This window comes from Homalodisca vitripennis, chromosome 2 (assembly GCF_021130785.1).
Source record: "Homalodisca vitripennis isolate AUS2020 chromosome 2, UT_GWSS_2.1, whole genome shotgun sequence".
Lineage (NCBI taxonomy): Eukaryota > Metazoa > Arthropoda > Insecta > Hemiptera > Cicadellidae > Homalodisca > Homalodisca vitripennis.
In genome coordinates this window covers 51,526,579-51,670,757 of record NC_060208.1, presented here as the reverse complement: position 1 = coordinate 51,670,757, position 144,179 = coordinate 51,526,579, and the positions used below count along the sequence as shown (strand labels likewise).

The 144,179-nt window shown below is 33.3% G+C and overlaps 2 protein-coding genes across 2 annotated transcripts in view; one reads left to right on the top strand and one right to left on the bottom strand.

Moving 5' to 3' along the window:
* The window catches only part of LOC124353933, a 10,430-nt gene extending 1,150 nt beyond the window's left edge, over positions 1-9,280 (bottom strand). The window contains exons 1-2 of the mRNA XM_046803994.1: positions 7,861-9,280; positions 1-623 (exon numbers count right to left, since the gene is read on the bottom strand). The exon at positions 1-623 is cut by the window's left edge and continues 1,150 nt beyond it. Coding sequence (XP_046659950.1) covers positions 544-623; positions 7,861-9,016 — 1,236 coding nt within the window. The 5' untranslated portion in view covers positions 9,017-9,280 and the 3' untranslated portion in view covers positions 1-543. The remainder of the gene's footprint in view (positions 624-7,860) is intronic.
* A 38,629-nt stretch (positions 9,281-47,909) lies between these two features.
* LOC124353932 (cytokine receptor-like factor 3) lies at positions 47,910-121,498 on the top strand. The gene is made up of 7 exons (XM_046803993.1): positions 47,910-48,347; positions 56,283-56,578; positions 65,588-65,768; positions 104,464-104,713; positions 106,417-106,547; positions 112,540-112,651; positions 118,517-121,498. The coding sequence occupies exons 1-7, from the start codon at positions 48,240-48,242 to the stop codon at positions 118,735-118,737; spliced, it is 1,299 nt and encodes a 432-aa protein (XP_046659949.1). The 5' UTR covers positions 47,910-48,239; the 3' UTR covers positions 118,738-121,498.
* The last annotated feature ends 22,681 nt before the right edge of the window (positions 121,499-144,179 follow it).

The window sequence follows — 144,179 nt, the reverse complement described above, 5'->3', positions numbered from 1 at the left end:
AAACAACTAATTCAAAAACTTTGAAACTACATACTTAAAAGAAGAACGTTTGTACCTATTCTGTATTTTTTTATTGGCTTAATAGGAGTTATGGATTTTCAAAGTTGCAGAATTTTTTAAGGAGTAGGTACTTTATTGTGATATTAACATGTTAAATAAATAAGTTTAAAATTTTATAAAATTTAAAAATCAGGTTTTGTAGCACATGTATTTTCAGGTACCACTTAAAACTTATAAAGAGAATCACATACTAAAGAACAGTCTTCAATATCAGTCGCCAAGAATACTATGCATGGTAGCAGTTAATTAGTTATATTTTTTTATTAATACAATAATGAGTAAATATTGTTAGAATGTATCCACAGTGTACAAGTACTGTACAGTATTTGTTCCACATACGAGAACAATGTTACCGGTACCGTTCAGTGAACGCACCCCAGGCAGTTGCTGGAAGCCACGCTTTGATTTATGTCCTGGCAGAAACACAATACCAGCTGCCACAGAGCTTCGTGGAATGGCAACTTCCGCTGCGATCTGCTTTTGTCAAAGCTCATCACTACAGCCGCACAGCTCGGCGTTAAACTCTTCACTGCAAAACTGTGCTGAACCCGTCATTGGAAACACTCTTAAAGTAAGCAAGTGTAATGGATAATACATTAACATTTTAAATTATAATCCTTGTTATATTAATGTCTATTATCTTTACTTAAGTATCATTTTACATATGCACATTAACATTAATTATTGATCCAGAAATGTCCCTAGTTATTATATTAGTTTGTATATTTTTTGATCAAACTAACTGTCTTACTACACTTATAGACTTGATATTAAATGCAACATTTATAGTATTCATGAAGTATAATGGGTTACAATACATTATTAACTAAAAACAAAATTTAGATCTTGTATTACTTGAATCCATTTTAGTACACATTGTCAAAATAAGGTTTCCCACTCAACAGGCATGATTTTTGTAAGACAAATTATAAATATAAAATACTTTGAATATATGATACAGTTCATTTTAGATTTATAAATAAGAGATTTAAAGACAACACTTCTCGCTCCATGGGATTTTTAATGATTGAACGGAGTAAACACCAAAATATTTTGACTCATAGAACTATAAAAAGGTGGGCATAACTTAAAAGCATAAAATATATTTCGTATTCCAATTAATTAGCTTTAATTTTTATAATTATAACCATGAAAGATTATAAATTATTCATTTTATGTACAATTCAGTAAAAAAGCGAATGTTAAAGTATATACAGTATTTTCAATTATTACATAATGTCACATTTGAATAAAGTAGTGTGTGTGTTTGTTTGTGTACGTTATATAATGAGGTGAAATACAAAAACGATTTGTTGATTTATTGTACAAGAACGTTATTGTAGCATTATTTTCATCATTTTCTTCTAAATGTTATTTACTAATTATGGAAATAAATAACACAAATAAAACAGGGCTCTTAGTTTATAACTTCAGTTCCTAAAGTCGTACATAATCAGAGTTACTCTATAATTTCCAGTTGGTGAGGCAACAGCCTCATCTAGGACAGCTTTCTCGTGGTCCATGATCTGGGCATTCTCAATACAGCGTCTTGAAGTGCGGTCTTCGTTTACAGTCCACTGGCACAATATGTAGTAGTAGTCGTTAACAAGAATTTTAGCATAATTCAGCTTTAGTTCATGTATGTTTATTTTCACTTCATACAAACAATTCTCCTTCTGAATGTCAATAACTTTAAAGCAACTTTTGAATGAGAGAATCAAGACTAAACTGGTGGATATTGTATGCATTTCTGGTTTGGGCCATTCCACATCAAACGTTAATAATTTAGGTTCTTCACTTTGGCATCTGATTGTCCATATATGTACGTCCATATAAATACGAAATCCCTGTGAGTAGGTACAATCAATTACATACTCACTCACATCTGTCCAATCAAAACACATGTGTCTGTTAAAACATGTTAACAATTTCCCATCTAACCTTCTGACATATAAAGATGTGATACCAATCTCTGTTTCATCCATAATGCTGTAGAGCACAAAATGGGAATTGATGGCAGGTTCATAATACGGTACAGAAGTAGTAATATCTTCGCATCGAACTATATTATTTATCGGACTTTTCTTTCGCAAGTCGTAACTTTGTAGCCTGTAAGTGGATTCTACTATATAAGCCATTTTCAACACTGCATCCGAAATTGACATTAAAAGTAATGTCTTGATACCCTGGTAAGATAATACTGAATTCTTCAAGTGTCACAAAGTCCACAATCCTGACTGATGGAGGGGTTTTATCTACAACGACGAAGAATTCTTCAGTAAGAACTGAAACACCGACGTACTCGTATTTTGTACGAAGAATCTCACGGTACTGACCTTGTTCTCTTGTATAAATTTTAAACTCGGAGTCATCATACGTCACGACGCTTTGAAATGATTAACGTTACCGATTGTTTGGACTAAATTTGGGGGATCATTTATGTCTAGTACACTAAGTTTTTTGTGATCAACACACAAAAACATTGTAGCGCCTATGATTTCAGAACAGCAGTGTACTAGCATACTAACGTTTTTATACTCACGGTTCACGCATTTACTGGACTTCCACTTTTCACTCTGCTGGATGACACTTCGCCAGCTGTCGTCAACAACTTCCGATTTAGTGTATCCTTTCTTCCTACACTGTTTAGCCCAGTATTCGTTTTCTCCAACAGTACCCATCGCCTCCCAAGTATTTGACACGTCTTTCACACTAAGGTACTGAAATATCCCTTCCAAGAGTTCAAAAGGTAGTTCCAGCAACCACATAATACTGTTGTATTCAAAATACTCAATGAAATTACCACAAAAATACAACTTATTCAAAGATACAGGATAGTCACAGGATGTATTGCAAAAACTTGATTGAACCACGCATAATCCAAACTTATCGATCTCACAACTGATAGTTCACTCGAGTGGTTGACACATCTGATTCATCCGTTTGAGAAACCTCTAGACACGCTGACTCATATTCTGTACAACCTCAGATAACTTTATATTGACATTTAATAAATGAAGGTGCATATAACAATATAACAATGCTTAACAAAACAACAAGCCTATTCGATCAGTTTATCATACGCAAATCCTTGATAAGACAATATTATTTTCAATGGTAAACTTTTATTGGTGTACGAAATATGTGTTTTTATTCTACAGTATCTAAGTAATCTTACATTAGTAAAGTAAGTAAATCTACAGTACGGATTACTTTGGAAATAAAGTTAAATTATATATAATTAACTGGATTCTTTTGCACTACTTCATACGATCACTTCAGTACTGTAGTATGAACGAAATATTTAATACATGCCGTTAATACCGAACAATAACTATATAGCTTACAAGTATTTAATACCTTCACAGCTGGTCTATAAGTGCACAGACCGAGCTTTATTATTATCACCACACATCAAGCTGTAAAGCTTTTGTCACACTAACGCAGGTCTATCATATCGTATAAAAAATCAATCTAATGCATTAGAAAATATTAAGATCGAGATGAATCAAAAACTTGTAAACATGAGTTTCTTAACTATTATTTTATAATAATAAATCAATGCAATATTTAAAATATTAATCAAAAACATTGTAACAAGAAATAAAAGAGAAGAAATTCTATTATTGCAGGATACCATTTCTACTGGTATGAGTTATTTGCAACTCCTTAGATATCTCCATAAGGAATATGAGCCATTGCGGTTAGGATGTTGATTGCCCTAATCCATGGTAGGTAAAATATGCACCGAGCATAGGATCTAGAATTGTTTTGTATCAAGACTTTATGCCTGGATATTATTTATAGATTTTTGTTTGACCTTCAAAACTAGTAGAAATAATTGGCTATAATCTTCTACTTTGGATCGCACCAACAGCCACTGGCCTTAAATAGTCCAATGTTTCAATACCAATACTGGTATCCTTGGAACTACTCACCAAATTCCATAGAACTTTATTTATAAAGAATTATGTTTACTCGTAGATTATGTACGTAAAGAAACTGCTTTGTTCTGAGGTTCAGAACATAGATACACTGCTTTTTACACAGATTCAGGTATTGTTCTAAAGTTTGGAACATTGTCCAATTCCTCTTAGAGGAACAAACAGAATATTCTTTATGCGTACCGTCCCATTCTACCATATGAGTGAAACTTGTGCCTTTTTTGTAAAATGTGTTATTAAAACAATTGATTCTTACAGTAAACATTCGAATTACATTCTATAAGTTCGTCACTTTCACACCATGTACTCTTTATCAATTTACGCTATGTTCGATACGTACAATAAAGTTAAAGCTAGTACATTAGTATGCATGGTACTATAATATCTAAAATATAATGTTTGTTTTTTTAAATAACGACCATAGTAAACAAGAAATTATATTTTATTCTCGTAGAGTGCAAACATCAATATATTTAACAGATAAAGTAAAAAATAAAACGTTGATTTTTATATCACAAAGATTGAAGTAAAAAGTTTACAGATAGTTTATATGCATTTCCTTGTGTTTTTCATATCTAATATCTAATAATATAGGACCAATAGTAAGAATTTAAAATATTGTTAAAGGGCTAAAATAAATATAACCACTAGTACAGCCTTCACCTACAAACTCTAGAGTATCTTATCATTTATGAAAGAAAATGGAAGAAAAAGTATGAGTCTCTTTCATAAAAGAGTAGTCACTTCCGCATTATTCCTGAAATCATAAATAATCATAACTACCTTATGATGTAAAGGCTGATTCGTACCATATTTGACGGCACTCTTGAAATCTGAGCTGGAGGTGGCATCAAAGGTCGATAAACGGTTTGAATTCCTCTCGAAATCTTCATCTCTACTATCTATTATCACCTCCATCAATACATAATAGTACTGGTTTACAAAACTTCTTGAACCTAAATAACGACTAGTTCCAAAGGAGGACGTTTCCAAGTTAACATCATACAGGTACACCGCCTTCTGAAAGTCAACTACCTTGAAGCACTTGGAGAATGGAAGAACTAACAACGAATTAAATATTATTTTTGACTCTGCATATATCCAACCTTCGGCAACTGACAATTCCTTGGTATCATCATTGGGGTTTTTACTTGTCCAAATGTATATCTTATGTGATTTTCTATATATTATATACTCTCCTTGCAGTGCCAACCAACCACTATAATAAAATGTCTTTATACATTTTCCATTGGTTCTACTTACAAACATCTTAGGATCATCAATGTTTCTATGGACGACTAGATGGGTGCTGATAAACAGGTTGAGTTCTAAAAATGAACTAACGGTACCTTTAGACAAAAATAAATCATTGATGGTTGATTTGTCCTGTATATTGTACCTTCCTAGGTAGCAATTTGAATCAAAAACGTAACCAGTGGTCAATATCACACCACAAATTGTCATAGACCTGATTTTTATGTCCTTCTGTACAGACCACTCGAATTCCTCAAGTGTGGTCAAGTCCACAATCCTGACATTTCCTGATTTGTTATCTTCAAAAGCGAAGAAATCGTTAGATAGAGCGGAGTGTGATAATCTACTTAGTTTTGTTTGAAAAATCTCAGTATACTGACTTTCCTTAAAATTGTAAATTGTACACAAAGACGTATTAACTATTAACATCTTGGAACCGGACGTCTCAAAGTACTTAACGTCCTTCACATTTTTTATCGATTTCACCAGCATAGGAGTACTATTAATATTCACTATTTTCAGTTTGTTCGTATTGAAGTCCAATGACAAAATATTCTCATAATGTAGCTCCTGTTTTGATATAAGTGACCTGGGTGAGTTCGGGAGGGGTCTCAAATTAAAACCTAACATGTACTCTCGATAAATCAAATTCTTCGATCTCCAATTATATGCGCACTGGATGACACTTTTCCAACTTTCTTCATCACCTTTCGCTCCAATGTATCCTTTCCTTTTGCACAATCTAGCCCAGAAGCTCTCACTGACGTCCATACCCACACCTTTCCAAACGTTCACTATGTCTTCTACATCGAGAAAATGTAATATCTCTTCTAACACTTCCACTGGTAGAGCCGTCAACGACATTATGACTAGACCTTTGCCGTACGAAACACCGTGAATAATCGTCACAGGAGACACAAGAATGTGTTCTATTTCTATAGCGCTATGTTTCAGTTAATCCCTATACTGCGCCTCTCTGACATTGAGGCAATGGCAGTCGAGTGGTGAGATTATTCTTCGTTATCTGTAATTGGGCTTATCTCTTCAATTGATAAAGGCTTTTGTTGCTTTGATAAGTAAAGTATTTGTGTTTGCAGTATCTCCTGAGTTGTAGACTGAAATCAGTCATCTACTTCAGTCTGACTACAAATCATGTGTCAATTAAAAAACTACAACAACAATTACAACAAAATAACTTAAAACTTGCAACAATTTGTTAAAAAAATTATAGAAAATGAATGACAACGAATCGGAATTCTAACGAGATAGCTAATGTAAATCGGCGACGTTTTCTTAAAGCATAATGAAGTACAGAATTTAGATTTTTGAAATCTTAGGATCAAAGGTATCAAAACCTAAGTTAAATGGACTAAAACAGACAGGACTATTTATTTTAAAATGTTTAATTCCTATGGTTTGAATTAGAATAAACTATCGGTCATTACTAATGGACTGTTATTATCAAATCATTTAAATTATTGGTTTTAATCTGAAATTTAAAAATATATAAAGTTAAATTAATCAACACTATTTTTTTCTGAAAATACCAATTCTAATTATCAATCATTCAACTTTAATAATTTTAATTAGAGGCCACTTTCATTTATTAATGCTTTGTGTGTTAATACATATAGTTGGTAAAATAATGAAATTTATTTGTCATTTTATCAATTCAAATGGTAATAAATTATCAACATCACACTCGCATTTAAAATGTTACTTGTACATTTTAGGCTAATTAATATCATGGAATTAAGTATGAGATTAACAAATTTTCTTTGCCATCGGTGTAGTAAAATAACATCAAGATATTCAATAGTATTGAAAATTAAGACATATCTGACTTAATTACTAATATTGTTTAGAATTGTTTTATTTTTAAAACATATTAGCTTTATGACAGCAATAAAATAAAGTTATGTTATCATGATAAGTTTAACACATGTTATCAATTTATAACTGTGTAGTACAACTTAAGCCAATTCTTAAACTAATAACTATACTGTTAGTAACTAAGCAATTGTAATGTAACTGGTCGTGGGGTCGATGAATCTCTGTGAAGATGCGATTTTGTGTACCAATAATAGGCTTATGATGGGTTTCTCCTGAAGTTTATTCTTTAATAATCTATGAAAAAGTTTGGAATTTTATACATAAAACAACAACACGGATAACAACATCAAATTGTATATTGTTTTTTCTAATACTATTGTCTTCAAAATTATACATTAATAAGGGATCTAACAGACATATATAAGGGATTAAAAGTATTTAGGAACTATTGTTGTTATGAAGTTACGAAACTCTATCAGAATCAAGATGTACGCACTACAGCCGACTCTTAAGGCAATAATTTCTTAAGATCATACAGGACATGTTGGATTGGTGCTATCCCTGAAATCATAAATAATCATGACTACGGGATTTAATAGTTTACCCTTATCACATTTGGAGAAGCTCTTGGGAACAGATCTGGATGTAGCTTCAATAATAGGAGAACAGTTTGATATTTTGTCGAAGTCTTCATGCTCTTCCCGTTTGGTAACTTCCAGTGCTACGTAATAGTATTCGTTTACAAAAGTTTTTGAACCTAAATACTTACTTGTTCCCAAGGATGATGTTTCTAACTTGACATCATACAGATATGTAGCCTTCTGAATGTCAATCACCTTGAAGCATTTCGGGAATGGAAGGATTAAAAACGAATTAAATAATATTTTGGTCTCCATTTGTATCCAATCTTCGTCAACTAACAACTCTTTGGGACCATCATTGGGTTTCTTAGCTGTCCAAATGTATATCTTGTTGTGGACGCTGTAAATTACATATTCTTCTAGAACGGCCATCCAACAATCGTAATAGAACGATGATAAATATTCTCCATCGGTATTTCTTACAGACATTTTCAGATCATTAATGTTCCTGTGGACCACAAGATAGGAACTGATAAAAAGGTTAAGTTCGGAAAATAAAATATCTGTACCCTTAGATAAAAATAAGCTATTGGTGATTCTTCTATCACGGATACTGTACCTTTGTAAATAAAAGTTTGACTCCAAAGCATAACTAATGTTTAGTATTGATCCACAAATGGACATTGAGGTGATTGTTCTATCCTGCAGTACAGTACACTGAAATTCCTCGAGTTTGGTCAAGTCCACAATCCTGATACTTCCTGGCCTGTGATCTTCAAAAGCGAAGAAATCATTAGAGAGAGTGGGTTGTGATGGTAAATTTGGATTGAAGTTTGTTTGGTAAATCTCGACGTACTGACTGTGTCTCAACGTGTAAATCTTGTGTTTGGACATAAAACTTACTAGCAATTTGGATCCAGACGTCTCAAAATGTTTAACATCCTTCATTATTTGATAGGGATCGATCTGGCTATAATTATTATCAATATTGAATATTCCCAGTCTGTCACTAAGGAAATCTAGTGATATTATATTTCCACAATGTAGCTCATGTTTGAAAATAAGTGCCCTTGGGTATTGGGATAGGTGTCTCAAATTACCCTCTAAAGTGTATTCACGGTACAGGAATTTCCCAGATCTCCAGTTCAAACTGCACTGGATGACACTTCTCCAGCTGTCATCTACACCTTCCACTCTAACGTATCCTTTCCTTCTGCACATTCTAGCCCAGAAGCTTTCGCTGACATCCTTACCTACGACTTTCCAAACGTTTACTGTCTCTTCTTCACTGAGGAACTTTAATATATTTTCTAGCACTTCCACCGGTAGAGCCGTCAACGACATTATCACTTCAATAGAACTTTACAATATGAAAAACACTGAGTAAACGTCATAGTAAACTGTAGATCTTGGATTTATTTTATAAACTCTGTTAAAACATGATACACTTACTAATAACTATCACAATACTGTACCTCTCTATGGAATTCGATGAGGTAATGAGACGTAAGTGGTGAGATTATTCTTTTTTATCTGCTATACGAGCACTCATCAACTGATAAAAGCATGAATCAGGTATTTGTGCAAGTGAGCTAACATTCTCTTCTAATCTGGTCAATTCTCTTTAATAATTTAATAAAACTTTCCATGCTAAAATCTGTTGTATCATTAACATTATGGATAATGTAAAAATACCTCTTTCATAATAAATAGCTATTTCAGAGCTTTTACCTTTTTCGACACCAATAACTTAAATCATAGGTTAATTAAAATTGATAAGCGATATCACTGAATTTTACTAAATTTAGAATTAACTAACCAAATCGAAGAAGTATATAATCCTAAATAGTCGGAATGAATAGACCTATTTAACAACGAATTTTAAACTCGAAACACAGAATTTCAATATAATTGACTAAGCATTAGCACGGGGTTTGGAAATATTTAATTTATATAAGTCAGTCTTCGGAACGATATCTTGCGAAGGTACTGACCTATATAGACTAGAATATATTATATATACATAAACATATATACGAAAGTGCCTTTGTTTGTCAGTTGTGCTTTCACGCGTAAACTATTCAACCGATTGTACTGAAATAATAAATATAGGCCTATTCTTATTTCGAAAATCCCTCCGGGCTACGCCCTACTGGTCTTTAAAGTATCAAAAATTCCACCTTGGTCTCTAAAGTTGTGAAATATTAATTAAAAGAGTATGACTAATGTAATTAACTGTTCTGTGTAAACATTGTTTATAATTTTCAAATGGTTTACATTTATAGGGAGTACATTCTTTAAAAGAATAACAAATATTTTAACGCCCTTATATCTACAACGATTAAGTAAGTACTCATCTACCTACAAATACCTACCTAAAACATAAGATTATCAGAATTTGACTCCAAAGACTCCGTTTGAAGTAGTCTGCAAGAACTATGCTTGATGAAAGTTCACTGGACATTACTTTTGAACTAATGTACCAATTCTAAATGTTCTAAATCATTAAAATTATTTTTCAGTTCATAAAAAAAGGTTAGTGTTTTTGTTCATGTACTTTCAACTGCGCATGTTTATCCAATATTATATCTACAAGACAATGTTACCATCTAACTTTTAATATAAATTTAAAGACTGATATAAAACCATCTTAGTCCACTTTGACAGAAGTTGACTTCCCTGATCTGTGATATATATTTTCTTGGTCAGAAAGCAAGGCAAATTTTAGTATGGAAAAACATACTAAGAACATAGTAAATTACAATAGCCATAAATATACACTTTTTAAGTATTTTCTTAATTGTGACAACAAAGCAAACTTGACATTGATGTCGGAAATATAATTCACTCAAACCAAGCGTAGTCATACACGTGCAACGTCTACTAAATTGCGTGCAAAGTAGCGGGTAGCTGCTAGCAGTGCAGGTATAAGAGGCAATGTACATAAATAAGAGGACGTATCCCAAAGGAATTATGTAAGTTGTTAACGTTCGCAAGGGTTGATCTGGCAGCAGTTAATGCAGTAAGTACTTTTTCCACTTATATTCTGCATTATAAACTCATTTCTTTCTTAGCCTTTGCCATTAAAATTGAATCATAGATAATTATTTAAGATCACGACTTTCAAAAATGCCACCTGCAATGCACTGAACATGCCAATAAAAGTGGCATTTATTTCATTGACTTAGTAACTACGTGAATAATTTGTATTTTTTAATAAATATATTTTTTATACTTGCTTTAAACTGAACATACAGTTATAAATTTAAATTAACTCTTAGATAAAGAGATCACAGAAAGAAATGGAAATAATAAATAGTCACGTATGAACAGATAAAACAACAACACCAATAATAAAACTAAGGAGATAAAGAACCAAAGGAATTTGTATGAAAAAAGAACATGTCAATTCGCAATTTTGTAACGATAGACTAATAGTTTTATTTTTCACAATTTAGGTTTTTAAAATATTTATTGTAAAATACTTATATTTACCATTACATCAATATCTCAATAATTTTGGTTTTATTCAACAATACTTTAAAGTTAAAACTGTACTACTATTTTATTCCACAGGGAGTGCAACTTTTCAGGGACCAAATAAAGTATCCGCATGGTAATTTAGGGGCAAATAAAATATGTCTCACTTTAAAGCAATATATTTAAAAGCAACTTAAAATACATTTAAAATCAAATAACTACACATTATACAATCTCAGTATGGACACCAATCGAACATGCTTCTATTTCATAATCACATTTGGATATGAATAAGAGAATTATATTTATTAATAATCTATATACTATTAATTACTAAATGGTATTTAAACATGATGTAGCCATGAGATAAAATTGAAAGATTATGAGATTTCGAAGTAAGAGTTTTTTACCATAATATTCTTCATTATTTAATCTGGCTAGTTACTATCAATATATACGTTTGGTAATCTAAAATATTATCTATCAACTAGAGTATTAAAAAAATGTTTGAAGTAATAACTATATAATTAATACATATTTATGATATAAATGTGTACGATTACTAGTCGTTTAAGTGCTTATTAATTGTATATACAGGGTGTCAATTAAGTCTGGAACCTCTTTTTTAATTTTTAAACCACAATATAAAAAATACCAAAGTTCACACGTGCTTACTGGTGATAGTAACGCACATATCTGCCCAATTACCGACCAGATAATCCCTTTGGGGGACGGTCCACAAGGAGTCGGACAAAATTCTTAAATAGCAGCATTGTTCAATTGTTTTAAAATTCAAATAGCTATAACTACTGAATGAATCCACCTTTTGAAGTCCGGTTTGCGGCATTGTACTCTGCTAAGTAAGACCTTTAATTTGATACCATGCTGCTATTTAAGAATTTTGTCCGACTCCTTGTGGACCATCCCCCAAAGGGATTATCCGGTCGGTAATTGGGTAGATGTGTGCGTTACTATCATCAGTAAGCACGTGTGAACTTTGGTATTTCTTTCTATTATGGTTCAAAAATTAAAAAAGAGGTTCCAGACTTAATTGACACCCTGTATAACACATGGTACCAAATTTTGAAACCAAAAATAAAGGCGTAAACATTCATCTCTTTCATAATGCAAAATAAAATTACAACAATTTCACAAAATAATTAGATGAATGTTGATTGCTTTTATTACTGAAATCACAAATAATCATAAGTGTCTTAATATTTAATGGTAGATTCCTATATGAGATGGAGAGACTTTTGAGATCTGAACTTAAGGTGGCTTCAGTTTAAAATATTCTCGAAATCTTCTGCTTCGACCTTTACTACCACGGCTATGAAATTGTACTGCGTTTTTGAAGTGATATTTACATAGCGGTTGATTCTCGTGGAAGATGTTTTCAAACTGATATCATACGGAGACATCACTTTTTGAAAATCGATCACCTGAAACCGATTCATGTACGAAAGTAATAACAGTGAATTATGCTATTTTACCCTCAGGAAAAACAGTTTTTGCCAGTCGACAATTCTTTATGACATTTTTGCTTGTCTAAATGCATATCTTATTGAGTTGGTTATACATACATACTCTCTCTACAAGGCCAAGCAACAATTATAATTGAATTTGGTTATAACTCACCCCTGGTGTTCTTGACGTATATATTCTCCCCGCACGGCCAACCAACAGTTATAGTTGAATTTGGTTATAACTCAGCCCTGGTGTTCTTGACATATATATTCTCCCTGCACGGCCAACCAACAATTGTAATTGAATTTGGTTATAACTCACCCCTGGTGTTCTTGACATGCATACTCTCACTGCACGGCCAACCAACAACTGTAATTGAATTTGGTTATAACTCACCCCCGTTGTTCTTGACACACTCACGGAAATCTCTCATTTTACAAAGACTTATGTGCACGATGAAACTGGAACGGACAGAAAGGTTAGGTACCGTAAAAGATCCTATTGCACATTTGGATCAGAATAAAGTATTGATGTGAGCTCTCTCCCGAATATCGTACCTTTCTAAGTGGTACTGTTCATGAGCAATGCAACAAATAAATACTCAATACCAATCTTTTGGTATTGAGTATTTATTGGTACGTATTATCAACAGGCATTGAGATGATTGCTCGATTCTGCAGTAGAGTGTACCTGAGGTCCACAAGTTTCTTCAACTCCACAATCCTGATACTCCCCTGTCTGTGATCTTCTAAAGCCAAGAAGCCATTAGAGAGAGCGGTATGTCATGATACACTCGTATTGACGTTTGTTTTGAAAATCTCGAATAGACAATTGTCAATAGACATACTAAGGGGTCCTCCTAGTTACAATCGTTATACATTTTAATATTCCTAGAGTTTTACAAAGATAATATATTTTCTAAGGGTAGTTCTTGTTGTAATACAAGTCGCTTTGAAATGCGGGGAATGGGTCTCATATGAAGATCAAATGTGTATTCCCATATTAGAGAAATTCCCAGTCACCAATTAAAATCTCATTGTATGACACTTCTCCAGCTGTCATCAACACTTTCTATCTTAATTGAACATTTCTTTCTGCACATTCTAGTCCAGAAGCACTCGCTGACATCCTTACCTACTTCATAACAAGCGTTCAATATGTCTTTTATATTAAGAAACTATAATATCTCTTCTAACACTTCCATTGGTAGAGCCGTCAACACATTATCATTACAATAGACCTTGGCATCGTAGACAAGTACACGATTCTATGTTGTATACACGATATAATTAACTGTCCCAATACTGCACCTATCAGGGAAGTTTTATGAGGTAATGAGAGTAATGAGATTATTCTGGGTGTCTCTTCAACTGATAATAGCTTATGTTGCTTATAGCCTCTTCTAATCTGCTAATTGGAACCTGTACACAATATACAGCATTCGTTTTTATATTTAACTAATAATCCATTATCTTTAATCCTAATAAAATTAGGTATATTGGCAACGAGTAGGTTTAACAATTACAATTATCCGAAAATGGACCCTATACTTACAGTATATGACCAAAAAGACTGTAAAAATAAAAACTGATGAGTACGCATACAACAGAGGGTGCCCAAAAACAGTGTGATCAACCTTCAATTGTCAGATTAATTAAACTGTTTGAATGGCAGCCTCGTTCTGCCAGTCGTAATTTGTTGTATGTTAGTGATGCCTGGATCTACAATTTTGAAAGCAATGATGAATTGGTTTTGATCAAGAGTTCTCTGTTAATGTTTCAACCTTGCTTTCTTTTAAGCATTCATTCTCTTCTAACGCTTTACACTGTAGTGAGTTTTAAATCATTAGGCATTAGTAAGAGATTTCAATTAGTTGTCTGCAAACGATGGAACATTCAATCATCTGTAAAAACTGCACGATAAGGTTTCTTTACATTTTGAAATGATAATTAATTCAAATTTATTGATACTTTCAGTGTTTGTGTTTTAAACAAATTTAACATTATAGTTAATTTTGTATCGTAATTATCTTAATAGTATTTATATTTCCCGAATATTGTATACTTTTAAAACTGACAAAAGTAAAAGAATTACAATTGTAAGAAATTGTGATAGTATTACACAAAGGCCAAAATCATACTGTTTGGTCTACAGAATGATATCGATAGACACTTACCGATTGGAGAAGGGGACAAATTGGCCCCATCGGGCTAGATAACAAGGTGTAGCCTATAGGACTATAATCCTCCTGACACCCTCTAGGCTTCCTCATTCAAAAATAACCTCTGAAATAAAGTCTTTACATATTGCATCGAATTTTATCAAATTTGTAAGGTATATAAATCTATTATATAAAATATACACATCCTGAAAACGTTTACGTAGCTTTCTCTGCACTGCCACAAACTAACTATTGGTATTTCAATGCAGCATTTCATTCTTTTAAGTTACGCAGGCAATGGTCATTACTCACTAGCCATTGGCATTCAGTGAATATTTAAAATCCCTAATTTTCCAAAAGTACAATGCCATGTCTATGGAAGAATGTGCGAGTTGAAAATTTTATGACGGATGAATGACATAATGCACTAACTGTACTTGAGCACAAAGAGAAATATGTCTTGATATTGAAACAATTATAATAAACATATTAATCTTTATCTCAAAAGAATATCTTTTTAATAAGGTCGGAACTCGTACAGTTTTCAGTTGGCATCCCTCAAACCTAGACAATGCAGTCATTCTAGGAGACTGCAAAACCCTCCACATGAGAAATCATAGCCGAACGTTCCCTCCTGCTTTACATACTCGTTATCCCAATGGGAGTTGAATTTACATAAAATGAAAAACCAATGGCAGAGTCGTTAACAACCAGGCACAGACACTAATGCTACTTTTTACGCTTCCACAATATGTGATCCCCACCGTTCCACACTGCAATACATTTTTTCTCGTATTATTGTATATGCTTATTGCAAAATGTTTAGTGATAAAATGCTACGATAAAGTTAGACACGTGTTTTAACAAATTATAAAGGGCGGGATTTTTAAAATGCTATATAAGTTAATAAAGTGTTATACGTCTTGAACCATTGGAATAGACATATTGTAATACGTACACACATTTATTTTTGGCTCGGTTATTAACGTTTCTACTATTGGATTTTCCTTTATGAAAAATCTTATTATGAAAAAAAGACTTAAGTATCATTTAGCCTACCCGTAGCTCGCATACAGTTGATATACAAATGTATCATGTACATTTTAAATCAAACGCCGTAGTTTTGTATAAATATGCATCATGCTATTGCATTTCACTTTTGTTCAGAATTATATGTTTAACTATTTAAAATGATTATTTAAGAAATATAGAATTATTTTACGAAGGTTTTTCAATGTATCTTAAAATTATAAATTCCATATTTGTTTTAATGAAAGAATAAATTTGATTTTGAAGCTTGACTATTGTTTTTTATGTTGGTTTTCATACATTTTTTACATAAACACAAGAAATTAAATATATTTTATTGTAACACGTCGTTTAATGTTTTCCTCTATTAAATAAAAAATAATTCATAAATATTTCCAAGATAAACCACTCAATTAATCAAGAGAATGTCGAAACAATCCACATTTAGTTTTGGCTTGCGCACGAAGTAAGATTGTAACCTCTCGTCTAACTGTTCGTGTCGGGTGTACTGGTGTCTCGTAGGCTAAGACCTTTAAAGTTGTGATGATTCTAAATGAACAAAGTAATAAAGTTTTGTTGCGTTATGATATTTCAACTACAACATATGAAGCCATTCGGCAGACTGGTGATGGAGTTAACAATCAGAAACATGTAACTTGTGACAACATCTCACCGGTTGTTTTTGGACTTAATGGAGATAACAATACCCAATTCATTGTATGTGGAGCATTTTCATAAAATAGTTTGAGAATGTATTTAATAATGTTTAGCGATTTTTCCATATTTATTGCAATCACAATGGGTAGGCTAAATATGACAGATTATTAGCACAAGCACAAGTTGAAATTTTTGGATAAGGTTTATTCATAAGGGAAGTCCCCGCTATGTTATTCACATTCCGATGTTTTCTAACTTAGTATAAACCATCATTTTTTCTGGATTATCTTGGATTGTTAACTTCTTTATCTGATGAAAACTGGTTGCAGGGATGGAGTTCTAGGGATGTTTATGTTCAATGAATGAGTGTATTTCAGCTTAGGAGTTTTTTTGTATTATGTGAATACTTTCTAGTTAGTTTAAAAAATAAGTAAGTTATTAAATTTTTTATGTTCATGCTTCGTCCTAACTTGAATTCTCCTCGCGAAACATTAGAGAACAAGTTTCGACTGGTTAAAAATGTGCATTAAATGCTACAAGACCGATCTGGCACAAAAGCAGCGCTTTGTAAAAGTGCAATAGATTCCAATCAGCTGCTCGTGTTACACATCGCGCATTGCACAGGTGAACGAAACTAATAAACCGTGTTATCAATGTGCATTAAATGCTACAAGACCGATCTGGCACAAATGCAGCGCTTTGTAAAAGTGCAATAGATTCCAATCAGCTGCTCGTGTTACACATCGCGCATTGCACAGGTGAACGAAACTAATAAACCCTGTTATCAATGTGCATTTAATGCTACAAGACCGATCTGGCACAAAAGCAGCGCTTTGTAAAAGTGCAATAGATTCCAATCAGCTGCTCGTGTTACACATCGCGCATTGCACAGGTGAACGAAACTAATAAACCGTGTTATCAATGTGCATTAAATGCTACAAGACCGATCTGGCACAAAAGCAGCGCTTTGTAAAAGTGCAATAGATTCCAATCAGCTGCTCGTGTTACACATCGCGCATTGCACAGGTGAACGAAACTAATAAACCGTGTTATCAATGTGCATTAAATACTACAAGACCGATCTGGCACAAATGCAGCGCTTTTTAGGGACGATCACATTGACGGCATTTGTTCAAAGGTTTCCTCAGGCATTTATGCCTTACGGAACCTTGCAAAATTCTGCTCTTTGGATATACTAAGAACGGCCTACTTTGGCTTGGTGTATCCACATCTGACATATGGTTTGAGACTGTGGGGCAGCTGTTCTAAATACAAATTCGAACGTGTATTTAGAAGTCAAAAGAAAGCTGTCCGAATCATTTCAAAATTGAACTTCAGAGATTCATGCAAAAATACCTTCAGGGAGCTTGGATTGCTGACTTTGCCCTGTCTCTATATCCTGGAGGTTGTTCTGTACTGCCGTTCTAAGTGTAACTTGGTTCAAGGCAGGGACGTTCACCAGTACGGGACTAGAGGCAGGGACAACTTCCGCGTTCAACAACACAGAACTGCAGCATTCGAACGTTTGCCGGCTGAGGTTGGTGTCAAGCTAATCAATAAGCTCCCTGAAGAGATCAAACAATTGAATGACCAAAAAAAATTTAAAACTCGACTAAGACATCTTTTGCTGTCGGGGGTGTTTTACTCGGTTGACGAGTTTATGGAGAGCCGCTGGGACGAAATTCAAAACTAACACCATCAATCCTCTGGTTCTGGTGTGGCAGTGGCAGGATTGTCTGGTGAGAATGAAGATGAGAGTGAATGAGAGAACCATGTGACTGTGTGCGTGAGTGAATGAAGTTTAGGCCTACCTTTTTACTATTTAAATATTTATTTATGACGTTTGTATGCAATTTTATAATTGTTACTGCAATAAAAATATTATTATTATTATTATTTGTAAAAGTGCAATAGATTCCAATCAGCTGCTCGTGTTACACATCGCGCATTGCACAGGTGAACGAAACTAATAAACCGTGTTATCAATGTGCATTAAATGCTACAAGACCGATCTGGCACAAAAGCAGCGCTTTGTAAAAGTGCAATAGATTCCAATCAGCTGCTCGTGTTACACATCGCGCATTGCACAGGTGAACGATACTAATAAACCGTGTTATCAATGTGCATTAAATGCTACAAGACCGATCTGGCACAAATGCAGCGCTTTGTAAAAGTGCAATAGATTCCAATCAGCTGCTCGTGTTACACATCGCGCATTGAACAGGTGAACGAAACTAATAAACCGTGTTATCAATGTGCATTAAATGCTACAAGACCGATCTGGCACAAATGCAGCGCTTTGTAAAAGTGCAATAGATTCCAATCAGCTGCTCGTGTTACACATCGCGCATTGCACAGGTGAACGAAACTAATAAACCGTGTTATCAATGTGCATTAAATGCTACAAGACCGATCTGGCACAAATGCAGCGCTTTGTAAAAGTGCAATAGATTCCAATCAGCTGCTCGTGTTACACATCGCGCATTGCACAGGTGAACGAAACTAATAAACCGTGTTATCAATGTGCATTAAATGCTACAAGACCGATCTGGCACAAATGCAGCGCTTTGTAAAAGTGCAATAGATTCCAATCAGCTGCTCGTGTTACACATCGCGCATTGCACAGGTGAACGAAACTAATAAACCGTGTTATCAATGTGCATTAAATGCTACAAGACCGATCTGGCACAAATGCAGCGCTTTGTAAAAGTGCAATAGATTCCAATCAGCTGCTCGTGTTACACATCGCGCATTGCACAGGTGAACGAAACTAATAAACCGTGTTATCAATGTGCATTAAATGCTACAAGACCGATCTGGCACAAATGCAGCGCTTTGTAAAAGTGCAATAGATTCCAATCAGCTGCTCGTGTTACACATCACGCATTGCACAGGTGAACGAAACTAATAAACCCTGTTATCAATGTGCATTCGTAACCAATATTGTTTAGAAATTCACTTTAACTGCAAGAGCACTTTTCATCCATGCTGTGAGTTATTTGCACCTATCTATAAATGGTACATATACAATTAATTAAAACTGAAATCTAGGTCTATTTTAATCCCTGATTAGACAAAAATACTAAGAGAATTTATAATTGGAAAAGTTAGGGAATATTTGTGTCATGACGGCGAAATTGAAGTTTCTAATGCAAATACTGCCATTATTCAACAAGATGAGTCTATTTCCATAAGTTCTTAAAGCCATCATTTGCAACCTTACATTAATAATTTGATTTGCAAATTTCTTTCATTACAATAAATTTAACTTATCAATCTATAAAAACGTATTGTTCCTTATGTAACCTTTGGAAGCATCTTTTTATAATATGTGATGCCAAATAACTTTAAATGTGTAAACTCCAAATAGAATATGTTGCTTACATATTACCATTAATATTGTCAAAATTAAATCTAAAATATTTATAGCTATTATAAAACTCTGATGTAAAGTTTAAGCAGAATAAATGTAAAACAATTTTAAAAAATGTAAAAATGGTTTAATAGTTTAACATGTTTAACTTTTATTAAGAATACAACACAAGACTTAAAACTTGTTTAAACATAAACTGCTATGGTGAATTTAATAATAATAATATTATATTTTTAATCATTTACAGGAAAAATAAGTATGTCCAAAATTGTTTCATTATAAATAGCAACGAGATAGTAATGAAGACTAATTTATTCATGTCGTTTCAATGAAAATATCCAAAATATATATTTTACTTTATTTCTTATTTTCAATAATTTAATTTGAGAAATATTTAATTATTTACAGCTTACAATTGGGCCCTTAACGTCTAGACACGTCTTGTAAAATTTGTTCTTGGAGTGTGATGATTAAATTTTACACTTCACAACTGATATCCGGTGATTTCGTACCTCTCTATGTACTTGTGTTTTTGTGACGAATCTATAACTCTTAAATAAGTGTAAGTTAAAACATTATGTCCTTGCACAGCTATTACTAGTAACATTTAAAAATTAATTCTAAAACATTGTACCGTTAGTTAGTTCCATTTTATATAATGCAACATTTCACAACCTAGTTAGCCAGTACAACTTAATATTATTTTTTATCCAATGTTCCGGAACTAAATTATCGACGGACTAACTACCTAATTGGCACGCGTATGAATATTTTATTGTAACCCTTCGTAGCAGCCCAACTACGTGACCGATTTCACCTCGCGCGCTATGTCCGTAAGTAAAATTTACATTTTCGTATTATTAAATTAGCCCTTTGATGCCAAACATATAAAAATGAATGTAACGTAAAGTAAAGTTGTAAATAGTAAAGTAACTTAACCTTAAAGATCTTTTATTTGCTTGATTGAAATGGATACAAGTTGTGGCGTCGTCCTTCTGACGAGCACGTTGTCGTGATAAGTTTTTTGTCTCATTAAATGGCTAATACCGTCGCGAATTTGTTTTAGGCGAGCTCACGTATTATTTGAGTAGATCGCTACCACTTTCATAACTTCTACTCCTCTTCTAGTAATTACCGCCTAGAAATAACCCTTCTTAGACTACAGCTTCAATGTCTCATGCCAAGACGCCGACGCCCGGGTTGTGAGTCTACATATTGCGAAGGGAAGTAAAATCTTAAAGTTTTATAAAGTAAAATATCGTAGGCATAATTCCATAGAACATTGGATATTTTAGGCCCACCTATCAGATATACATTTTTAGTTCTCGTACTCTAATTGGCAGCAACGTGGCAAGGTATACATTTAATTTACCAACTAAAAGTGGTGCTTGTAAGTTTCGTTAATTAAATTGAACTTATAAGTAAACTTTGCAATTCGAGTATTTATTACTACGACCTCAGAAGTCACCACCCCCATGTGTTATCGTCATTCGGCACAACATTAAGGCTATTTTAAACGTAACATTTATCAGCTATCTAATTTTAAGATATTATTTATATTTTTAAGTCAAATCAGGAAATACGTTTGGAATTATTGTTTATTTATTTCATCACTAGAACGACATTTTTTTAACTAGAGTGTAATATAAATAATAATATAAATGTAATACAAATTTATTTGATTGTACGTAATAAACAAATGTGTAATATAAATGCATTTGATTAAAATTAATGTTTTTACTCAAATTCCACATAATCTTATATCACATTTTTGTATTTGGAGGTTTTTTGTTTCCATTTACATTCTTTGTATACGCCAAGTATAATTTTTAAATTAACACTATTTTTAAATCAATAACCATATTATTTATAGTACTAAGTTTCAAACGAGACAAATATTCACACAAAAGTACTGTCTGTAACGTAAACCATCGTTTATGATTTATGAATGTTTAACTATCAAACATTGTCTATACATAGAGATTGGCAAATTACTACGAGTTATAATGGATTAACTATCTACTAGTAGTTACCAGAGGCAAGTATTTATACTAAAATGGATGTTGTCAAGAACAAAGGGTGCCCGGGTTGTTGTAGAAAACCGTAAATAACTCTTACAAGTACCTATCTACATTTAACTAATAGTTTTAAAAATAGTATCTAAAATAATGTGAATAAAAAAATAGTTCAGTACAGCAAGGATAAGATATTGTGGGACTTAAACAATATCATTAGTGTATGTACCTGGTTGATAGCGTCTCTGTCGTTGGTTTCTCATTTAATGTAAATTCAGCTCCCATTGCGGTAACGAGTACTATATGAAAAACAGGAGAAACCCCTTTCAGCTATAAATTTTTATCTGGAAACCTCTTTGGACTATTCAATTGATTACGTTTAGTTGTTGGCTATGACAACATAAAATTTCAATAGTTCCAACAAAGATGTAGACGTTTTTTAAGAAATGCTAGGTTTTGAATTTTAAATAATGAGGATGATGCATAAAATTACTAATATAAAATCTTAAATAATTCATAACTAATAGTTTTACCCACAATCTCAATATTTTCTATGTACACATGTAAAAGAGAAAATATATGAATAAATCAATCAATCTTATAAATGAAAATTAATCGCAAAATATGTTTCTAAGCTCTAATCTCGAGAACGGCCGGACCAATTTGGCTAGTTTTTTTTTTTTTTTTTTATATTCGTTGAAATCCGAGGAAGGTGATATGAAGAGAAATATTAGAAACACTACCGAGAATATTTTGGATTTCAGGAAAGGTTGAAGTATTTATTGACACAAGCTGACAAGTTCAGCTAAAGTTCGACAAAGTGGATGAAATATATGTTTACATTTAAATTTTATAAGATATTAAGTATGCAGTGATTGATCAGTAGTTTAATGCAGACAGCAAATACAAAATGTGACTCCAGATTGTGCAGTGACAAATTTAAAATATCTAATGCATTGCAAATACTATTTCAACGCTGTTATAAAACAAACCTTACTCCATATGCATCCAATACTTATTATAATTAACAAAAGCTTAAAACAAACTGGTGGGCTTCCTTGACATTGTTATATGCCACTTTAACAGTGGCTAATGGAAAAACACTAACGTGCCTCAACGGTCCATTCTTTCCTAGACTACAGGCCGAAAAGCAACAACACTTGTGTAACGCAAAAAATTAGACGCTTTTCAACCAAAGAAGATTTCCGAGAGCTACAACGTATGTAGTTTCTTGGTGGGAGTTATAATACAAACTAAACTGTGGCATTTTAAGTGAATGCTTACGTTTCATAAATTAAGACATATTACATGTACGTTTACTAAGTTGTAGGCTATAAGAACTTCGATGTTGAAAATTGTGTGCGAAGCCGCTGGTAGCGTAGCCTATATAAATACATATTGTAACCAGTACGTAAAATAAAACAATAAACAAAGATATTTATACTTCTTATTAAACTAGGAGCCGGTGTCGAATGCCTTACGTGCACATCTACAGTGTTTTGTCAAGTTTGATTTATGGGAATGTTTAAATAGTATTCTTAGTGTATTCAATGATTTTATTACGTCATTGTTACCATCTGTTGTAAAAGTTACTATTCAGAGTGTAAATAAAGTCCTGATACGCCTGGAAATATTCCAAATGGATAAAGATATCAATGTGTAATCTTCACTATACCTATTAAAATACTTTTTTTGGACTTTTTGGAGCGTAAACATATTTCTCTCCCCTTCTCAAAGGGAGGTAGATGGTGATAACTTTAAAGTTTCAAATCGCAACTACTATCTTATGACATGTTATTTTGAAGGCATATTCAACAGAAACACAATGAGTCTGAGAAAACGACTCTACGCCGTTTCTAGCTAAATTTATAGGGAAAATAACGCAAAATAATAGCAATCTGTAGGGACAATGCGAACGTCTTGCGCATATCAATGCAATGCATGCGTGATATCTTTTAGTAAGATTTTAATGTGCCCAGCTTATCCCTTTACGTAATATATAAAGTTTTTTGTGTGAATAGTTTTGGTAAGAGGTCTTTTTCTAGGTGGCATTACAATGTAAGGGGTTATTTGCTCATAACTTTTGCTTGGATCATCGAGAAAATGTTTTGTTCATATCTTTTGTTTCTTTTGAATTTACCTTTCAAAGGCCACACAAGATAGAGGTTGCAATTTTAAAATTTAAAGTGACCCCCTTCTACCCCCTCCACTAGAAAAAGGGAGAAGAAATATTTTAATACTTCGAAAATTCAAAGAAAAGTATTTTAATTGACAATTTAAGTGATATGGTGAAGATTGCACATCGATATATCAATCCGTTTGAAAAATATCCAGGCGTATCAGAACTTGATTTACACCCTGTATACTGTTATCTTTACTATGTCTGTATATTACAACATTTCGTATGCTCTTTGCAATAAAATCGAGTTCGTTGCGCCTGCTATAATACTATTAGTACCGTTTGCAATATAACTCCGTCCTTTTCTATTTCACTCACTTCTATCCATGGCCAAATATCAGAGAATCCAATTCCGAGTACCTTACGTGCGTACATGCTCAGTTTTTTAATGGAAATGTTAAAATATTATCCTTAATGCAAAAAAACTATGGAATTTCATCATTTGCGTCATGACTTTCCGTCTCCACAGTCTCAAAATGCTGCTCTAAAAGAGGACATAGGCAATCTTTGGATATAAACTCCTAATTATTTCATTAGATAAAATGATTCCTTGGTTTATACTGATTAAATGTGTGTGTGTGTGTGTGTGTGTGTGTGTGTGTGTGTGTGTGTGTGTGTGTGTGTGTGTGTGTGTGTGTGTTTTACATTACTTTTTGAAGCCTGATCTCAAACGCCACTACACATTAATCACTGAGATTTTTACCTATCTGTCAGCTAACTTTACATATATTTAATTATATTTATTTGCTACTGTTGTTAGGTTATGAAAATTTTATGGTTTTCTTTACCATATAATTTGACAACCGTATGGTAATCTTAACATTCATTCTGCCCCATTTCGATAGCGTTAAATGTTAAAAATCCAGTGGCGTAGAGCCCTAATGTTAAACATTTTTTTTGAAAATAACAATAAGTACTCCTTTAAAATGAGGTCTTTCAAATGACACACCAAATATTTAACTTGGTTGACAAAACAGGGAGTATTTCCCTGCACACAAAAATCCCTTGGAGTATTAATGTATAATAGATTCAGGAATATTTATGTTACATAAAGACTGTTGGACCATTAGAGGTACAATATGTGTAAAGGATTGGAGATTAATAAAAATTACCAAGAAACATAATGAACTTCCAAAATGTCTGCTCAAGAATACCTGCGGCTATCAGTACCTGCTATGAACATATAACAATTCCAGAAGATCTGATCAAGAATACCATTCGGTTATCAGTATGTATCAGGAACATCTAACAACTCCAGAAGATCTAATAAGGAAACCGTTTGGCTATTAATATTTTATACGAACTTTTAACAATTCCAGAACGTCCGATTATGAATACCTCTGGTTATCAGTTTATATTAGGAATTAATAATATATAATAATTCCAAATCTATTCAGGAATACTCGCGGCTATCAATATCTGTCAGGAAAATGTAACAGTTCCAGTATTCCTGCTTATGAATACAAGCCTCTATCAGTAAAAGTAAGGAACATTTAACAATTCCAGATCTGTTCAGGAATACCTTGCGGCTATCAGTATGTATTAGGAACATGTAACAGTTCCAGTATGTCTGCTCAGGAATACATGCAGTTATCAGTAAAAGTAAGGAACACAAAAATTCCAGACCTCTTCAGGAATACATGCGGCTATCAGTTTCTCTAGATTCTAGAAGATACATGTAACAGTTCTAGTATGTCTACTCAGGAATACATGCGCTATCAGTATCTATCAGGAACATCTAAAACATCCAGTAGGCCTGTTCAGGAATATATGGGGCTATCAGTGTATATCTGGACATATAACAATTCCAAAAGATCTGATCAGTAATACCTGCGGCTATCAGTATGTATTAGGAACATGTAACAGTTCCAGTATGTCTGCTCAGGAATACATGCAGTTATCAGTAAAAGTAAGGAACACAAAAATTCTAGACCTCTTCAGGAATACATGCGGCTATCAGTTTCTCTAGAAGATACATGTAAAAGTTCCAGTATGTCTGCTCAGTATGCAGCTATCAGTAAATGTTAGAACATATAAAGATTCTAGATCTGTTCAGGAATACCTGCGCCTATCGCTGGCTGATAGGAACATAACACAGTTCCAGGAAGTCTTATAAGGAATATCTCCGACTATTAATATCTTTTAGAAACTTTAAACAGTTCCAGAACGTCCGATGAATAAATAAATGAATACCTCTGGCTATCAGTATGCATTAGAAACATATAACATTTTCAGATCTGTTCAGGAATACCTGTGGCTATCGGTGTCTATATCAAGGATATTTAAGAATTCCAGAAGGCCTGATCAGTAATACATCTAGCTATATAAAAGTGAAAGTAAAAGTAAAGATGTTTTATTTTATCAGGTGAAGTTAGGGCTAAGAAGCCCTCTCTAACACTTAACCTGAAAAAAAACATTCAGGTTCATTCTATATGTATATATATATATATATATAGGCAAATATAACAATTTCAGGAGGTCTGATCAAGAACACTTTTGAAAATCAGTATTTCTCGGGAACATATAAGAATTCCAGAGAGTATGATAACGAATGATTAAGGCACTATTTGTAGTAATTTAAAATGAAAGGGTTGTCCCATATTTCCAAAAACATTATTTTTATATTTAGACAACACATTGTCGCTTAGTGTCCGCGCGATAATTGTTTGTGGCACTTATTATTATCTTCTTAATTATTATTAGCATCACTTATATACATCATAGAAATATTGTAAAGATGGTTTTATGTCACTATCGGTAGAGCCTGGAAACCAAATAAATACCATGATGTCATATAGTTGGAGGGATAACTAAAAATGTTTATTATGATACCAATTTTATTTTGTATTTTACTACTGTTAATAAATATTCCTTGTCAGTTAATCAAGATACAATTTTAAAATCGCTTATATGCTTTTGAGGTATATCAGTTTCTTAATTCACGAAAGAATGTTTTTTTATTTTTCTGTACGGTGATCACGTAATAATTCCATTGTATGATTCACTTTCATATAATTATTAGTAACAATACTAGGAGTTTCTTTTTCCAATTCTATCTATTTCTTTAATCATTACCCATATTTTTAGTAAGTAAAACTTGAAAAGTATTGTTAAAGAATGCAATAACTAACTTGAGCAACACTTGTCATAATGGCGTCTGTGTGTGGAACTGAATGTGCTGAACATTTTGAAAATTTCCCTTGCATTTTTTGTGAAGTCTCCAAATCGCTTCAAAGCTCACTGTCCCGGCCCTTTGTCCTTTGAAAACATCTGCTGTTTGCTTCAAACGAACTAAATTAAGTCCACTTCCATGAACACTGAGGTAAGCGATATTTCAAAGCCTTTTGTCATACACCTACAATTGCACTGGCCCGAATATTTTATAAATCTTTACCCCGTTTTATTTTTAGTCATTGCCCTACTCTTGAAAGGACGCAATAAAATACTCTCATAACAAACACTCCATGACATCTCATAATTTATTATTAAAATAAAAACCTCCATGTCCTTAATGCGTACGCTTATTAGCGTGAAATGTCATAAATACAATGATTGTAGATAAATATATGATAGATAATTTAACAATAACATATTGTTAAATTTTGTATATGATTTTTATTTATCATTCAACTCTCTTACTTCAAATCTATTGGAAAAATAGGGTTCTTCCATAGATTACAATGTAATCTATGGGTTCTTCCTCTACTAAATGAACACTAGAGCGTCATTTGGAGGCTTAAAAAAATAAATTATAAATAAATGAATATACAGTATATTTCATTATTTTACAGTCCACAACACAACCAGTTACTTTGGTAAGTACTTTAACTTATTCGTAGTTTGATTTTATTATACGTACGTCACGTACCTTTGTACATCGAGTAAAAAAAAGGCTTTTAGTTTGTTTCAAGCCAAAATTTTATATTTTTATCCTGTAACAAGTAGGTTTTTTACTAATTTAAGTTTGTTCTGTAATATAAATGTGACGTCTGTGCATTATATTTTAATAACCAATTTAACCAATACAGATGGGTTTAAAAATTGATCCTGGTACAGTACACCTTCAAGATTATGGTGATTTTAAAAACACATTTTTGTAATTAACGCAGGTACTGTAGTAGGGTTGTTTAGTGTTTATGAAACAGAATCGGAAGTGGAGTGATTAAAACCTTGTAACTAGTGTTCATATTTTTATCTTCACACATTAACTTAAAAAATAGTACATTCTTTATTTGCTAAATAAAAGCACCGGGTTTATTTTCATTAGTATGCACCACTAACAAAACATTACTTCAGTAGGGTTTGGACGAAGGGTGGAGTACCCCAGGAATTTCGGGCATGCTCAAGGTAGGCATTATTATCTCACCTGTTTTTTTTTTTTCCTTTAGATTGCGTTATCCAAGAGCTCGGATAGCACTGACACTGGACACTACACAGCACTGACAACCGGGGCTACAAGACGACGCGTGACGCGGGCGGTACTGTCTCCTCCCAGCGACTGGTGGACGGGGCGGCGGCGGGGCGGTGGGGCGCGGGCGTCGCGACGTCGGACACGCGCACACCCCAGCAGTCTACCTGTGGCGTCCACCACTTGCTGCTGCATTCTGCACGTGGGGGAGGTTAGGGCTGTCAACAGGTCCTGGTCGCCCAGCCAGCGTCGATTGGAGCATATACTCTATCTGAGTAACGAAGGCATCTAACAGACTAGGAGATAAGTTGGAACTCACAGGTTCCATAAATTCCCAGCTGGGTTGGGTTTTCAGACCAAGTATAGACTAGGGCTTTCGCTAGACAGATAAATTTCATAACTTCGTTTCACTGTTATAAATATTCTAAGCGGTTTAGTTTTACAAACGCACATATAAAGTATTTAAATCTGTTAAGATAAAATTGTTAAATATATAAAAGCCAAATGTCCATACGTTTGCTCTCCTTTCTGGTAAGTAGGTCCTCCAATAGCCCAGTAATAACAACCAAAAATGGTTTAAAAATTAAAATTTTCTATTGGAGAAATACATCCAAATTCAAATATGTTACACCTTAAAATTCCAAATAATTAATACTTGTATAAAAAAGACGTAGTACTATTTTTTCTTAAAAATTTAATACAATCAGTCACATTTAAAGCAATTTATTTAGACAAAAAAATACGATAACCTAAAATAAACAGATACAAAGAAGTATCGAAAGACCAAAGATACATAGATTCATACATACTGAACATGCCTGCAATCCAACTACCATATATGGTAACCAATATTGCACCGAATATCTGAGATAGGCCTATATATCTTTAGAACGTTGCTGGATATATTGTACCGTCCTGTAGCCTACAGACCCCAAAATATATAGCTTCTTCCTAAAACCAAGCAAAACATACGAACGAGTTCCAAGGCAACTAAAAATAGTTATACAATTTTATATAAAAAAATTATTTTGTGAAGTAGATGTCTTCACCAGATATTGCAGTTGAGGAAGGAGCCTATTCGACATGTGACCTTGAAGCAGCCAACGAGAACTTGAAGAGCTAACTACTTTACGTTAGTGTGACTTTTGTTGTACGGTTGTACTGTGTCGGCTGCATCACGCCACCGACGTGTCAGGCAGCAATTGACGTGTGCCAACGAACTCTTTCGCGTCCTCTACTGTAGTGTGAAGAATTAAAAATATAAGGTTACTTATTGCTCGGCGGAATGCCGAGCGGCAGTTTTAACCGTAGCGGACGTGACCAGGTTCTCTGTCGCGTTACTGTCACCGCCAGCCAGGATTTTTGGCATACCTACATGACAAAATGTGCATCTACACAATTGGCCGCTCCTACTCTCCTAGTACGAGTACTGTAACATGTCATTTTTACAGGGGGCTTAAATAAGGCATTTTTTTCAGAGGAGAATATTTTTAGTTTTTAATGACATGTTATAATCTTTATTTCTTCCACCTACAAGTATACTCCAGTAGCTCAACACCAACGCGGGAGACGTCAGCTGGCGGGGTCCGGCTCGACCGGGTAAGACACGGAGTTTCAGGCTAAATCCTTCGGAGTTCGCTTCAAGGGCTGAAGCGCCTTACAGCGGACGACTCAGGTACTACAGTATGTAAGTACGCTGTGCCTGGCTGACTCGCTCTCTCTGGCGGAGTCTCAGTCGGAGTCGTCGAGTCGGAGTCACCGCCCCCACATACGACACGATAAGGTGCAAGTAAGTTCTAGCCGTAGTAGGTACTTATTTTACCTGCCAAAACACGTTTTTACCTGCACTCGCCCAGTCACTAACGATACGATAAGTACATGATATTACGTACTTAGGCTGCTAATAGAATATTATTTTAGATATAAAGTATAGCAAGAAAATAAATCAGTAGGAATAGGATTAGATTCTATTACTAGTAACGAGGAGTTTGAATTTAGTTTTTATTTAGTTTATCGTTTCGTTTCGAGGCCGCTGGGTCGCTTGACGTACGTTGGCACCAGCGTTCCTGAGCTTCGGGCTAGGCGTGATTTAATTTAGTTTGACTTAGTTTATCGTTTCGTTTCGAGGCCGCTGGGTTGCTTGACGTACGTTGGCACCAGCGTCCCTTAGTTTCGAGCTCTAGTCGAGCTAGGCACAATTTCGAGCGAACTAGTGTTCGCATTTAGGTTTTAGTTAGTTTATTTTCTTTTCGAGGTCGCTGGGTCGCTTGATTTACGTTGGCACCAGCGTTCCTTAGTTTCGAGCTCTAGTAGAGCTAGGCGCGATTTTGTCGTGCTAGTACGATTCCTGGTATTTATATATTTTTTTCAGTTATAATATTTAAGTACTAATTTATTAATTAATAGTTACGACTGTTTTTGTGGCAGTAAACAGGAGGAGATATTCCAGGATTGAAATGCAACCAGACATTCATTATTTGATATGAATATTTAATATTCATCATATTAATATATGTTAAAATATTGAACTTGGGGGAAAACCTGAATTGTATTAAGTAATATTTTAAAATGTATTATGAGAAAATGTAACTCAATATAATACCCGTTTAGTAGTTTATAAGCTATCGTCAACTTTAGATTTTTTTATATGAATACATTTGGAATTAGGGTATAATATTTTCGTACACCAAAAACTTTTTAAAGTGGTGCAATTGGAAAAATTGTGAATCTTTTTCATTTAGGGCCATAACATACTTAAAGTTTAACCTACACTTGTAAGTAGGTTTGGGGTCTTGAAGTTGGAGAGTGAAGCAGATTTTATGAGTACTAATGAAATACACAAATTTCTTTGAAACACTCTTTAATATTTAAATAAATAGCGTCAACAACTTCAGTGAAACTTGAAATATTTTGGCTTTTTGAGGAATATTAAGTCTATCATAATAATCTTTTAAATGGTTAGTGATGTAATGTGATGAAGGCCTCTAAGTATTTTGAATCGGTAGTAGACATATTTATGGTACTTATTACTGGCTCTTGTTTCAGGTTTAGCGTGTGAAGAAGCATCTGTGATCCAAATGAATTGTACTCATGCACAATAATATAGTTTGTTAAGTTTCCGCAATAAAAAATTTATACATTGTCTGTCTGAAAAGCCTACTTTAGTCATAAAATGTCTACTTCTGGCCCTTGTTCCGGTCTAAGTTTCCCCCGTGCCCCGGTCAAGAAAATATATACATACGTTGGTCTGAAAAGTCTACTTCAGTATTAATACGTCTACTTTTGATCATTGCAATCTAGTACCATTCTAAGGTATTTTCGTCGCCATTGTAGGTGTTTGCCTTGTTGTACCAATAAAAAATAGGTCTAAAAAGTCTACTTTGGTCAATAAATTACTATTTCCGGTCATTTCGATATACTTCCGGGTATGTTGTTTTCCGGATTAAGGAAATGTGTTACGTTGATCTGAAAAATCTACTTCGATCTCAAATTGGCTGCTTCCGCCAATTGAATCTGCGTATGGGCCGGAAGGATCGTTTTCAAAGCTCTGATTACGAAAATGTATAGTAAATTGTCTGAAAAGTATATACTTTCGTCAAAGAATTACTACTTCATTGTAAGTTACATACGGTCTAAGATAGTGGCGTAGTAACGTGTGCATTGTTGGCGTTATCAAGAAAACATATACACATACATAAGTCTGGAAAATCTTGTTTGGTCAGGGCCTCTACTTCCATTCATATTAATCTACTTCCGGTCTGTTATTTCAGGCCCCGTAGTAGATTTTCTCATTATCTCGATGAAGAAAGTGTATACACCTTGAAAAGTACTTTCGTAAAAAAGTGTCAACTGTTGGTCATTGTAATCTGCTTTCGGTCTAAGGATTTTGGGTACCAGTAGTCCCTTGAGAACACAAGGCACGTGTACTTCAAATTTTATCGTTGTAGGCCATCGAGAGGTCTTAAACAAAAATATAGTTCTTCTAAGTTGGAACCTGATTTCAGTCCATATGGGTGATTGATCTTTATGAAAAATATTTTGTTTATCTGTTCAGAGCATAAGACACGTGTGTATTAGATTTTACCTTCTTATAACAGTGAGAAGTTCAAAAACCATACAAACTATGGCAGTTCTTCTAGAGATTGCAACTACTGTTATTCCCTATGGATATTTGATATTTAAGGAAGTTATCTTGATTATGTACTTAAGTCATGAGGCGCGTGTGTGTCAAATTACATCCTCCTATGACATTGAGAAGTTGAATAACAAAATATATTTCTTCTACAGGTTCCAGCCATATTTCAACCTCCGATGTTTAATATTTATGAAAATGCTTTAGTTTTTCTATCTAAGTCATGAGACATAGGTGCGCCAAATTTCAACTTTCTGTGATATCGGAAAGTTGGAGAACTAGTGATGAATGGGTGAAAAGTGAGGCTCTTCAATGTATCTGCCAGAATATATTGTTTACACGATACTTTGCTTCATTTGGTTGTAGTTAATAATTATACTATTATTAAGCTTAACATATCATTCATTACTTATTTTATAAATAAATAGAACAAATTATTTTAAAACTTATTGTTGTATTACTCGCAACATAATGTTTACAATAACAGAGCAAGTGGTTGAAGTGTGACCATATCACATGCAAATAAAGCAAAATTTTAAAACTGTAACTGACAACTAAATAACTAAGTTTTTTTTTGTTTTAGTATAATTGTTAATATACACTGGGATATCTCCTGAGAAGTATTCTGCGAGTGCATATGGCACCTGCAGTAAATTCACCATGAAATGATCGACTGTGATTACTGTCGCTCAATGTATAACACAATAGTACGGTGATGGCGTATTTAACGCGCGGTAAAAACCGCCCAGTGAGTAAGGATCTATTGTTTCTTACTTGAGTTCAGCTACTATAAGTCAGCTGGCTTACTTTCTCACGAACTTTCAAATGTTTCGCTCAGTATTGAGCGAATAATTGCTGATCGGTGATTAAAACATGTAATATTTACTGTAATAAAATTCCATCAATGTAGTAATGTGTCAATTTGATATAGTTTTATGTAAATATGAATCCTTTAACGTCACCGTAAATAACCCAATGAATATGTATTGCCATAATAATCAAAGTTGTATCGCCCATGATAGACCAGTATGAGGATTTACGGCACCGTTAATAAAGATGGCGCTTACTGGGGTGCCATAATGCTTATATACAAACATCTTATTCACACAATATTCAGCGATTATAATACACAAACCATAATCCACACTATTTTATAGTTTTGGCATCACACTAGGTAAGTGTGAGATATCATATCACTGTCAGTACAAATGACGTCACGATGCCACCATAAAAATTTCGTGCAAATAAATAGTATATTAACCATAAAATCTGTACAAACACATTATAATGACCTAGGATGTTATACTCCTATATTAGGCTGCCAAGATTACGTGAGTGGCCAAGATATACTACTGCACAATCTTAGGTATCAAGAATCAACTCAGGTGGGAAATTTGAAAAGTGAGTTTCCCGTTATTCCTAGGAACACAGACTACCGTAGGTTTAAGGCACTGGAACTACTCGTATTTTGGGCAGTGGGAAGGAAAACTAAATCGAGGAGCGTAGCTTTCTTCGTCAGAGCACATAGCAAATTTTAAATACATATTATTTCAGTGTTCATGTAAAATTTAAAAGTAATAGTAGATGTTGCATGACAGAAACATAAATATCTAAACTATCATAACTGCAAAAATTACGGTTCAGTTAAATCCTTAAAAGAAACATCTGACTGTTTCGCGTTCCATTAGTCTCGCTGCCCTCGTTTTGTTCTGAGTATAACTGTAGAGTGCACAATCTTATTTTGTACTCAGTCTAGGAATTATATTACTTTTTACATACCTAATCAGATACGTATTCCTCATCATCGCAAAACAGACTCACTCCGATCTCAATACATATCTCGGCCGTCAAAAACATTACACTTTGCGTCTAGTAAATTGCTTTGCGATTCCATTTCAAATATTACCAAAGGCTCTGTGTTCGTTTCTTTCCTCAAAGTTGACTCTCGGAGTAAATAGCTCGTTGAGTCATGTTAGTCATTATTCCTGTAGCACTGTAAATATTCCATGCAAATATGGAGTATTTTACGTTCACATATTCACAGCAACGGTTGAATAATATCTGCAATAAAATAAATCATTTTAATTCTTCCACGGTGGTATTTATAGTAATAGTTAGATCATTCCATAATAATAATTGTTGTTAACAGTACACTAATACACACACACGCACGCACGCACACACACACACGCGCGCGCACTCACACACACACAATATATATATATATATATATATATATATATATATATTAGTACACTAATATATAGTGTTAGAGAGGGCTTCTTAGCCTTAAATTCGCCTGGTAAAATAAGATATTACTTTACCTTACTTTACTATTACCACTCGAAACGCTTGGAATTCCAAGTTTCTATGGGGACTACGAAATCTGTAACTTCTTTGAACTCTCTCAGTTTTTCTTTCCATGAAAATCCAAATTGGATTGTTACGAGCATTTTAAACAACCAATAGCCATATTTGTTTAGCTTTTCTCAATTGCTTAACAAATAACAGTTTTCATTTGTATTTTTATAAATTATGCAGCACCATCCGTTCCTCAAAAACGTAATACAGATGAAAGTCTACATTATACATTAAGTGAAGAAACAAATGGGTCCAGATCTCACTTCCTAAACCTGATGACACATTCCATCTTCATTTAGATAATCTTCGCTAAGTTTAACACAGTGAGAATAGCCGTAAATCAATCAAGCTTTTATGAAACAGACATGCCTAAAACAATAGCCGTTTTCAATTTATTCTGAAATTGATTCTCTTTAACAGATATAGGTAACAAGTATGTCTTAAATTATATAAGAATAGCTAAACACAAGTTCGATTTGTTTAAAACTTTATATCTGTAAATCTCATTGAATTATCATACAATACTGGCCTTAAAATGTGTTATGTCTATTACAAACAATTGCGATTTATTAAAAATTGACACTAGTTTCTTGAATTCACGTGCGCATGGAGGTATTAACAACCGGACTGAGAAAAGATCTAAGCATAGATTCAATGATGTTCAAAAGAAATAGTATCTCAAACAACCAAATATTACAAAAATTGTGTATGTTCCACGTACAGTTAAGTTATGAATTTAAAAAACTTTTGAGAAGCTCACTCACCTGTTATATACGGTTTAAAAATAGCAAAAGCAAATGTGTGAAAAAAATGTCTAATCACATTTATGATAAGCATCTAAGATTTTAACTTATTCATAATTTGTATTTAAATGTAGCATATAGTTGTTATCATAAACGCTTCATTGAAGTGACACCTTCTTTTGGCGGGCTATGGATAGCCTACCATATGTTTTGCACGGGGGAAAAACTTTTGTTTCGCGTCACGCATCCGTCACGCTTGTTCGCTCTGTAGTCGCTAGGGGCAGGACTATCACGCCATTTTTATGTCAGGGCGTTTCTAATCTCCGTTCAGTGGCAATCCAGACGTACTATTGTGAGAAGAGCAACAGTGCTCCTTGTTGAAGTGACTACTTATTTTTGCAGACTATGGATGTATGTTTTGCACGGGGAAAAACTTTCGTTTCGCGTTACGCATCTCGTCACGCTTGTTCGCTCTGTAGTCGCTAGGGGCAGGACTATCACGCCATTTTTATGTCAGGGCGTTTCTAATCTCCGTTGAGTGGCAATCCAGACGTACTATTGTGAGAAGAGCAACAGTGCTCCTTGTTGATTAAATTTTGCTGAAGGAACGTTAAATAGTCTACTTATTTTGGCAGACTATGGATGTACGTATGTTTGCACACGGCTTCAAAGTAGAATAGCAGCTTTACCGAAACGTAAACAAACCGTTATATAAACATCTAATCTGAACTAACAAAAGTTTACGTTCATGAAAAATCTGTTAGGAGAGATTAAAAGGGAAATATAAACCACAATAACATACAACATTATATGTGATAAGGAAAATAACGAAACGCTTCTCTTATCTAGTAGTGTTTTACAATTATTTGTTTTCTAACCGTTCATATTTCTAACCAAATTTACTCGTACTATTATTGACGTAAATGTTGTCCAAAATATCGCATCGTCTGTATCTATCCCTGCTTATCCATACTTTCCTTGGTTATGGAATTTTTCAGGTTAGGTTACATAATTTTAAAGATGTAAAAATTTACAAAATTAATTCTTAACTTGCTATTAGTAGCTAATGTGACTTTAACGCACTAAACAAACTTCCAATGCCAAACAATCGTTGGAAAGGTACTAAAATATATGGTAATATACTTGTCTGAATAAATCTACAAACTTCCAATTTATTTATTGATGAATCCAACATAAAATTGAATAACTTACTGCACCATTTGATAGCAGTATTTAAATCTCATCGGATTTTGAATTGAATTTCAGCACGGTTATTACTAATTTCTATTCCAGTTCATGAATCGTTATGTCTTGATGAGATATAAAAAAGCATTGAAAATAACTATTACATCTTTAATAGCTAACAAAACTGTAGTATTTCTGTTGATTATAATTATAACCTTTATTCAATTACATTGGGCCTTACCTTACATTCACTTAAAAAATTCACATAAAAACATATTGTAATACAATTTTGCTGAAGGAACGTTAAAACCGTTAACTGACTTGAAAAGATAAATTAAATTTAACAATGTCAAACGTTAAAAACGTAAGTACAACAAGATATGGAACAACAATAGATGCTGTGTTTACAAGATATTTAGCAAGATTTTATTCCAGAATTTTTATTTTTTATTTCATAATTTTATATTAAGAATATAATAGCACTGAAAATAAAGTAATTGTTTCGAAAATCCAAGATTGTACTGAAAATGATACTGACCAATTTATAGAAACAAATATAAACGATAATAATGAAATTGTATAAATATTTATTACTTTAATATTTAGAAGTCAGTGATCATTGTAGTACATGAAATGTAATAAATGCTACAAAAATATGTGTTAAACTAATAGAAAATTTGAAAACTCTTTTATGTTAAACCATTGAGTGCCTCATATATTTTAAAATATACAAAATAACCATTTAATAGTTAGCAAATTTACTTTTTCAAGATATATATTCACAACCCATTATAAGAAGTGGTCACTTCAGGTCAGTCCCGACTGCCTTTATAATTTTCTATGTAATTTAGAAACATTGTTTATTAGATATTATATTAACTTATCTCTTCTCAGATTTATTTATGTTGTAAATGTAATTTTCAGACTAAATTTAGTGTAAATTTGATAAGAGAGATATTCTACATGGAGATTAAACAAATTATATATTTAGTGTGCAGAATATAATTTTCCCAAGCATGAATATAAAATAAAATCACAATATAAATTTAGAGGCGTAAGCCTATTTTAGGGTACTGGTGCAAATGTCAGGGTACTGGTGCAAAGCGTGCCGAATGTACATACTCTGTCAGATTCAGAGAGAGAAGTAACCATAGCGCTGATTCTCACATTGTATAATGCTTATATAATTCGTTGTTCTGTTATGAAAATATTTATACGAATGTCGTAGAAAATAAAAGAAACAAAAATAATAGGCTGCCGCCATCCATCCTTATTAGTTGATAAAACTAATATCTAGCATAGGATTGTTTAACAGTAGGACATTTGACTAAGGCCTACTTAGAGAAAATAAATGTGCTTGTTAATTAATGTTATTTATCACAACTGAGTAGGTAAGTACAAATCTTCCCGTGAGTTGCTCAGTAAATAACAATAAGATCATAAAATTATTGTGATATTTTGGTTAATCACACTAATTTATTATTTTTCTAAGTTGCATCTGTATTTGCACACAAGTACGTAATATTAGTATATTTATACTATCTCGTCTACACATATATACGTAAATTATTGTGTATTCCAAACAATAATTAATAAGACATTAATTATTCTTGAAATACACAATAATTTACTTAGTAACAATTTTCCAGTTTGAACTTTTGAACGTAAAAACCTTTCATTCATACTCTCATTTAGCAACAATGTTAAGCTATAAATAATCGTCCCCTGTTTCAGTTGGAATATGTGTTAATAGAATAAGAGTAAGGAGAGTGATACGCTCTGGAGGCAGATAGCTGCATTTATTTGCCCTGGTAGTTCCCAGTTCGACCTGGAGGTCGCAGCACATTTATGTTGCCAACGTTACGAACAAAATGTTTAGTTCTTTCTTTTAATTTGTAAATATTCATAAATATTAAATACTTAACGTCGCTTATTATTCACTTATTTATCAGCTAGCGTATGTACCTTGCTAAACATCTTTACTTAGCTTAGCTGTTTAGCTACATTGTATCTGTAAACAAGTGGGGAATATAATGTTATATATTTTCTTCATAAAATATAATGCGAAGGAGGAATACAAATAGGCTACTCACTACTTACAAGTGAACGCTTTAGAGAGATTGTGTTTCGAAGTTTTATTGAATAAATGTCGTTACAAATTGATATTCTGGTTTATTCAAGTCTTTGGGTTAGAAAAGACTATAAATTGAATAATAATAATAATATATGTTAATGTTATTTCTATTACACTTTTATGTTATGTGTATGTTTTATTATAATCCAATAAAAATATATTATGTTTAATGAGATGTTATTTATGAACAACTTAGCTAAGCTTCTGGCGGAGAGCTGTTTTTAATTTTTACTCCTTAGGAATGTATTTAGTGAACTGATCAGCCGGGAAATTGGATAGGGCGTGTACACAAAGGGTAGGTCCATTTAGCGGGCAAGGGGCATTGACGCACGGTAATTATCTAATTAATTGTGATATTGTGCCTAACGTATCGGAATTATAAATAATTAACCATGCGCTGTAGCTTTATTTACACGCTGTAGTAATGATTTAGCGTAGGATAACATCAATAAGATATCTGTTTCATGAGGAGTAGTAGACCTGCGTTCGTAAACAAAACTCCAGCGTAGCTTACTTGCAAATAACTGAATACGGACAATCATAAAGTTATCTAACCAATAATTGTTTAACTGATAAATTAACCAAATATAAAATAGTCATATAAAATAAGATAGTTGGTAAATTATTTTATAACCTATTGATGAAAATTTCTTTCATAAAAATAATATATTACATCATTTCATAATATTCTAACAACATAAACAATTTTCCTTCAATGTGTTTGGTGATTCTACGGCTAAGCCTTGAAACTACCATTTACGAGATCTTGCATAACACGAAAACTGGTAGAGTTTAAAGATGAGTTTTATATTCTCAAAGAAAATTAATGCTTAGCCCTTAATGCTTTATTAATGAAACCACTTTGACCTAACTTTACTTGTCGCTCACCAACACCCAGTCCATTTCTTTCTTTGGTTTGTGATCGTGGCTCCCAGACGCATTATCAGCTCCGTTAGAAAACACAAAAAACAGACAACAATCTTACGCACATAATTTTAAGAAAATTGGTTTGATTTTTATATCAGAAAGGCATGAATGTAATGAAATTGTGAACCAAGAATTATACTCGTATGTTTTATGTAGTCTACGGAGTCTAAAAAATATTAATAAATACGATCATTTGCCTCCACAGACCTAATCTTGCATGTTAGGGTTTGAGATCGCTTGCCAATATAGATGAATAGCCTGTACTTCCTGGCGACGCGACGGAACGTTTTAAACTGGCCATCGATTAATACGAGTAGTTGGTTGAGTTGGTTTCACTCTCGCTGTGAGTACTTTGTACGGTATAGCTACAGAATCAATATATGTAACATTATTTACGTTAATGTCTGCTTCCCAAACAAGTGTGTGGTGTGGTTTCGTTTCAATTGCATTTTCATTTTACTAGTGTTATTTTAGTATTTAAAATTTATTTTGCATATTCCACAAAGTATAAAACCTTTATCCAGTTTCTCAAAAAAAAAAAAAAAAAAAAAAAATATATATATATATATATATATATATATATATATATATACACTGGGAAACATCTAACCACCTTAGAGACAGAACAACATACATTTATAACAAGAACAAGTTTAAATAATTGGGTTACAACGGAATCTGACCGAACCTTCAGTTAGTAAATTACAATACGAAAATATCATTTAAAATAAATCAATTATTTTAAATAAATAATAAAAATTATATAAAACAGATTTTACTTCAAGTATGCCATATGGTTGATATAGGTCCAATCGAAGCAAATAATCAAGAAAAACAAGCTTAGAAATGACAATGGCCTTATCTTGTCCGTTACTAACGGGAAATTTATGTAAGTTTTTTTTTCATTTATGTTGCTAGGATTCGTGATTTTCTTTGTCAATGTGTGTATTGGTCCCGCAATTCTGTTTAAAATTATCGAGTGTTTAGAGTTAAGAGTTGTTACAACCAGGGCCCGATTAACCAGTAGGCTAAGTAGGCTGCAGCCTAGGGCGCGAGACCGGTGACGATTTTAGGGGGGCGCTTCGGAGTTCAAGATGAAGTGCTTTTTTATATGTAGTAAATAAAATGGTATGGTCTAAAACTTCACTATACATTTTTGTACATATTTACACATCCACCTAGACCTTAGATTTACTCCATTTACTTAAAAATAACTATTAAGTAGAAAAAGAAATTAATTAATAGCGATTAGTGACAACGCATAGTAATTATCGTAACGGTAGGGAAACTAAAAGGGAAATTTTGCTTCGCGCGAGGGGCGCCGCCGGCCGCCGCCCTTCGCCGTTTGCAACACTGACGCTCTCTGACAGATAGAGACAGAGTGTAGCTGCAGCTGCAGTCAGTCGTCCTCCTCGTCTGCACTGTTTGTTTTAGGCCTATGGCCTATGAATTATTTGGACTTTCGTTGTGATTAATTGGTGTCATTGCTCGTTATTATGAACACTGACATTTATTCGTAAGTCGAGTAGAGTGTTTGATACTGAAATATTAGAAGAAGCAGTGGTTTGCTTGTTTTACATATGTAGGCTACATTATGAGTAAAAAACCAAGTGGTTCCGAATACCGTAAACGGGCCCGGGAGCGTAACGAACGGGAAAGTGCTCTTCTAAATAAAATTCATAGACTAGACGTTTTTTCAATAAACCCGAAACTCCCAGTTGTTCTGCTGAGACATTGCCGGTCGTCACGGGAACTGAACGAAAACGTTGTGAGTGAGGACAGCGGTGTTATAGTGAGAGTGGAAGTGATTCAGCAGCCTGCCAGTGCCACTGCTAACCGATGTCTCAGACACCACAACGGAAATTGCACCTGTACACGTCCCTTCACCACCATCAACCGAGAAAAATAGCAGATTTGGGACCTCAGTTGCAAGATTGTGTACCAGCAAATAAAGAGGTAACCGATCAAAAAATCTTGATGATCCCGCTTTTATGGCTGGTAAATGAGGCATTGCGTGAATACTTTGCAGTGCACAGCATCAATCAAAATGACAGTGGGGATTTTTCCCAATCAAAGCGGCAGTATTCTGACCAAAACCGTTATTTGAACAAAGCTTGTTTTTTCAAAAAACTTGTAAATGGAGAGATTGTAAAAAGAACTCATTTAGTTTATTCCAAATCAACTGACTATGTATACTGTGCTCCTTGTAAGCTCTATGGGGGGACGACTGCCTTAGCTACATGCGGCTTTAATGATTGGAGAAATTCACACAAATTCAAGAACATGATAATAGTCTAGAGCACAGAGAATGTGTGAACAAATATTTGACCCGGATGAATGCACCTCAGAGAATTGATGCAAAACTACTTGAGCAGCATCAAGTAGAAGTGAAGTATTGGAGAGATGTATTGCCAAGAGTTGTTGAAGTAGTTAAGTATTTAACTTCTCGAGGGCTTCCCGTTTTATGGTGAAAAATGAAATTTTGGGGTCAACCAGTAATGGTAATTTCCTGGCTGTATAGAGCTTTTGTGCAAGTTTGATCCTTTCATGGCTGACCATGTTGCTCGTTTCGGAAATAAAGGTAAAGGAGTGCCCCTCATACTTATCTTCCACGATCGTTAACGAGTTTTATTACTCTGTTAGCTGACAATGTTAAATCCAAAATCGCGTCAGATATCAAGAATTCTAAGTATTTTTCGATTATTGTCGACTCTACTCCAGATGTTTCCAATGTGGATCAATTGTGACTTTTGTCATTCGTTTTGTAGCACCTGACGGGTCACCTAATGAGCGGTTCATAACGTTCATCCCAAATTGTGGCCATAAAGGGGAAGATATGGAGAAGGCTGTGATAATACTCTTGAAAGTTTGAACTTAAATATCAGTGACTGTAGAGGTCAGAGTTACGACAATGCAAGTAACATGTCTGGGTGTTACAAGGGGCTTCAAAATCGAATCAAAGAGCAAAATCCTCTTGCTCACTACGTTCCTTGCGCAGCTCATTCGTTACAGCTAGTAGGTTCGACCGCTGCAGAAAGTAGTAGTAAGATTCTGTGAATATTTTTGCCCTGGCACAGCAAATGTACAACTTTTTCCATTCATCTACACACAAAATGGGAAATTCTCTATGTCGCAATATGGACAAAGAATGTTTGACAGTCAAGACCCTTTCGAAAACTCGCTGGAGTGCAAGAGCAGATGCCAGTAAAGCCATGCACAAGTCATATAAACAAATAATCGCAGCGTTACAAGACATCACTTCAAACGAAGAAAATAAAAAAGACGTACGACTTGAAGCCAAACAAACTGATAGAGAAGCTCCAGTCTTTGGAAATGACCATGATGATTTGTTTTTGGAATAAAGTACTCATGAAGTTTCATGACATCAGTGTACGACTTCAATCTGAAGATGGAGACTTAGATCAGACAGCACTTTCGTACGAGCTCCTAGAGTCTTTTTCTAAGTTCATTAAGAAATGAGGAACAATTTTCTAACTTTGAAAGTGAGGCAAAGCTTATGTGCAATTCTCAAGAGTACAAACAAAGACAATACAAGGAAAAAGAAACCAAAAATCCCTTTTGGAGAAAGCAAAGAGGGGCACACTGAGTTTGATGGGCGGAAATCATTCCTGATAAATTGTTTACTACAAAGCAATTGATACACTCCTAGGCAACTAACAAGGAGAAAATCAATTTATGTCACACTACGAGACTCCTTCAACTTTTCTATGGAATTTGAATAAAATTGAGAGTTCAATCTTGAAGGAAAAAGGCAACAAAGCTAATGAATGAATATTCAACAGACCTAGATGATTCATTTCCAGATGAGTGTTTGTATCTTCAAAAATTTTTTAAAGATGATAATACATTCTATGAAGAGGAAAATGTACTGTCAGACAGAATGGAGGAAAAGAAGAAAGTCAAACCGACCGGGACTAAAGCCTACAGGCTATTGAAACATGTAAAAAACCCTAAAACTTGAATCTCTTTTTCCGAAACGTGGAAGTGGCATTGCGGATCTTCTTGAGCAATGGCGGTGTCTAATTGCAGCGGAGAAAGATCCTTTTCTGCTCTTACTCGAGTCAAGAATTATTTGAGGTCGACTCTCTACGGCAAGAAAAACTCCCAGGCACTCGCTCTCTTATTTATAGAAAGTGACTATGTACAGCTCGTTCCGTTTGATGACTTGATCGATGCGTTTTGCCTCATCAAAAGCACGGGAAGAAAAGACTTTGTTTAATCAGGGAATATATCGTCATGAGAAAATAAAAAGTTCTTTTTGTTTAACAGTAGGCCTAATAATTTTATAGTTCTAAGCTCATTGTTTTGTTATTTGTGATTAAATGTTCAAGTCACCAAGTTGTATACCAAAGTCTAATGTCATTTCTAATGTAACATAATGTACTTGAATAAACCAGAGAAAGTTGATGACCAATTTTGACCATGTTCATTGATTTATTATAAATCCTTTTCAGTGATTTACAGTTTAAAACGCTAATTAAACAGGCTATACGTAGCTACTAAGCTTTCTTATTAAAATGGACAACAATAAAATCTCCATTATTATGGCAGCATTTATACTGAAGTAAGAGATAAAATTCACATAATTTTAACAGCCTTAAAATTACAGTATGCATTTAAAAAAAATAAGCCTACAGATTTTTTGAAAGTAACATTACAAAGTGCTGAACTTTGAATTTTTGTGACTATTTAATGATATTAATCTACAAAAAAATGTATAAGAATTAAAAACTCATGTAAGGTTTGGCTGTAGCTAGGACACAAATTTTGTATGTCCTACAAAACCAGTGGTTAAATAAGAACCCTTGATTCTCTTTAAAGAATGTTACCTACAAGTCTACAACAATAGACCATATTCCATTTTAAAGATACAAATAAAATGCTCAGCAGTAAGCATCCTTTCCCTTTGCAAGTTTGCACTTTCTATAATTTTGCTGTTTTTGTTCGTTTGTTTGTGTGTTTTTAGGAAATGACAGCAAACAGCATAGTTCTTTTAACCGTTGAATTTGAACATATTACATAGCAGTTTATACATACATGTATCATTAGACCTTTGAACAATAATTAAAGTTTTATAGTTAGTTGCTGAATGTTGTTCTTTTCCTAAAGTTTTAATACTCCTAAATGGGTCTCTCTCTGTAATGGTCTTTAAATTTAAGTAAGTTGAAAATTTTATTACAAAAATATAATATGGCCGCTATACAGCAGAACACTTTTTATTATTGAAATTTGACAGAGGGAAGCCGGCCGGAAACCCGTTGGGGGGGGGCGCGAAGTACAAGATAGCCTACGGGCGCCAAAAACCTTAATCGGGCCCTGGTTACAACCATCAATGAGTTTGTCACGAGTCAGGATGACTAACTGAGAAATATTAAATATTTCAAGCATAATTTGTATTGTACAATTAGATTGTTTGATCGCTTTTTCAAAAAGAATGTTTCAATTAAACGAACCATTCATAAACAGAGATTCAAGAATGTATACATGCTTTAACCAAAAATGATATCTTTAATAGAATTGATCTAATAAAACAGCATCAGATGGACACATAATATGTTTCTTTCTGACACATTATAGTACATTTCCATATCTTAATTCATTGTTTATGCGTTTAACACTTGGGTGGGTTTTCATGTAGCTGTATCGTGAACAACTTATCTAGAAAAGAAGAGTACTCTCTGACCCCCTGAGATCTAGAACAGACGTGTGAGAGATTTACGATTTCGCTTCAAAGAGTCTATGTTTAAAATATCAGGGTTTCCCTATCTATTTACCCTAGGCTTCTTAGTTTTCAAATCAAACTATTACAAATGAGGCTTAAATAACTAGTTCAAGTGAGCAGATAATGATGTTTTTAACTACCATTTATAATATTATGAATATTTTCTCGAAAATCGATTGAAGATAAATCTATACAATCATATGTTAATAATTTAAAATATTTAATATTACTTTAACTTTATTCATATCAGTGGAAATAGTCTCGTAAAATTCTGAAAGCACACTCTAAGTTGTATTATCCCTTACAAGATTTCAGAACTTGATACTGTATCATAAAGGGTTTTTCATCTTGGGTGGGTAGATGTTGGAGGCCTGTGTCGGTCATGTTGTTTTGGTGTCAGCTGTTTCATTAGTGTATTGTTGTTCAGTGAGTGCTGCCATTTCATCACAGGTTATTTCATCATGACAAGTTACACAATTGAGTAAGCACGCTCAGATGATTAAACTTTATTATCAAAATGAGTGTTCACTAGTTAAAACGTTACGTGCGTTGCGAACATTTTACGGCAGACGCGGAGGCCCTTCAATGTCAACTCTTCAACGTTTGGTAGCTAAATTAGAGAAGACCGGTTCGGTAAACAACCAGCCTAAACCCAGACGTCAAAGGAACAACAGGTCCATCGAGAACGTTGCCGCTGTCCATGAAAGTGTGCAGAGGAACCCGAGGTAGTCAATTCCTCGCCGTGCACAAGAACTCGGCCTTTTGCAAAACTCAACTTGGCAAATTTTTGCGTCTGGGTTTAGGCTTGCATCCGTACAAAATCTAACTGACCCAGGAGCTCAAAGTTTATAACCATAGACAACGCCGCGCCGTTTGTTCGCCGAGTGGGCTTTGGAGCGTTTGGAGAGAACGCTAATTTCGGCCGAAAAATTATCTTCAGCGACGAAGCACATTTCTGGATGAATCACAAGCATAATTAATTGCCGAATATGGGACAATGACAGCCCACAATTAATAGGTTCACCAGGTAGCGATGTATCCACAAAAAGTTACTGTTTGGTGCGGATTTTGGGCTGGCGGTGTGATTGGTCCATATGTTAAAAAAAACAACGTTGGTGAGGCCATCACTGTCAACGGCGAACGCTACAGAACGATGATAACGGATTTCTTTTGGCCCAAATTGAACGATATGCATGAAAACGACCTATGGTTTCAACAGGACGGCGCTACGTTCCACACAGCGAACGACACCATGAACATTTTGCATGAACGATTTGAGGGTATGGTTATCTCTCACAGAGGTGACATGAATTGGCCACCAATATCGTGTGATTTGAGACCCTAGGCTTTTTTGGGATTTTCTGAAGTCACAGGTCTATACCAATAGGCCTAAATCAACCGATGAACTTAAGATCAACATAACCAATGCCATCGCTCACATAGAATCGGGTTAATGCGGCAGAGTAATTGAAAATTGGACCACTCAAATCCGTACCATTGTGAAAAACCGCGGTGGACATTTTAACGATGTCATATTCCAAACATAATGGCATACATGGGCCTTTCATAAGAAAAATAAATTTCGTTAATGTATCGTACATAGCTTGTTTTATTTCATCTCAACATCTACCCGCCCAAAATGAAAAACCCTATATATTGTATCATGTTAATGCCTGTTTACAAATAATTTTAAATATAACATGTTTTTTTTTTATCTTGAGCCAGTTGCTAATTTACAAATTAAAACATAATACTGGTCTGGTTTAAGTGACTCTGGGTGAAATATACAAAAATAAGAGGAAAACTGTCATATTCATTGACATCAATGGAGGTCTACGATTGACAAATAATACAGGATAGAAGTCCAAGGATCTCTTTTTTGCGATTGTTCTTTACAAGTTTTCATTATTATTATTACTGCTGCTTTTACACGTTTTACTTGCATTTTAATTTTGTTCCGTGGCCATTTTTAAGGCCATAAATAAACTATGATTAATTACAACAGAAATAGGAAGTCGGTTATTACCTGGAGGATATATAAATACATTAAAATGCAGAAATGTTTAAAATAAATGCCCAAATTTTTAGCGTGTCAATAGTTAGATATTATTAATAGCTAATTTATAATAAATTATTGTAAAAAAGAATATATACATAGTTTAACAAAAATGTATACATATTTGTCTATTCTGATTTTGCATGATTCAAATGCTTGCCTAAACGCGAACATTTGTTTATTGTTTTAATTGAATGTAAACTGTAAACATAACTGTCCACCCAAGTTTGTATTTGATTGGTTATGTTATTGATTGTTATTGTTTACTTTTTACTAACGTGTGTTTGTCCGAATTTTTAAGGTTCATATTGTAGACTGGAGTAGCTATTTTCTGCATACCCTATTAACCTATTTGGTTGAAGCTAATCAATGTTCTAGTTCTATTACAAACAATCATAAGGCTAATAGACTATTTTAATAGATAAGGTTGACTCTTAGAGGTTTTTTTTATTAGGTTGGTCTTTAAGTTCTGTAAATGCCAACATATTAACTAGGAATTGAAGTACAGTCAGTAGTTATGGAGAATATTTCTAAAAAGACACTACTAGAAACTGTTGATACTGCAATTGAATACTCTGCAAAATTAGGAAAGAATTTAAATTCTGTTTTAGGAGCAGAACAGCAAGTGAGTAGACTATTGATTTATAAATTAATATTTTATAATTAGGATATGAGATATAGAAATCATTTGAAATTTTGGCAAATAGTGTGAAGTGGCTAAAGCAAATAACTACAATAATTTCTTATGTACTTTACTGTAGTATAATGAGTGACCACCACCACAATTGAATCATCAATGTGCATGGTTATATCTAAACTACTGGAACCAAAATGTTGAACCCAATTATGTTATAGATATATCAAATGACTGTATTGTTTAACTGAGGTAGACTTTAATAAGCGACCTCACCTACGCTCGTTATTCAGTTGGGGTACGGTCCAATAAGCGGACCCGGTTTTTTATATCGAAATTGGCAAACGATATTACTTAATCATAACCATCGATATAATCAATCGATACTGATGAATTATTTTTAACAACTTAAATAATCTATATGAACAGCTGTAAACACTTTCAAATAATACAAGGTAATATTTTAAATTTCACGTAACATTGTGTATTAAAATGGCCGTCAATCTTAGGAAGCTTCACGAAATTGCTTTAAAAGACGATAAAATATGTTTTTTATGGCTTCAGGATGTTGGGTTACTACCTAAGAATCCATTATGTGATATTTGTGGAAAGGTAACAAATGTAACTGTCAGAGGAGCTAACATGGTCGTCTTCAGATGCAAAAAAAGAAGGTAATGGTGGACACAACTTTAGTAAAAACGTTTTCGTTCTGTTTCATTTAGTTAAAGTTATGAGTTTCCCTGATTTTGGTTATGTTCATTTATTATTTGTTATCATTAAATTCACATTTTAATTTAAACATATGATTGTTATTACTTTTATATCGATTGATAGTCTATGATTCGATATGCGAATATTAGGTATCGATGATTATATTCTTCGATATAAAAAACCGGGTCCGCTTATTGGACCCTACCCTTCAGTTGTTGGGGAGGGTTCGATAAGTGGACCCGGTTTTTTAAATCGAAATTGGCAAACAATATTACTTAACCATAATATTTAATATTTTAATATAAAACATATGATTGTTAACTATAATTTTATATCGATTGATGGTTTAGGATTTGAGATATGAATATTAGGTATCGATGATTACATTCTTTGATATAAAAAACCGGGTCCGCTTATCGTACCCTAGGGTAAAATACCCAGTGTTTGATAGCACTCCAGTGTTTGAATAATTTGATTTAATTTCGTCTGCTGTTAAGCTCACAGGTTATAAAAATCACATGTTTTAGGTCACATATTATAGACCAACTTTTATTTTAATGATCAGCTGTTTTTCATAGTCCATTTTCAGTTCACTAGTTTTGGAGGGAATCTATTGTAAAAGTTACTGCCATCAACCAGTACATTTTTACGGAAAAAGCTAAGAGGTAAGTGTTTTTTTCATTTATTTTCCTTTTCATTGTTAAAAATACTAATTCATTCCAGCCCAAACAGAAAGAATAATTATTTAATTCTCTTTCTTTTGATATAATTCAGCATACAATAATCCTAAACCTTAAAAGAATGAGAGCCAAATCAATCACTGGTATTGGTAAGTGCCTATGAACCCAGTGTTTGATAACTGTTACCCAAAACACTAGCTCCTCAATTTTCCAATGTTTGATACATGTATTTAACTCATTCAAATATATGTTAATTGGGCTATTTAGGCTAAGTAACTTAAATATATTATAATTAAAATGATTAATTGTATAGGGATATATATAGATTTTAATCTGTTATTTTAAGTCCTATAGAGTTTTTCTTTTCAGATGCCGCCGAAGGAAAAAGCCCAAGTTTGCTTATACGCACGAACAGCTTCTGGCAGGCTTTGGATGCTGTGAAAAGTGGAAGACCAGTAAATGCAGTCAGGTAAACAATTTGGCATACCACAATCAACCCTCGCCTACAAGGTATCAGGGAAAACCCCAATAGAACGTAAAATGGGACCTCAGCCACTTCTGGGAAATAAAGCAGAGGAAATGCTAGAAAATTGGGTAAAGGGCCTTGCTGTACGGGGATTACCTGTGAATAAACATGCTTTATTGACATCTGTCAAACAGATAGCAAAAGATCTCCAGCTGGAGAATAAATTTGCCAAAGATGGGCCTGGTGAAAAATGGTTAGCCCTTTTTCTGAAAAGACACCCTATAATTAGCGAAAGAAACACCAGACAAACTCACCAAAGTAAGAGCAAACTGTCACAGAACAGTTTTTATCAGGAACTGGTTTACTGAAGTATATGATTACTTAGTAAAAAAATCATGATAAGCCTGAGGTAGATGCTTTATTAACTGACCCTGAACGTATGTTCAATCTAGACGAAACAGCATTTTTTCTCTGCGCTAGCACTGGAAAGGTTTTGGGGATCAGAGGGCAGAAAAACGTGTACGAGGTGCACACAGGAAAAGATAAGGAAAATTTAACCGTGTTATGTAATGTTAGTGCAAGTGGAAAAATTGCACCCAATCTCGTAATATTTCCTGGTCAAAGGCTGCCATACATCAGATCGATTGAAGGTGCCTGATGATTGGGCTATGGCCAAGTCAGACAATGGTTGGATTACGGGCGAAGTATTTTATGAATACTTTGTCAATGTGTTCTTCAAATGGCTTCAAGAACAAAACACAAAGTTTCCTGTGATTGTTTTTCTAGATGGCCACACTACACATTTAACATACCACTTGAGTATCTCTTTTGCTCTGAAAATAAGATTATTTTGATTTCGTTACCACCCAACTGCACACATGTACTCCAGCCTCTTGACGTGGCAGTATTTGGGCCTGTGAAGAGAGAATGGGCATCTGCTGTCCATACATGGCGTTTAACAGCAGGTGAAGAACGTTTAACCAAATTTAACTTTACCGTTTTATTAAACAAAGTTTTGGAAAACAAATTGACACCTAAAACCATTGCAAATGGCTTCAAACGGTGTGGATTAATGCCATTTCAATGCCGACGCAGTAGATTATTCCAAAGTGGATGTTCTGAATGCAACTACTTGTGCTGTCAGAAAAGGAAAGGGGCTGGTTTGACTGAGACCACAACAGTATGCGATACTGCAAGTGTATCACATACAAATCAAGACTGTTTGAAATTCTTGGAATCTTTTATCGACCCTTCAACATTAAAAGAGTTCCAGGAGACATTACAGTGCCTTCACTCCAATCTGGAAAGGAGATGAATGTGCACACGACTTGTATGTAGTGTGGAAGAAGGCCAAGGACACGACTGCACAGAATACAAAATTAATTGCCCAAACTACTCAGGAGACATGTAACATCAAACAATGATAAAACAGTAGGGCTATTAGCAACACCAGACGAAAACTGATGATAGACCTGTGGTGTACAATGATACTCCAACTTTGGCAAATGAAGATAAATCAGATAAAGCTCAAGTTTCACCACTGAAAGAAGCAAGTCCTGTAGCCTCCACTTCTTTTAAGTCTAGCCGCGAAGAAAGTTTGGCGAAGGTCCTGTCACCAGGTACCAATGGTGAAGGTGTACCTTCCCCATTCAAAAACAACTTACCCTGGCCTGGTACGCCCAAAAAGGACAAACAAGCAAGGAAGAAAGTAAAAGTAAAACTTCCAGCTGTTGTATCAAGTAAACAATGGCAGGTTTATGAAGAGAAAAGAAAAAGAAAAAAAGAAAGAAGAGGAAAAACAGAAGGAAGAAAGAAAAAGAAAACGCGAAGAAAAGAGGAAAGAGAAGTCAAAAGGAACTAAAAAGACAAAAAAAAATTAGTTTATGATAAAGAAGATGACTGGACATGCAAGGTCTGCAATAAAAGATACTCTGCAGAATTAATTCTAAAAATACGACGTCGCTGGATTGAATGTGACAAATGTACGAACACTTATCACTATAAGTGCATCCCAAAAAAGCATCTTGATGCATTTGGTATTGAGGAAAGTGACGACGATGATGACGAACTGGCCTTTTACTGTCACAACTGTGCTAATGATATTGTCACTGATACGGAACCGTTAGGCCTAGATCTTAGTGACACTGAAGATGAAGACATGTAAATAAGAGTGTTTTTAACAATAGACAGTGTAAATATAGTGTATAGTGTAAGGAAATATTTGTGGACTGGACACATATTATAGGTACTACGTAAACCTTCAAAAGTTTGGAGAAAATGTTTTTCACATTATCTAACCATAGCCTACATTTAATAAAGGTTAGTTAATTGATTCAATATTAATTAGTTTTATTACATTTAGTATTTTGTGAACTAAAGTTTAATTATCAAACACTAGTCAAATTCATTATCAAACACTAGATATCCATATCAAACACTAGGCTAAGTGATGTACTTTCCATTTTAAATTTTTTAAATATAAAAAACACATTTAGTAACACATTATTTTATAATTACAGAAACTAAATAAAATTCTAAACAAACTGCACCCACCCTAGTTAATTTATAATGAAAGGTTTTTGAGAAAAAATTTTTTTTACCAAAACCACTGCTCTTAACACTATCAAACACTGGGTATTTTACCCTACCCCAGTATTTGTTGTTTTTATCAAATGGTACGATATTTTTATCCGAAGGAATAATTCAATATTACAATTTATTTAACTTAGCATATGATTTCAACTTGTAATTTTAATGTAAACAATAAACAGCAAGAAGTAAGTAAGAGACTGAAAATGGCGATCAATAGGAGGAAAGTATGTTAGATATTTCTCACAAGTGACGAGATTTGTGTAAGTGGCTTCAACATGTGGGTTTGGCTACAGGTGAGGAGAATTCTTCCCTCCATTTCACAAAAGCGGTTACTTATTGATACCAAGCTAGACAAGTTATAAATGTTGTAAGGTTTCTTTGTTATCCAAGTCTAGGCCAAGTGATTATAGATCAGAAGGATCTAGGCCAAAGTTGGTTTTTTTGTTTTGTAAAATTAGTGTTAAATTTATGTATTTAAAATTATAATGTACGAGATTCTTCTTGATACAGTAATTGATTAAAACCCTTATTGTGCACAATTTTTACATGTCGAAGTTGGATAATATATCAAAATGTTCAATAAAAACAACCGAATAACGAGTGTAGGCTTCATATTAAAGTCTCCCCTTCAGCTGTATGATAAACAGCTATATAATTGTAAATAACGTTAATTATTAGAAGAGTTGGGTAGGGTACGATAAGCGGACCCGGTTTTTTATATCGAAGAATGTAGTCTTCGATACCTAATATTTGCATCTCAAATCCTAGACTATCAATCGATATAAAAGTATCTATAGCCCTCAATAACAATCATATGTTTTAAATTAAAATATGAATTTAATATTTAAAGTGATCAAACAAATTATTATAACAAAAATGAGGAAAACTGATGACGACCATATTTGCTCGTCTCACAGGTACAGTTAGTTGTTTGTTTCCACAAATTTCACATAATGGGGTTTTCGGTACGAGTCCAACATGTTGAAGCCACAAAAACAATATATTTTATTTATGTCATCATCTTTCAAAGCAATGTCATGTAGTTTTCTAAAATTGACTGTCATTTTTAATAATTAAAATTACTTATGTAAAATTGAAATATTACCCTACGTGTATTATTTTAAAGTGTTTACAGCTGTTGATATAGACTATTTAAGTTAATAATACAAAATAATTAATCAGTATCAATAGATTATATCGATGGTTATGATTAAGTAATATTGTTTGCCAATTTCGATATAAAAAAACCGGGTCCGCTTATCGTACCCTACCCGAAGATTTTGGTATTCAATACATTAGATATTTCTAATTGATAATTTGGTACCCTGATTCGATTGTGCTGATGGCCTCTTACTATAATTTACTTCAGCCTTATACTTTCATATCCATATCAAATTTTTAGACGCTCAAACATATTAACCTATACCTAAATTAATAGAGGCCTTTTTACAATTCAGGTTATATAACATATAGACAATAGACAATATACTTTATTCATTATCATTGAGACAAGAATGGTGTCATTAAGCAAAATACAATTTTTTTTTTAAGTTGAGATAAATCACAGTGGTTCGAGAGATGTGGTCAGGCAGTTAGTCCTCCAGTTCAGGAATTCCTCTATTGTATAAAAAGGCCGGTCAAGAAGCCAGTCAATCAGTTTCCGTCGGAGTTATTGCTGTTCCGTGGTGTTCTTGAACTCTTGTGGCAGGATGTTAAGAAATTTTGCACCAGCATAGGTGGGTTGTTTTTCGTAGAGAGTCAGACGATGGGTGGGAAGTATGTAGTCACGTGCGGATCTTGTGTTGAGCGTGTGAACATCATTTCCTCTTGTCAGATGTTGTTGACTTGCATATGCAACTACTTCTAAGATGTACAGGGCTACTGAGGTTAGTATTCTTAGCTGTTTAAAAGCACCTCTACACGATTCTAGAGGTCCTGTTCCCATTACTATATGGATTGCTTTTTTCTGAAGCACTAGTACCCTTTGGGTGTTAACTTTAAAGGAGTTGCCCCAGACAGTTATTGCGTACCTCAGGTGACTCTCGAAAAAGAGCATAGTATGCACATTTTACTATTTCTGGGCTAGCAACTTGTTTTAAGCGCCTTAGAACATATAAAACTGTGCTAAGTTTCCCACATAGTTGGTTGATATGGTCACTCCAAGAAAGAGATTCGTCAATTAATATTCCTAGGTACTTTACGTTGTCCATTCTTTCAGCGTCTGGCAATTCCAGCACTTCTTCTTTCTTCCTTCCCATTATTAGTTGCTGAGTCTTTGTTTGATTCAATACCAGGTCGTTTGCTTGACAGTATTCTATTGCCATATTTATGGCAATGTATGTGTCTATTTCCAAGGTCGAAGGTTGTTTATTTTGTAGCAGGAGTGTCGTGTCATCTGCATACATGAGCATGAAGCAATACCTTTTTAAGTAATCAGGAAAGTCACTCACAAAGATAATGTAAAGGATAGGGCCCAGGACTGATCCCTGCGGAACACCTCTGTCAACAGGCAAAGGTCTGGAGGTTGTTGTTTTTTTCTTTCCTTGGTCTGTACTTTTTATTTCTACTGACTGAGTTCTCCCTGATAAGTAGCTCCGAAACCAATCTGCAGTTTTTCCTGTGATCCCTCGGCTTTCTAGTTTTTTGAGGAGTTTGTCATGACTAAGGCAATCAAACGCTTTAGTGAAGTCTAGAAAGATAAAAGTTGTTGTGTCGCCCTTATCTAGTGCTCTTATTAGATACTACTTTGGTATAGAGGACTCTCAAGCATTCGTGATTAGACCCCCCAGAAATTTGATATTTTACTGATAAGTACTATCTTGAAACATGTTTTTTGTTCATTGTTAAAACAGTGAACAGTGTGTTTTTAGTTCAGTGCGGGGCAGCACTAACTGATGACCGGAGCACAGTATGGACTGTCAGCACATTCAACTATAGTACGCCTACTAATTTGGTAATCCCTATAAAAGGGGAATCATAGTAACCCTCTCAAAAGGGTTCAGTCTTTTAGGTATAGTAAATATGGACTTTTAATGACATTTTCCTTACTTCCGCATGGTACAGTTTCGATTTCGTCGAACTAGTACAAGTGCTAGTAGCCCCACATCCCTTGCTACGTCTTTTTATGGGGATTTTCAAGCCTCCCAATTTGGGGATTAAAAACTTTTCGATTGGTTTCTGAAACTAGACATTAAAACATATGTTGTAGATTCAATTTAGTCGAAATACAACAACTTTTTAAATGGGGTTATGGAAACTCCCTAAGGAAGGGTAGTTTAGGGGTAAAATGTACATATATTTACTGTTGGCTATAGAAACACACCTGTGAAATTTCAAAAGAATTGGCAATGGGTTAACCTGAACCTAAGGTTTGTCTGATATTACGATTATGGCCGTATTTGTGTATGTTGCACTTATGAAATGTCTACTGCTTGGAAACTACCATTTATTTCTGATTAAGTTATTATTTGATTGAAGGTGAATGAGACTGCAGAAGAAAGTTTAGCAGAGATTGATGCAGCCTTTGACGAACTCACAAAGTCCGTACTGGATGCACTCAACAAAAGGAGGGAGACTCTTAAGAAGACAATCTGCAGTATCAGAGAGGAGGGTCTGACACCTCTCAAGGGTTGCAGAGAAATTATCAAACAGACTCTGAAGAATACCCAGTGCTACATCTGCGAGGGACAAGATCTTCTGGATTTGTGTGATAAAGATAGAATAGATTCCGACCGATGCCTCAAATTTCTTGATCAGTCTTCTCTCCTTGGAAGGTAAAGACAGAATGTTAAAAATTTGATTTTGGTAAATTATTACTTAATCGTATCTAAATAAGGGACCAGATTTCCTGAAGGTGTCAACATATAGAGAGTGATTCATGAGAGGCTGTACCTATATTGTTCTACATTGCCAGTAGATTATATGAGAGTAATTGACTGATTTTTATATACGTTTAATTTTATCAATGATGGCCTTACAAATCAGCTAACGTACACTCATGACTATACGCATGCTGCATTGTTATTTAGGTAACAAATTCAGCGTTATATATGAATGAATAAATATATTATTAGACCTTATTCTCTCTCAGTCAATTGCTTTGGCAAATACAAGTTAAAACGTCATTGCTCTGTGCTGACGTCATACGGCAGTTTTTGAACTTCTTACAAAGTAATTTATTCACAGTAATATAACTGTCCACTGAATTGTTTATTTAGCAAAATCTCTTCTGTCAGTTGTTGATGTACAAACTCTAATTTCCGTCTGTCTGTATCCACAATAACTATCAAACAGTATGACAGGGTAACTGTCAGGGTTGACTTTGTTGTGAAACTTAACCTCTACTACTTCTATCAGTATTAAAAATTGTAATCATCGGATTATTTTGGATACAGATTTTTATCTGCCAAAAAAGACCATGGCTGTATTGTGTCTTTGGTAACCATATTGGGAAGGAGAAAAACACAGAATAAACAAACAGAGAATGTTGTGAAGTTAATCCTATGCACTCGAAGGCAGTATTTATAATTTGTCCTTGGAGCTCGTTTGACCAGCTCTACTGGCCGCTGCCATTTTGTCAGAAGTGCGGATTGATTTTTGCTGCAATGTTATCACAGCTTGTATATCCAGCTGTACTGGCCAAGATATAATACGTCCACAGCTCATAAGGCCAGCACTACTTGCCACTAAACATATGAGTTATTTTCTAATATCCTGTTTGTTTTATAATGAATAATGAGTGCTAAAACCTATTGAGCAGCTTTATTTTAAAGTAATTTTAGGTAAAGCAATACATTTTAAATAGCCTATAATTCTTTTCTAAATATTGACTGTGCAAATTAGACGAATGATTCGTAGTGGGCCTATACACTGAAGTGATAGAAACATAGAAAACTTTACTAGAAGACGTGTGCTAACTATTCTTGACAACACATAGGTATATATTTATAAAAGTTTTATTCCGTAAAATTTGTAATGACAGAAAGATTTATAATAGTTCATGTCTGAGTATAACATAACTGGAAATGCCTAATTTATAACATTTTTTTTAAATATCTTTCTTATCAATATACGTATATGAGTTTAATTTCTCAAATGTATGTTTATCTTTTTATTAGAAAGATTCATTAATAATAAATTTTAAATTATTTTTCATTTCCTCTTGAAACATTTTAAACTACTACATAAAATAATGCAGAGGATATTAAAAAATAATTTCGTTCTGGGGAGGCAAACAACAAGTATGGCCGCAGAGCTGTCAATGAAAGTAGCGCAGCCATCTGTAGCCTACTGGCCATACGAGTTGCGAGGACAAACTACTGCAAAACTAACGCGAACTGTCTGCAATAGACAATAGACAATATACTTTATTGACATGTTCTTTGAGAACAGTACATAGCGTCAGTTATATAAGGTAACAATTTTTAGCTGTTTGTAAATTCTTCTTCTGTGTAAAAAGGTCTCTCTTGGAGCCATAGAGTCAGTTGTTTCTTGAAGCGGTGAGGTGGTTGGTTCTTTAGGTGCTCTGGAAGGTGGTTGAAGTAGGCGGCTCCTTTATAGGATGGTTTCTTCTTGTATAGGCTCAGATGGTGTGGGGGCAAAGCGAAGTCCGAAGCATGTCTAGTGTTGTGCTGGTGCAGATCTGAGTGTCTTGGCTGTGATGTTTTTACTGTGTGGAAGATTACTTCTCTTATGTAGAGTGATACGACTGTCAATATTTTAAAATTTTTGAAGTGTTCTCGGCAGCTGTCACGGTAGTTAAGGCCTGCGAGGCATCTAATTGCCCTCTTCTGGTTGATCAGAACTCTCTCAAGGTTGGTTTTGGATGTTCCTCCCCAAGTGGCAATGCCATATCTCAGGTGTGATTCGAAGAGAGCAAAGTAAGCTACCTTGGCCGTGTCTGTGCCACTTATTTGTTTTATTCTACGCATAACATAGTTTCCTGCAGATAGTTTTTTGCACAGTTGATCTATTTGTGGCTTCCATGACAGTTTATCATCAATTATGATACCAAGGTGTCTGGTGGTGTTTTTTATTTCTAGGTCTGGGAGCGTCAAGTTAAGGTCTCTGCGTAGATTGCTAAAGGTCATCTGAACTGTTTTTTTTTTATTATTTAAGACAAGGTCATTTCTGGTACAGAATAGTTTTGTTTTATTGAAAGTGGTAGTTGTGTTTCTCTGGAGTGTTGCTATTGATTTATTTGCTATTGTTAGTGCTGTGTCGTCTGCATACATGACGGTGTGACAGATGTCTCCTAGCCAGTTGGGCATGTCATTTGTGAGTAGGAGGAACAAGACTGGCCCCAGAACCGATCCCTGTGGTACGCCCCTTTGTGTGTCAGTGGTTTTTGATTGACATTTCTGTAGTATGTTGTTTTCAGTGTAATTTACTTCCACAAACATCTTTCTATCAGTCTATTTTTAATTGGTTGGGGAAAATTCCTTGTGAAAGAGATTTGTTAGTTATAAGGGTGAGTGGTCTTGAAAATTCACTGCAACCTTGGTGTGGCCAGTTTTGCTGGTGTTTTGAGCATAAAGGGTTGTATGATTAAATTGGATTGGTTGGTTTCATACAGAGCTTGAACATTTAGACATAACATAAGTGGTAAAGGGCTTTTTATTGTGTTTTCTTGACTGGTATTACTGATATAATGGAGTGGCCAGAGCGTAGGTAGCATTTTTAGTAGGTGGGAAGTTTTTTTAACTCACTTTCTTGTCTGTCTGTATAAACATTTTCTTTGATTAGCAGGTATTATCTTTGATACCTCTGTCAGTCCATAGAGGCTCATTGAGGATGTCTATCCCAGAGTCAACAGGAAGCTTAACTTCTTTTACAGACTTCCTGCAAATGCATTCAGTATACTGACTCTCACAATGCTGTATTTCACCTTAATTTGGCATTATTCTTGAGTACTGTTGTAGTCTAAAGAATTTTTATTAACATTTAATGTTGTAGTCTGGTCTCCTCATTAACTTTATAATGATCATATTTTGCTTTTGGAGAGGATACAAAGGATATTTTTCCGTTTTTGTTGGAATTATTATAATTGGTTTCCCCTATCTTGAAGTGCAATTTGAAGATCTTGCTAATCATCTTAGACTCAGTCCTGATACAATAGAAGCCGACTTCTGGACCCCACATTTCTGTTCGAGCTCCTGAACCATGTTCTTGATTCTCCTCATCTCCTCAGTCGGATTGATTTCTGCATCCCTATTGAAACTTCTCTTGAGACATCTTTGGTTACAGTCAATATGATAGAAACTGTGAGTACTTTGCTCCTATGCCTTGGGAATAAACTTTCACCTGAATTGGACTTCTTTGAAGAAATGAGTGTAATTACCTTTAAGATGAGGGTTCTCCTGTTTTAGAATCGCATGTAAGCGAAGACTCCTGCCTCTTATAGACTGGATTCTTTTATTGTTAAAACTGTTGTAATGTTTGCCTCTTGAGCTTGTTGTAATTCACATTATTATTGTTGTTGTGTTTAATATGGTTATTTTTTGTTATAACGGGAGAGGCAGACCACTCATGCGGTATGTATAGCGGGAGAACGGTTTGGTGTATTGACATAACATTTTTATTCATAATTTAGATTCTAACTCAGTAACTTCAGTTTTGGATGTGAATGGCCAAAGTGTCACTAAAATACAGGGTGGTGCGCGGTAATTTGGTTTTTTGCACTGCAGGCTGTGGCGGCACTGTTGGTCGAAGAGAGGGGAGAGTGGGCGTGGCTTATAGTGGCTGACGGGAGATTTGTATTCCTCCGCGTTCCAGTTGCCATCATGCAGTGGACACGAGAGGAGAGGTCATTTTGTGTTGAAGCGTATTTTTCAAATGCCCACTCGATCATTGCAGTGCAGCGTGCTTTTCGTTTACGATTCGCTGTTCCCCCACGAGGACGTGTTTCTGGTCGGCAATCAGTTGTAAATTGGCTAACTGCATTCAGAACAGCAGGGAATGTGTCATGTGTATGAAGGGGACCTCATAGAAGGATTACAACACCGGAAAACGTGGATAGAGTTAGAGCAGCAGTACTGCAATCTCCAAAATGCTCTGCTCGGAAGCAATCACTTGCTCTTGGCATTTCAAGACGTTCTCTTCACCGGATTCTTCATGATGAACTGAGATTTCACCAGTATAAAATGTGCGTGGTCCATCAATTGTCAGCACGGGACTATTTGACACGCCGTACTTCTTGTGAAGACATGCTTGCAACTATACCGCGTGTCGCAAATGTGTTCTTTTCTGATGAGGCACATTTTCACCTCAGTGGATGTGTCGACAAGCATAACATGCCCTACTGGAGTGAAACAAACCCCAGAGAAGTCCACCAGAGACCTCTGCATTCGAACCGCGTCACTGTGTGGTGCGCCATATCACGAGTAGGCATCATTGGGCCTTACTTTTTTTCAGGATAACCATCGTGCCATAGTTATAACTGTATTGTTGAATACAGTTGTGAACTCCGAACGGTATTTGACTATTATACAGGATTTTTTTCAGCCGGCTCTTGAGGCAATGCAATTAGAGGATACATGGTTCCAACAGGATGGTGTCACTGCACACACAGTGAGGGTTACCATGAATTGTTTGAGGCAAATGTTTCCTGGACGGCTTATCTCTTTGAGGGGTGATGTGAACTGGCCGGCACGCTCACTAGACTTAGCCCCATGCGATTTTTTCCTTTGGGGTTACCTGAAGTCGAAGGTGTATATCAACTGTCCCAACACCTTGGAAGACCTAAGGAACAATATTGAGGCTGAAAATGGCAGAATACCAGTCGACATGCTTGTTAGAGTTAATGAAAACTTCAGAAAACGTATGCAGCAGTGTGTGGATCCCGAAGGTCGACATTTGCCAGATACATCATTTAAAACCATGTAATTTAAAAATTCCCTTACTGTTCAATATAATTAAAATAAAAAATAATTTTTTCTAAGGTTCATAATTTTTTGATTTCATTTTCAAATCAGCAAATTACCGCGCTCCACCCTGTACCTTGGAAAAATTACGTGAAAAACAGATTTCTACTTGTTTTTCAAAAACATTAGTCATAAGTCATATATTTGGCCATTAAATACATATTTGTACAATAGGCTACGTCATACAGATACATACAAATAAAAGCAATTAACATATACAGATAAAACTACCTACAGACTAACTTTGGAAGACTAGACTAGATATATCACTTTTAAAGAACTCGTCAATTTTGTAAAAAGGATTGTTCAACAGCCAATCGTATAAAATATTCCTAAAACTATTGAAGCTACTATAATGAGCAGAAATGTGCAGTCTATTAAATAGCCTTATGCTAACAATTTCATAAGAGAATTTAGTTTTACTTAACCTAGCAAAAGGTACATGAATTTGGTGAGAATTTCTAGTAGCATAAGAGTGAACATGCTCATTAAGGACATAATTATTAATATTATTTTTTGCAAAAAGTAGACAAGATAAAATGTATAGATTTACAACAGTTAGTATTTTACTGCAAATAAAGACGGGTCTACAGTGCTCAAGACAATGGGCGTTGTTGAGAATTCTGACTGCTTTCTTTTGAATAATCAATACTTCACTTATACTGCTACAGTTTACCCATAATAATAGTCCATATGTAATTACACCTTGAAAAAGGGCAAAGTAAACCATTCTAAGATAGTGTTTGTCTACACAGTGCCTCAAATGGTACAAGAGATATATGACCCTGCTCAATCTTTTACATACGTTATTTATATGAGAATGCCAGGTCAACTTTGAATCCAGAGTGATACCTAATAAATTAACCACATTATCATTACAATCAGCTTGAAGTCTTAAGGAGAAAACCATATTTTGAGTTTTTTTCTAAATTCAACAACAGAACATTTTGATTTATACCATTCATCTGCTTCATCAATCACACATCTTAGTATAAGCTCTCTTTCATTCTGATTATTTACTGTTGTAAAAAAAGTGACATCATCAGCAAACATTACTGATTTATAACTCACATTGTACTCAAGATCGTTAACCATAATTAGAAATAAAGTAGGGCCCAGAACTGATCCCTGTGGCACGCCAAACTTTACCTCAGAAGATTTGGAAAGATTGCCATTAGTAAAAATGTTTCGTTGCCGATAACTGAGGTAGGATTTAAACAAAGAATTTTGAATGCCTGTTACACCATAGAATTTAAGTTTTCTCAACAGGATGTCGTGATCGACACAGTCGAAGGCCTTGGAGAGGTCGCATAGAACTGCGCAGGTGTCAAAGCCTGCATCGAAACCAGCCAAGACGCCCGAAAACAAGTCCCCCAACTGCATCGGTTGTCGACATCCCGGCTCTAAAACCAAACTGACTACAACTAAAGAGATTATTTTTTTCAAAATATAAGTTAACCTGGGTTTTAATGATGGCTTCAAAGACTAGAAAAAACTGGTACCAGAGAGATAACCCTGTACGATTTAACACTTCTATGATCACCCTTCTTAAAGATTGGCACAACCTTTGACACTTTTAATTTACTAGGAAAGATTCCCTCTTTAAGCATTGCATTTAGACACATGGTGAGAGGGACATTCACTCCACTGCACACCAATTTCACTAAATTATTTGAAACATTATAAATATCACAACTTTTGGAACTTTTTAACTTTAAAATTACTTTCACAATATCATTATACTCTATAGGCTGCCAGGCGAGAGGCTGATGTGAGGGTAAGTGTTGCACCTCTAGGAGCTCATCTGGCCTTGTATTTGCTGCGGGGATTTTCTCTCGGATTTTATCCACTACCGAAATGAAGTATTCGTTGAAAGAATCAGCATCCGGAGTAGCATTTTGTTGTTGTTTCGGTTGAGTCTCATGTTTTATAATTTGCCATGCAGCTTTGCAAGTGTTGCTTGAGGACTGAATAAATTCTTGGTTAGCATGAGTGCTTGTTTTAGAGCACTCTTGTAATTGATCTTGGCCAATTTATAATTTTTAGCATCCCTGGGATCTTCAGTCGCTTGTGAAATATTAAAAAGTGACATAACCACTTCTTTCATTTTTGCCAACTGAGGAGTGAACCAGTTGCGCAGACCTTTAGGTTTATGGTAATTCTTGAAGTTATTTGTTCTTGAGTTCCTCATTGGCAAATAAATATTCATCCAGCCTATAAACACATTGTGAAACTTATACATTTCTTCAGCACTTAATCCTTTAAGAGTTACACCCCAGTCAATATTCTGTAGACAAAGTTCAAAATCTTCAACTGCAGGCCCAGGTAATGGTCTAAAAGGTCTTTCAAGTCGTTGAACCTGTGTAACTTCTTTTGAAGCTGTCCATTAGCTGGTCATAAATGTTAAAGGATAAAAAACTGTGGTCAGATATTAAAAGATCAAGGACATTAACGTTGTAGTCTGATGGTCTAATGTTTGTTATTGTGTAGTCAATGCAGGCTAAGCCTCTTGTTGGCCTAAAATTGGAACAATAAAGGCCGGCAGTTCTCAAGAGATTATGAAGCTTTATAGTTGTAGTATTGTTCCCATTTGCTTATATATTCAGGTCGCCACACAGCACTATGCCAATCTTAAATTTAATCATTCGAGATACGAAAAAAGTTTAAATGAAAACTTTGTTCTTATTGAGACCTTCAAATTATGTACAACATTATGCATGTTCCTATTTAAAATTTTTTACTTATATGAATTTTTAATTTTTCAAAATTTGAGTTGAACGAAACTCCACCTCTACTACTTTTATATTGGAATTAAAAATAGTAAACATCGATCCACAGGTATTCGCTGTCAAGACCAGGATGTTGTCCGCTGTGGGTCGAACATGAATCTGCCTACACTGACTCCAAATCTGTTGTGCATTTAACACTTTTTTAATTATGTTTCTACCTACTAAGGTAAAAAGGTACTAAGGCTAGGTGATGTATGAGAAATGTTTACTTTTTACTCCATTGTCGGTGTGATATTCCTTTCTTCAAAACTGACTTTTTTTGGAGTGTCAACAAGAAAAAGAAGAGATATTATAATAAGAATATATGTAGTCATAAGTTTTTTTTGTAATTCATATTATAAACAAGGTAGAAGTATGCCACACCATATTTTGCTTAACAGGCTTTAGTGAGGTTCCTTGCAAAATTTACAGACAACATCGTACAAAAGATTAGTTATGTTAAATAGGTTTTGACCCACAATAACCTCACCCAAAATAAACTTGACCTTATCATTCACTTTTAGTAGAACGTCCCTTCAAAGTTTTATAAAGATTTGTTCAGAATTACGGCCCTATAATTTCAATTTTCAGATTCTAATAAGAAGATTAGAAATACACCTACAGGAATATCTCATAATTTATTTCCCCATCACTTGTGTGCTTGCATTAAATAGTATGATTAATCACAAGGTTAAATTAAAGCACAGTTTTGGCATGCAAAATATATGTATGGCAGTATTGTCAGACCTTCCTGAAACAAGAAGCACTATTTTTTACAGTGTTATTACTCATACTATTTTAAATTGTATTGTGAACAAATTTTATATTGAAAGTCTATTTTTTGTACACAAAAAAGTTTCTTTGTTTAATACATAGTCTGTGTAACATTTTAGATAGTAGTGGTAATTTTAATTTACAGTCAATGCACTGAAGAAACACAACAGTCTTCCTGTGATACTGCCAAACTCTTACTCAGCTGCCCCATTTCTTTTTGTACAAAACACTCAGAATTAACTTCTCAAAAAGCCTTCATAATTTCAAGAATCAGTTCATCTTTTTTTAATTTTAGTGTCAAGATACTGATGTGTTGCAGCCTTCCTGCTGTACCCAACATGGAGGAGGTACCGGCCATCACATTTCAGCTGAACTTGGACAGCCTTCAGTCCAGCCTGGTCTCAAGCATACTGTCTGCTGGAGAAGTTTCCAGGATGGGACCCGTCCAGATAACATCCGTCCTTGAGAAGCCCGGAGCTCTGCTTGTACATTGGGAAGAGGTAGGAGAACTGCGCTTTCTTAGTTCTATGTCCATATCAGTGTTATCAGGAACATGAGATTTAAATGAGATTTGAAGAAATGATAGTTGAGTATGTCTTCAACCCTTTATAAATGGCTAACAATATGACCATATTATACACCTTAGATATAAAGATTTGTTTTATGGATACATACTTTTGTTTAACATTGTCCATCTGTACATCACTATCTTATGCAGTTCTATCACCTTAGATTAATGTTCCTAAACTTCAAAAACGTGTTCTGCCAAGCTTGGTGTGTTCATATCACCAGATATTGTATGAATTTCAAAGCCTTCACTGTGGTTCTGTATTGATTAAGCTTGAGTTTACCTCACCAGTCACCACGCACTATGTCATCTGCCGCAGTTAACGTGTTAATTAAAAACACACTCAAGGCCACACAAACCAATTCTTCAAAGGCAAAAGTTGTCTGGGCAATGTCTTTATAAATATACATATTGCATTCATTGATAAAAGTGGGATAAAAGTGTAGAAATATCTACCACATTTAGGTGTCTCATTTGTAACATTTTCTTGCTTGTACAGTGGGCTATATGTTGTTTCAGTACATTTAGACCACTTTTAACGTTTTTTGCCCCGTTAATTGGCTCACTTACTGTTTCCGGCTATTTTTGTTGGTGTGGCATCAGTGAAACGGCCACTTTGCTGCTGCTGCAGGCCACCCGTGCGCTATAGCTGGGTGTTCAAAAATCCAACTCTCACCGCTGAGCCACTGAGCCAGCCATAGGCAAACAGTTCGGATGCCAGTTGAGAGCATCAGTGATCTTCACAGGCCACACTCGCCAGAAGAGAAGCAGGTTTGGATGGGGACAGTGACAAAGAGGTGCCTCCAAACCAGTCCCACGGCCACTGAGCCAGCTGTATGGCCTTCCCCTTTAATTTTTTAATTGTTGATGAAGATGGTGACATTTATGATATTTTAGCAGTGATCTCTGGGGAAGTCAGCGTTCATACTTCATCCCTCCTGAGTATAGGTCATCCAGATATACCTTGAACCTCCAATTATTTAAATAAGAATAGAAAAGTTGAAGTCGTTGTTTTATGTAATCTTTTGGAAACCATGATGATTTAATTGGTAAGTAAATTGTTAAGGTTAACTCTGTCAAAAGCTATGTTCAATTCACAGAATGTTACCTATACATAGCACATGTTGTCTAAAGCCAATAATATATTCTTTACTAATCTCCTCATGGCATCCACAGTTGACTTGCTCTTCGTGAAACGCAAGTCGTATTGTTTTAAGGCTAAACGTGCCGGTATTAGTTCCTATCTGAGCCACAACAGAGCAGCACTAAAATTAAGCAAATTCATTTTTTCTGTTTATTCCCTCAATTTTTGACCAATTTTAATTGTGAAAACTGATTTATAAACTAGATGATCATAGACCTATAAATAGGAGCAAAAAAATTATTTTATTTATAATAATAAATTTACTGTACAGAACGTCTATATATATTTTTTAAATCAAAATTTGCAGGTAATCATTTTATGGGCTTTTCTATTAATTTAGAAATGTTTACTTTTAGAATGAGTTGAATAGTTTGATTGACCCTTTTTTTTGTTACTTTCAGTATTTATCTCTAACGTATGTATCACCGCGCCCCACTATGTCACCTAACATCAACAGCCTTGACACTTGCTCAAAAACTTTATTCAAATGCTGTTGACTGGTAATAACTGCCATTGCAAACCTATCCAAGAACTGGGAAACTATATCATTACTAAAACTATTCTATTTGAATAATAAATTTTCTGAAAACTGTTAGATGAAGTTATATGCCAGTATTACTCTAGCTGTAGTATGTAATGTTATTTTGGCTACCATCTTCTGATAATACAAGTGTCATCAAACTCCCCCTTCATCCCCTCAGTAGCAAATTTATAAACCAAAATATTGTAAAAAATTATCTAGTCAAAAACAGAAAATAAATAAAATTGAGTGTTTTTTATGTCTACTATTTGTTTATAGTAATAAAAGTGTCTATGTTCTTTAGGTGTCTATGCTCAAATAATAGGTTGATGGTTTTGTTCAATAGAAACATTATTTGATGTTTGATACCTAACGGCTTTGTGAATTCTAATTAGACGCAATATTTAATGTATAGCACAAAATTATTTCAATTGTGTTGCGGTTATGTGGACATTATACATAGTGGGCAGAGGAACTCGCTTATTTGAATCGGGGACCATGAAGCAGCTGTTGTTCCGAGGAGTATGCAGGGAGCCACATTCAAGAGAGTGGCTCATAAGGTTGTTGATCTATTCAGTTTAGTCTGTTTCATGAAAAGAACATAGGTGGGGCACGCATTCTCTGTTGTTCAGAGGAGTTTGGAGGGAGCCACTTTCAAGAGAGCGGCTCATAAGGTTGTTGATCTATTCAGTTTAGTCTGTTTCATGAAAAGAACATAGGTGGGGCACGCATTCTCTGTTGTTCAGAGGAGTTTGGAGGGAGCCACATTCAAGAGAGCGGCTCATAAGGTTGTTGATCTATTCAGTTTAGTCTGTTTCATGAAAAGAACATAGGTGGGGCACGCATTCGCTGTTGTTCCGAGGAGTATGGAGGGAGCCACATTCAAGAGAGCGGCTCATAAGGTTGTTGATCTATTCAGTTTAGTCTGTTTCATGAAAAGAACATAGGTGGGGCACGCATTCGCTGTTGTTCCGAGGAGTTTGGAGGGAGCCACATTCAAGAGAGCGGCTCATAAGGTTGTTGATCTATTCAGTTTAGTCTGTTTCATGAAAAGAACATAGGTGGGGCACGCATTCGCTGTTGTTCCGAGGAGTTTGGAGGGAGCCACATTCAAGAGAGCGGCTCATAAGGTTGTTGATCTATTCAGTTTAGTCTGTTTCATGAAAAGAACATAGGTGGGGCACGCATACGATGTTTTTCCGAGGAGTATGGAGGGAGCCACATTCAAGAGAGCGGCTCATAAGGTTGTTGATCTATTCAGTTTAGTCTGTTTCATGAAAAGAACATAGGTGGGGCACGCATTCGCTGTTGTTCCGAGGAGTATGGAGGGAGCCACATTCAAGAGAGCGGCTCATAAGGTTGTTGATCTATTCAGTTTAGTCTGTTTCATGAAAAGAACATAGGTGGGGCACGCATTCGCTGTTGTTCCGAGGAGTATGGAGGGAGCCACATTCAAGAGAGCGGCTCATAAGGTTGTTGATCTATTCAGTTTAGTCTATTTCATGAAATGAACATAGGTAGGGCACGCATTCGCTGTTCTTCCGAGGAGTATGGAGGGAGCCACATTCAAGAGAGCGGCTCATAAGGTTGTTGATCTATTCAGTTTAGTCTATTTCATGAAAAGAACATAGGTGGGGCACGCATTCGCTGTTGTTCCGAGGAGTATGGACGGAGCCACATTCAAGAGAGCGGCTCATAAGGTTGTTGATCTATTCAGTTTAGTCTATTTCATGAAATGAACATAGGTAGGGCACGCATTCGCTGTTCTTCCGAGGAGTATGGAGGGAGCCACATTCAAGAGAGCGGCTCATAAGGTTGTTGATCTATTCAGTTTAGTCTGTTTCATGAAAAGAACATAGGTGGGGCACGCATTCGCTGTTGTTCCGAGGAGTATGGAGGGAGCCACATTCAAGAGAGCGGCTCATAAGGTTGTTGATCTATTCAGTTTAGTCTGTTTCATGAAATGAACATAGGTGGGGCACGCATTCGCTGTTGAAGCGTATTTTTCAAATGGATGCGCAATCATCACCATGCAAGGTGCATTCCATATCCGTTTTAATACCGCACTCTGTAGTTGTGTTTCTGGCCAGCAGTTTATTGTCCCATGAGTGAGAAACTAGTGATGTGTGATGAAAATTTAATTAATCCATGGTCTTTTAAATATAATGTACAGGTGATTTCAGATGATTCTGACCTTTACATCCGTATGATAGTAAAGATTTTCTTGCCAACATTCAATAGGACAGATGAGGGAGATGTATGGTTCCAGTAGGACGGTGTAACAGCACACACAGCGTGAGTGTCAATGGCAGTTTTGCACCAACATCTCCCTGAACATCATATCTCCATAAGGGTTTACCTGCATTTGCCAGCACGGTTGCCTGATTTAGTCCCTTGGGATTATTTTTTATGGGAGCTATCTCAAATCACTGATTTATAATGATTGTACCAGGACACTAGCTCAACTGAAGAATATTGTTCTTCAAGATATCGTTAAAATGCTGGTCAATATGATGGAAAAAAGTGAATAAGGCTTTGAAGTCCGATTATTACAGTTTATTGACAACAATAGACACCATCTGCCTCATGTCATACTCAAAACTAAGACAAAATAAAATTTAAATGTTGTATTTTATGACATCAAATTAATTAAATATATATCATCATTACTTTCTTTTCAGTTTAACTTCTAAATAAGCAAGTTCCGTTTGCTCCACCCTGTACAATGTGGTAGTAAAATTTGTGATAATTTCATGAATGGCTTTCTATTGAACAGACTTCCCCAGGTGGTATCCAGACAAAACGCAGAAATCATAAGTAACAAAAATGTTAATGTCTTCGAATTTGTACTCATATTTATGCTGAGCAAAAATTTTACTCAGATATTTCCTAGTAGAGACAGAAAATGAGACTTAAAATAAATTAGTACTTATAAACTAATGTTATTCTTGTACTTTTTAAGATTCTTGTTATTATATCAAAGTTTGAAAAATATTGGTTTTATATATAAGTTATACAGCATCATAGAGCATCATCATTTGCATCATAGAGCAAAACAAAAGAGTTTTTAGAATCCTCAAGTAATTTAAAATCATGTTTTTTCGTATGTGTTTTTTTTTATATCTTGTGAAATATCCAGATAGCGGCCGTATAGAGTTGTAATATACTACAACGTTGCGGAAATAACTGTAAATGTCACTGCCGTAATTGTCAATAGATCCAAACTAAATTTTGTACAGAAAACATTTACATATAGTTTGTCTGAGTTCGTTAACCAGCCTCAAACAATAAAATATTTCAAGATGGTGGTGATTAAAATTTCTGAAAAAATTATAACAACTATTTTTCAATATAACATGGTTTAAAGGTAGTAGCCATTTAAACTTTGGAAATGGAATGGTTATAGCTCAGTTATTATGCATCGTATATCCAAACAAAAGTGGGTACTTTGGGATTATACCGACCACACCAGTATGAAGAACACAAAAATAGAAATTTATAGAAACAAACATGATAGAACGAAAAAACAACTCTTCAATTACAAAATTACAAACTTACAAGCATTTCCAGGTATTGTGATCGTTATTGTTGTCGCTGTTATCTTATCTTTCTCGAGAATCCTGATTACGGCAGACCGCGCGCGCGGCATCACGTGATTTGCACGGTACATAATTGCCTTTCCATTACAATTCAATTTATATTTCTGATTAGCCCCTCTAGAATTTGATATTTTACTGATAGGTACTATCTCGAGGGATGTTTTTCTTTCGTCGACATCAGCGCGGGGCAGCACCGAAGGTGCTGCCAAAGCCCGCGCTGATGGCCGGAGGCACTCGCATTTTGGGTGGCGGAATGTGATCAAGAATAAAAACAAGTTTTTAGTGTTTTTTTAATAAAGAGTTTAGTTTGGTAAATGTTTGTTTTTGTTGAATTTTTGTGTTTGGAGAAATGTAGAGGTAAAACACGGAAGTACAACAAAGCGATGCACCAGCTGAACGGGCGGCGAGACTCTGCAATCACGTTATCTACTAGACGCTCGACTTTGACCTCTGTCTGAGGATGGGGAGGGGTTTGCGATAAGACAATTCCTGTTTTATATTGACGAAATATTGTTCTACGCTAATCTAGTAATCAGTAGAAACGAAATGTGAAATAACGATTCATGTCTGGGTGTGGTCGGTATAATCCCAAAGTACCCAAAAGTGTTTTCAAATTTCCTGCTCATTTACAATAATGTTTATTTTTAGTTCTTACATGATTTATGATATCTCTTAAGGTTTTTCAGACCATAGCCGAATAAGTTTAAAATAGTAGGCTATACAGTAACTTTGCGGACACAATTCCATAATTTCGAACCGATTCAAACTAAACCTGGTTCTAAGTTACGTATGCATTTCTTAAATAAGTTCAAGTCAAGTCTCAACCAACAAAAGGTTTCAAGATTGTAGTCATTTGCATTTGTGCAAAATGTTTATCTAAGATATTTCACAACATAAATAAAAGTTAAAACTTTTTATAAAATTGTCAAATAATTCCAAGCAATTTTTATTCCTCAAGTTTTTGATACCATAAGGTTTCAAGGTGGCAGCCACTCAAAGGTTTTAGGAATATACAATAATATTGAATTTTTATAAATGAATAAGTTTACAGATACAATTTCAGATAGATTGTATTAATTCAAGTCCATAATTTTACATACAAATTTATATGCTTATCACAATTTTGTCTTATAAGGTTTCTAAACATTTTAAAGTGTTACATTATATTAGCAAGAAAACCTTATATGTCCACCAGTATTGTGCTAATTAAAAGTCTAAACTAATAACGCATCTATAGTTTGTCATATTAAAATGACGGCCACATGTAAACACTATCATACGTCTAAGGCGGATTTTATATTTTTATAATTAACCCCAGACTGTTGAGGAATACGGCTAGCCGAGTGCCTCCAGTGCTACTCTCGTGTTTACACGTTTCGACACGTTTTACCATCACTGATACTCTTGTGGTGTTAAAACATTTTTAGACATGGCTGTTTATTGGTTATTTCTTCCTGCCTGTGAAGCATTGACAAGTGTCTTGGCCAGGTTTACTTACAACTTTGCTACTGTGTAATACAAAATATTAGCTTGTGTCTTATTACAATTTATTAACCCCACGTATATTCTGTTGTGTGACTTTTTTTATTTGTTTTTTAATAACCACAGTTCTCACTTGAGTACCCAGTTCATAGTTAGACAACTAAAATAACTGGTTGTCACAAGACGAGGGGAAGTTACAGCAGTGTAATATAACCACTTAATTTTTAATTAAAATTTACGTAAAGAAACTGTTTTTATTCTAAGTATAATCAGTTCTTGAAGCAGTGTGCCAACATCTACGATCTAACATTGAAGCTAAGACATGGTTGTCATATTAAACATGGCTTAAATATTATTAACATGTCAAAATATTAGCTTGTGTCTTATTACAATTTATTAACCCCACGTATATTCTGTTGTGTGACTTTTTTTATTTGTTTTTTAATAACCACAGTTCTCACTTGAGTACCCAGTTCATAGTTAGACAACTAAAATAACTGGTTGTCACAAGACGAGGGGAAGTTACAGCAGTGTAATATAACCACTTAATTTTTAATTAAAATTTACGTAAAGAAACTGTTTTTATTCTAAGTATAATCAGTTCTTGAAGCAGTGTGCCAACATCTACGATCTAACATTGAAGCTAAGACATGGTTGTCATATTAAACATGGCTTAAATATTATTAACATGTCAAAATATTAGCTTGTGTCTTATTACAATATATTAACCCCACGTATATTCTGTTGTGTGACTTTTTTTATTTGTTTTTTAATAACCACAGTTCTCACTTGAGTACCCAGTTCATAGTTAGACAACTAAAATAACTGGTTGTCACAAGACGAGGGGAAGTTACAGCAGTGTAATATAACCACTTAATTTTTAATTAAAATTTACGTAAAGAAACTGTTTTTATTCTAAGTATAATCAGTTCTTGAAGCAGTGTGCCAACATCTACGATCTAACATTGAAGCTAAGCGCTGGCTGTGGCTAGAGTTACTCTCTCACTCAAACACGGTAATAGCTTGTCACTGTTTTACGTGTTAACACGTCTACACCTGTTTGGAGATTAAGATTGGTTTTACAGTTCGACAAATTGCATTTCGTGATAAAATAAGCTATTTCTTGTAAGGACATGGCTTCTGGTCAACCTTCGCCACACAATCGTAGGTGATTGTTTTCATGATGGCTTCATTATTTGTAATTTTTGTACTTATGTATTAGTTCACATTCGGCATGGATATTCATTATATAACCTGGGCCTCTACTCTCCCTTGAAAGAATAACACACTAGTTCATGTCTATTTAATGGACAAAAAATTAAAATTAGAACTTACAAACGCAACTTATTGTAGCTCTTTACTGTTAATCGCTTAATCTTCCTTTGTACTATTTTGTTATGTAAATGTAAGATCTCAGACTTATTTCTGGCTCTTATATTGTGATCTTATACAAAGTTTGTGGAGATGCTATTGATTATGGTAATCGACATAGATGCTTAATACTTACCAGTAAAGATTGCTATTCACACGCAGCTGTTATGCTACGCAAAAATTGAGGACTGTTGGGACTCGGGAGCCATGACGCACATGTGCAGCGGCGGCGCATAGCTGGCAAGAGATAAATACCGGAAATAATGAAAAAAAAGATTTGGATCAAACTGTTTTAACCCTTTGAGGTCGGCCGGGACAGCATCTGTCCCACTCGTGATGAGTGGCCGAGTAACGCGCGGGACACCTGCTGTCCCGTGCTGTAGTGTTTTATTCTTTATTTTGTATCTCCTAAACGAACTAACCTTTTCATGCCAAATTTTTTTTGTTTGTTTCTTAAAAGGTTGTATTTTTCACAAAAAAACTAATCTAAATTGTTGAGTTTGTTTTGAAACGTTTACCTGCAAAGAAACTATTCTTTCATTTTTTGGATACCACTCTATTGAACAGCTATATTCTCTACAAACCTGAAAATGGAACAAAGAAGCCTCTTAGTGACTTTCGATTAAAGCTTGTCCAAGGACTTTTTCTTCGTTTTGGTCCCACTGAGCGAATTGTTCAGAGTCCTACCATACGAGAAACCACTAGGCTTTCTGCTAGAAATAGTAATCACTGGCCAAAACAATCCAATACTCGACAACGCTGTGTAGTGTGCCGCAAAGCCAGAAGAGAGAAGAGATCCACTATCTACTGCAGTGGTTGTGACGTAGGATTGTGTTTGAATCCTTGCTTTCAAAGGTATCACACCATCCTACATTATTAAAAGGACTTGAAAATCATACTCAAATCTATTTCAATCTGTTTAAATCTGTGTAAATAACTTTAATTACCTGAACTCTACTCAATACAATTTGTAATTATAAAAACGTATTGGTGTACTCTTATCACAAAGAAAATGTTTCTTTTCTAATTAAAATCTAACATAAGCTGTATACTGATGTTAAAACTAATTTCAATGATAACTATTTGAAAACAGCTTCATTCTATGTTTTTTTTACCACAAAACACGGTTAAAATGTAATGAAACACAAGTTTTTCAAACTAAATTAATGTAAAACACATATATTAACTGACGTAAAGTTCGTAAGATTAACTCAAAATAAAAGGAATTTAGTTTTACAAAATAAAAACTTTACTTGGAACCAATTGAATAAAAAATAAGAAAGTTATCCCGCCGCCCAGCGAGGGCAGGCAGGTCTCGTGCGCACCGCCACTCAGGCACAGAGCATGTCAAATAGCGCCGGCGTCAAAGGGTTAAAAATACAAGTTTCTAAATTTATTTACCACAAAATGACTACTTGCAAATTTTAATTTTTAAATTTAAATTTGTTTTATGTAGTAATTTTGTTACTATAATTTAAAAAAATGTTTTGCTTCTACACATAAAATTCTATTATTATCTATGTGGAAAAATCTTCTTTTTTTAAATTAAAATCAGTTGAAAATTAAAGGAGAAAGCAGAAAAATAAATTTGCCCACTGGAGTGCTGCCATTCATCAGATAAATTGTGTAACATTTTCCTGTATGTTAGGCTTAATAACTTTTTTGTATTATAAAACATTCTATTTAGATCATAAAACAGTATTCACCCAACTCAGACTAATAATCATCCCGATTCCTCAATGAATAATTCATTAGAGAAATATTTTTCTTTACTTTATCTGCTGGCACCACCACTACCAATACAACTTTCACTTTTTTAAACAGAACTAATGATTCCATCCCACTAAGATTATTTGTAATAGTTTATAATAGTTCAGTTGTCAATAAAACAATATATGATTCATCAACTTCACGATACAACAATCAATAATTATAAACAATTGCATACTGCCTGTCTTGCAACAGTAATAACATATAAAGTCAAAACCAAACTTCACCATGAATATCCTCAATTATGGGATGTTCTTTTTTGAAAATGTACGTTGAACTCTATAAAAAGTTTCATATATGTGTTATTATGAAAGAATTATTATCAGCTTTTAAAGGAGTTATAATTTAACAACGCACAACTACAAAATAAAGGTTAATTTTCCATTTCTAACTAATGACTTAAGTCTATGTGCACAAAAAATATTTGAAAAGCTTTCTTTTTTTATCAAGGATGGTTCACCATGTCTGTAGCATTTCAAGGAACTGTGGAAAAGGTAAGTCTAAATCATTACAATTAATAGTAGATTATAACTAACCCTTGTGAGCTATGGGAGAAGTTGGTTTGTTCAGATTTATTGGCAGTACAAGGTATTCAGTACTTGAGGTGACGAAGTGGGAGGAGTGAGGTCATAAGGTTTTTGTCTATTGCTACAGCTGTCTAATCAGTCAGTTTTTAAATCCTTATCAGTATGTCAGTTCAGACAAATAAATAAAGATGACTAGATTTTGCTATGAGACATAATTTAAAATGGTATATTCCACTACTGTCCTACAGCATGAATGAATTTTACTGAACTAAACCTACAATACTTTATTTTTACTACACATAAACGACTTCTCACATGCCTTATTGAAAGCGTCATCCATTCTCTTTGCTGACGGCACTACACTAACAGTTGCAAATTCAAAATTAGACGCTCTCAAAAATGTATTGACTCTAACTTCAGATGTAGCAAACTTATAGTTTTCTTCAAATGGGCTCAAATTAAACCTGTTAAAAAGTCAAATTATTAATTTTTTTACACGTTCCATCTCTGAGGAAAATTTTAAATGAAAAGATAGAGGAAGTGGTGTCTTCAGCAAAGTTTTTTTGGTGTCATAATGGACACCCATATTGACTGTAAGACTCATGTTACTTTTTGAATGGTAAACTAAGCTCTGCTTGTTTTGCCTTAAAGGTCTTAAAGTGCAGTCGTTAATTTTAATATGCTAAAGGCTGTCTACTACGATACATGTACTCCCATCTGAGATATGGGTGATGTTCTGGAGCAACTCTGTAGACTTACACACAATTTTTTAAAACTCAAAAAAGAATTAGAGTTATGTTTCAGTTACTGAATCATGCAAACAAATCTTCAAAATTTTGAAATTTTAACACTGTCTTGCATTTACATTTAGGAACTACTATCATTTCATAGACCAAATATTAATAGTACTACTCTCAGTAACCAAATCACTCATCATTACCAGCTAAGACATGTCAACTTACATTGTCCACCACCATGTATGAGTGGGGAGCAATTTACTCTTCGCTCAGATTATATAATAAACTCCCAGTTCATTTAAAATTGGAAAAATCTATCACCAAGTCCAGAAGTGCCCTATAACAGCATCTGATTGCCCAGGCATATTACAGTGTTTCTGAGTTTTTTAATGGAACATAAATTATTTTTATATTTTTTCATTACGAAGGTGTATTTCTTAAATATTCTAGATTATATGTATTAATTTTAATTAATTGATTCTAATGTAGGTTAGCATTATTTATATAACAAACTGATGTGTCATATGTAAGCTTAAGCTTGTCATAATGTAAACTAAATTACCAATAAATAAATAAAATACAAGTAGACTTCATTAACACTTAACGAATTTGCTGCATTTTTATATACATTATAATTTAGTATATTAAAATATTAACACTTTTTAGCCTCATCAAACCAATTTTTATTAATTCATTTTTAAAAAAAAGATGCATTATTTTAAAGTAAAATCATAGTTAATGTGGGTTTGAAAATGTTAAAAGTTAAAAAACTAATATTATTAAAAAATTTAAAAACATATCCTGATGTCAACCAAATGCTAAGTTTATAGAGGATCCTTCTTTCCCCACAAACACAGACCATGTGTATCTACAGACATTTTCCAAACAAATGTTTAGGCCAACAGAATATTTTCCCACTTATATACAAGGTGTCCAGTAAAAGTGTACCGACACTTTGGGATTTTGTTCTACACATAAAAATGATCAAAAAATTTCATATGAAGGTATGTTTTAAAACCTCTAGTTTTCCGTCTATCTGTCTGTATGTGTTTTTTATAAAACAAATTATATCTTTTGAACCAGTAAAGATAAAGGTATGAAACATGAGAATTGTATTAATCTTTGGTAGTCCTTTTTGAAAATAAATATTAACAATAAATTTTTTTAACTGTTTCAAAATGGCGGAGGTTTAAATTATTCTAACCAAAATAACTCAAACCGACTAATTTTACCAAAAATATGGAGGAATACTTTTTTGAAGAAAATTTGTTATAAGTTCAACAATGTTTGTTTCATCAAAATCGGATGAAAAACAACTACCTGGACTACTAGACATAAAATCGTGTTTTAAACCATTACACACTAGCTAGTGTAGTTTTCAAGATTTTTTGTACTCGGAATAGCTGATTTCAAATCAATGAGCTGATTGATGTGAACAGCTGTTTAAGTTGTAAAAAAACTATATGAGCAAAAAAAATTTAAACAAATTTATTCTTTTTAAAACTTTAAATATTACATGTAGAAGTGAAACACCCATAAAATCGGGTAGTTTTCATTTTGAAACAACGATATCTACCTATAAGAATTGCTCAAAGTGGCAGGCCTCTGTTTAAAATGCAGGCATCTAAGCGCCTCCTCATTGACTAGCGGACTCTTTCAGAAATGCCAAGTAACTGCTGGATTATACCAATGCCATTTAATATCCTTCCTTGTAATTCTTCGATGTTACCTACGGGAGTGGCATAAACCAGTGACCTTAGGTGGCCCCATAGGAAAAAAGTCCAAGAGATTGTCTGGGGACCTAGCAGGCCAAGGAACTAGGCCCCCACGACCGATCCACTTGTCGTATGCCCCATCCAAAATAGTTTCTAACATTTAAACTAAAATGGGCTGGAGCCCCATCTTGCATAAACCACATATTATTGCAGGTGTTTATTGGCAAATCCTCAATAATAGTTGGAAGGTCATGAGTCAAAAACTATAAATATGTTTGGCCATTAAAAATATCTGGTAAAAATCTTACAAACAATCTTTCACCAATTATGCCAGCCCAAACATCTAAAGAAAACTGATATTGGTAACGATCCTGTGTAATTGCATGAGGGTTATCAATGGACCAAATGTATGAGTTGTGAAAATTAACAATTATTGTTCTTGAAGATTTGGCCTCATCTGTGAAAATAACATTACTCAAAAAATTTTGAATTTACAGATTTTTGGATAAACCACTGATAAAGATGGATTCGAGGATGATAATCACGAGGTAACAATGAGTGAACTCGATGTATGTAGTAAGGATGAAGTTGTTGTTCATATAGTAGAGTCCAGACTGTTGTATTGCTAACATTGAAATACAAACCAAGTTTTCTAGTACTTTTGTGGGGGTGGTCTGTTATGACATCTAATATGGATTATTCCAATTCAGGAATTCTTACTGAAACCAATTAATACGACCAATTGACCTGAGTTACCTTTATTGTGTGTAAAGCTTTCTGTCTGTACAAGTTATTGATGAATTTTTGAAAAAGTTTTATTGCAAGGCAACACAAAATATGGAATCTGATACAGTCTTCTTGCTTCAAAACTATTACAATTAGCAAGGCCATACATTAGATGCATATCTGCCATTTCTGAGGTGGTAAAATAGTTAATTTCATTATTTGCCATTCCTTGTTACTATTGAAAAGAAACTTAATCACAAACACTTACTAATTAAGACAAACAATACACTACAGTATTTAAAAATGAACACTTTTTAAGTACAGAAAAAATAAGTTCTTTTAGTTATGAATAAATGCCAACAATGCCAGAAACATAAACAACTTATAATAACTTAAATAAACAGCTCTTCACATCAATCAACTCATTGACTTGATATCAGCTGTTCAGAGTACAAAAGTCTTAACCCTCCGGCTGGCGCGCATTTGAGCCTTGACTGGCACCCTGTTTTGAAGCTTCGTGCAGAGTTTTTAATTTTTTATCCTGTACAATTAATTATTGGAGAAAACAAAAAATCTTTATACATCAAATTACTCTGCAGAATATGTTGTAAAATATAAAAATAATTATAATTTGACTTGCCTAAATAATGGTGGATGTTTGATGGTCAGAACTCAAAACTTTTTTTTTTTCAAAAAACACTTTTTTATATTAAGCCATTAAAAAAAAAACTCAAAATTAATTTTATTTAAAAATCTAAAATATGCATAATGTTCACTTACTTATGCACAAAAAGGAAATACATAGTTATAAACACTTTTATTTACAAATGAAATTACAATTGAAAAAAAACAAGACTATATACAAGCACTAACAGTTGCCGATTCGCGTCACGCGGAAGTAGTCGGGAGCTTTTAGCGGCCAGTAAAATAACAAATATTCATACATATATATATATATAAGTGAATACATTATTAGAAGGCTTGGGATCTTGTGATTAAAGTGATATAACTTTTATGCGATTCGAGCGGTAATTATCGGAACTATGACGTAATTAGTAGACGATGTTTAATGAGTCGTATATTACGACTCTGCCAGTTCACGGCGGGAAAAAATGAGTCGTAATTTACGACGTTGCCAGCCGGAGGGTTAAAAACTACACTTGCTATTGTGTAAAGTTTCATAACTTTATCTTAACTGGTTCAAAAAATATATCAATTTTTTTATTATATAGACGGAAAACTAAAGAATTTAGGACATACCTTCATATGAACTATTTTGCACTTTTTTATGTGTAGAACAAAAATTCCAAAGTGTTGGAACACTTTTACTGAACACCTGTATACATATGGAGAAAGCATAAAGGATGCAATTTAAAGACATTATTAATGAAATGACATGTTTATTCGTGAACTATGAAGGAATTTGAAGAGTTCATAATAAACAATTCTTCATTTCAAGGAACGTTTTTGTGGATTTCTCTTGTGGAACAGGTGGATGATGCGATTGAATGATGTCTTGATGATCATGAGGATATGGATGATGCGATGATTGATGGTTTGTAGAGCCGATGATGATGATGATGATGCTTGCTCACTTTTTCTTGGGCTGCGGTGCAGGCTGACCTTTGTGCTGATCAGGGTGGCCTTTATCAGGGTGGGCTCCTCCTTTGGGAGCTGAAGCATTTTACAGAGATTATTAAATTTGTATATGTCAACACTAAGTACAAGGTACATCCAGAAAATAATTTATGTTTGTTGTTATATTGTGCAGTTTATCAAAAGAACTGTGGAATATTCACCAATGTCATTTTGCGCTCCATGATAATTTTCTCCTCACACTTTGAATGTGACACAACTACTTTGACAAAACATTGGCACCTTTGTAAAGAACCAAAATTAAATTTATAAAAAGAGAAATAATTTAACACCCTCCATAAGTCCTGACCTGCTGCTAGTGTCAACTTTCTTTTTTTTCTACCTGAAACCTGACCTTGCTGGTAAAGTGCTTAATGACAATAAAGAGATCAAAGAACATGTAAAATATTGTTGAAATAATAGACTATATTTTTTTATGATGAAAATAGTTTAAAATACTGAGATTTTTTGTAAGCGACATAGTACAAACTTTCATGGTATACCTTTTGTAGAGCTCGAAGTTGAGAGGTCAGAGGTAGTAAACTTAGATCGTGAATTTGAGAGGTCGGAGGTAGTAGACTTAGATTTTGAATTTGAGAGGTCGGAGGTAGTAGACTTAGATTTTGAATTTGAGAGGTCGGAGGTAGTAGACTTAGATTTTGAATTTGAGAAGTCAGGAGGTAGCAAGACTTAGATTTTGAATTTGAGAGGTCGGAGGTAGTAAACATACCAGGGGTTGCTCCAGGCTTTCCATGGTCACCTTTCTTATCATGCTTGTCGGCCATCCTGCAAACAATGTAGAAATAAAGGTATAATGTTATAATAAACTAATATACAATATATACGAAACTAACTTATAATATTACAGATCAAGGCAAACTAGTTATTACTCAGAGATGCAGAATTATTGTGTATTTAAGAAATGTATCCTCAGATTAATTACCATAAAATGTAAATTACTTTATTTTAAAAATAAAACCTGAATTTTTAAGAAAAATATATATACCAAGTCTGTTTTAAAACTGTAATATTTTACAAGTACAGTGTTAAGAGAGGAAATGGTGATCATCAGCCCAGGGAATACCCTTTGCTCATCAATTGAAAATTTTCACAAAATTTCATCCAAACTGAAAACATCCAATTTTTAAGTGATGCCGAAAGAAGTAAACCTTTTTGTTTCTATCTCAAAAAATAATTTTCAGTGTATTCAAATTGTTGGAGGATTACTCTCTTAACATTTTCAGATAATAACATCCTCTTTGTGAGACACTGTTAAGAAAGACACAACAAAATTTAAATTCAGGTACAAATAAATGGGCAACCTTATTTCAATTCATTGTTGAGATATTCTGCATGTTAGTGGGCCCTTTTGATAACAGTGACTGTGATTGTTTTAAAGCATTCAAGATAAGATGAACAATGTGTTCAAAATGATCAAGTTTGCAAAAAATCTTAACATACAAACTTGTTACGATTGCAAATATCTTCCTGCTGTTTTTGAAAAATCTTACACGTTCTAAGGTGACTAAACAGCCTCATGTTATGAAATATCTGTTAAGTAATTATACTTCATTTTGAAGTTATTTCAAAGTTTGTTCAAATTGAGAATGATACCCATCAGTTTGCTAGTTTTTCATCAAAAATGTTATTATTGATATGGGATTTCTGAGTTAGTTTAATGGCTCATATTGGCTTTGACTGTATATTTCTCAAAAATTAAGATAAAGATAATGATCTTAAGTTAATGATTAGAATTTTTTCCAAAACGTTCGTTTATGTCTTTTTCCAACAATTTTCACAAGGGTTGGTTGTTACTTTTGTGTTAGAGAGCAAAGCCCCTCCCTTCCCTTTGGGACAATCTCCAATGTTTTAAATTTTCTAGAAAATAGATTCTGTTTTGGACTATTCAAAAAAATCATGCGAAGATTTAACAAACTTTAACTGCACATATGTGTGTGTATATATATCTATGCAATGGTCAGCTAGGACCAATGTATTTTGTACTACTTCCAACGTGGCAGAATATTTAGGATAAGTGGAAGAATGGGGCTTTCTTCTGCTGAAACCCATGAACAGAATTAATAAGGTATTTACAGCCTCAACCACACCACATTAGAAGAAGGACGTAGTTCTTGGAAGGGAAGAGGGGGTACTTTTTTAGACTAGGACTGTGCTAGCCTATAGCACTTGAAGCTCATAAATAGTGGAAGAATCTTCTGTGTTTAGGCTTACTAAACAATCTTTGATACCATTTTTGTGAGATTTTTGCCTATTACAACCATTACCCTCTACAGTGAACTAGCCATATCAACAAAGTCATCACAGTTTCTGGATATTTCCGATTAAGTTTAAGCTCTTTTGGGCAAGAGTTGGATGGCCACATACAAATGGTAATGTTGGTTTTTGCTGCTTCCAATGTAGGTGCTACTGGACAGGTGTAGACCAACCAGAAATCAACCTATGTTGGTATATCACTGCTTTATAGTGGTATCTGGAGGCAATGTCTACTAATACTACTTATTGGACCTAGTACACTACAGTGAATTTGGTTGACGGAACCTTGTCATTGACCTCTGTGCGAGGTTCTATAATATTTTGTGTACTCCATGACAATTAGTGTTAATGATGACGATCTGAATTTCCAGTCTTCGATAAGAAATTGGGTCAAATTTAATTTTGCTACCTGCAAAACACTGAGTTTGTTCTATATAAATAAATTTATGTAAATGTATTTTATAGCTTTCTTAGACATTTGTAATCAGATCAATAGAATTTAATTGTTTCATGATGATCTCTATCTCAAGGGATGTTTTTCATCTGTAGCCATCTACCGAAGCGCGTACTATTGGCCTGTGGCATTTAAGCCAAACTGTTTGGAAATAGAAATACTTTCTAATCTTGTTCAAACCGTCATAAAGACTGTTTGTTTTTGTATTACTACTTAAGTTACTAAGTTATTAGGTTTTGCAGGCAGCTAACAGAATTGGATTGGAAATTGTTATCAGTAATTAAAATTGTATTACACTGAATATGATAATTTGCCATAACAAACAATATCAGTTAGTGCCAAATACAGTACCATTAATATTTCTTTTGGTATATAGTGCTCACATAATATATAAGTCACTAGTATTCAATTACATTCTGCATTTTTACACTTCTTCCAGTTATTGTAGTAATGAACTTAAAGTCATAACTGTTTTAAAATAAATCATGTAATTGAGTAAAACTTATGTCTTCAGTAAAATAATTTCCATAAATAAAATAACCTCTTTACATTTGGACATCAACATTTTTTGCTACTGGCTTTTGTTATGTTCAAATGCTGTAATATTACGTGTTTTGGTTAAGAATTACATGAAAACATCTTTCAATAAATCAGAAACAGAATGTGTGTAAATAAAATTTTAAAAATAAAAATCAAACAAACAACAAAAGTGAAACAGTAATTTGTATAACTGTATGTAGAACAATCATTTTATTTACCTGGCATTCTAGGATATTATATTATGAAAATGACTGATAGAAAAGGGGTTTTAGAGTAAATAATTATTGCTAATGTGAGAATATTTCATGCAGTATTAATTATATACTTTTTGCAAAAATTACTATGTCTATTTTATTGTGAGGCAATTAAGTATTTACTTTTGACATGTTAACGTTTTTTAATTTTTCACATTAACTACAGCAATAAGGCTATTTATTAAAATGGAAATCCGAAAATTAACAGGCAAAATTGCTGATGAAGACATTTGATGGATTAGTAAATAATAGGTCAAACTTTTGGGTTATCGTAAGATTTAAACTTGTGTGGTGGTCCTGAAGTGGCAACTCTCACCATAAATTAATATTAAAAATATTTCTCTATGTAAGAGGCCTGTCTGTGACTTTAAAGTAATTAATTATTACAAAAATGAAGTTCTCAACTTTATCTATGTAAGATGTATGTATACAAATCCATGTGATGAACTTTAGTTTTGTAATTTTGTTTAACAAACACTTTCAGAGATCCTTGTAGGTTTTCAGCAATGTAGAATCCAGATTTTGTTATTAAAAATTCTTAAGAGAATATTAAAGGATTTGTTTAGAGAAATACATCTTTGTAGAAAATTAATATGATGTAATGGTAGCAAAATGTGTGACCATTTGTAAAATTTAGCTATGCCATTAAGTTTTTAATACAATAGTATTCATTTTGTATCTTACAGTTTCTGACCACATTATATTTTTGTTAAGAAAGTGGTTTGTGTGTAAGAGCATACACACAACTACCCCACCCAGATAGTGCTGATGTGTCTATCAACGTCTTATAAATGAGGTGTGTTCAAAAGGTACGGGAAATTTTAAGTTTCACGGGTTTAGAGAGTTCGATTGTCAAGGCTTTTTTATTATTATATTGGTAATCTTGTTCCTGAAGTATAATAACATTTCCAGCTGTATTCATTGTTTACTTTTTTAGTAGCAGCTGCTAAGGTTTAACTTGTTTTATGAACTCAGCATTTTTCGTGTGTAACATAAAAAAGCCTGAATGAGGGGGGATAGGTCTATCTCAGAAAAGTTTTAAAGTGGTTCATTTAAATTAACCTATTCAGATGTATATTGACAGCTGTAAATTTCTTGTTGGGATAAAAAATCGGGCTTGTTATCGGTTTTTTCCAATATTGTTCTCTAATTTATCTAGAACTAGCTGTTTCCCGCGGCTTTGCACGCTTTTAGTAAACTTAGCCTGTATAATGAGCACTTCTGGTTATAGTGAATTATATTTCCAATGCCGATGTAGAGTTTGTCTTGTCGATGTAGAATTGACGACCAAGGAAATCTGTCAAAAGTGTATGTTTATAACCATTGTACACGTACATGTACTTTATTATAAAGTGGTCCAAACCTCAAGTTCAACCAGAAGTTAATTTTAAAGACAAATATACATAATAAATGGATCAAAGAATTTGTATAAAATCTTGTGTGAAAAATTAAATGAATTGTAACAAAGAGTGGAAAATGTTAACAAAGGCCTATTGTGAGTCTACTATGAATAAAACAAGGGTTTACAAATGGTATAAATGTTTTTAAAAATGACCGTAAAGACATTGAAGATGATAAATGTTCCGGACACCCTAGCACATAAACAACTGATGAAAACGTGAAAAAAATTGAAGAAATGGTTATAAACGATGTCATATTACGATCAGAGAAGTCGCTGATAATGTAAGCATATCAATTAGCTCGTGCCATGAAATTTTTTCAAATGTTTTGGGCATGAAATGTGTGGTAGTAAAATTTGTTAAAAAATTGTTTTATTGAAATAAACAGTGGCAAATTGGCAGTTGCTCAGGATTCACTAAATAAAGTGCATTATGATGCAGAATTACTGAAACATGTTACATGACATTGGAAAAAGTGCTGGCACAAGTACATAATATCTGATGGGGACGTTTTTGAAAGTGAAAATATTAATGTAGACAAATAAATATTTTTTTCAAAAAATTCAAATTCCCATTCATTTACCTCGTATAACAATTCCTAACTATTCAATAAACATGTTTTGTCTACTTAGAAAAATTGTGACTCTGGAAAGGAATATTTTGATCAGTATAATATGTCCTGAAAGTTAGTGCCATGTGTATAGGATTATGTTATTCTGTATACACCCACGTGTATGCAGTAATAATTGAAAAATTAGGGAAGAAAATTAAAAAAAGTATTTAAACAAACTATCAATGAGTGTAGACAACACGAGTGTGAAATTCTGAAATCATAAATCTAGAACTCACGGAGATTTGGAGCCGACTGTTTCGTTAACAACCTTGGCTCCGGAAGAGAAGAACCGTCTCAGTTTAACCACTTTTGAGGCCATTCTGGAATGCCATTGTAGTTGTAGTGTTTTTTTTTTTGGGTTATTTAAATTAATTTTAAGTCATTTTAATAACTGCTTATAAACTTATTTTTAAATAATTGTTACTTACCATTACCATATATTTTTAAGTAATAGGGTAGTTATAATTTACAACATTTAAAAACTGTAGAAATCAATAAATTTTAAAAATTGGTTTGGCACTTATAAATCTGTTTGTTTTTTACCTAAAATTAATATTCTATTGTTATGAATTGAGACTAAGAATGTTTAGAGAGATGCAGATTGTGGTATTTATTTAAACATCTGATAAGGTTTTAAATTAAAATGATTAAATCATAATGTTCAGAATATTTTATTACTGACAAAAAGTATGGTTTAAAACCATAACATAAATGAAAATGTACAAACTTATAACAGATATTTTTGTGAAAATCAGAAAACAAATTGTTTTTACGTGAATGATTTCAAAATAATTATTTCCACTAAAATCTGTTATTTTTTGAATTAACAAATTACTATCTTGTATACTGTGAATGGGGGTTAAATCAAACAAGGTAAGTAGTGATGTTCAGGGCAGTTTACAAAATTACAAAAGAATTAATATTTTCAACGTGAAGAATAAACAATGGAACGAAATGAGACAACCATGCAACTATTGTAACATTGGTTTTCGGGAACAAAGTAGCTGTGTAATTACAAAATGAATTGCTTCATTGCATGAATGAATAAATCCAGTTTTATTTATAATGAATCAATAAATTGCAGCTTAGATCAGGTTAATTTGGATTACTTTGTTCTATAAAAAACCCAAACTGCATGAAAATACCAAAAAGATAAATACAGAATTGTATTACTTTGTACTAATGAGAACCATTACAAAACACTTACAAAGTGCAATTCAACAATCACAACAGTAGGAAGTGACTAGGCATGCTTAAAGATTTTTAAATGCACAGTACAACCATTGCTTCATATATTGTGCTTCTCATTTTATTTCAATATTAATTAGAATAATAATATAATATTAATAAACTTTTGACACTTTTAAACTTTTATTTTTCGTACAATGTACATTTCGGAATCATTGATTCCATCTTCAGGTTCAAAATGTTAATTAGAATACTTTAATGTTGGTATTTGATGTTTCGGTGTATTCTTATTTATGTTTTACAACAAAACTAACTAAAAAATAATAGCAAAGGTGTTTTTAGAAATAGAGCTGTCCAAAATCTTTGGATGAGAAGAATTGTGTCTAGAATGAACAGCAGTTATGTTTCCTATTTAAAATGTATTTCTCTTGAAAGCGCTAATATGCCTGAAGTTGTAAAATGTAAATTTTGAGCCAGTCTGGTGTCTGACGTCTGTGAAAGCTAGGGTGTGTGAAGTACCTGAATCTGTCATTATTTCGAAGTGATTGTATGATTCACTAGTTTTTATACTTGTGTCTGAGAGTAAAAAAATATATAATGAACTTTTTTTAACACTTCGGGTGTTTCACAATACACAAAATATTCCACAGATCAAGGTTTTTACTAGACTATTACAAATTAAAAATTCATGAAATGTTAATAAATATGAATTTTATTACAACAATTATACACTTAATGGCCAATATGTCACCCAAAGGTTGAATCTATAGACATAGAGGGTTATCTTCAGATATACATTTTGGGTAGTTTTGTAGGCAACGTGGTTTGTCCCAGTTGTGTACCATTGAAACACAAGATTCGGAAAGGACACAGGCAACAAGGTTAGTGTGTTACATCCAGCAGTGAAATATTCAGAATTGATTTAAGAGGATCACAATCTATCTTATCAAATATTATTTTTAGGATTCAATTGCTTTTTTATGTATTAAAGGTACAGGGTTTTGCAGAAATGCAGACCAAAACTGTAAAAATGGGTGATAATACCATTAAACCTATCCTGAACAATACCAAGTTTACTTTACTTACTCTTGTGAATAAACCTGTGTAAGTAACAATCCCTCTCCTGGGAAACTCTCCAAATCCAATTAATTAAATTTATGAACATAAATGATGAGTACTCTAATACAGAGTATCAATAGCTCAACAAATCAATCATCCACCACTGAATCTACTGCAACTTGTTTATTGCTAGTGTAGGAAAGAGCCTAATGGTTGTAACTTCACTTGATAAAATACAGAGCTAAATCTTTCATTCCGACGTTTGTCCTAGACTTAGATTAGGTAGAGTATCCAATCCAAATCCATTATTTTGAAATCAGCATTTTGTTTTTTTTTTTTTTGTTTTTTTTTACTTGACTATTAAAACTTAAAGTTTATGAAATGTTAATAAATATGAGTGTTATTATAAAAATTATACATTTAACAGAAAATGCCTTCCCCTAATGCATTGTTGGTCACAAATATTTGGTTATAGATAAGGAAATACTATAGGTCATTGTAATTCTAAGAGAGGTATTCGTTATATTGTTTGTAAGAACAAAAATAGTTCCAAATAATTACAAAAAGTTTCAGTATTTATCAATTAGAAATGTATTTAATTACTTTATACACAGCCATAAACTTCAGTTTTAAATGTTGTATGTTATGCTTATCACATGTTGCATACGCCATGTGTATTAATGGAGATCTCTATTCTAAACCGTAATACACTCCTAGTGTTACAGATAAAACATAATAAGAATGATCTTAAATTTGAAGACTGGTGACACTGTTAAATATCATTTTATTTCTCTTAACATATTGATTGTGTATTGTCTATATATTAGAATGTTGCACATATGTTAAAAACCAGTTTAGCGATGTAAAAAAAAGATAATGATATTCATAGCAAAATGTATAAAAGCATAAATGTATTGTCTCACCATAACATAGAGCTATTTGAAATAAATCATACATGAGATCAAAATTCATAAATTCTTTACCTAAATAAATTAAAAGGAAAGGAAAATTTTTTTTAAAGCTCTCTTGTTTCAATGAGTTTTATATTGATTCATGAGACTAGAATTAAAGCTAATTAGGTTAATTGAAATTTTGATACTATGTACTGTATACATCTGTATGTATAAAAAATCTTACTATTCACTAAATAATTTGTTGTTTTACTAATATTATTTTTCTTGTAATTATTATCTTTTATATTTTTGACACCTAGTTTATGCCATGGCATAGCTTCAGGATTATGCACATGAGATACTATTATCAACTGGGAAGTGTGATTGAAGGACTAGGCAAAATCACCTCGCATACACGTTAACCCACACACACTAGTTTAACAGAACTACATATACAATAGACAATATTAAAGGTTTCAGGTTTAATGCCTAATTTCTTTTACTGATTGTGAGCAGTTTAGTAAAGTAGCGGGCAAATGAATAAATAAATAGTGGCTCATAAAAAACTATAAATTATATACATATCTTTTGAAATATGTTAACTGTCAAGTTACTCTCATGTCTGATATGATCAGTAATTTGTTAATTTATCAATAATTTAATAAATTTTGTTTAGAAATACAAGTTTTACAGCAGGGTATTGTAATTATGGATTTTATAATTTCTCTGAAATATGTACAAAAATTTCTCTTTGTTTTACAAATTTCTAAACCATAAGTTTATAAAAGCTTAGTTTTTATCACTGGATCAGATTAAATAAAAAATAAAGTTGTTAATATTTAATGGTTTAAAATCGTTATAGTAAGTGTAATAAATATAAAAATGTTATGTAAGATGGGCTAAATGATTTTTCTAATTATTGTTAACATCTTGTACAGCAAATATTGTAGCTATTGATTAAAAAAATATTTAATACAGTATTTAATCTTGTTTTATTTATTTATTTATTTTTTTTTTTGTAAAATCTTAAGCTTAGTTACTATTGGGAACTATTCAGCAGCCCTTCTATCTTAGTACTGAGTATTTGAACTTTTTATAAGTAACTTTTAATAATATAAGAAACGTATTATAATATTTTTTTAAATTATTTCATTAAAAATTTTACAAATATGATGTTTTTAGATAGTATATTAAATTATAACTATTTACTATTTTGACCATAAACCTGAACCACAAAATAAGTAAAAAGAAATTACTAATGAATATGGTTGGCAAACACTCACGTAGGTAGTCTGGTGAGGTTGATGCTGTCTCACAGATAAACACTGGTGGTGTCTATGACTCTTGCCTTATATACTGGTTCCAGTGTTGCCATCACGAGAGGCAGAATTACATCAGGCTACACCACGCAACTACTCCTCACCATTCAGTGATAACAACACTAAAAATACTTCAAAGGTGCCTCCATACACAATAAATCACTATGGCTGGGCCTGTTAGGCTTTTTTCCACACAGGCAATTGTATGTTCTGATTTCTCAACTGCAGTATTATAGGTTCAATTGAGTGTTTACATGTATTGCTATAAACTGTACATTTTTAGTCATGGAGTTTCTGAATTTTTGTTTTTTTTTTTTTTTTTTGAAGAATTTAGCTTTAAAATAATGTTTCTTACATTGTTTCTACGGGATGATTAGAGAAAACTCTCAGATATAAACTTCTTGGCCATATTGTTAAAATGTGCAACAGAACAGCTTTTCGGAATAAAATTAAATGAATGCCTCAACAGCTGATTTTGTTTCAAATTGGTACCAGTGCCCACAAGTCCCATGATATAGATCATCTTAAAATTCTTCTTCTGTTGTTTATTCAAGCCATAAAGATGCAAGCTTTAAACGTTTGTCTTTCTGTACATTTTTTCTTATTTAAAGTAAAAGTTTACTTAAACAAAGAGATTACTAAAGAATACAGTTTCTTAAAGAAATATACCCAAAACTATGCAATATAATGTGAGCTTGTAAAAACGATAACTGCTATAATTTGTAATAGATCCAAACTGAATTTGATACACAGACAGTATGTGCACATGGCTTAGATATGTTCGTTAGCCAGTTTTACCCAATAAAAACCTCTTAAGATCGTGGCTATTCACATTTGTGCAAAATATATAAGTCTACTATTTCCTAATATAAACCAAAAAATCAGGGGTGCTACGTCCACTAGGTAATCTAGGCGTTTGCCTAGGTCAGCAGCTTCAAGGGGCAACAAAAAAGGGAAAAAATTATAAAAAATGTGTATCAATTACTGTACTTTTACGTTTTAAAGTTAGATAAATACGAGGCTTGTAAAAAAAGCAAAACGTACACATAGATTAAAAATAATGCTTTTTATTAATACAAAAAACAAATATTGTTAACCAAAATGGGAAAATAGGCTTACATTTCCAGAAACCTAGGTGTAGGCATAAGATATATTAAATACCTGAAGCCCAAACAATTGTCTAAAGTGTGTTTAAAAATTAATTATAGTTAAAAGATGAATAATAATAATATTATTAATTCAAAAAATCAATACGTTAATAATAAGTCATTGATATACTATTTATTAAATTTTTAAGATAGTGAAGTAAAAACGATGGATCAACTAAATTTAATTTAAAATGAGATGATTGTAATAATTGAAAAAATAAATTGGTAAAACATTAAAAATTTTAAAAAAAAAATTAAAAAGAAATCATTCTTGTTTAATAAATATTTGTGACGGTGGAGTGGAGAGGGTGAGGTGAAGTATGTTTAGTTTTGCAAATACATAGTAGATATATAATGGTCTCAGCATGATTAATACCAATATAATCCAATAAGTTATCAATTCTCCTTTTACAACTACTGAATTAAATTTTTCATTAAACATTTAATTCTGGAAAAAATTGTTTTAGATTTCTATATTGCATAGATTAGATATACTGTAGAAGTAATTTGTTGTAGAACAAGTTTTACTCAACTGGAGAGCTGTGATGCCAGTTTTCTAGTACCATGAGTGTCTAGAACTGTATTAGATTCTATCATTTCTTGGAAGATTGTATTAGGTAGGAAAACCTGTGGACAAATGAACATGTTAAAGTTGTAGAATCTAATTATATTCAAGCAAAAGCTGGAGAGTACTGTTCACAAGATGATTTCCATCTCCTACAATTATTAAAGCTGAGCCCCGAGTACCATTTTAAGAATATCTATAATCTGTCTGTTGCTAGTGGTGAGAGTTTCTTAAAACTAAAATTAATGAAAACTCAAATTTATTTGACAATTACCATGAAAACACTTCAAGGACTATCTGCTTTATCAATAGAACACGACTTGGCCCAAACCGTAGATTAGGTGAACACATGTAATTTTTGCACAAAAATGAAACTGCAAATAAATGGAACGATAGTTAAAACTATGTAGATTTATTGAAATAAAATTATCTTTACTGAATTTCAAATGAATTGTTTTAATATATCAAGTTTCTATATGAAAAAACACGTAAACAACAACGTAAAATATCCTGTTTTACAGGTAATTAAAGTCCCATGCGCTTACAAACTTTCTATGGAAGTGTTTTTGTTGTTGCATTATGTGGAGGGATAACAATCGAGTTGGTGATGGGGGACTGCAAAAGGTTATTTTGCCCCGGGCATCAGAATAGTGTGTGCCATCCTTGCCCATAATGATTTTTTTTTTAATACATTACGGCAGGCATTCAAATTTTGGAAAAAGAATTATTATATCTTAGTTATTATGCATCATAAATCCTAACAAACAGGTTTTTCACAATTCTCTGGTCATTTATAGACATGATTGCTCTGAAGTGTTTCTTGATATCTTTTAATATTTCCAGATAGCGGTCATACAGACTTTTGAGTAGTATACAACACTGCAGAAATAATTTTGAACACTATAACTACTGTAATTTTGATTAGATCCAGACTAAACTTGACACAGAAACAGTATTTATACACAATTTTCATTAATTCATTAGCTAATCTTAACCAATAAAAGGTTTATAAATTGTGGCCATTCTCATTTCTACAACAAATTTGTTTTCCAAATATAGGTTCAAAATGACGTGGTATTCTTTAAAACAACTGTATAATCATAAACAACTTTTATTCTTTTTTTTATATTTCTTAAGGTTTCAAGATGGGGATCTTTCAAAATGTGTTAAAGGAATGGTTATATCTCAGTTACTATTCATTTCATAACCAAATAAATAAGATAGTAGTAATGAATTTTTTAAGGTGGTATAATATATATTCATTGGGTTTTTTTAATCATATCCTATTTTTTATGTTTTTATTTATAAAAACCATTGTATTTTTCTTAAATAATATTTCATTTTCTTAAATCATGTACCATTACTAAACATGTCATTCCCGTTTCGTAATTTATATACATACTATAATATATAAAATTTGCATTATTTAGCCATTTTTACTTGTGCTTATATATAAAATTACCCATCATTCCTACTTTAAATGCATATATATTCCTTATAATTATATTGATTACAAAATGTTCATTTTATTTTCCTTGCCCTCAGGGAAGTTATGTTAAAAGGCTGACTCAAAAACACATAAAATGAACCCAACCAAATACCGATCCTGTCACCAGTATCTAACCAACCACTTAGATTGTGTAACATCTGTCATGAAACGCATATTTTACTTTTTTACTTTAGCAGCATAATCTTCCTTCGTGTCATTGCAAGAAAGGTTTCAACAAGAGATGTAGTCTGTGACTTTCGGGGGGTTCTGTAAAATACTGTTAGGTTATGTACATTTCAGAAAAAACCTAGCCCTTTCAACCCCTTCTTAAGGCATGAAGGTAGCTTAAAAATCTATAAACATGTAATGATGTTTTGGAGAATGTGCATGTAGAAGTACCACTCTTGAGACTTCTGCCATGGTAGTAATTAGTGAAGCAGTTTACAGTAGTATGAGGAGGCCCATTATAAAGTCAAATGTTCACAAATATAGACTGGCTCAATCCTCAGTTTCTACACAGAGGTGTTAACTGATGTAATTATGTATTCATCGGAACTGCCCGGTTGTGAGCAGTTATTCTACAATTCTATGATCCTAATATTTACGGTGTCTGGAGAAGAGTAATCAATGATGACAACGTTCTTTATATGTATTTTAGATGATTCTGTACAGTCCTTGTTATTGTAGTTATTTATAGATCAATCACTGCATAATAAAGAATATCCACTTCATACATTTCTCTTATATTTCAATTTAGATGATTTGAGAATAGCCAATCTGGGTTTGCTGGAACACTGCAGAGGGTGTTTTACATCCATTCTTCCCTCATTTTCACTCATATATTGACAAATTGTTAGTTACCTCTATCCTGACTAATAAATTTATAATATCTATGTGTCTGTTAATAAATTGAGCCAAAACAATATACAGTTAAGTTCAATTTTTTTAAGGATATGGAAAATATAATGGGTGGTCTTAAAAACATCAAATTTAGTAAATAAAAGTAATAAACTTGTTTTGGTTCATGAGTTACTTTATTTCCATTTTCAAAACAAGCGGAGCAAAATCTATGTCTTAAAATATGAACACACAATCTGTATTACCATATATTAAATGTCTTTGTTAAGAAGAAAAATCGTTACAGGTGTTAAATTAACCCTGTCTAAAACAGTGGCTTATTAAAGTTTACTTCCCAATTAAGTAATTTTAGTTTAATTATTACCACATTTACCTTAAATAGTAATAAGCATATCTCTTTTGTCATTGAAACATAAACTTTAAAAATTAAGTTGAGACTCATCTATTTCAAAAAGGTATGTTTGTAAATGTTCGCCAATGCTTGAAATTAAAACTAGAATTCAGAAGAAGCAAATATAGGACATATTATGAGTATTTATTTTTATATCTTAATGAATGAAATGAATATGAGAATTATCTTATATTATAATATATACGAGGTGTGATCAAAAAGTTCCAGGACTGAATTTTTATACATTTACTCATACAACATACAGGTTATTCGAATTTGTCTCTTTCAAAGTACTCCCCTTGGGAAGCTACACACTTTTCCCACCGGTGTTTCCACTGATCCAAGGCCCCAGAAAACTCTTCTTTTGTAAAGGTGTTTAGAAGCTCCGTCGTTTTTTCTTTAATATCGTCAACTGTTTGAAATCTTCGTCCTTTCAGGGGTCTCTTGAGCTTCGGGAAGAGAAAAAAGTCTGCTGGAGCCAGGTCAGGTGAGTAGGGGGGCTGAGGAATGACAGTCATTGCGTTTTTTACACAAAAGTCACGGATAACTAATGCAGAGTGAACAGGAGCATTATCATGGTGAAGGACCCAATCACCACTTTGCCACAGCTCAGGTCTCTTTCTTCTCACAGCATTACACAATTTTCTGAGGGTTTCAAGATAAACAAAACGATTAATTGTTTGACCTTGTGGAAGGAATTCATAGTAGACGACACCTTTACAGTCAAAGAAAACCGTAAGCATGACCTTCACATTTGATTTGACTTGACGTGCTTTCTTGGGTCTTGGAGAACCTTTTGATGTCCATTGTGATGATTGGGCTTTTGTTTCCACATCGTAATTAAAAACCCATGTCTCGTCTCCCGTAATGACATGATCCAAGAAGCTTTCATCGTCATTTGCCTTTTGAAGAAGTTCCTCAGAAACATGAATTCGGTGTTGTTTTTGGTCTTCAGTCAACAGTTTTGGCACAAACTTTGCTGCAACACGACGCATTTGAAGTTTTTCAGTTAAAATTTCCTGAAATGACTCAAATGAAATGTTACACTCTTCTGCCATTTCACGGATTGTTAGTCGACGGTCTGATCGTACGAGAGCGTTCACTTTAGCAACATTGTCATCATTGATTGACGTTGAAGGGCATCCGGAACGAGCATCGTCGTCTGTGGATGTTCGGCCATCTTTAAACCTCTTGAACCACTGATGGCAGCATGATCGGGTTAGACATTCTTCACAAAAAGCCTCTTGTAACATCAAAAAGGTTTCAGAAAACGTTTTGTTCAGTTTCACACAAACACGTTGCTCTTCTTTCACATTCATTTTCATTAAACAAAAAAATAGCCAAACTCTATAAAACTAATCTCAAACAAACTGTGCTAATGTTACTTCCAGTGATGTTATGATTGATCTGCAAACACAGCTGTGTTACTGTTGAGTCAGGGAATACAATGCTGCCAACCGCATCGCTGTGAGACATTGCATTCCCATAGTATATAAAAAGTCCTGGAACTTTTTGATCACACCTCGTATATATAAGTAATTCACTCAACAGTAAAATAAAACTAATTATATTTTACGTTTAACTTTAATAGGATATTTTTAGGATAGAGCCGCGTTAGAGACCATTCAGATGTCATTATTCTCCTCCTCTTGTTAGCCAACTCCAGAAATGATCATGTTAGGTTGTATTAACATTTACTGAAATAAATCTTTCTATCTGTGCTTATTCTAACATTAACATGAAAGGGAGGTCTAGAGTTTTTTTTATGGACATCATCTGGTCTGAAATTATATTTACTCCAGTATCAAAATTTGTGGCAGTATAAAAAATGAAGTAGCAGTTGTTTGTGCTACCACTACTATACCAAAACCTGTCCATTTAATGCTTGTTCAATGAAAAAGAACTCACTAATTTAACTAATTTTAGAAATGCTTGAGATGCTGAACAAAACGGGAAGTGTGTGATAGACTGCAAATAACAGCTATAGTATTTCACATTTACTTCCTATTTTGTAAAGAAAATGGGAAATAATCGTTAAGTTTATCAGGTTAATTAACTTTATAAAATGTTAGAGTTGTGAATATATTTTGTTGTCAAATAAATTCTAATAAAACTTCTTGTAAAAGATCAGATATTTATTTAAATGTTTCCAGTAGCATTGTAAATATGTTTATGCATTTAAGAACACATTTTTATCATTAATTACTAAATGGAATTGACAGCTGAAGTAGAAGTTGAGAGATGTTTCATCTGGATTGTATTGAGCAAACCTACTGTTTATCAGAAATAAAAACAGTCTTTGAAGTCTGGTCTCGTAAGATGGTTGGTTGGTTCAAGTGCTTTCTTTTGTGAGAAGCTGTAAACCATCACATGTTACACCATTCTGCTTATTCTTTCTGGTGATTTTGTGAGCAAAAATAGCAAATTCATTACATTTGCTCATTGTAATATAATAGTTTTAAATTGTTTTCTAAACCCAAAAAAAAAGAAATTTAAAATAAAAAATCTGTTTGGGTTGAAACCAATTTTAAATGTATGTTGAAGGAAAAGTTAAACAAGTCTTGTATGTAATCATACTCATGTCTTGATAATTCTAATCATAGAATAAACTGTGTTCAGAATGTCATGAAAAGAGCTAAGATATTGGCCATTACTCTCTGGTTAATTTTGGATAACAAAGTTAAAATTCAGTTAAGGTTGTTCCAACTTCTGTTAATAAAATGAAAATGTATGCACAGTTTTATAAAGTTTAAAAACAAAGAAAGCAACTTTCACTATTTGTCATAGACAAAGTATAAGAAGTCAGTCGCTGTTCAGTTACAAAAAGTATATGTAACAATTTAAGTTTTGTTACCAAATTATTAAATTTGTTCATTAGTTTTCACAACTTACAGAACTTAATTATGTATACATAAATAAACATAATGTAGAGTAATAGTATAACAATAAATAATTTGCCACTGATAAAATTAAAGTATTTATAAGTTTTTAATTGATCTCTTTATTATAAATTATGAGACAATATTAGTATATCAGTGCTGTGGTTTATACTTGAGGACCCTAAAATTACAAATGAGCTGTGTAGGACCTTGGTAAGGCCTGTAATTTTTTATTAACAGTTTAATTTGATTGAAAAATAAATAAGTGATGATAGTATTGGATACATTAATTACTGCCCAAGGATCAGTTACATCTTATATCAAATGTAAACATATATAATATCTTATATCTCTAGTTCAACATATTTTATGATATTTACACTTTGAAAATGTTAAGTACCAAAACTAATACCTTTCCACAGAAGTGCATTAAAATGTATATGATCTTTCCTGAAATTTCCTCGATAAAATGATGAAAAATTTACTGTAAGATGATATATTTTATGGAGTTAAAAGTACAGACGTCCTTTCATTTCAATTTCTCAAGACACATACCTGAGCACACAACAGTATAACAAGCCAGGAGTACACCACATGATGCAACAGCGTATAGGCTTCATTGAGGTTACATGCAAAATTTCCAAGTCTACCCCATTTCATTAGGCTACATATTCTACTACGTTTTATGATATGTATACTCAATTTCTAATTGGGACCGCAACGCAAATGCTACTATGTCCCAAAAATAACTTAGACTAGAAGTAAATTTCAATTTCCAGAAATAATACCTTTTTACAAGTGTACACTTTTCAGACAAGTATTGTATATTTACTTGATCAAAGCAACAATGCAAATGCTACTACTGCACCAGAAGTAGATACAATGACCAGAAGTAGACACTTTTTGGTTGAAGTGGACTTTCCAGACCAACATATGTATATATTTTCTTGATTGAGGCAACAATGCAAACGTTACTTAGGCATCAGGAAAAAATTACAAAGGCATTTTTGACACTTAGACACTTTTTGACTAAAGTAGGCTTTTCAGACAGAATATGTATATATTTATTTGATGGTAGTAACAAGACAAGCTCTTCTATGGCATGTGTGTAATATAAATAATTGATTCAAACCAATAATGCTTCTTCACAAACTAAACCTGAAATACCATAAACATGACTACTTCAGATGCTAAATTATTATAGGCCTCTATACACCATAAGTGCTTCCACTAGACATAGTATTCCTCAGCTCTGGCATAAAATATTTCAGGTGTTACAGAAATTGTTAGAGCTATTCATTTAAATATTACTGAATACTGCAGAGAAATTCGTGTATAACATTGGTACTCATAAAAACTATTTCACTCCGACTTCATGGCCACAAAACATTGCTATTTAAACTTAAATTTTAATAACCTGAAATTAATCAGAAGATTGGAATATCTTTCTGTGGCAATCAATCATTTTTTAAGGATGTTTATTATGCCACCATAAAGGATTTGCCTGTAACGTATCTTTTACTCAATAGGAGATCGCGTGCAGGGTAACTGCTAGCTGAATATAAATAAATATAAAAATTTTTTGTTATTGAAAATTAAAAACATTCATGCTAATTTTAAAATAGGTGAAAAGAAAGGTAATTTAAAAATAACCTATTATAATATAATGGAATTTGTATCATGTTTGTGATTTAGCTTTCAAACCCAGTTCTTGATAATGTCACAATCTCTTTCTGTTACACTGGTCTACAAAGTTTGCAGATATATGAAAATAAAAATTATGAAAAACCTTCATCGTTATTGATTTGACTGATCCTAAAGTTTTGCTATTACAATCATTTTCTTTAAAACTTGACATAAGAGATTGTTGAATATTGCTACTGGTGCATACTTACATAACAATAAATTCTAAATAATAAATTACATCATATAATTACTTTATCATTGTTAATTGCTTTGATGCTATTTAATGTATACAATCTTGTTTATTTTTTAAATAAAGAGATTTTCAATTCCTTTGTTACAAAGCAATATGTAGTAAAGATGATATCAGGCGTATCTTGTTGGCATAGCTTATCTTAGGTGGGAACCAAAATACTATTTTGATGAAATAAACCGCTGATGTTGGGAAATGTTAGTGAGTGACGATTTCTTTATCTCCTGTTATGGAGTAAATTTAGCTTACCTTGTGATAATAAGAAGGAGTTTTTCTGTTAATTCATCGATAATTATAACTTAAGGGTTTCTCAATAATTAAGCAACTGAAAAGTATGTGTATTGTTAAATTTTAAACTTGAAAATTGTAATGCTAAATTATTTATTTGTTTATGATATTGTTATCTACACTATTAATATTAAGAGCAATCTCCATTTTAAAAATACTTTCTTTCTCATGGGACAACAAGAAAGAAGAAGATGTGTGTTCACATGAATTATTTTAGGCTCACCAAAATAAAAACTGTCATATATCCTTAGATCTAAAGACTTTAAATCACTTGTCATAGATGTTCTATACTACTATTTAGACTCTTTAAAAGCTTGATTTTATTACTGGCTGATTTAGCACCCATTTTACTATAATCAACTAACATTATCAATTTATACATCATATTTTGACTTCAATTCTGTTCACATGCCTATAAAACACATGTATTTTGTTATTAGCTTGTTTTTGTACGTGTTTTGGTGTATATCCATGTATTATATTGTATGTTTTAATGTTATTCATAATTTTATTAGAAGCTATTTACCATAATGTATATTACGCATAACATTAAGTAAATGTATATAAAATCAGCCTATTGTAACTCTGTCTTCAACCTCATGGTAGTACTTCGAGAACGTTTTTATATAACTTCACCAAGACTCTCCAGAGCCCAGAACCACCCCCATTTCCAAATTTATACTATATTATATCTGTATAGAAATGTAATAATCATGTTCGTTCCATAGAATTTTGTGTTTCACTTGAAATTGTTCAAATCTTATCTGAAAAATAACAAATTCTTTTATATTTGTTTCAAAAGTAATAAATGATGTATATGGCAAACTGTGATATGTATGTTACTCTTGGCTTGTGCAGGCATTCCTCAAAAGTTATTTTGCTCGCTTATGGGTACCTTAAGTGCCTTGGAAGTATAAGTACTCTAAAGTATTGTTTAAGACTACTTGCAACTAGTTAAAGTGTAATCATATGTATGTATATATATATATATATATATATATATATATATATATATATATTTATATATATATATATACACACACACACACACACACACACATACACACACACACACACACACACATATGATTCTTTTATATATCTCTTTTGTTTGGTGAATACAAGCCTATTATGTTTATACTTAAATTGGAAAAGGGATTTTTTGTGATTTTATGTATAAATGTTGCCTTGCCACTTCCTATTACAAAGTTTATATCCTTATATCAAATTATGGTAATGTATATAAATATTGATGTTGATTGTTTAAATAAATCAATAGTAAACAGTAACAGTCAAAATAACCCAACTCATTAAAAATGTTATTGTACCTTTGTTACCATTAATTTAAAAGCTGTTACAAATGTACTAAAATATTATTAATGATTTCCAAAATTTATAATACATGTCCAACATGTTCTGAACAATTTTGGTTTATTCCTTATAGAAGTTCCCAAAATAGATTCTTTTTTAATAATTATTGTATAAAATATTAATTTATAAAGGTTTTAGCACCTGGTTTTAAATAGCTGCTCTTTTGAAACTAGTCAAACAATTTCTTTTTAATTTTTTATAAAAGTTGGTATAGGATCAGATGAATAAAACATAAATTAAGTGATTTATTAAAAATTGTAAGAAAGAATCTGCAGACAGGGAGATAGAACACAAACAAAGTATTAAGATATTGTATATTGGAATTTGTTTGCTTATTTTGATTCTTTAAATTATTCAAAAGTGTTTTATGAGATTTATAAGAAACACTGTTAACTTAAAAGATGAAACAATCATAAAACTAATGTACAACAGAGGTGTAATTTTTACTGTAGCTAATCAGTAAAATAATTATTGTCAATTATCTTACTTTTATTTTGTTAGCTTTGCATTTTTTATTCAGAAAACTGATAAACTCATACTTTCTTTTCAAAGCAAAGAAAAAGATTTATTTCACGATGTGATGTTACGAGAGTTTTTTTTTTAGTTTGTAATTAACTTTTATGTTTACATTGATGTCCAATCATCATTACAAAAGAAGATCCATCATCATGGAGTTTGGCTGAGATGTTTTGATTGTATCGTATGAAAAGTAAAAATAAAATGTGCTGCTGACTTGACTATATATAGTCAATATTGATAAGTTTAGCACCTTACTCAGTAACAGAATTTGAACTGGAGTTGTCTACTAGGTAATATACGAGGTCCAATCAAAAAGTATCCTACCTTTTGGTGCAACGTAAAACTGAAGTTACCTGAAAAAAGCTGGTGTTAATTTTCTTCAAAATAAGCACCCTGAGAAGCAACACAACGATTCCAGCGACGTTTCCACTTCTGGAAGCAGTCTTGAAAATCACTTTTCGGCATCGCCATGAGATCAGCCGTCGTTTTTTTCATAATTGCTTCTCGACTTTCAAATCTGGTGCCTTTCAATGGTTTTTTGAGGTGGGGGAAGAGCCAAAAATCGCATGGAGCCATATCTGGAGAGTACGGAGGCTGAGGAACTTGCGGAGTGCCGTGTTTCGCCAAAAAAGTTTGAATGAGCTGGGGAAGAATGAGCTGGCGCATTGTCGTGGTGTAGCCGCCAATTTTGAGACGCCCACAAGTCAGGTCTTTTGCGGTGAATCGCATCTCGGAGACGACGTTGGACACTTAAATAGTACTGTGCATTCACAGTTTGACTCTCAGGGGCATATTCATGGTGCACAACTCCACGGTGGTCGAAAAAAACAGTAAGCATCACTTTGACATTGCTTCGAACTTGCCTTGCTTTTTTTGGCCGAGTATCCTGGGGAGACTGCCATTGTGATGATTGAAATTTGGTCTCAGGGTCATATCCATAGACCCAACCAGTCCAGTTATTATCGATGTCAAAAAGTCCGCATCATCCTCACAACATTGCAGCATGTCCTCGGCAACATCCAATCGCCGTTGCTTCTGCTCGTCTGTCAGCAATTTTGGCACAAATTTTGCGGCTACCCGGCGCAATCCCAAGTCATCCGTTAAAATTGCTTCAGCTGATCCGAAACTGACATCTAACTCAGTACTTACTTCCTCCACAGTCATTCGACGATTTTCACAGATCAAAACTTTTGCTTTCTCAATGATTTCCGGAGTTCGACTTGTTTTTGGTCGGCCCGAACGCGCGTCACTTTCTGCCTAGGTTCGACGACTTTTGAAACGGTTATACCACTCTTTAATCTGCGTAACACTCATTGCCTCATTTTCGAATGCTAGCTGAATTTTCCGAATGGTCTCACTTTGTTTTTCTCCTAGTTTCATGCAAAATTAAATGCAATAACGTTGTTCCACTTTTTCCGTCATCTTCACAATTAGAGAAAACCGATACGCGCACTTGACTTATCAGTACATACTGACCCGTCTCCGGCGAACCAGTCGGGGGATCAAGATAAGACTTTGTACCTTTCCTTATCATAGTAGGAACTATTGTCGCAACAAATCTTATCTCATTATTGGCAGCAGAAGCCGCGATACACGACGAGGTCGGATACTTTTTGATTGGACCTCGTATGTGTGAACAATAGTTATGTATAAGTGTTTGTATGATTTATTTATTGTATTATTTTATATTAAATGTGTGTCTGTGTAACATTGTTTTAGTCTTAGTTGTATAATATAGTCATAGTATTTGTATTTATAACACTATTCATTGTACGCTGTACAAACTTATGAATAAAACAATTGCTGATTCTGACTATTTTATATTAAATGTGTGTCTGTGTAACATTGTTTTAGTCTTAGTTGTATAATATAGTCATAGTATTTGTATTTATAATACTATTCATTGTACGCTGTACAAACTTATGAATAAAGCAATTGCTGATTCTGACTATTTTCCACACAGGTGGAGGACAGAGGAGTGGATGACCACACATACCTGCTGCAGCTGGCGGCAGGCTTCCACCCCACCCCAGTGCCTAACAGGTCCGCTGCCGTGTACCGAGACGTGTACCGGGGTCCTGATACCAGTTGTGTGGTGCGAGACGTGAGGCCAGGGGCTCCTTACACGCTCAGAGTCTGTGGGTGTGGAGAGCAAGGCCAGTGGGGAGCCTGGAGCCTGCCACGCCTTGCCACCACCCACCAGCTCGCATTCCGTAAGTGGATGTACAGACCACTCTTGACTTTTCTCTACTGCATTACAAGGGCAGTTTTGGGGCTCTTGTCAGTTGCTTTAGAGATTATTTCTGAAGCCATCAAAAACATAAAATATCGTATAAAGTTTGGCCATGAAATATCGCCATGAGCCGCCACAATTTGGTTTCTGCGATTCTTTGCTCGTGTGAACCGCTTATACGGGCTGATTAATAGTAAGAGCTCTGGTAAGATACGCAAATTTTATTCCCTTTTATGCTAATTATTTAGTGAACCATACCGTTGTACGCATACCACCCCTTGTTTATGTCATAGCCGAGGTCTTAAATGATTTCTTATTTTTTAGACACATCCGTCCGAATGCACGAATCGTCGACATCATAAGTGAAATAAGGAAAATTTTAAAATAATTTCACAATGCCATCACATCTCAGTTATGTCAACATCTAAAATTAGTCCCTCCCTTCAATACCATATGTTTTATTCATAACGTTGTTTAAAAATTTTAAAAAGAAATTTTGGTTTTTTTAAATTGTTATGAAAATAATTAACCATAAAATTACCATATCGGAACAGTAGTCTTCAAATTTGATTGGCTTTTATAAAAGTCTCAGATTCTGAGGGCATAAACATAAGTAAGGGAGGTGCAAAGGTCCTTATAGGACTATGTTCGAAGACAACTGCTCTTTCTCTCAAGAATTAAAAAAAGAAAATGTAATTAATCAATTAATTAATTTTATAACCAAAAATAAAATATATTTAAAACCAATATATTGAGAGGTTAATTTACACTGATGATGGTTGAATACTGAAACAGGTGTATGGCAATAAAAACATTTTTAAAGGGGTTTTAGTTGACTTTTCATTATACTAATTTAAAACCAAATTAATCAAAATTGTAACTTAATTTAAAATATTGGGTCAAGCTCCAATTCACCTTCCTCTTAGTGCAGCGTCTGGGATCTGATGCTGTTACAGACTTGGCTCCTGAAATCTGGAGTCATATTCGTCTTAAGAGATACAAAAAAGTAAGCTCAACATGAACTAGTTACATTGTTTCGACCAGAGACACCTAGAACCCGAGATATAGCGTAATATAGGAGAAGAGTTATTCTCATTGCTCATCAGGTGCGTAAATGCTAGCCAACAAGCATCATGCGGTATTGACAAGTCGTTTTAGGTCGTCTTAGGTTTGAGGCATAATCAATACCAACTAGAATATGAGGCTGGAGCGTCCAAGTATAGTAAGTAGATCATAATTGGCCAAACAACATTCTTATATTTGGAAGTTCAACTTAAAAAAATATATCTTATAAACTATTAACTGTATGATGGATAAAAAATAATCAAATATTAATCGGATAATCTATAATAAATTATATAATGAATTGATAACAATAATTTAAAAAAATTATAAATAGACTGACTGATATTTTGACAGTATTTATCAGCTGTTCGATGTGGCAACCATATGCTACTCTGCAATTACTATAGAAACTATTAATGGTGGCACTTGATATTGTAATCCAACGGGACAAGTGTGTAAATGTTGGAAGGGATTGTGTTGAAAAGTAGGGAATGTCGTATTTTGTAATAATAAACGATTTTTTCTCCCATCCAATTTGTCTCTTTAATTATTAGTATTTGTAGAATATGTGAGAATGTCGTCTCCTAAGTAACAAGTGATCACCTTTGCTTGCTCCAGGATGGTCTGACACCAACCCACACTACAGCACTAGTGTGGAAGGAAAGATAGCCACTAAGCTGGACAACGTAGTTTTGCTCCTGTCTTCCATAGGGAAACAATTCGGCCCTCAGCACTCTATAGAGTTTACGGTGAGTTAGTGTACCTTTTTGATTCATACTTCGTGTGTGTCCTGTTATTTTGAAGAGATCAGATTGTTTCTCTTAGTGGCAATCAGTGTTTTTAACAACTAAAAATAGTTATATTCAGTCTTCTTAGAAAAATGTCATTACTTATGGCAAAAATTCCAATTAATATAAGGTTAGTGATTAATTTCCAAATTATATTGATACTTCTTTAGTGTGTTAAGGAAAGGAAAACTGATAATCTTTTGTTGTAAGTCAATGTGATTACTGGTGATCAGCTAGTCATAATGTGGACAATTGTCAGGACAACAAAGCCGTGGTTTTTTATAACTGTAGTTGTGAGTAAAATATTCTTGTAGACATTTTTGTACAGATTAATATTTGTTTACTTTTACATTGATCTTTGGTAAAATCCTGTTCATCTGTCAAGAAATGCTCTGGTAGCAATATGTTGAGTTAAGAGCCTCATGCATAATGGTGCACTCTACAAAGTACAAGTGGTGTACAAAACAGTCAGTTTTTCCTAAATAAAAAAAAACAAAAGAAAATAAGGAAGTAACAATGTTTAATAAAAGATATATTTTTTAAGTAATTTTAAACATAATAATCTTTTGATGTTCTTATTTTTTTTTTTTTTTAATAATGTCCTTTTTGATCAAAAACTTTTTTAGCAACAATATTTTTATTGAAGCATGAGACCAATCCATTGCCAAATGCTCCAGTCAGTTACCAACTGCATGTTTCACTTCATTGTCATTCACAAAAGGTCAATCCTAAAAATGACATGAGCAGGGCCGGATCTATCATTTCTTCTAGGGGGGGCAAGCTTGACTTTTGGCACCCCCCCCCCCGATACCAAACTATTTACCATAAGTTTTACTACTATATGCTTTGTATATGGGGTTGAAATAAAATAAAACTTAGGTTGAATAAGAAAGTGTCATTTTAATGAAATAGAAATGTCTATTTTACAATTTTACATGAATCCAAAACAATACAATTGTTTTAGAAAAAAAACAATACTAACAATTATAGAATCTTTATCTTCCCAGCCTTCTTTGCTGCAAATGTGTTAATTATCTGATCAAAATAAATCAAAGAAGCCCTTTCATGTTCAATTGATACAATGCTTAAATTAGTTACTCTTTGCTGTTTCATAGAATTTCTTAAATAGGTTTTTATAAGCTTCAATTTGCTGAAACTTCTCTCTCCAGATGCTACAGAGACTGGAAGCGTTAGAAAGATTTTAAGAGCTACATATATGTTTGGATAACCCTCTTTCAACTTGCTCTTATGCAATATTTTGAGCAAAGATGCTGCTGTTGCGTCTTCCAATCCATCTTCCATATTTAAGGCATGAAATTTAAAACTCTCTATTTCATTCACAAGCTCTTCTTCATTTAAGTCACTGGCATATGTTGTAGCTAATTCTTTTGCTTTACTTTTCAAATTTTTAACATCCATTTTTTTTATTTGATCCCCACACAAAAAAATTAAACTTATCAGCAACGATTTTTAACGCATCATATCTGTTAGTTAGCTCACTAATAATTCTATCACATATTTGAAAGAGTGATCTTTTGAAAAGCTCTTCTTCTTCTTCAGTAAAATTTGGCCCATCATCTTCATGTGTGTCTCCTGTCATTTTCTTTTTCTTTCTCTTTCTTGTTTCCTTGTACTCTGCTGTTATGCCCATATTATTAGCTAAAAATGTTGCCTCATCAATTGCCTCTGAAACAGTTAAATCCCTAGTTGAAGATAATACATTTAGAAGACCTTGTATGTTTCTTGCAGCATTGTCTACTGTTGTGTCCTCTCTTTGTAGAAACTTGCTAACTCTATCAATTTTCTTGAGGACTGAATACCAAAAGCATGTCATAATAACATATTCAAACCTTTTCATGTTTTTAAGTAGCGATTTAGCTTCAGCTCTTGTTTCAGGAGATGAGAACTCATGGGTAGTTAAGTCTTCAAGAGAAGAGAGCACTTTGTCCATATGTTTATAAATAACCTCCACAGAATCAATCCTTGCTGACCATCTTGTTTTACTTTCTGATTTTAACGAAAGGGGAACATGTTGTTTTAAAACTTCCCACCTTGATGTAAAGCCATGAAAGAAGTTGTAGAGGCTGTTTATAATACCAAAATACGATTGTGCTTCAACACAGGCCTCTGCTGAATGAACCCCAACTAAATTTAAGGAATGGGCTGAGCATGGGACAAAGTAGGCTAGTTTGTTCTCTTGCACAATCCTTGACTGGACACCCTTGTATTTCCCAGCCATGTTTGCTCCGTTGTCATACGACTGGCCCCTGCAAAACATCAAGTCTAGACCATCTTCTTTGAGCTTTTTAGCAATGCTTTCAAAAAGCCCCTCGCCTGTTTTTTCACTCACAGTAAAAAAAATCTAAAAAGCTTTCACATACCTCTGGCCCTTCGTCAGTATATTTAATGTAACGAATGACTTCAGTCATTTGTTCATTTTTACTTACATCAGGGGTACAGTCGAAAATCAATGAAAAATATTTAGCTTTTTTTATGTCCTGAATTATGTCTTCTCTAATTGCATTTGCAATGAGATCAAGAAACTCATCTTGTACTATGTGAGAAAAATAGCTGAGCTGCCCTTTCTTATGGCGACCAATATGCTCACGCAAGGTCTCATTATAGTGGGAAATTAAATCTATAGTGTTGAGAAATTTTCCACTATTTGGATCTGCAAAGTTACAAGTTTTGTTTGTCCCTCTGAATGCACTACCCTGTTTTGCCAAAAATAAGACAGCATCTAGTATACAGCGTAGTACTTCTCTCCAGTGGGATTCCTCCTTTTTTATCTGATCCTGCAACTCCTTGTCAATCCCTTCTTTACCAAGTGACGTTTCTAATGCTTTCCATGAAACAAAGGTTTTCTTATGGTACTGGGAGTTTTCATGTTCTGGCAATTCCACTGAGTTTTTTCCAATTTGTGAATCCCTCCTTTCTTGCTAAAAACGAAATTGTTGATTCATGTTCTGTGTTCAAATGACGAAAAAGCCTGCATGGAACACAGTACAAAGCATTCATTGTCTCGCTGTAAGCCAAATAAGATCTTTTGACCTTTGAACCATTTTTCAAAATTTTTTAAAACCAATGTTTTGTAAGGTTTTAAGGGAGTAAGGCCCTCCCAACCGCTTTTACTCAAATCAGGATTATGATCATCGTTTTCACATCTCCTTTGTATGATGTAACATCTTTGTTTGTCACTAAGCTGAGTTGGCCAAGTTCCAGGGTCATTAAAATTAAAATTGTACTCACATTCACTCTCCTGTTCTTCATGGTTAGGCCCTTTTGAGTCTGAAACTGAAACGGCTTCTTGAAATGACGTAGAAGAGGCCCAAAAATCAGTAGCATGCGAAGTATGTGGTTTTTCACAAATAAAGTCATTGTTGTCTTCTTCCTCTGCACAAACGTCCATGAGATCTTCTCCTCCAGCGTTTTCTTCTCCCACCGCATCCTCTTGAACAGACGGTTTATTTCTCGTTGCTTCAGGTTCGGCTTCGTCTGTAAGCAACAGACATAAATGCACACATGACCAAACATTTTAATTTTTTAAGTAGGTTACATGTACAACATAAACAAATTATTACATTGTGTAACGTTTTATAAATCATGTAGGCCTAACTACAAACGTTACAAAAATATAATGTTGTTAAATAGTGCCAATAATGCTAAAAAACATGCTACCTTAATTGGGATACTATTACAGTACTAGCCTACAGCCTATTCGATATATTAATTGTTTTAGTAGTAAGGGCCAAGGGGATATTATTACAATCAATGTATTGTTAACATTTTAGTATGTATGTTACCGTATTAAAACTATCGTTAATAATAGCATAGAAAGTAAGTGAAAGAAGCATTTTATGTATATGTTTTTTAATGTATTTAGTTCTGAATATTTAAATGTGTTTATGCTACGCAAGGTGTGGTGGGCGTCGGCCGACGAATGTGAACGGGAGAGGATTTTCATTCAGGCAACGAATCTATAAAATATCTATAAACTAAAACTATATTTACAATTAATGATCTATAACCACTATTTTTAACATTAAAACTGAAGTTTGTTGTTATTATGCCGCTATAGCCTATAACTGTTTTGTACTCAAAATGAATCTTAACAAATTAAAATACAACAAAAATTAGTTACCTTGGTCCTTGATATTTTGCAACCATGATGACATTAAAGTTGACGATTTCGCGGCCTCTTGTTGTCTTGCTTTAGCTTTCTTTCTGTGGAAACACCCTGATGGTTTTTTCGACATGTTGATCTATGTTAGTCACAGGTAGAATATTCATACAACTGCGACATGAAATCTAACCTAAACTCATCAAAAGTTCACGCTCACGTCAAGCGGGAACACTCACGAGTCACTAGTCAGGGGCGGGAGCGGGAGACTTGCGCTTGCGCTTTCTAGTCCTAGTCAAGCCGTAGACAATGTTGCCAACCCACAGCCTTAGTTATGAAAATACCCTGCCACTTTAAAGATATTTCTTACTAGGCCTATGTTCTTTTGGTTTGCGCAAATATAGTTTACTGAAGTAAGAAATTGTATGTACGTAGACTATATTGTGCTATTGACACTTGACAGTAGAAATGGTAAATGTTTTTTTTATGGTGGCCTCATCCCATCATTTGGCGCCCGGCGCGGCGCCCTCCCTAACTCGGCGCCCGGGTCACATGCCCACCCTGCCCCTCCCTGGTCCGGCCCTGGACATGAGTTACAGAACAAATTGGAACTAACTTAGATCCATGTTAGCTGAATAATGTGGATGATTACAACTTTTCTATCAAAATCCATCAATCATTCAGATTCGTAGGTGTTGCTCAAGCAACATGAGGCTGAGCTTTGTTATGAATAAACTGCATTTTTCTTCATAGAAATTCCTTTTGTTTGTTCTGTATACTCTGTAGGAGTTTGGTAAGAAGTCTTATTATAAATAGTCAACCAACAGCACATCCTGGCAATCCCAGGACTATACCTATCACTATTTCTGTTTGAAATTCCCCTTGTTTGTTCTGCATACTCTGAAGGAGTTTAGATTTGCAATAAAACTTGATGAAATAAAAGTAGCAAAAAGTAAAAAAATACATTTATAAACGGCTGGGAAGTAGCAGCCATTCTTGATCAAATGTTTTTCAGCAATCATTCAAATGATGGATGTTTAATTTAATTTGTTGTTACTATTACAGTATAAATTGTGTAAACAAAACATTTTAAAAAGCAATCAAACAAAATGTTTTAGAATAATTTGTCAAAATCTTGGGACCTATTGAAAAACATGTATTTAACACACTCTCTGTGAAAAATAAGGCAAATTTTTCCATGTCAGAAAACAAACAATTAATGAGTTCAGTATCCTCCTCTATTGGACTACAGTTACACATACACTGTCATGATACCAGTCCTATAATACAGTCTAGTGAGTATAGCGGTTATTGCAAAATAACCAAGTCAAGCAAGGTCGAGCATAGCTGCTGCTTGTCTGCCTGCCCGGCGCTAACTTCACCTGGTGAAATAAGACATTCTTTAATATGTGCGAAAAGAAACAAAGAAATAGGCACTACACATGGAAAACAGCACAACCATCTCCACCAGTTACTTGGCAAGGCAATGAGTCAGGTTGGAGAAGGGGGCTGGATTTCCAGCTTCCCACATTGAATGTGTTACAAAAGAAAAACATTCATTTTAATTCACTTGTATTTATAGAAAAATAACTATTAACGATTCGTAGAAACAAAACATGTTATGCCTTGTTTGACTAAAGTTTAAACAAAGTTAATTAATGATAATAAATGGTCCTTAAAATCTGAACTATGATTTATATGAAATCTTAATTCATTGTAAAGTGTATTCTTTTATTTGTAAGAGAAACTTTGTGAAGTTTAATTTTGAAGCATTTCATATTGATTAACCAGAAACCTGAATCCTACTTATATTCAACTCTGCTATATTTCCAGGTACTGGAATGTCCAGAACACAGACAACCCTGTGAGGGAGTTGGGGTGGCAGATCTACTGGAAGAGACAAACACACTGGTGCAAAGAGGATGTGTGGCCCTCAGTGCATTTGGTAATTATGGTGTTTTATCATTCACAACCGCTTCTCAGAAAATATTTATATTGTAATATAAGAAAACCCAAGGCAGTGCTCACAATTAAAATTCAATTTGTTGCTATAACTTAAGATCAAGAACTTTGATAATAAATACACTTGTAATCCCCTTTTAGATTGTAAAAACATGTAAAAAGGTTTGGATTCCAAATATAAAATTATTGTTTTGTGTAAAAACTTGTGTCATCTCCTTAATTTTACTATTATGATTTCTTACTGATTAGTTCTCTTTAGAATGAGAACTCATAATATCTACACACTACAGATAAGATCAAGCATTTAGTGTGTGGTAATGATGCAAGTAGGCTGTAAACATCTACTAGGCCACTACTATTATTATTATTATTATTTTTATTAATGCCACCGATGACAACCAGAGACATGAACATTCCGTCACGAGCGGACTGTCCATTGGGTTCGCTACTAATCGATGGGCCGTCTCATGTCTCGGCTCCGTACGAGTCTATCTGACCATTGCTTTATATGAGGCATGTCACACAAACACTGGACAGGCCTGTCAATCACTCCTTGGAACCGTACAGTACAGTATATTCTATTTAATGTAAGATATGTTCCTGAGTTCAAAAATTTGCTAAAGTTTTTAAAAACTAAACTTAAATTTCAATAAAACAAACTGTTACAATTTAATAATTTTTACAGTTAATGCAAAAGGTCATTTTTCTCTTATGTTTAAAACAATAATTTTGTCTCTTTACAAGAAATAATTATGAAACCTTAAAATAAACAGTACAGATTTAAAACAGTATTTATGCATAAAAGATGTTGGATTAATTTTGTATAAAAATTATGTTTAATTACCTTTAAAATACTATCATTTAGAATATTGCAGTTAACTTAAGGGTTTAAAAAAAGGTTTAAAACATCTCCTCATGTTCATGTCCCTCCTATGCAGGCGCTCTTAAGCTCAGAATATAAGTTCACCACAAGATCTGATTGACATTTTATGGTAGTTGAACAATTTTCCTTCATGAATAGTATGAAATCAATGTGTTATTTTTTTATGTTCCTTCTTCTTCCAAGTACTAAAGCACAAATCATTTTCTTTGTTATTTCCAATATTACACTGGTAAAACAATAAACCAAGTCCGAACAGTCCATGCATGTGGAACTCGTCGATTCCATCAAGATCTTGTTAATCAAAAGTCACTCATTTTTTGTACACATGTGCCCGTGGCTGCTATGTGACATAGGCCTTAATGATGAAACTTCTGTAGTGAATTTACCCCTTTTGGGTCAAATTATAGTCCTTTTAAGCAAAGAGGTCAGATAGGAATGAAATCTACACCGTTATCATTTCTTTACCGTTTATAGCTTTAATCAGCTACACATTTATTCAAGCCATGGTGGGGATTACCTGTGTTTGCTTCTAACTTTTTCCCTTTTTTCACAAAAACGCTCTTCTTGAAAGGGCCATGTTAAAATTGCAAACAAAACAAAATATTAGATTTTAATGGCAGAGCAAATGTTCACATTAACAATCACAAAATTGCTTTCTAATAATATTTGGTATAAATTAAAAACGTAGGTGAAAGTAAGCATAAGATAAATAAATAAATACAGACAAAGACAAAATTGTACCGGTTTGTAACAGATCAATATTGGTTAAAATTTGAATTCAAACGGGTTCGAGCAGAAAAGAGTAAGTGGAAATTGAAAATAAATGCAAAGCAGGATGTTTGTCATTCAAATTAAACATATCAGTTTTGGGTTGGAGGCTAAAGAGCTACCAGTTTCCCTCCATTTCCGGTTTGTGGACTCCGTTGTGTAAGCCACCACATTGTTAGAAAGATCTCGGCCTGATTCCTTGAAATGTTGAAATTCTTTCTGTTTACTCTACATTTGATACTTAAATGTAATTGATAAAAATCTTAAACAGTGATAATTGACTGTGTTTTGAATGTACCCGGTGTGATGGAATAACAAGTTAAATACCTACATTTTCATTTAATTTCAAATTAGACTGCCCGTATCTAAGTATGGTGTGCATTATGCTGAATATGTATATAGAGAATGTCACAAAATGTTTAAAGTAGTGAGTTCAATTAATAAATTGATGATTTGAATGCTGATTTAAAGGCATTGTAAATTATTTATTTTCCCAGCGAGTGAGATCAGTTTCTACGAAACTCAATTGACATAATGGAGTAAATCTACTATTATAAAACAGTGTTGCAGCAGTTGAACTGTTGCACTGTATATCAGGGTCTTACACACCTAATATACAGTGTATTACAGGATATAAATAGTGAACTTTATCATGTGACACAAACAATTTGGTGATAAATATTATTCAAATTTTACCAACACACCTAACCTTCATAAATGACAATTAACTTCTGATTTTTTAAATTAAGATACAACAATAAGGAACCATAAACATTAACACAGAATCCACACGGATCTGTGACATATGACACAACTGGGGGACTCTTAACAAAGGATTATAAAACGGATCTTCTTCAGGTTAAGATGTAAAAATTTAACTATTTTACATCAATTATATTGTAAATTATTATCATGGAATTGACATATACTTATTATCCTGAAACGAAAGGAAGGAAATGTAAGCATTCCAAAACTCTTTTTTTCATTTAATTAGTTGCATAAAAAACAAAGTAGTAAATGTTTTGTACCAAATTAGAACTTGTTTCAGCATTTCCTTCTTCAGTTATATTATAAAAATTGTTTATGAGAATTAAATTTAATGCCATATTTTGAAAAACACGTTCAAGATACAACAAAATTTTCACTTTCATAAAGTATAGGTATAAGTGTTATATCGTGTTATAACTATTCTCTTGAACATTTTATTTTTATCTAGGTTTCAAAAATATAAAGTTTCAACAGGTGTCATAATGGAGTGAAATAGTGCACCAAGATGGCTAACGAACTTAGAGATATTTATAAGATACATTTTTGTATTAAGTTGGAACTTCTTTCAGCATTCCTTTCATCAGTTCTTTTGTAGATCAAAAAATTCTAATGGAATTTACAGGTAATCAATATCTCAAAATTGTTGAAATACAAAAACATTTCTTTCATATGTTTTGACTATTGCGATAGTCGATTTTTATACAAAATCTACCTAATTTGAATAAAAATAACAAGAAAATGAATAGTTAAATAAATAACTGATAAAAAACAACATTAAAACCAAGTACCAAAAAAGAATATTATTATTATGTAATAAATGAAAGTAACCAAACTTAATAATTGAAGTCAATCTGCCAAACTCCAATGCAGTTCATATAACATTCCAGACAGTAAATTGAGTTTCTCCCAGTAACCTGAATAGTGGCAACTGCACAGGCAAGTGTAACTCAAGTGTAGAGAGAATCCAGAAATGTGTAAAAAGGCACAGGCACTGAAAGGAGGTAACTTTGAGTCGGAACAGAGAGGCAAGTAAATATTGTCCAGTTGGCAGCCTGCAAAACTGTATCCAGTACTGATAACAATCCTCTACTACCAATGTTGGACAGGCTTACCAACCACATCACAATACAAAATATTATATTATTTCCAAGTGTTTGAAAGTGTATTGAGTCATCTAAATACTTGCAAGGCTCCGAATGTGTTAACATACATATATAAGCCCATGACCATATGAACTCACCAATTTGGTCAAATTTGGCACACAGTGTCGTTATCGTTTATCCAGAGTTTTTAATTTTTATTGATTTTTTGGTCAGAAAACCAAAATTTTGCACAATGTTAAAACTGCATCTCAGTGAGAGTTCTTGTTCATGAGTTAAAATTACAAATTGTAATTTAATTGTAAGTAAATAAAAGTTAAACCGATAAAAACATATTGATTTTTTTCATTTTGATTAAATACAACATGAAACTCTTATTTTGCATGAATAACAATAGATTTTTAATTTTTTGTAAACCCAATAAACCTTTCTTTTTGCTAATTAGTTATGTGTTTTATCTAAAAGGTAAAGGTTTTTAATGGCTGTTACAATTTTCATTATTTATAGCCATTAAAAGATTAAACCCTCTGAGAGCCATGGCGTCAGCTATATCAACAGTAAAAATTTGTATGACATGATGTTTTATGTCAAAAATTTGTTTTTGAGTATAATATTTTAAGTAATGTGCCACGTTATTTCAGTCAATAAATCATGATTTATTTGTTAGGTTGTTATTAGTTACATTATGGGCTATAGTTGCCATTATTAATGTTAATAACATATTCTACTAGTTCTTCTGACATAACTATATATAGTGCCGTAAGTGGTGAAAAATACAGTTACAATTCTATTTATTATTGGAAATAGAAATTTCATTATGTTGTCATAGTTGTATTCTTTGTTTCGTGTTATCTGTGTTTTAAGCATTATTTTCACCTGATAGCTTACTGTATCGTGTGCCTTGCTGATAAACATGGCGTCCATTACTCAATTACTGCACGTTCAACTCTAATACTGTCAACTATTTTGAAAAATTATGAATCTGTTTGAGTTTGGATTATGTGCACAGTTTTTATTATCTATCTACATTGCAGGACAGTAGAAAGTTATGTTTAGTTAGATTTACAGGTATTGTGTGCTCCCAGCATGCAGCAAAGACCAGAGGCACTCATATCAGCTCGAATAATAACTTTGTATTATCAAAAGGTCATTGTAATCAACAATATTTTTGTTCTTTTGAGCAAAAGTCTCTCGGAATTCACTATCATTATTTTACGTATCCTAAGGTGATGATGACAGGTGTCACTAACAATCAAAATAACATTGGTTCACTGCTATAAGATTACGTCATGCACTACACAGATGTAGGATGTAGAACAGAAAAGTAGTTCCACTGTTAATATTCTTCTACTTTGTTGTTTGTCATTTTCAGACTCTTCAACCCTATATTGTATTTTTCAGGAAGAGAGCAATTTGCAATAGTAACATTTTCTCCGACATTTGTTGGGACATTTGCTCTGACAGTTGCATTTTCTTCTCTTTAGCTGTCTAACCATCATTGATTAACACCTTCACTGCTGCACTATACTGATTGAGACCAACTATTCTTAATATGGTCTGGGCTGTAAAGTATCTGCCACAGTCAACCTATTAAACTACTGTACAATAACTGTATACATGTAGTTAACACCTTCACTGCTGCACTTGAGACCAACTATTCTCAAACTGGCTCTGCGCCTTAGGCGTCTGCCGCAGTCAATGTGTTAATAACCAAGTATCATACATACGTTACATACAGTTATTTAGCAGACTTAGTGTAATTGAGCGGATTACGTTTTTATTTATCTAATTATAACTATTACCAATTGTCATTCCAAATTATTATAATGTTCCAATTTTAAAATTTGGTAATTAGTTCTGTTATGACTTTTTAGCTGAATGTTTAATCATTTTTTTTAAGACTTTAGAATATGAATAAAATACTATTTTAGTATTATTCTTTTTATTTTTACGTACTTCACAGCACTCTGCATTATAACAAAAACAGAATTAACGCTTTTTGTAATTATGAGCGCATATTTATAATTGGAATTTATTGTATGCCAAACTGAATCTGTTGCAATCGTTTGACGTTTGCCAGTAGTTAATGAACACATTGTATGGGCATAATTATTTGAGGACATTATTGTATTTTACTGTATAATTAATAGTTTAAGACAGTTTTGGAAATAAATGAAGAAATTGAAATTTTAGATTCAAGTAGACCTCCTCTGATTGTTGATGATAGATATTTGAAAGGATATTAGAACTGAATGTTAGGATAGTGATGACAAAATATTTATAACAGTCGTATTATTACCTCTAATTTTTAGAATATATGATATTGTAGGGTCCATATACGTGGATGGAGTTGAGAAGACTACGAAGCTGCCTGCGCTCACAAGAGGCTCCCGGGTGACATTCACATGTGAGCCATTGACGGCTAATCGCGTGAGACTGCAGGTGGACAGCGGCAACAAAGCTGTCACTTACGACTGGCGCGTTTCTAACACAACACTCAGTTTCATCGCACTCTGCACCCAGCCAGGCTGGAAACTCATGGTGGAGTAACATTGGGAGCTGTAAATCTAAATGTTTCTAATTTTATTTAAGAAAATATAATTTAGATAAATTGTCAAATAGTAAACTATTACTAGCTTCTTTCTACCAGTTTTATCTACGTCAATACTAGTGACATTTTTATCAGGTATTTGAAGTTAACAATTTAAAGCCTTTTGTCAGATAAATTACCATCTGTATGGAATGAGTGTGGGTGTCCTGCATAGTCTTGTTACTATCAATTCTTGCTGATTCTTAAACAGATTAATAATTTAAGAACCCAGTGACCAAAAGGATCTCCTAAGGATCTGTTGTTTATTTGAATGCAGTATAACAAGTGTAGGTAATTTTTTATTTTAGACATTATGCTTTTTTACAAATTCTCTGACATCAACTGTTTCAGATCCTTCTCTATTATGTAGACAGATATTTTGGCATTATAACTTCTGTATAATGCCAAAAAAATTTGAATGCAGATTATAATAAGTTTCATTTAATACATCCTAAACTGAAGTGTTCATGAACTGAATAAATGTAAAGATTTTTCACATTAGTATAAAACTGAAATCAAAATAAAATACTCCAATTAATTGTTTGTTGTATATTCAATAATTAGCACTTATTACTGATTAATGTCCAAAGTGGTATTTGGCTTTGCCAAACAACCTGCCATCACTTCATTCGATATCCCATATCTTCTCCACTGTCTCTCGTCTAATTCATGTCAATAAGCACTTGGTCTTTTCATTTTAGGTGCCCAGGAAGTCTTCTCCATCAAGGTATTCTTCCCAAATTTGCTAGATTAAAGTGCCATCTCTCTTTCTTATTGTCTGTTGGTCCTCCATAAACGTCAGCATTTGGTTTTGGCTGTACTGTTAGATGTTTTTAAGAGATTGTGTTGTTATATTTTATACTCCACAATTTGTTTTCTCATGTTGGACCAAAGACTTCTTAGTACTATATTTTCAAAATTAATCAGCATTTCTGCTTTCAAGAACTTATGACTCCGTTCCATGCGGAAGGATTGGTCTTATTGTTGTTTTGTAATTTTGTTTCATACAAAACAAAACCATAATTATTACTATACTAATTAATAACATAATCAGTGTTTTAATTTCATTAATTTATATTTACTAAAATAGCTTGGTTAGTTGTAAATAAATATTGTTTTCTTGTATTAAATAATTGTTTACAGTTTTAAATTCTTCTTGTGTATATAATGTTGAATTTAGTTGTTTTTGTTTCGTTGTTAGATCGATGAATCAGTATGTGTAGAGACATTATACAATATTTAACCATTTTTATTTCTTACTTTAGAATGGTAGCCTATTGTTGCCAACTAGTTGTCTAATTTATACAGCATTTGTATTGCCATTTTAATTTTCACTATAATACATAAACTTGTTCACAATATGTTTACTATTATTTACTATGTGAATAGTATAAAATAAATAATACTTTATTTTCCAGTTCTTCTCTAATGTGAGAGGTTTTAACTATAACAGTGGCAATGTACTGTTATATTCTGATTACAGACCATTTACCATTTTTTGGTTGATGGATGGCATTCAACAGATGGTTGTTGATTTTTTTGCTAATTTTTTATGCTTGAAATACCAATCAATATAATTCAATCAGTATTTGAAACATACATCTCTATTCTGGTTACACACACTATGGCCACTAATAATTTTTTAGGACTTTACAATGTCAAAGAAGCAAATAATTTGTATTAAAACATATTCTCATTCTAATTTTAAAGAAGTCCTTACTAATTTATTTGAACAATTTTGTATTAACATCTGACTTATAGTCTTCTTAAATTGTTAAAGATGAAAACTTATAATTTCCTATGGTAATTTGTTGTGTAGTTTAATGTTCTATATTCACAATTTTTCCAAGGTATTTTATATTTACAGTGTTGCATTCTCAGAATACTTAACTTCTTGTTGGTGCCAATGGACTGAATTATTTTGTGGATATAAATGTAGATTTTCTTTAGTGCATATCAAACTTTTTTTTAAACAACAATGAAGGAAATGTAATGACTTGTAATGTTTGAAAAAGTGGCTTGCAAAGCAAGGGCTTTAACATTGTACTCCCTAAATTATACATATGGCTTTCATTTGCATCTTGAAGATTTTACTTAAAATATATGACTGTCCCCATATTAATATTCCATATTAATAGTCCTTAGTAAAGGACTCAATTTTGTAATATACAATTTTACTTTTATAATGTATTGCATTTTAAGCTTGACACCATGTTATTTCTTGAAGAAATTAACAATAAAGAATTCTTTGATTTGATTTGATTTTAATATTCCAAGACTAAACATGAATAAATTTGTAAGAGAACATCTTCAAGATCACTGTATTTTGTTTTTTGAATGTCCTTTATTCAGTTTTTTAATGAAGAAGTTTGTATTTTCATTCTAAGGAAAGTAACAGTTAAGTATCCTAACTAAGAATTTGATGGGTCATTTTTTTAAAGTTGTCCATAGTTTATGTGAACAAATCAAATTAATTTTGTGGAATTTTTTCTAATTTATGATAACTTTATTAACATTACTCTAAATAATAAATTTATAAGTTGTAACAGAACAATTTTTCTTTAATTAAGTATAATTTTAATTCCTGTGTCATCTGCATATAGAAACCAAACAACAGTTAGTATAGTATTATTATGAATGCCATTTACACGAATTTTAAAGGGTAGGGAACCTATATGAGAAAATGTTATTATTATAATATTAAATATTGTTATTTAATGAATTAAGGTCTATTCACACACATCAGTTGAGTCACAGTTCCGTCACAGTTCAGTCTCAGTTCAGTCACAGTTCCGTTCGGAATTCGTCAGTCAACTGTCCGTCAGTTGGCTTCAGTCACTCGTCAGTCACTTTATACAGTGATCTTACAGTCAAGCTTATTTACAGCTTATTTTATCATGAGTGAATTAAATTGGAGAATTAATATATAATTACCTCAATGCCTGATTTTACTATAGTAGAGTTAGCTGCATTAGCGATAGCCTTAGATGACGAAGAGATTGAAAATAAGAGGAAAAAGCGAAGGATATGGGTTCATGATTTATGGAAGAAGAGGGAAAGTCAGGGAGAGTTCATCACGTTATTTAAGGGAATAATGGACGATGAAACTAAGTTCTTTAAATATTCTTAAAAATTTCATTCTTCACAGACGAGTCCATGTACTTAGGGTTAGACATATTATACAAAACTATATTTTTGCGAACAGATTCTATCAATTTTTCATCGTTCATCTTGATGATCGTAACAAACAGTCTTTAAAATATAAACTCAACACAGAAATACAACTTTTATATAAAAACGCAATCCTTTAAAATAGCAAACACATTCGTCATGCGACCGTCAGGCGTCCGAACAATCCAAAAATATCGGTGGGAAGAAATCTGAAAATGACTGACGGACGCCGGCAGAGCGACTGACGGACCTGCGCCGGAACTGAGCCGGATAAGTGTAGATAGCGCAACAGGAAATCCATTATAGAATAAATATTTTGACTGTGACGTGACTGATGTGACTGACCTGTGACGCGCCGGAACGGAACTGATGTGTGTGAATTGACCTTAAGAGATGAAATTTTTCTTTCAGAGCCACATTCAATAATCTTATAAATAAGAAAATATTATGTAGTAAAAATTATAAACTGAAATCTTACAAGTAAGCCCTCAAAATAAACTGTGTGACTGTGTGTTTTTTAATTCTTATACAAGAGTTTTTGTGAAATATGGAAAGCCCTTGGTCTGTGGAATGCGCCCAAAGAACGGCTTAAGCTGTTTAAGATAACTTTTTTATGATGATTAAGCAATCAACACAATCTGTCATTTGACTGTCCCCAGATAATATGTTCATTACAACTTAAGAACTGTATACAATCCAAACCAGAATTCCAGATCCAAGATCTATAGAATTCCAGGAAAATATTCGAGTCTGAATTATTTGAGATGAAAAGATGGCTAGTTAGTAAGTATACAGAGTATTTAAGAGTTGTAAATAAATTGGTCTTGTTTTTTTTTTTCAGAACTAAATTTTGCTTAAAAAACTTTATTGTTACTGTTGATGCTTTTATTTTCCAGAAGTAGATGTGAATGTAACTTACTGAATTATATTCGTACAAATTTAACTTATAAAACTGTGTTTCAATGTTAGCAACAATTTGTGGCATTTTTTACTCAAAGCTATTGCCCTATTTTTAATTGTATCCATTTTTAACAATTTGCACAGGAGTATAACAAAAATACCACAAATTTCAAAACTAAACTCACATGTTTTAATGGATTTTTATCTTGAACTTGGCTTATTAGCTTTTTAATATTAATATATGCTGCATACTTAAGTTTTCTAAAACTCTAACCAACCCCCTGGTCTGATGGATCAATATTTTAATGCTGGGTTGAAGTTCATTGAATCGAAATATATAAATATATTATATGTCTGGTCACAATGTTCAAATTTGTTATATGTAATCATTATATTTTAAATAATTTATTTTTAACCATCTCATTTCAAATACTTCAATAGACTATTATTCAGTTTCTATTATTCCAAAGTGTATTATGTACAAATTTAAATATAATGTCACAATAGTTTACTTTATATTTTTTTAGTTTGCAAAATGTTTTATAAAAAATGTCGCAAATATTACTCAAACATACAGGTACATTACTATGTTGTAATAATCTTTGGAAATAAAATTTTCATAACAAAGGCTAATTTTGTTATTTGTGCAATTTACTTTTAAATGGATTATTGATTATAGGTTTACTTATTCTTGAAAAATAGCAGATTTTCAAATATTTGCCATTGTTAATGTTAAAAAAAATAGAACTGTGCAATAGAATCTAACTCTTTTCAATTTCAAAATACCTTAAATCGTAAGGTTAAGAGCCGGCAGGGCAGCCATTTTGATTGAAGCTCTATTAGATAAAGATGTTAAACCTCAATTTTATGACCTTATTTTTAGTCGTAGAATTGTGAGAGATGTCTCATTTTAACCCTCCCAGTGGCCACTACTTTTTCTCCAAGTGGTGGGACTTTTTCTCACATTTTGTATTGTATCAATATATACTTATTTTTTAGCTCTAAAAATTATATAAATATTACATATTATATATCAAATTAAACTGCACAAAACACACAATGTAACAATGTTAAAATAATTTACGTTGTTAACTAAACCTTGGTTTAGTTGAAAAGTAGATGAGTTGAAAAACCAAAATATTTTTTTTGAAAATTTTAATTTTTATGTTTGGCTTCAATTATGAAATTGAAAAATAGCTAAAATAAACTATTCTTGATAGCAGTTTTGTTCTAAAATTAATTTTAATTTGAAAAACACACAGTTTGAATGAACTAAAAAAAAAATACACTATCACTAATTACATAAAAACAACTATGTACACCAGTTTTTATGACATTTTAGTCTGTATCTGAGCCATCTTCTTTCCTTCTCTTTCTTCCAGGCCTTAGAGGTCTCCAACAATGTTCCAAGTAGGGAAAGCACTGTCTGTGAACTCCACAATTGCAGGCTGGACACCAAAAGTGGCTTTTACCTCTTTTTTTGTGGGTCAACACACAGCACATAGTCTTTTTTTCCTCTTTTTTAAGCCTCAGCTTTAAGCTATGATGGCTTCATTGAACACTGGCTATTTCATGTTTATTCCTGATGGGCCCTCCCCGGGATTTGAACCCGTGATCTCTCAGTTAGAGAGCCGAGACTATATCCATTAGTCTACGGAGGAGGGCAACACATAGTCTTTCTTTGCGTCCAGCCGCGACTGTTCTATTAACGCGACTCGCCAAGGGCGTTTAAAATCAACATACAGTAAACAAAACGTATAGCCAGTACAATAAAATACTATATGAAATTAAAGTTTGGAATCTGTTCTTTCTATCCATACCACTTCAGTGTGGATACGTCGCGGAATGTTTTTTATAAACCGCTTAACAAAAAAGGCTTACATTAATAGACGCTGCAGCATCTTTGCCACTGGTAATAGAAAATAAATAGACGCTGCAGCGTCTTTCACCACTCGGAGGGTTAAATATAGAAATAATATGCATCCAAAAGGTTTTTAGTTTTGTAAATATTTTGATAGGTTATCCCAAAAAAATTCTCAAACTATTTTGAACCTCAAACTTATTGAAAAATTAGCACCCTATCAATAATATTTTATACAAGTTATTCTTGCTCTTAGAACTGTCTAAAAATGTTCAAGAGTCTTTTTGAATCTTTTATAACATAGCTTGTAGTGCGGTAAAAATAGACTTGCTAGTAGTATTATTAGAGAAATGTAATTGCCAGATTCTATGGTTAAGTTAGTATTAAATGTTAACATCGTCCATAAAAAGACTGTTTTATTTTAGGTAATAAGACAAATTAAAAGCACAGTGTATGGCCTACAAATTTAAACATTCATTGTAATGTTGTAGCACAAGTTGTTCTGATAGTATTTGCTAGTTATTTAGAAATAGATATGTTGGTGATATTAAAGTGTTTTTATGAATGTCTATTGTAATGTTTATTGCTGTAGTGTAAGGAGTTCTGTTTATTTATAAGATATTTATTGAAACACAATAGGTTAGTAATTGATAATCTTATAAAGTTTAGATGTTAAAACTGGAAATAAACCCCCTGTTAAGTCAGTGTAATGTTTACTATAACTTTTATAATACTTGTTAAAGTTATTGTTCAACTGTTCTTTAAAATGTAAAATTCAGTTATCAACAATTGTTACTATACTGGGTTGATCTTTTATGCATGTATTAAGATGAAGAATGAGTGGAAAGTAACATACACGTCATTTTATTTCTTTATTATATGAATTATTTTAACCTGGATTGTTGCAAATCTACCGAAGATTGAGACTTTAATGTGAAGCTATTTTCAAATATCAGCCGTCATTGGCATATGATGCCAGGCAGAAAAACCCTGTAACCATTGAAGATAGTAAACCATTAAAATAAAGTCAGTAAAATAGAATTAATTTTTTCTTAATACTCCACTGCTACACATTTTGGCAATCTTTGTTCAATACCTTTAGTGATTACAACTATATATTTTAAAATTTGTTATTGCAGCATAGAACAAACCAGATGTGTGTTTTAACATGTTAAATTTTAGAAGTTACAAAAATAATGTTTTAAGAAATCAAGGATAAATTCTACATTGTTAGTATAAGTATTTAGAAAATCATTATACATTTCCAACTTAGCATGTAACATTAACTTTCTTAGATGAATGGAAAATAATATTTTACTGGGTTTGATGTGTGTATTGTTCAATATAATTTTTTCTCTAGTTTACTGTAAAGTTGTGTTCAGGTAAAGCTATGCTCACTAGAGGTAAACACTCTTCTGTAATCAAATTTTAGTTCAACAACAAAATCTGTAGCTGTTTTTAATTTTTACACAATATAATTGTGATTCATGACTTCAATTCCATCTCGAGTATGACAAGTACTCCTTTTTAACACCAAAAACTCAAATAATAATCTCATATTTACTATTTTCAAAAGTTTTAACTTTTTGATTGGTTGTACTCCATTGTATAACCCGTTCAACTAATTTTAAAGTGATGTTTAACCCTAAGTGCTCAAAAGGACCTGTATGTGGATCGTCAGCTGTTTCTCCTCAGCTCGTATTTAATTGTAACTGCATTGATACACCAGCGCATATGGACATACGTTTCTCTTGACACTTTCTTCTTGACAGCTCTGCAACTTAGAAAGTAACCGGATTAGTATTGGCGGAGCCACAGAACGAATGCAATATGGTTGCATATTGTGCAGCCAGTCACATAACTCCCCCTCCCACTACTCCTCGTATTTCTTCTGGCTTCTGTACTTCTGTCCGTAGCTGATTATTTTCTGTAACCCTGTTTGTGTCTTCCATCACTTTTTCTTTTACTGCTTCAACAGTCTCAAATCTTGTTCCTTTCAAAGCTGACTTTAAGGAACAAAAAGTCACAGGGGCAAAGTTGAGTGAGTAGAGTGGATGATTTAAGACGAGGATGTTGTCTGGCCAAAAACATCTTCACTGACAGAGCTTTGTAAGCTGGAACATTGTCCTTGTAGAGGATCCAAGACTAGTTTTACCACAAATCATTCTTCTTTCTCTTTACACGCTTATGTGGGGTAGTCAAGACGCTAATGTAGTAATCCTAATTATCGGTTATGTAGTCGAACAAGGTGACCTATATTTTCAATGTTAAAATCAATTTAATGATGATGGTCTGCCAGTGCGTGTCATCACTCATGTCTTCGTGGCCATTTATAAATCGATGAAACCACTGAAATACTTGTGTTCACGATAAACTGTCGCCACTATACTCCTGTTGTAACATTACAAATGTTTCACTTGTAGATTCTTCAAGTTTGAAAGGATATCTGATGTTTACATGCTGTTCTTTATGGATACTCAAAATTTTTACGACTGTGACACAAAAGGTTTACTGGCGCTATGAGCAGAATAACAGGAGTCAGAATATAATCAGGAGGAGAGATGGGATGGGGAGTTACGTGACCGGCCATACAATATTCAGCCCTATTGCGTTTGTTCTGTGACTCCACTAATACTAGGATATATTTGGATATATTTTCTAGCCACAGTTGGATATATTTTCTAGCCACCTCGTGTTCTATTAATCAATTGTTATGATTAGACACTGTGTTTGGAAATACCGGTTAACCATTCAGAAGTAAAACATTATAATTATCAGCCAGAAAAGTATCACAAGTAACATATTTTGCTGATTTGGTTCATAATGTTTCCAATAGGGAGTGGCATTGAACAGGTGGTTAGAATCAAGTTTAAACAAATATTAAAAGAAGTGTACCTACGACACGGTAGGTACAAATGTGAGCACTTTTGAGCATCCGGTGTGTGGACTATACAAGCTGTAGAGAAAGGGCAGACTTCAGCAATATTCATGAACACTACACTTTATGGGGGTCTACTTTGGTTCATTCGATTTGTTAGATCCAATGTTAGGTCCAAAGTGGTGTTAAAACTGGTTTTGTTAATATGGTTTATTTTGTCATAATGTGATTACTAATTTCATGTAGAATAAAATTGTGTTTAACATGGTATACATTCCTGTACAACTATATTAGTTTTTTTTTTAGTATGTTTAAAAAGACCAAAAATTGATCCGCCACTACAGAGTGAACTTCCATGGAGGTTGACCCTTGAGTGAACAGAGCTTCCCCTCAGGCAATGAATTGTTTACAATCAAATTCTCTGTTACACATAAAGGGTGCCTTTCCATAGCTTTTAATGTTGTTATATTTATACTTGTTGCTTTTCAATGTCTTCTTTTTGCCCTTTGGTGTTTAAATACAACTTTTGGCAGATGTGTTTCTGAATTGATTGAATTCCTTTCCATGCATGTTATCAAGTACTACTAGAGTTTATTTAAAGTATCAGCATTGGAATAATGGGCAAAACCAATTTGTTTGAGTGAACCATATGTTACTTTATAACAACTAAACTTGGATATAAAAGAGTAACTATAATTTATTTACTATTATTAATCAAAGTTAAGGAGAGTATTGAGATACCACTAGAGTTAACTGATAGCATGAAATACCTAACACCAACATTTGTAAACCTACTATAACCAGTGGTTTATCTATATATATCTACTATAATCAGTGGCTTACCTGATACCAACAGATATTTTCGAGCTATAACCAGTAGCTTATCTAATACCAACAGGTATATACCTACTATAACCAGTGGCGTATCTAACAACAACAGTAGTTATATACCTACAGTACTATAACTAGTGGATAACACCAACAGTTATACAGGGCGAGAGCCAGACCCACATGTCCACAATGTATAACAGCTAAACCGAGAAATGTACCTTCTTCATTTTAACAAAAATACAGATATTTCAGCTCTGAAGAATTCGGGAAAATGAATGAACACCCAAAATAGCACTTTTTAGAGGATAGGGGTTTTTGACAGATTCAAATGTAATTGTATGTTGAGCCTTACCTCTTTTAAAGGTCTCTATTAAAAAAATTTTGTTCATTAAAAAGATTTTTATTTATTTTGCTTCTTGATTACAGGTTTATCTAAAATTTAAAAGTTGTGCAGTATCACATTTTTTTCTATTACTTATTTACAAATTTTTTCAAATTCAAATTTTAATACAAGGGTTTATCCAAAGAAGTACTCTTTCTAAAAATGTGTTGCAATAGTCACTTTTCAGCACATTTCCAATTGTTTGGAATATTTCAATTTTTGGATATTTGAAACTCATAAAACCTCAGAATTCAAAAAATAGAAAGTTATTTTAAAAACTCACTTAAAGCTTAAAGCTCTTAAAAACTACATTTTCTTATAGCAGATGACACAACTTTAACAGTGAAAGGAGATAATTTGGCTGAGCTTGAAAGTGCCTTGCAAACATCCCTATGTGACTTAGTGTAATGTAAGTAATTGGTGTAACGCTCAACAAGAAAAAAAGCCAAATAATTCAGTTCATGCCTTTTTTAAATCAGATTCCAGAAGTAAAATTGCCTGATATTGAGGTTGTTCACTCTTAAAAATTCCTTGGGGTAGTAGTAGACAGGCACCTTAAATGGAATGAACACGTAGAGCAACGAATAAAAAACTAAATACACCTTGTTTTGCTTTGAGAACAATTAGCTCTGTAACAAACCGTGATACTATTAAGTCTGTCCACTACGCATATGTTTTCTCGCACCTGAGATATGGGGTGGCATTTTGGGGAAATTCATTTAAGTCTAAAAATGTGTTCAAATCGCAAAAAAGAATTATAAGAATTATGTTTAAGCTCCAAACCCGACAGTTTTTCATAAATAAGAACATTTTGACCCTCCTATCTCTATACATTTTTGAAGTTTTAAGTTTTTACAAATCTAATAGTGAATAGTTCCATAAAAATCAAGTATTTCACCCTTACAATACAAGGAATCAGATACTACACTATCCTGTTTATAGGTTATAACCCTACGAGCAGGTGTGTATTATTCTGCATTAAACCTTTACAATAAATTGCCAGAATTTAAAAAAAATTAATATTCAAACATTTAAAAATTTCTTAAAATGCTACCTCATAAACCGGGCATATTACTCTGTTGAAGAGTACTTAAATACTTAATTTACCTATTTATATTTCTTATTTGTCTTAAGTAATTTTTTTGGGCAAAAGTGTAATTTGTACTTTTGATTTCTCATTGGTTTTATTTGTTGTTTTGATTGTGACAATATTCACATATTTATTTTAGCTCTGCTAAAGAATTTAAACATGATGTGAAACTTTTATAATAAATGTATGTATATATATATTGGCTTTATCTTGGACGATTGATGAAAGGTATAAAAAAATACTAATTTTTGTGATGTTTTGTTGCATTACAGCGTTTTGAACTCCCGGAACCAGCATAAACTTTTTCTCCATTATAAGCTGTAATTTGTCATTATTATTCCTACAATTGTGTAGGTTCTAGGCCCAACGATTATGTTATTCAACTAACCTTATTTAACGATGATCGAAATATAATCCATTGTTTTCCAAACAGAGTTCTACCCTGGAACTGAAGTTTTCTACTGCCCTTAAGACCTCTCCTCCGTTTATGGATTGAACAACCCTGATTCAATGCATCATGTCCTTTTGAGTCATGGGCCTCAATGCATAAACCAAGTCTTTTAACCTTCCTCACAAGTAGTAGTAGTCCGTGCACGTTAAATCCGAGGGTCTGGGTAGGTAGTTGACTGGTTCACCTCTCCCAATCCATTTCTGAGGATATTTCTCATCCAGTTTGTTGCACCGCTTCAAAGTAGTGAGCTGGTACCCCATCGTGCATAAACCACAATTCATGGATAGTTTGTTCATGAATAGTCAATAATAAATTAGGCAAGTAGTGATGAAGAAGTTGTACATATTTCCGTCCAAGTGTCCTTAAAAAAAGACTAACAATTTGGTTACCAATAATACTGTACCAAGTATTTGAGTCCAGTACTTTTAGTTGTCTACCTCTCATATCCAGTGGGGATTCTCAAACCTCATGTAACGGTTTATTCTCCATTGCTCCAGAGGCTGCTATGTCTCACCATAAAGTCTTGCGGAAAAAATATTCGTCTTCGTGCATTTTATCATGAGCCTACAAGCAAAGGTTCTTTCTTAGAAGGTAGTCATCTCCATGCAGTTCTTGATGAAGTGAAATCCGTTATGGGTGCATTTTACTGTCCTTAAGGATTCTGAGTATTGATTGTTGGCTAATTCCCTTTGTTGTGATTTGGTTGTACATTTCCAGTTTTACGGACACGACTAGCAAATCCTTCAAAAACAATTTGTGAATGTTAACAGCCCAGATAACATTGAACGTACAGAGTAGAAGCAGCTATGTAGTTCTATAAACATTCACCTAACACCATCAACATGGAGAAAGCTTCCTTCTTAGTGAATTGCATATTTGACAGACAATACACGTATGCACAGACACGGCACAAAACTGACAAACAAAAGGAAATAAAATCTGATAAGACCTCATCTCATCATTTTCCCCAAACTTGTTTAAAAAGGTTCATTAGTTGAATATAAGCTTGTCAGTATGGGTAGAAGGTAACTGAACAATACAAACATGTGTTTTGGTTAATTAAAACAGGTTAAAACATAGCTAGCATTGCTATTTGGTTTGTTATCAGACAAATACATCACAGGTCACTAATTGATAAATTGTTTATATTTGATGAGAATTTGGACTTTTAGTTTACGGTACATCTCATTACAAAGAAAGTGTTTTAAAAACAAATAGCAGATATATTTTTATATAACCTAAGGAAAAGGTAGGAGAACTCAACAGTATACTAAATGCAACAAAACATTATGAAAATTACTATTTTTTGTGCCATTTCTCAACCATTTAATACAAAAAAAAACTTTAATTTTTAATAGAGCCATTGATAGGTATAAGTCATACCTTGCTATTTGGATTTCTTAAGTTTTACAAGTTTAAAATATCTTATATTTGAACTATTCAAAAAAATTGGAAATATGCTGAAAAGTGACAACTGCAAGACATTTTTAAAAGAGTACTTCTTTGATGACCTTGTATGAAAATTTGGTTTTGCAAAAAATCTTTTATAAGGTAACAATAAAAAAAAAACTATGAAACTGTACAGCTATGACATTTTGGACCGCCCAGTATACAATGAGTGAAATAAATTAGAACTTTTTTCAAAATGATTGAATAAGCCTTTTAAATAAGGTATGCCTCCAACCTACCTTTACATTTGAAAATCTTTAAAAAAATAACCCCTACTCCCCCACAGGTACAATTTTGAGGTATTTTTTGGGCCTTACAAATTTTCCTGAATTCTTCAGGGTTGAAATATGGAGGGTTTTTGTTAAAACAAAGAAGATAGGTTTTTCAGTACAGCCACTGTACACACAGGTGGATAGTCTGCCTCACACTGTATTAAACAAAATCTCATTATTTAACTTAAACATTGAGCTAAGTTTTCTTAAGAGCATGTTCCATTCCTGCGATTTTATTTAGGCTAGAAACCACCATAGTGCAGTTGAGGTAAGTCTTCTCAGCACATGAATATAACACAACCATTGATCACATGCAACAGATATGTTCCCTGCTGTAGAATACTCTAAATACTTAACTGCTACATGACATTTGAGACTTGTCTCTTTCATGTTTTTAGAAAAATGACCAAAAAGAACAAAATTCATAATAATCCATTAATATCTAATTTTCCTCATTTGCTAATCACATTATAAAATAATTGTTGTGTACATATAAAATGTTAAGAAATACAAGAACAAATATCTTTCTCAAATATACGTCAGCCATATTCCTCAAAATAACAAACCAAGAATACAGTTTTGGCAATTCTAGGGTTTCCACAAGGAGAGCTATTAGACCCACAGGCTCTGTAGTGGTCTGTACCTCAACTAAATGAAACAAAATATCTTTAGCGTAGAATTTAGTTGAAGGGTCGCGGGCAAGAACAATCAGAGTCAACTGAACCTAGTTTGCCAGAAAACAGTTTTTAAAGTTTAACGTCGCGCTACCTACTATTAAAAAGGTCTAAAGCTAAAAATAACTATCCAAACATGTTACAAATAGTATTTAGTTTTATTCCAAATATAGTAAACATTTTTAAGTCACGACAATAAAAGGTTGTTTTAAAATATTTAAAAAAAAGAGTCATGACCTTGATTGGTTTTCCCCGTCACTGGGCCTCATCAATGAGTGGGTCGTCTGCAAACTCGCCGTCCGAGGCTTCCTCTAAACATTCACTGTCAGGTTACTAACGCTTCATAGAAAGCTTTTGACTCCTGGTTTGTCAAAAACTGTTTTAAGTGTAAAAAGGTCTTTCACTTTTGCCGCTTTAATAGGCACTGGTCCGTTGTATGTTTACTAAGCACTTTTGGAGAGTTGTTTTTTGTTAGGATTTCTTGAATTTTGCTTTTTTTTTTCACTGGAGGAAACTAAGACAGCCTTTAAATAACTACCAAAGTAGTTTGAACTTGTGCAGCATGAATCTTGGTTCATTTTTGTCAATCTTGAGTACTCTTATAGGTCTCGTTGGGATGGGACATTTTTTTTACGTACTTGTCAGAAAAGTACTTCGTCCAGGTTTGAAAAATTAACCTCAGTGCCACAGTTTATTACTGTGAAAGGTGAAGGTTTCACCCTCGAAATTTCTGAGCACATCCCTCCAGTCATCTGGTGTCTCTGTGTAGGATTTTGAGTTTACAACGCTCATGTCTTTGTCTCCCTCCATATACGAATGACCTCTTATGGGGAACACAACTTTCACACTATCGAAACGGTCCTTGTCCACAACTGTGTTATGTAAAAAGCGTATGACGGTATAATTCTTGTTCTGTCCTGCACACGAGTCGCAAAAACAGAACAAGATGTCGCACATTCAAGCTTAGTACATTGTCAAAAAAATGTTCAAGCATTGAACCAACATCATCTGCTCCCTTCTTGGCGACGGTTTTCGTCGTATGTGTAAAACAACGATGTAGAGTCCACTTAACACGTGGACATTGAATGATATAAAGTTGAGCTGGCGTCGATAATATACGTCAGATGTTGTAATGTTTGGTGTAGGCAAATTTTTTTTGAAAGTCCATCGTAACGGCCTCAAATTCTTCTTTTCTTCTTGCTTCCTTCCTGCACTTAGTTTTTAATTGAATAAAATTTTGTGCCTTTAGCCAGGTGAATTTCTTTTTTCTTTTTGTTTCTTTGTTAGATCTAGTGATAATGTATCTTTAGTTTTTTTTGTCATCCGCTCCATTGATTTTTTCTTCTAAAACAGAAATTTCTGCTTTAAGTACATCACAGGTACTGCACGTATCTTTCCTTGGGTACCCGAATGAAATATTGAATTTACTATCAAAAATGTCTCGAAATGTAGTGAACCCAACAGTATTATCTTTATTTGTTTCATTGTACATTCTATGCAATTTAGACTTATTGAGCTCTTCAGGTAAGTATAATTTTGATGTGTCCTTCAAAGAGTAATGTGATTTTCTACCCTTTAGGGATTGAAATGAAACTTATTACTTTTGCTTTTGTTTCTTCGGACAGAGCATTAGATCTGTTTGCATGTTTACCTCGCCCATCTGGCTTGACCTCTCCAAAACTAGTAAGGTGTTTCTTTATGGTTTGAACGCGATTGTTCCCAATGCCATGTAATGACATGAATGCTTTGTAACAAACTGTAACGTCCCTGTAAATTATCATCTACATATGCACGAACACGGTAACAATAAGAAGAAAGATTGAAATTAGCCTCTTCTTGGGAATTTCGGTTGCGGCGCTGCTTAACAGGTACAACAGATATAAGACCCACCCAAGTACTGATTTTTGTGCGTTGTAATCACCTAGTCCGTTAAAGTTATTGATGATACGTTGTCGGTTTTCCGGTGAAACAACGTGAAAACACTTGTAACGAGAACATTGACAATCATCACCAAACCTCATGAGTAGTTGCACGAAGTTTTTTCATCACGTCGCTCATCTTCCCCCGTTTTCTTCCTTTTCTTTGCATTTTGTAAACCAACATGAGTCCCTTCCTCCCCCTCACTTCCACTTATATCACTCAACATAGCGTTTACTAACAGTAAAATAATCTAACAATCTTGAAAACTTGTCCGCCACAACATTCACACATCCACTAAAGTAGGGTTATGTTTTGGAAACAAAACAACAAAGCACCTGACTGAATCTGAGTTAGAGTGAGGTGGAGGGGAGCGACATTGACTCTGATTGTTATTGTGCGCCGCCGCATGGACTATGATGTTTCTTGCCCGTTAGCTTATATCTTTCCCTTTGAAAAACTTAGTGACTCTACTTGTTTTTGCACGTTTGTAATAGCATTAAGAAATCTACTTCTATTAAGCTATCGAATGGCACTGAAAAACTCGATTTCGTGAAAAAAATTGACTCTGATTGTTCTTGCTCGCGACCCTTCAGTTGTGTAAAAGCTTTTATAAATTGGATTTAGGAAACAAACATAATAAGAATTGCATGTTTATAAAACCAATTGGTTTCTTCAGAATACAATTCAGTTTATTCATACTATAAGCAATGCCAAAGTTTACCAAGTCTGTGTGATATAACCACTAATACTAGAGTAACTATAAATGATAATAGTAAGTTTGAGTAAGAAATGAACAGAATAAGCACTGTTGGAGATACTTGAATGATATCTAAAATACACATTCTACTATTTACTAAAAATATATGCTATTATAAAGCAACCTCTGTCTTTAACAACCGATACACATACAAACATACTAAGTCAACTGTATGAAGTTAAGGCACCCATTTCAAAAAATCCTTGGGATATATTACATTCATTTCTTCACATTCATATTCGATAAATAAAAAGGTATGCAGTGCTATTTTGATAGTGGCACCCATCCACATTATCACGCAAAAAATTAATTATTGGAAAGGCTTTTGCTTAGCTATTTTCACCATTCTGTCATGTTCGTATGAGAAATATAAAAAAATACACCAAAAATTAAACAATTGGAATCATTTCTTAACATTTGTTGAGCATTTATATACAAAATATAAAAATTGGTAAGTTATATAATTATTGATTTGTTAAACTATCTTCATTAAAAAAACATGGAAGGTAATGGTGACCAAATTACCATATGGAGTCCTGTTATAATCTCTTTTCCAGAGAGAGAATTTGGCAAACCTATGATGAAAATATCAATTCACTTGAGGTTATGGATCTTGGAGGCCTGTCACCAAACACAGTATTTAAGTAGTTTCTTAAGATTAGTCCATTGTGTGGTGCTACTCAATACAGCTGAAACAAAACTTTTTTTCCAAAGTGCTATAGGTATTGAATCAATATGGCTTCACAGAACAGTTTGATAAATTTCAAGAGATTTTGAAGGATTGTTAACTAGAAACTTGACCATTTAGAAGATAAGAATCTCCAAATTTATAAATTAAATACATAAATTGTGCAAATTATAACTAAAAGTATTACTAATTATACTAAATTTGCAGGACCAAATAGGTCGGTCTACACTATTTCAGCATTTTTTACCATTATGCCACAGACTAACTAGTGTAAAATAGTTTTCTGAGTCAGAATTCTTCCACTGAATTTTAAGGATTTTTCTTATTTGGTACGGTCTTAAATTCTATGTATGAATTTTGCACCATGTCAAGGGATTTTTTTATTTAAATCTTTATTTAAAATTTAAGGTTATTGTGCTGTTTTAACCTATATATTAAGTGCCTAGTATTATAATAAGGTATTAAGTAAAATTATCTGAGCTTTACATTGATTCTTTTGTGTTTAATATTGCAGCATGAATCTAAAAAGGAAATACTGTTGGATTTTGAATTTGGTTAACAGCAGATTTTACACAGTTGCTCCACCAGCCCTTTAAATCTAATGAGGGTGGTGACTTGGCTGTTTTTCTGTACAAGCCTATTCCAGAGTTATATAATATGAGAATTAATAATTAATGCAAAAATATGGTATTTAGTGTTTTGAGCTCACTTACCTGCTACAGATTATTTGTCCTTCTCAGAACAAACAATCCGGATGAAACTTTCTTCTTCTTCTAAGGGGTAGCCTATGGCCATGCACTTAAGCGTAAGGGCCTTATGCACACCCTGGAAGTATACCATGACACCAACCAGTTTATGATTTCAATAGTCCCAAAAACAACCGATCATGTCCTTCTGAGGAAATCATGCTCCCTTGCTATTGCAGGTCAGTCAAGAGCAGGTGTTCAGCAATTTACTCCTGCTCATTATGCATTCTACAAAGCAGATCATTTTGATTCAAGTGATTTTGAAGTGTTTTAACATGGGTGACAAACATGATCTAACATATTTTCATAATCTTGATAATTTAAATATCAGTGAAATCGATAGATACACTCTTTATGACTCAAAAACTGACGAGTATAGTAGTGGTGATAGTTTAATCGCGAGTGGAAATGAATCGAGTGTGAAAATGAGTTTGATAACACCACACTTTAGGACAGTTCTGTCCTTGATATCGTTTTAGCCAAGCCCAGTAATCCATCGCCTGCTACCAGTGATAATGATATTGCTATACCTGGTCCTTGCCGTGTAAACACTATCCTCAGCTAATCCAACTTCTCATCGAAGGAAATCACCTCCTCCTGTCTTGCAATGGAGTGAATTAGCCCAATTAAAAACATTCTTATTTCATGAACTAACTAAAGGCTGAATTGAGAATGTCCATCATTAAAATTACAATAGACCACTTAGAATAGACACTTAGATGTGAATAGTCCACGGGTATAAGAATCCCTTCACCAGGTAATAAACCAATAGATTGGTTTAGACTTGTTATTGATGAGGAGTTTCTTCAAAGTATTGTCAAAGAAACTAATAGTTACCCAGAAAGGGTGTTCTTATCTGAACAAACCATAGAAAAGTCACGAATACGTCAATGGAAAACATCTGACTGGAGAAATTCAACACGTTCCTTGGTCTTTTATTCCATACTGGAATTATCCGTTTGCCACAACTACAACATTATTGGAGTACAGACAAGTTATTCAAAACATTTTTTGGTGAGTACATCTCAAAAGAGACCAATGTTCGTTAATTTTGAGATATTTATATTTTTGCTGGGATGAAAACAATGATCGTCTACTAAAATAAAACCTGCTATTGACTATTTAACATCAAAATGTTGTGTATATACACACACAGTAAAGAGTTGTCATTGGTTGAATCTATAGTTCTGTTTAGAGGTAGACTTAAGTTTAAACAGTAAATTAAGAATAAAGTTATACATTCTTGCAAAATCAAATGGACTGGTAATGAAGTTTGGCGTATATGCAAGTGCCATTAACATTTTCTCTGGAGGACTTGCAGAGGAAGTAATGTTACACTTGATGGAACCATGGATGGGAAAAGGGTATTCAATTTTTGCTGACAATTTCTACAACAGCATTTCTCTGAAAAAATCTCTTGCAGAGGACAAAACCTACATAACAGGCAGAAACCATATGATCAGACAGTGTAGGTGAATCAAAAGATGTGGTAACTAAAAATCTTAAGAAGGGCGAAACAGTGTCAAAACACCATGACGGTAGAATGGTAGGAAAGTACAAAGATGAAAGAAAGGTTGTTTATATTAGTAACAAATATGAAAGTGACAGGAATCTGCCCATAAGGAGAAGACTAAAGTCCTCACCTATAATAGAATATAATTATATGAGTGGAATTGATAGGAAGGATCAGCTCATGAGTTATTATTATCCATGTGAGCTGAAGACCATGCAATGGCAAAAAAAGCTGTTGATCCAATTTTAAAAAATGCGTATCCTCAATGCTTTTTAGTTTGTTATTGGATAGAAAATGACAACGCTGGACTTTAGATTGAACATCATGAAAAACCTTCTAGGACGAAGATAGGACACAACATATCAATGCAAAGTTTGTCCAGAAACACCAGGTTTGTGTCTTCAAGACTGTTTTGTGAGTTACTACACCTATAAAAAATGTTCTGCATACAGGGTATCCCACGAGTAACCCGTCAGACTTCTCAAGTGGTTTTGCAGATATGGTTTCTCAAGAATACGCAGATATTGTTTTTGTCTGTGGTTTTACCAATGGAAATAGTCGGGTAGCTAAACGTGAATATGAAAGACAATTTCCGAATAGAAAAACATTTGCATCGGTTTTCAATAACTTACGAACAATGTATCTTTTGTTGTTCGTTTATTGTTCGAGAGAACATCCTGTAGTACAGCCTGTACGCAAACAAGATAATATCATTGACATGATACAGGGCAGTCCTCAACTTAGCATTCACAGACTTTCAAATAGATTAAACATATCTCATAGTACAGTCTGAAGGACATTGAAAGAAAACAACTTTTATCCATTTTACAAAGAATTCAAAATCTTCATCCATGTGACAGAATTAACCCTAAAGCTGGAATGTAGAGAATTTTTGTCGCCAAAGGTCCGAATTGGCAAAGACGAATATTTATCATCAAAGTAGACATGTATAGTTATTTAAAATTTAGTCATTGTACGTTGAGTATTATTGTTCTTATTTCAATTATTGTACAACATCAGACATTGTTCTCAACTAACAGCCGACATGAATGTAATACTCATCAGCCACGTTATTGTGAAACTGAAAACAAGTGCAGAGTTTTGTGTTTGGAGTTATGAATACATTAGTATGTGTCCACAAATGTATTTTATAGTATTGTTATTACTGTGGTTTAGCTTTCTTAGGTTAAGTTTTAGTTGTTTATTATATGTGAAACCTTTAGAGACTGATCATGTGATCTTAGAGATCAGAGCTTTGAATCATCCTATTTCTAGTGATGACCAAGTTTATTCTAACATTGAGGTAAACCTGACCGACTGTGTAGCAGACGTGATATCCTAGTAAGTGTTCTGTCACAGTTGTGTGAATCAGACAAAGAAGTTGTTCTTCCACCTGGTGATGTCCTTGGCCCTGCCCATGAACTCGCAAAACTCCCCAATTCGAACTATCGCTTGTGTTCCGTATGTGAGTAAATCAATTTATTTCGCCCTGGATGTAATTGTAGAGTTCACCCTCAGTCCTAACATCTGCTCAAACACTATGCCAGACCATTTTCATATGGAGGCCACAAACGCAGGGTGGAATTCAATGGCTCTTGGTGAAAGATGAAACTTTGTATATATTGTAAATGTGTAAATAATGTAGGATTCAAATTTAGTATTTCATTTTATTTTTGTTTTAACTATCATGCTTATATAAATATAAATGCAGTCATAAGATTATGTTCACTCATGAAAGATATTATTTCTTTAGAGATCAATCAATCTATTTTCAAAAAACCAGTATCTGTACTGGTCAACTGGAAATCCAAAAGCAGTTGTTGAGTCGAACTTTCAAATTCAATTTTCGATAAATCTATAGTGTCGTACAATTGTGGACCACCTAATGGCCCATTTGTTTTTGAAAACCCCTTACAGGTCTTGTGTACAAAGACTTTTAGAGAATCAACTGCCAGTTCTAATTGAAGATGTACCACTTGAAAGAAGAAATCAAATAAGTTTTCCAGGCAGATGGATTAGTCGAAGTGGACCAATTGAGAGGCCATCAGAAAAGCTACATGTAATTAACGTACTGGATTGAGCATAAATCATGAAGGAAATTGTTTTGAACACCATTTATAAGGTATGGAAATTGGACTAAAACATTTCAGCAATTTAAATGTTATGTTTTTATTAGAACATTCATTTAATAAACAGATATTGCATTTTCTTTCTTATTTTTGTATGTGTTAATTTAATTAAACATTAATTTTTAAATACAGTGTTTTTTATAATTGGCTTATTTTACATCATTCTCTTCAGAATTAACTTTTTTACAAGTTCTAAAAATTTGGTGTTTTATTACCCATTTGAAGTACTTCAAATCTAAACAAAGCATGTTTTCCGAGACTGAACTTAGCATATTTTGTCAGATATTTCAAATATGGGTGGTCTTACAGTTCTGGGACGTATTTAATTTAATTTTTCAGTTCATTTTACGTAAAATCCAATGCATTTAACACCTAACTTTACCCCATAAAAGCATCAGTTTCACTTCATTCCCGTCCTTTCCCAGAAAATTGGATGAAATCTTTCAATGGCCATAGTTTGCTCAAAAGGTTTTTCCAGACATATATTTATATGAACTTTTTTCATTATTTTGATAACAGGAAACCACCTGAAAAATTTGTCAGGTTACTCATGAGACACCCTGTAGAGTGTTAATATGTGTAATGAATATATTATTGTTTCCCTTCAGAGATGTAAATATATCGTAAGTGAATTAAATTCCATTTGTATTACTATTCTAAAATCAGTTGTTATTTGTCACCTAATGCTCCTGGACGCGTTATCACTTTTTCAGCATATATCATCAATATATGAAGGTATGTATTGATGACGCTTTTACAAGTCTATTATGTTTTAATTTTTTAAGGTAATATTTGTAAAAAGTTTATTTGTATCTAAGACAAATATTTTTTTAATTTCTATACTTCGAAAAGTAAAATTTTTCTTTTCAGCACAGACTAACTCATAGGTAACATTTGATCAGCAGTGAACGTTTTTAACATATTTATCTGTGAAAATGCTAATCAACGTACTCCTATTACCACAGATGAAGATTCTCACAAACATATTCCATAATGACTGTGACTCAAATGACTATGTCCAGGGGGCATGGTTGAGACTGTAGTCTATGGCCATGCCTAGTACACTTAGAAAGAAGTTAGCCAGAATAGTTACCGCCATCCTGGCCTCCAGACGACAGCCCTAAACATTATACCCGAGAGCAGCAAAGAAGTTTGTTGGGGTCCCGCCAATAGTAGCACAATGCGTTGTTGCTGTCGTCATAATGCCTCACACCCTGCAAATTCGTCCTCACTAGGGTGGCTTAAATTTTGTTAGAAAACATACTTATGGTTTATCACATCCTCGAGTGGATATTCAATGTATGAGTAAGTGTTACTGAAATCTATTGTAATTTATGTGATGTATGGCATAGTAACATGTTTTTACTTTCATTCATTTAAAACACTTTTCATATAACTGATCGCTATCATCAGAAATTAAATGTAACATTTTACTTTGTATATCTTTAACACTAATTAGTAAGGAATTAGTATAATAACATTTAAAAAGTTATTATTGACAATTATTAATAAATTTATAGAAATATAGCCAGTTTTTACATTCGTATTCAACATAAACCTTTTCTCTGCAAAAGTTTTGAAAAACATATATTTAGATATTTTTTCAAAGAATCCAGAAACGTATGTTTTAAGGTTTACCAGTTTTGTATTGTCTTTAAAAGTATTTTACAATTAATATATAACACGTAAATGTTATAAATAAAAATGAATCACAGTAATAAGTTTCTCAGTCTCACATACATTTTCTTCAGTGGGACAAGCCAAACTCAACTAAGGCATCTGAAGTATTTGAAACCGGAAGTAGATTACAAGGCCCGGAAGTAGATGCTTTTGTCTTGTGTTGGAAATATAATTTATTCGAACCAGAAATGCTTCTGCACATGCAAAAACTAATGTGTCAGTTGCAAATTTGCTGAGTCCCACATCTTTTTAACCATGAACACTAAAATATTAAGTACATCTGATATATGCCTAATACTGATTGAAAAATATCACATCGCAAGTGTTTACACACAGGAAAAGGACTTTGAATTTGAAAATTGCGTCTCAGGTAACTGCTAGACATTTTTAATGTTTGTGGATTGTCATTGTATGTGAGGGCAGTGACAGTAAAGAAGCTCCATTTATTTACCTTTACATCATTTAATTCAAATTTAATTTCATATTTAATAGTTACGTTCCCTAAAAATATTTTCACAACATTTTGTACTTCTAATATGCTTTACTATTAAAAATTGAAAATATAAATTTTCAATGACCCCTTACCAAATAGGCTAAATCATATAAGACGTCTGCTTATGCCAAATTTGTACTTTCTTAATACTTATTTAAATAAATAAGAACTAAATTCACAAATATACGAATTTATGAACTATTAATAATTTGAATATATAATAATATTTATAAATCAGACATAATTTGTGAACAGTTATGCACTTGTATAAAAATGTATGAAATTGTGAATTTACAAACAATTTTAGTTTTGTATATAAGATGAATTTTAGTTTGGAAATGAAAGATGAAAAATGTTATAAAAAGACAATAATTAGTATTCTTTTTACATAAAAATATAGAATAATCAACCTCCATTTCGGGCTTACGAAAGCAGTTTTTTTTTACAAAAACGTAGGTGATTGTAAGCAGTTCTCATATTATTTTTTAACACCAAGGTTAAAGATTGAGAACAATAATGAGTCAAGCTCTGTGTCTGACTGGGCACAGGACAATAGGCAATGCAGCATTTCTCTGGTTGGATGAGACTAAGTGGCCACGTAATAAGGGCAACGCTCTCAACAGCCTTCTTTGCTGCACTCTGGTATAATGCAGGTCTAATCACGGAGACATAAAGTCAATACTAAAGCCTCAACTTAATCTCTATCACAAGTCTGCATTGCATCAAAGACCATTTCCCTCGGGTGACAACCATTCAGATGTGATCCCCAGTTCAGGACTCTTCGAGGATGATGCCCAGGTACTTGACCTCAGACTTTTCTCAATGAAAGAGCCTTTCAATAAGAATAGACCTTCCAACTGACACCTTGTAAAGGCAACCATGGCAGCCTTGGTGGGATTGACACTAAGGCCCAACCCATCACACCAGTTCTCACCATGTTGAGAGCACCATTGGTCAGTTTCATGACTGTTGTGTTGAACTTGCTACTCACAAGATGAAACTTTAGATAAAACTATATTAACATTATTTGTTCAATCTAAATTTTGAACATGACTTTCCAAAAGCTTAATACCATTTGTTTGATACAGCTCATTGTTATCTATTAAAAATTTTAGATTGGGAACATTATCTATTATATGCATTGAGGAGAGTTATCTTAAAGGACTATAAATTTAACATTCAAACATATTTATTAAACCACCTTAAAACAAGTTAATGAATAAAGGTACCTTTCCAGAATTAAGTCGGATACCAACTGATAAAACCTTGTTAAGTAAATTTCCATAATACTCATCCACAAAGTTAGTGGGAGTATTATGGAAACTTTAAAGAAACGTCCATCCAGCAATCAATTTATTAATTATTACACTTATCACAGTCAATACCAAACACTCGTCTAATGAAAAATCATTTTATGTAAATGATCCACATATACACCCTGGTAAGGAAGAATCTATCTCTTTTATTTACTCGTACCATCATAACTTCAATCAACTGAATATTGTGTTAAATATTCA

Excerpts from the sequence above, each read along its gene's own strand:
- LOC124353932 (XM_046803993.1), top strand. The coding sequence starts at position 48,240 with ATGGAGAATATTTCTAAAAAGACACTACTAGAAACTGTTGATACTGCA. Across the intron at positions 48,348-56,282 it reads TTTTAGGAGCAGAACAGCAA|GTGAATGAGACTGCAGAAGA; the intron begins GTGAGTAGACTA and ends ATTTGATTGAAG. Across the intron at positions 65,769-104,463 it reads TGCTTGTACATTGGGAAGAG|GTGGAGGACAGAGGAGTGGA; the intron begins GTAGGAGAACTG and ends TTTTCCACACAG.